This window comes from Cheilinus undulatus, linkage group 16 (genome assembly GCF_018320785.1).
Source record: "Cheilinus undulatus linkage group 16, ASM1832078v1, whole genome shotgun sequence".
Lineage (NCBI taxonomy): Eukaryota > Metazoa > Chordata > Actinopteri > Labriformes > Labridae > Cheilinus > Cheilinus undulatus.
In genome coordinates this window covers 1,349,536-1,472,060 of record NC_054880.1, presented here as the reverse complement: position 1 = coordinate 1,472,060, position 122,525 = coordinate 1,349,536, and the positions used below count along the sequence as shown (strand labels likewise).

The 122,525-nt window shown below is 38.3% G+C and overlaps 10 protein-coding genes across 16 annotated transcripts; 1 reads left to right on the top strand and 9 right to left on the bottom strand.

Moving 5' to 3' along the window:
• Positions 1-1,639: 1,639 nt before the first annotated feature.
• LOC121524421 (zinc finger protein OZF-like) lies at positions 1,640-18,475 on the bottom strand. Of its 3 annotated transcripts, none has more exons than XM_041809802.1 (2): positions 17,976-18,475; positions 1,640-4,016 (listed from the first exon to the last, which is right to left on the bottom strand). In XM_041809802.1, exons 1-2 carry the CDS (start codon positions 18,166-18,168, stop codon positions 2,656-2,658), a joined length of 1,554 nt encoding a protein of 517 aa, XP_041665736.1. In that variant the 5' UTR covers positions 18,169-18,475; the 3' UTR covers positions 1,640-2,655. The 3 variants fall into 3 exon arrangements, with proteins under 3 accessions (XP_041665736.1, XP_041665734.1, XP_041665733.1); XM_041809800.1 differs by lacking the exon at positions 17,976-18,475 and adding an exon at positions 7,553-7,996; XM_041809799.1 differs by lacking the exon at positions 1,640-4,016 and adding an exon at positions 11,072-12,910.
• Positions 18,476-18,758: 283 nt separating this feature from the next.
• On the bottom strand, positions 18,759-34,427 carry LOC121523444 (oocyte zinc finger protein XlCOF6-like). The gene is made up of 5 exons (XM_041808347.1): positions 33,977-34,427; positions 29,823-31,046; positions 28,550-28,571; positions 23,145-23,611; positions 18,759-18,769 (listed from the first exon to the last, which is right to left on the bottom strand). The coding sequence occupies exons 1-5, from the start codon at positions 34,221-34,223 to the stop codon at positions 18,759-18,761; spliced, it is 1,971 nt and encodes a 656-aa protein (XP_041664281.1). The 5' UTR covers positions 34,224-34,427.
• Positions 34,428-35,437: 1,010 nt separating this feature from the next.
• Positions 35,438-41,728, bottom strand: LOC121524425 (zinc finger protein 135-like). 3 transcript variants are annotated; one of them, XR_005993111.1, is made up of 3 exons: positions 41,268-41,728; positions 39,875-40,057; positions 35,438-37,614 (listed from the first exon to the last, which is right to left on the bottom strand). XR_005993111.1 is itself a non-coding variant. In XM_041809806.1 (2 exons), the coding sequence occupies exons 1-2, from the start codon at positions 41,458-41,460 to the stop codon at positions 36,503-36,505; spliced, it is 1,305 nt and encodes a 434-aa protein (XP_041665740.1). In that variant the 5' UTR covers positions 41,461-41,728; the 3' UTR covers positions 35,438-36,502. The 3 variants fall into 3 exon arrangements, 1 of the variants encoding a protein (XP_041665740.1); XR_005993110.1 differs by lacking the exon at positions 41,268-41,728 and having other exon boundaries at positions 39,875-40,339; XM_041809806.1 differs by lacking the exon at positions 39,875-40,057.
• Positions 41,729-44,996: 3,268 nt separating this feature from the next.
• On the top strand, positions 44,997-52,750 carry LOC121524419 (toll-like receptor 13). Its single transcript, XM_041809797.1, is given in 4 exon segments — positions 44,997-45,025; positions 48,184-50,775; positions 51,027-51,144; positions 51,325-52,750. Coding segments are annotated over 3 exon segments (2,886 nt in total). The 5' UTR covers positions 44,997-45,025; positions 48,184-48,272; the 3' UTR covers positions 51,590-52,750.
• Positions 52,751-55,313: 2,563 nt separating this feature from the next.
• LOC121524422 (gastrula zinc finger protein XlCGF57.1-like) lies at positions 55,314-59,542 on the bottom strand. The gene is made up of 2 exons (XM_041809803.1): positions 59,093-59,542; positions 55,314-57,274 (listed from the first exon to the last, which is right to left on the bottom strand). Exons 1-2 carry the CDS (start codon positions 59,274-59,276, stop codon positions 55,968-55,970), a joined length of 1,491 nt encoding a protein of 496 aa, XP_041665737.1. The 5' UTR covers positions 59,277-59,542; the 3' UTR covers positions 55,314-55,967.
• Positions 59,543-61,069: 1,527 nt separating this feature from the next.
• On the bottom strand, positions 61,070-69,593 carry LOC121524420 (gastrula zinc finger protein XlCGF58.1-like). The gene is made up of 2 exons (XM_041809798.1): positions 69,133-69,593; positions 61,070-64,772 (listed from the first exon to the last, which is right to left on the bottom strand). Exons 1-2 carry the CDS (start codon positions 69,314-69,316, stop codon positions 62,611-62,613), a joined length of 2,346 nt encoding a protein of 781 aa, XP_041665732.1. The 5' UTR covers positions 69,317-69,593; the 3' UTR covers positions 61,070-62,610.
• A 671-nt stretch (positions 69,594-70,264) lies between these two features.
• LOC121524426 (zinc finger protein 543-like) lies at positions 70,265-78,937 on the bottom strand. Its single transcript, XM_041809807.1, has 2 exons — positions 78,462-78,937; positions 70,265-72,835 (listed from the first exon to the last, which is right to left on the bottom strand). The coding sequence occupies exons 1-2, from the start codon at positions 78,643-78,645 to the stop codon at positions 71,850-71,852; spliced, it is 1,170 nt and encodes a 389-aa protein (XP_041665741.1). The 5' UTR covers positions 78,646-78,937; the 3' UTR covers positions 70,265-71,849.
• A 1,402-nt stretch (positions 78,938-80,339) lies between these two features.
• Positions 80,340-100,119, bottom strand: LOC121523441 (zinc finger protein 91-like). Its single transcript, XM_041808342.1, has 5 exons — positions 99,657-100,119; positions 93,929-95,072; positions 90,781-90,989; positions 87,435-88,016; positions 80,340-82,009 (listed from the first exon to the last, which is right to left on the bottom strand). The coding sequence occupies exons 1-5, from the start codon at positions 99,838-99,840 to the stop codon at positions 80,703-80,705; spliced, it is 3,426 nt and encodes a 1,141-aa protein (XP_041664276.1). The 5' UTR covers positions 99,841-100,119; the 3' UTR covers positions 80,340-80,702.
• Positions 100,120-103,142: 3,023 nt separating this feature from the next.
• LOC121524427 (zinc finger protein 184-like) lies at positions 103,143-106,184 on the bottom strand. Its single transcript, XM_041809809.1, has 2 exons — positions 105,315-106,184; positions 103,143-104,287 (listed from the first exon to the last, which is right to left on the bottom strand). The coding sequence occupies exons 1-2, from the start codon at positions 105,496-105,498 to the stop codon at positions 103,323-103,325; spliced, it is 1,149 nt and encodes a 382-aa protein (XP_041665743.1). The 5' UTR covers positions 105,499-106,184; the 3' UTR covers positions 103,143-103,322.
• Positions 106,185-106,757: 573 nt separating this feature from the next.
• Positions 106,758-121,459, bottom strand: LOC121524428 (gastrula zinc finger protein XlCGF8.2DB-like). 3 transcript variants are annotated; one of them, XM_041809811.1, is made up of 2 exons: positions 120,999-121,459; positions 106,758-108,998 (listed from the first exon to the last, which is right to left on the bottom strand). In XM_041809811.1, exons 1-2 carry the CDS (start codon positions 121,180-121,182, stop codon positions 108,193-108,195), a joined length of 990 nt encoding a protein of 329 aa, XP_041665745.1. In that variant the 5' UTR covers positions 121,183-121,459; the 3' UTR covers positions 106,758-108,192. The 3 variants fall into 3 exon arrangements, with proteins under 3 accessions (XP_041665745.1, XP_041665744.1, XP_041665746.1); XM_041809810.1 differs by lacking the exon at positions 120,999-121,459 and adding an exon at positions 112,332-112,801; XM_041809812.1 differs by lacking the exon at positions 106,758-108,998 and adding an exon at positions 114,246-117,186 and having other exon boundaries at positions 120,999-121,135.
• Between the last annotated feature and the right edge of the window lie 1,066 nt (positions 121,460-122,525).

Below are 122,525 nucleotides of genomic sequence, written 5' to 3'. Positions count from 1 at the left end.
TATTGAGGAGTTGTACAGTAAATGTGTTCTTTTCTTATTGGCAATATCAACAACAGAGTAGATCTCCAACCAGGTTGTTCAGGTAAATTCCCACCTCTATAATAAAGTTAAATACACAGCAAAGTTGACAGTGTTAATGAAACATATATATAGTTAAATTTCACAATTTAAAAAAATTTACAATTTAAGGGAGCTGCAGTAACTATTTAAAATCTGTGACAAGGTGGGTATCTGCTGGCAAAACAAAGCAGAGTCAAGCTCTTACTAAGGCAATGTATAGTGATGATTATGGGGCTTTTCCACTACAGCTATGCATGAAGTGTCCTTCAGGAGCCCTAGATGTTAAAACAATGCTTTAAAAAGGCCAAAATATAAAAAAGAAAGTCACAATCATGTTTTCAAGGAAAAAATATGACTTTAAATTTAAAATGGTGTATCTAAGAGGTCAAAATATTAGATAATTGTGCAAAAAAAAAATTGAGCAGGTCAAAATATTTAATAAAAAGGGAAAATAATAAATTGACAGTGAAAATATGAGATAAAATGTCAAAATCATAAATTGAAAAAGCCAAAATATAAGACAAAAAGTCAAAATAATAAATGTAAAAGGTCAAAATATAAAATAAAAGTCCAAATAATAGGCTGAAGTCATAACTGTGCAATGAAAATTTTGAAATATGAAATGAAAAACACAAATGAATTTATTTTCCCATATTTCCTTTATCTAATTATCTTTACTTTTTCACATTTTTATGACTTGAGGATATTTAATATCATCAAGGTTAAGTTTACATTTTCGTACTGGAGGAAATCTGCAGACCTCATATTTCAGGGCCAGTCATAATCAGAAAATGATATGATCATGCAGGCCAGGTATACCTGTACCTGGCCTTGAGTAAAAAGGCAAATGAGGTGGCTAAAACTAATGAAAAAGGGCAAAAATTTGATAAACGTGGCAAACATGGGTGAAGAGGCTAGAAGAAGTGGTTAAAATGAGCTAAAAGCAGCAGAAAATGATCAAAAAAATGTAAAAAAAAAAAAAAAAAAAGACAAAAATTGCAAATAAGGGCATTGGAAATATACAGAGCTTCAAAGTTCCCCTTGTTAAGGTTTTCTGGGGAAAAATATGTCAAATTAGCACATACAAGAGCCACAAAAATGAAAGAAAATGATACGATCGTACAGGCCAGGTGTAACTGTACCACGGGCCGGATTCGGCCCCCGAGCCTTGAGTTTGACACCCCTGCCCTACAGGAACAGATAGGAGCTCTAACTCAGTCGGTAACTTCACTCATAGCGCATGAGTAATGTCTCACATCAAACACAACAAAAACCCACCAATAACATGAGAAAAAGATGAACATAAAATGATGCAATATTTGTTATGTTTGAGTTCATCTGCTGGCGGAAACTCATATGAGAAGAATGGAATTGATTTGATGAAAATAGTGGCAAATTTGATCATTTTCATTGTTTTATCCATTCATCAGTCCAGGGTCTGTCCAACACTCACCCCCCAGTGATAGCTGGGACTGGCTCCAGTCTCCAAGTAACCTCAAATGGGATATGCTGAATAGATAATAGATGGATAATTAAGAACACTTGGATAGAGAAAATGTTTATCTATAGTGGTGGCATGTGTTTATTTGCATTTCAGAGTGCTTCACATGTTACTTTCCAGCTGATGATACCATAGTATTCTTAAGCATTAACAACACAGAACCGAGTTAAAATTAAAGGTAGAATGAGTACAACTGAATTTCAAAAGAACAGTGAAAAGGGAGTTAAATATCTTTTATCTATCTACCAAGTTTAAGTTGTCTTTTTTAAAACAATTTCGAAAACATCTTGCTCTAAAAAATTCAATATCCATTATTTTTTACGTTCAATAGTACCCAAAGTAACAAAGTGTTGAAGAGAAAAAAACATAAATGAATTCATATTTGAACCCATAGGAGAGAGAGAAAGTGCACAGCAGTGGGTGATCAAACAAATGCTAGTGTCTGTGTCCTGTTGCTAAAACAAAGTAGAAATACAGAGAGAAAACATGCTATTTCCTGATTGTTTCACATTAGTGTTAGTGTCTGTTACGGACACATAGAGCGAGGAGAGAGACAGTGATGTCTCCAGGTTCCAGTAAGTTTTCCTTAACATGGAAACCTACAGAGTGAAGACAGCCTCACAGCTTGTTGTGAACACTGACGCTTGTAATATTACCTAAATATGAAGAAGGAAAAAAAGAAAGAAGAATCCCTGCATGCATGTCTGCTGATTTATAAATGATAACTCTCAGAAATATATTAGTTTAGGTAGGCCTCATATTTTTTTAGGAAAATGTTATGCATTTTGCTTCTTATTACTATAAATTGTTAAATGTTGATCTGTGTTTACTCTTTAATAAACTCTTATAATGTTGTAGTTGGAAATGAGAAAAAATAACAAAATTAAGCAGTCTTGGGATTTCAGGCGATGTCAAAACAGGCATCAAAATCACATTATTTTAACTGGTATGGTATCAAAGTTCAAAGTTCTGGTATCCTGAGATTGCTAGTTTAAGTGTAGTTACCTGCAATTTTCCTTCACCCTGTGACATTTTCTCTTACAGTCAAGGAAAAGTGGAGAGGAAAGGACTGAGGGCATACTTTTCTTGACTTTTCAAATAAAGCTACTGCCTGGTTCTTGTGTTGCACAGACTTCCTCATTGTCTCTTGTATGTCCTGCTTCTGAAGCCTGTCCACCAGCACACTCATGTCTTTTTAACTGTAAACGCCATGAAAATCTCTGAGCACAAATCCTGCAGGTGAAGGGTTTCTCTCCTGTGTGAATTACCATGTGTGAATCAAGATAAGACCTCTGACTGAATCCTTTATCACACTCAGGGCAGCTAAAGGGTTTCTTTCTTGCATGAACTAACATGTGTGAGTGAAGGTGAGACTTCTGATAGAACCTTTTATCACACTCAGAGCAGCTGAAGCGTTTCGCTCCTGAATGTCTCACCATGTGTGTGGTCAGATTGGACTTTTGATTGAATCTTTTGTTACATACAGAGCAACTGAAGGGTTTCTCTCCTGTGTGCAGTAATAGGTGTGCATTCAGATGAGCCTTTTTGAAAAATCTTTTATCACATTTAGAGCAGCTGAACGGTTTCTTTTCTTTATGGATATTCATATGTGTAAGAAAACATGTTTTTCGACTGAATCTTTTATCACATTCAGCGCAGCTTAAGGGTTTCTCTTCTCTGTGACTAAACAAATGTCTGCTCAGATTACCCTTTTGCTTGAATCCTTTACCACACTCAGAGCAACTAAAGGGTTTCTCTCCTTTGTGAACCCTCATGTGTGAGATTAAGTTAGCTTTCTGGTTGAATCTCTTGTCACACTCAGAGCAGCTAAAGGGTTTCTCTCCAGTGTGAACCAACATATGTTTCTTAATAATTGATCTACGTTTAAATCTTTTACCACAGTCAGAGCAGCTGAAGGGCTGTTCATCATTGGAAATTCTTATGTCTTGAATTAAATCCTGATCTGTTTTGAATGTCGTATTGCACCTAAAGGAGCTATGCGACGTTTTGTCACTATTTGATCTCTTAGTGTCACAGCCCTCCAAAGGGTTAAAACTAGACTGGTGTTCTCTCAGCCCCCCGCAATCATTGCTGATCTCCAGTTCAACTTCACAAGAGTCTTCGGTCTTTTCCACGGTCTCTTGATTTAAATTGTTCTCTACTTCTGAGTTCCTGACCTGTTCTGGGCCTCCACAGTCCTCTCTATCAACTCTTGTTTTCATCTCTTCAGTTTGTATTTCGTGAAGTTGTGAAGACTGAATGTTCTCTTCATCATCTTCTGTCTTCACAGGGGCAGAAGTGAAAGGGAAGTTTATATTGAAAACCTCCGCCAGTCCCTCCTGATTGCCCCACTGCTCCTTGTCCTCCTCTTTGACGTGTGGAGGCTCAGGTTCCTCCTGATCCAGACTGGAGCTCCATTCCTGTTGTTCAGCGGGATCCTCTTCTTGCTGTGCATCTGAGGGGCATACAGAAATACAGTCAGGTCTGTTGGTATTTAGACCACTGTTACTCAACCCTGCTCAACCAAAGAGCCAAATTGGCAAAAAAAATTCTTTGCAAGGGCCACAATCTAAGTGGTGAAAAGTTGTGAAAATAAGTGAAAGGTGGCAAACATGATCAAAAAAGGCGGGGGGTGATAAAGGGGCAAAATAGGCAATGGAGAAAACTGGTTAAAAGTGGTAAAAATGAGTGCAAAGTCACAAAAAAAAATGAGTTAAAGGTGGTAAAAAAGTGGCAAAAATGTGGCAAAAAAGAGTTAAAAGTGGCGAAAATGAGCAAAAAAAGCTGCAAAAGATGGGAAAATAGGGGAAAGCGTAATTTAAAAGCAAAGGGAAGCTTAAATGGGCAAAAAGTGGCAAAAGGGAAAAAACTGAAAAAAAAACAGGCAAATAAGATGGCTAAAACTAAAGAAAAAGGGCAAAAATTTGATAAATGTGGCAAAAATGGGAAAAGAGTGGCTAAAAGAAGTGGTAAAAATGAGCTAAAAGCAGCAGAAATTGGAAAAAAGGGACAAAAAATGGTGAATAAGGGAATTGGAAATGTAAAGAGCAAAAACAAAAGTTGACAATTAAGTTTGGACATTAAAACCTACTGTGTAAGTATGAAAACAATCTGCAATGGATAATTTCTAAGGTCAAAGTTTCCCTTTTGAAGGTTTCTGGGGAAAAAAATGTCAAATTAGCACCTACAAGAGCCAGAGCCACAAACCAACACAAAAGAGCCCCATGTGGCTCTAGAGCCATGCGTTGAGTAACACTGCTTTATACCTTTGTATGTATGAGCTTTAATTGGCTTGTTCTGTATTTACTGAAAGCTTCCCATCAGGGATGATAGTATTAACAGCTTTAATGACAGCTGTGATAAAATTTCATAAGCACTTTCATTCGGTTTAATTTTGATTATCAATGGTAACATTAAGACAGCATGCTACACAGGGTTGTTACTAATGTCAATGTGAAAAAAGCATACAGGTTGACTTGGACATCAAGGGCTTAAGCTTTCTAGAAAAATAAATAAACAGCTGCACCCTGCCTAAACATGGAAATACCATTCTTGTAGCCTAACTGACAAAATCAAACAGTTCTTACTTCTAAAACTTTATGCATGTGTGAGCAAAGAGTTTTATTTGACCTTATAGAAGGCTAAATATTTATATTTTCAACATTTTTCCAGAAAATTCTATGTATGAAACCACCGATTTTGCTTTTAATTTTCCTTTGATTTTCCTTCAAACTTCACAGTTTGACAGTCAGTCACAGTCCGGCTGGTAATGTTCTCCTGGCAACTGACAATCAAACAGAGAAGTTTGATTCATCACTCCACAAAACACATTTCCACTGCTCCACAGCCCAGTGTTGATGTGCTTTTCACCACTCTATCCTTTTCATTAGAAATGCTGATGTAAGGCTTGTAGCAGCCGCTTAGCTATTGAAATCCATTCCACAAACCACACACTTTTTGTGCTTACATTAATACCAGTAGAGGTTCGGATCTTTTCAGCTACGGCACAGGTGTCAAACTCAAGGCCCGGGGGCCAAATCTGGCCAATGGAACAGTTAATTCCGGCCTGTAAGATGATCTCATATTTCTGTTATAACTGGCCCATCAGTATGAGGTCTGCAGATCCAGAATTAGAGCAGGACAGTGTGAGCCAGCTGTAGTTGGGATACTCATTCTACCACTGGAGACAACATAGGAGAATAGTCTAGATAAGACTCAATCTACCACTGTGTGTGTGTGTGTGTGTGTGGGTGTGTGGGTGGGTGTGTGTGTCTTGCTGCAGTCTTGCAGTCCTCTGAGGAGAATGAGCAGCATGTTTCTGAGGTGGATTTTACCAGCAGTGAGGATTCATCTGAGAGTTAGGACCAATAAGGGAGGGAATTCCCTCTAGACACATAAGGACCCTGCACAGGCACGTCTGTATGCATGTGTTTGTGTGTGACAATCAAAAAAATCCCACGTCATACGGGCTCTGTTCATGTTTCTTTTCATATTCACACCACTATTTTATATCAGTGCTAATATACCAAGACCATTTTATGGTGTTCAGATTTATTATTGCTATGCATTTTGCAAAGTAAGAAATCCAGGCCTTCACTGAGATTTCCCTGAAACTTTATGTGATGGCCTCTGGTGGTTAAAGGGGGTCATTACACCTAAAACATCTCTTCCCTATTCATTTCTATAGCACACAGGATTTTGGAATTAGGAAATAAAAACGGATAAAAAGAATTGTGGCAAAATTTCATACAGTTAGCCTTTGAACTAACTGGTATACTGAGAGCCGAACCAAAAAATAACACCCAAAATGTCACTTTTGGTCCCCAAGATGATCTGAGGGTTTAAAATGTGAACTTATCCTTCATGATTTAAGATATCCTTGTTAAGTCACAAAATCTAAAAAAGTAAGGAGTAAAAATAATTAGATAAGAAGTCAGGAATGTGGGAAAGGAAAATAATTTGTTTTATTTCACATTTTCAATTCAGCATCCCACAATTATAACTCAAACTTAGGATTCTGACTTTTTATTTCGTACTTTGAGCATTTCAACTCATCATTTTGACTTCTCATATAATATTTTGAGCTTTAAGATTCATTATTCTAATTTTTAAATGATATTTTGACCTTTTCAACCAATTATTTTGTATTTTACCTCATATTTTCAATTCCAAACTCTGAATTCATAATCTCATAGTTTGAGTCTTTAACACTAACAATTTAAAATTTTGAATCGTATTTTGACTTACAAATTTTATTTCATATTTTGACCTTTTAAACTCATGATATTGGCTTTCTTTCAAATATATTTGCCATTAAAAAAAAACATTATTTTTCAATTTGAATGTCATGTTTTGACCTTTTTTTTAAACTAAAACATTTACTTTTATCAGATTGTGAGCCTTTAAACTTATCTTTTTAACTTTTTAAATGACAAAATCGCTTACAATCAGTGCTATGTTTTTTTTTTTTTTTTCATATTTTATTACTGGTGAAACAAGGTTGACAGTTCATGGTTATGAATCCAGAATCCGACCCTTGCGGTGATTGATTTTGACACCCCTGAGCTACAGTATCAACAGGGTGTTAGCGACTTTTTACCGTGCGCCTTAGCAGTCATTGACTCTCATTTGTGATTTTATGTGGTGTTCTGCTTCGTGGCTGAGTTGCTGTTGTTCCTAAACGCTTCCACTTCCTAATAATACCACTTACAATTGACTGCGGAATAACCAGCAGGGATGACATTTCATAAACCGTCTTATTGCAAAGGTAGCATCCACGCTTAAAGTCACTGAGCTCTTCAGAACGACCCACCTATGATAACAAATGTTAGCAGATGGAGACTGCGTGGCCAGGTGCCTGATTTTATACACCTGTGGCAAGTTGGGCACACTTTGTAGTAGCGACTTCTTGGCAAGCCGATCGAGAATTGCCCGAGTCAGCGTTGATATTAAATTACAGCAATGCAAAGATCAGAAACAAAATAAACAAACCTGCTTTATGTAAGAGAAGTTGAGGATTCAGAACAGCCTCCAGCAGTTTCTGTTGTCGCTTGTTTTCCTCTTTAGATCGACTAAGTTGCTCCTCGTATTCTGCTATAACTCCTTCAAACAGACCGAATATCTCCTCAGCAGCCGCACACAGTCTCTGGTTGACCGAAGCTCTGAGCCTTTCAGCTTTAGACATACTGACACAACTTCTGTCCTTACACAAACTTCATTAAAACACTGAAAGCTCCTATCAAGCTGTCATTCTTTCACCTGCGTCGCCAGTCCTCACTCCAGCTCATCATCCCCAACAAACATGCTGAGCTTCATCATCTTCGGTGAGATGCAACAAATCCGGTCAGAGGTTCATTTAGACCGGAGGGCGATCTGTGGGTTTGGTAATATCTTCTGACTGCGAGACTCAGACGATAAAACCGTTCCAAGCTGTCGCCATTTTTGCAAAACACCGAGTGATAACCACTTCCGGTCCAGCGTTGTATGTGACCTTCAAAATAAATGTCAGAGTACGTCTCATGAAATATTTTCCCCCATGTATTTTTCTTCGTGTCTCCCTCTGTCTTTCCTCTCGTCTTAACGGAAGAGGGTTAAGGCCGCTGGTTTTATTACCACCGCCAAGGAGGTTATGTGATCGTCTGGGTTCGTTTGTTAGCAACATAACTTAAAAAGTTAAGGACGGATTTTGAGAACATTTTCAGGAAATGTCACAAATGGCATAAGGAAGAACTGATTAGATTTTGGGAGTGATCAGGAATTTTTAAAGTATTCTTCACTGTTGGGAGATAGGGCTAATGGCGGAGGTCTGCGCTCTCTGAGTGCTTTTCTAGTTTTAAAAATGAGGCAAATTTTCATAATTCTTAGATAAAAGTATGTATTTAGAGATCATAGTCAGAATCCTGACATTTTTAATTTCAAAATTCTGGATATACTCTCACTTTTTTTTTTTTAGTGGCCCAGTCCTCTTCTGTTGGTCTTAGTTCAGAGGTGCAAGGAAATCACAAAGAGGACAGTGGAGAATAATGTCCCAAATTAGAAATCCTTCCCTTCACAGCGTCGGTTTAAACTCTGAATGTGTGGAGATGTTTGGAAGACACAACGCTGTAATAGGTGTCTTGTTTTGCTATGCAGAAACAAGCCATCAGAGCTTTCGTGGCCTAGTGATCTGTTCTCAAACTCAGATATTTACTTTGTCAAAGTGATGGGAATTCGGGATCTTTCCAGTGATCTGTATTATTTGGCTCTGCTCTGCAAAAAGATCCAGTTCTTTTGTCCCAAACGGCTCTTTATTCGGGTACCAGTCTGGCTTCATTTGACCTGCCAATTTCAGCAACGTCGTAACATAAGATTGATATTTGGGCAGGTACTTTACTACACCCATGCTCAATTTTTAAAACTAATTTAAATATCACATAATTATTTTAAAAAATGTACCGTCTCCCAAAAACACCTTGAGATGAAATCTGCTCATTGGCTGAGCAGACACAAGTCCTTAGAGCATGGTGTGCCTGTGGTAGAAGATAAAGATCATCCCTACAAATCAGTCAAATAACACTCAGACACACACGATCTATACAGAAGTAAAACTGGTAATAGTAATAATGATAGGAAACTGCTCTCAAACAGGATCCAGATCTTATCATTCACATAAAAGAGCCAGCTCTGTGAACCAGCTCGTTCACAAATGACCCATTGTTATTAAGTCAGCGGCTAGAATGAAAGAAAAAAAATCTTCTTTTATAAAACAGCAATAAAATAGCAATAAAGCCCCCACAGCAAACATGTATGATTTAGTATTACATGAGCAGCTACAAATGCTTTAGAATAATGGGAGCAGCAAATATTCATATTCAAGTAGTAAGAAGGCAGGTTCAGTGTATTTAAAGAAAAAAAAAAGCATTTCAGTGATATAATGGCAGTTTTTATTTTAGTAACATTAAAGAGTCTGACAAGGTCAACAATTAGCCATCAAAATGCAGCAACAGACATGTTAAAACTTTATACATGAATTACTTCAACCCAAAGATTTGAAACTGAGTGGAATCAGGGAGGCAACAAGGTCAGATCCTTCAGACTACTACCCTCATTTTACCACAGTATTAACACAATATCAATGCACAGTCCTCCCACCCAGGCATAGGACTATGAAACAAATCAGGAAGATGAAAATGACTTCAAAAGAAGAAATGAAACAGAACAGAAAGTTTTATAATTCACTTCACTTGATGCACTCTTGATTTATGTTAGTTAAAAGCTAAAAATATTATCCTAAAAGTGACAAAATTCAACAATTCAGTCAAGTCTCACTTAACTTTGGTATTAAATAAATAAAACACAGGTTACAAGGCTTTTTTTTCATCTGAGAGGTTCAACTATCTCTCGACTCCTATAGTTTGCCCTGATGTTAAAGCATACATTTCACGACAGCTGTAAGAAAAGTCTGCTCTGCGTCCTTTCATTTTTGTCTTAAATAAGCAACCAGTCATTAAAAGCCTGTGTGCCTCTAAGCATTGGATGTGGATGTGAAAACAGACGTCTAACAAACCCCCCACAGTTTCTATGCTGGGGTACACACTGAATCTAAAAAGGAAATCAGCTATGCTAACTTCAACGAGATGTTAAAAATAAACATCCTGTCGTTGTTCTTTACCACTAAAGACAGGATGTGTTGAAAGACTTGCATGCCTGAGAGTTTTCTATTCACATGTAAAGTCTATTTCAGACTGAGTATGTGAGACTCATGTCTTTGCTGCAATAAGGCTTGATTTTCAGTTTGCATGTGACAAGTCAGGGCTTTCTGCCTGGGTGAGCACAGTGCACCTGATTCGCACAACTCGCATAGAGAAGCTAGAGAATACAAAGTTTACCTATGTTTTCCATGGGCATCCCACACCTCTCAGTAAAAACAGACAGGAAAATGATCAATTGGGAGACATTTTTACCTTGTGCAGGTATGCATGTCAGCATCAAAAGAATGTTTGCAGTATCTTTCTTGATGAACCTGGTTAATGACACAAGCCAAAATGTACCAGTCTCATCAAGTTTTCTCCCAACTCAACTACTGATGAAGCCTTCTGTTAGCGCATACACACAGAAGACAACACAATATGAGAAAACAGGATATTAATCAGCAACTGTTAAGCAGAAAAAACAGGCTGACAGTCCACAAAGGGTTAACCTGGCACGCCAGATGGATTTGTTTCACACATCCATCGGGTAAACCTCTCATAGACAGTGATTGGGAAACGGTAGAGCCATTGAAAAAAAAACACTCTGAAGGTGATTGGATAAACGTTCTGTCACATCTTTACGGGCCAATCAGTGCCCCTACCAAAGGAGTAAACTCCATAGAGGACTGCATAAGGTGAACCATGGCAACTGTAGACATGTCAGTACATGACTTTTGTTGTTTTTCAAAAGAAAACAACTCACTGCTGTTCTTTGTTCTTCTTTTAATGAAGAAATGTCATCAAGTTCTGATAAAACTGGCGCTTTAGCAGCATCCACGCTAATGTTTTCTGCCATAATTGCACCGGCCTCTTGTTGCTGCTTGCATACATCACGACTCTGCCACACCTGAAAGTACTGCCCCTTGTCGCTGAGTGGTCCTGTCACTTTCTAACTGGGCTTTGCGAGATGCATTCGCCGTTGAGAAACACGGAAACGGGTGTATCCATCTGCTTTGCAAGGTTAACAAAAGGTTGCTTTTCCATAAGTTTGTGGAGGGTAAATTCAGAAGGCACCAAGTCTTTAACACATTGTCAGTCCACAACATCTTGAAACTTCAGCTTTACAAGTCCAAAATGTTCATTGACACACCTCAGAAGCATGCTCAGCACCAGTAGAAATACCAAGCAAAAGTAATGCAAACAAGAATATCAGAACTACTTGCTTGGTAGGGAACTTCGTGGGCTAGTGATCTCATCTAGGCGTCCTCGATACCATCTTCAAAGTCTTGTTCCCAGTCTCTGGTCGTAAACATTTCTGCAAATTCAAGGCTCCCTGATGGTTCTTGTTTAACATAGTCCATCTCATTACTGTCTGAAGTACTTTGAACCCCATGACACTTGTGACTTTTTAACTGTTTCTGCCTTGAAAATGCCTGACCACAAACCCTGCAGCTGAAGGGTTTCTGTCCTGTATGAGATGTCATGTGGTACCTAAGAGTAGACTTTTTGGGGAATGTTTTATCACACTGAGAGCATTTGTACGGTTGGTTTCCGGTATGCTTCATCATATGTAAGGTCAGATCACCCTTTTGGGTGAATTTGATGCCACATTCAGAGCAGCTATATGGTTTCTCCTTTGTGTGCACCACCATGTGTGATTTCAATTGAGACTGATAAACAAATGTTTTATCACACTGAGAGCAGCTAACGTCCTTTTCTCTATTTCTTCGCCCAGCGTGACTTGACATGTGTGCGTTCAGTAAAGACCTTTGGGTGAAACTTCTGTCACACTCTGAGCAGCTATACGGTCTCTCATTTGTGTGAATCATCATGTGTGGAGCCAGATTGAATTTGTATTTAAATCCTTTGCCACAGATAGAACAACTGAAGGGTTTTTCGACTGAGTGGCTCAACATGTGTTTGGTTAGATTAGACTTCTGTTTAAAACCCTTACCACACTCAGAGCAGCTAAAGGGCTTCTCTCCAGTGTGAATCATCTTGTGTCTTGTCAGAATATGCTTAAATGAAAACTTACTACCACAAACAGAACAGCGATACGGTTTCTTTCCTGTGTGACTCATCATGTGTCTGGATAGATAAACCTCAGTTTTAAATCTTTTACCACATATAGAGCAGCTGAAGGGTTTCTCTTCTTCGTGAGCTCTCATGTGCTCCATTAGAGTCTCTTGACATTCAAATGTTTTACCACACTCTGAGCAGAGGAGCAATTTCTCCTCATTGTCTGATCCCTTTTCCTCACGGTTTTCCAAAGACTTTGAACCTGATGGGATTTCATCAGTTTCCCCCCAACCATCGCTGACATCAGTCTCAGCTTCAGCGAAGTCTTCTGGTTCTATCCCCATCTCTGGATTTAAGACCTCGGCCTGATCTTCTCCACAACAAACCTCTGTGAAGGAGCCCTCATCCATTCCTGTTTCTATCTCTTGAGTTTGTATTTGATGAAGCTGTGAGATTTGAGGTATCTCTTCGTCATCTTCAATCTTTACAGTGAATGGGAACTGAGTGGTGCATATATTTTCCAGTCCCTCCTGACTGACTGAAAGTTCCTCCTGTTCCTCTTTAACATGTGCAGGCTCAGTGAACTGGTGTTTCAGGCCGGGGATCCCCTCCTGCTGTTCAGAGGGAACCTCTTCTTTACACCCAGGCAGCTGCTCAACGTCTATCGGACACACAGATAAAAGAAAATTTCTATATTACTGACAACCATGGTGTTATGATAGTCAGACCTTCATTTTTAGCATTCAATCAAAGCCTGATTTAAGCTGATTTTGAGATTAAGACAGCATTCACTCTCTATCACCTAACAGGGGTTTAACAAACTGCAGGACAATGTTACTACTTAATACTTAATCAAAGCTTCAAATAGAGGTAAAGTCCACTGTAAAGAAAGTTGTAGTTTATCAATTTAGAAGTTTCAATCATTCATAGGAAGGGAAGACTTAGAGGGTTTTACTGGTTGTTCGAAGTGTATTTCCCATGACTGAATACATTCCTCAGTGCTGTACAGTGGTACTCTTGTGGGGCTTTCCCAATACATGGCGCAGCTTGGCTCTACTCAGTTTGACTCGGCATGGCAGCCCAGCATGGCAGGGGATTTGCTTTTCCACCACAACTGACCTACCCATTTAAAGGGCAAGTCTAACGGATGATGATGCTGCGTTCTGAGCTTTCCTCAGTCTAATCCATAGTCTGATCTGATTGACTTAACATGGTTTTAAAGCAAAAACCTCTTTCTGTGATCAATAAACAAACAATAATTTAAGGTTATCATCAAAAAGAGAGAATTTTCCCACATATAAGTTAAAGAACAGTCTTCTGATTGTTGATTTATGGGTCTCTAGATAGCAGAAAATGATCACAATCATATTTTTGGACAGGTAATAAGAACAGCATGCTTTTCTAGCACCAGTGAATAGATTAAAGACAGACTTTATCATGGGCTAAATGTTTCGAACATCTCAAGCATCTTACTTTTTTTAAAGTCTATAATGAATTTGTCTATAAGAAGGGGAAAGGATCAAACTTTTGTTATTAGTAGGAGAAGAAAAAGTTGTAATTCTGGATCTGCAATTCTGCAACTATCAGTAGGGATGGGTACCAAATTCAGTCCTTTTATAGGTACCAACCAAATTCCATCGGTAATCCCGAGTACTGATTCACGTAAAATCAAATGGTACCATGTTTCCTAAACGCATCCTTGTGAAGAGCAGTCAACTTTCCATGCTGGACACGAACACAGCATTGCACACACAAGAGTGTTAACATCGGTAGCAGCTCACTAAATCAACAAAACTAGCATGGCTGATAGGAAACAGTCAAAGGTGGCGCTCCACTTTCAAAATACGATGCAGATTACGCTGCAACATTTGTGACATGAAGTTAAATGTTTACCACGGCAAAACTTCTAATCTGAGGAAGCAGTGTGATGATTAATGATTTATATCGGCTCCCTGCTCGTTCATCACCCCCCTGTATTGAATCCTCACTTTAAACACCCTGATTTGCCCGTTTATCATGTGGATATCAACCATCAAAATATAGTAGATAAAGCAATACTTTTGCTTGCTCAGTCACCTAACAGACACTGGATTAAGGCATGGTATGGATTGCCTCGTGTGAGTGTGTCCTAAAAGTTGATCTCTATCCTCCAACTTGGCACAGTTGATGCCGTATGAAGCACTCTGTCAGGACGGATGGATTCAGAGTGATTCTGAAGGAGTGACAGAGCCACAGGCTCATCCGCACTGCTTATTTTTATGGCAGAAGGAATCAATTTGTCACTTTCTATTTATTTTTTCCTTTGAAAAAAATCACACTCTCCCTCTTAAAGCTCTTTTGTTACATTGGGTATATCTAAAAGTATTAAAAACTTTTTTTAAAATTATTTTTGGTCCTCAACTCCAGTCCTTGTCATGTCTAGAAGATGTGAATTATTTTTCATAATTTTAATGCCAGTTTATTGTCATAATGCCACATTTTCTGACACAAGAAATTAATTAGGCCTATTTTCTATTTGAAAAATGCAAAGCAGATTTTTTTGTTCAGGGATTATCAGTCTTGGATATGTCAATGATTAGCAGCAACACTGATTTTAACGTACTATTAAGTTTTGTGTAATAAATAAATAAATAAATAAATAAATAAATCACACTTAAAGCCCTTTTAGGAAATTGGATATATTTAGAAATATTAAACATGAAAGATTTTTTTTTTTTTAATTTTTGGTCCTTAACTCCAGTACTCACTATGGATAGCAAATGTGAATTCATTGTTATAATTTTAATTTTCCACCAGACTCTGACATCCATAGGAAACATCCAAAGTAGTTAAGTTGAAATAATTAATTCCACTGGCCTACAGTCACTGATTTATCCTATCAGTTTAAACAAGGTCATTATCTCCCACAATGCCTCTCTGCAAACATTGAAAAATGGTCAAATTTGGTGGCATTTCTTTTTATTTATTTATTTATTTATTTTTCTAATTTTTTTTTTTTTTTTGGTGTGCAAATATTTTTACCTCTGAATGACTGAATTACAGAGGAATTAACATGATTTCTCATTTCTGTATTGCAGTGGCAGTAGAATGAAAATAGGTGGTTTTAATGGTAGTCAGTGAGGCCTAAAAGGGCTTCAGGAAGGAGAGTGTGAGTTTTTTGTCTACACAGTGGAAAATTCTGTCAACACAGTGTGGATTATGAAATTCCAAAAATTCATTAAAAATGAACATCTTTGTCAATATCATCACCTTAGCATGATAACTGCCAAAGTAAGAGCAAAAAAAACAATCAAAAAGCCCTAAAAGGGCTCTAGGAGGGCCTGAGGGTTAATCATTTAAATCCCAGTCATTTTCATCACCTGTGAATAAATAAAGAAATTGGTGATAATAGTCATTAATGCAGCTGATCAACTGGGTACAAGTTTATTTCATTAAAGGCTGTTGATGTGACTGGGGAGGGTCAGTCTGTGTCTGTGCTCATGGTTACACAAATGTAGGATTTGTCTGTATGTGTACATCTGTATGAGTGTTTATGTGTATATTTGTATGTGGAGCTTAGTGCACACACATATATATCAAGAACAAATACACTATGTAAAGGCTAAAAAACCCAAACAACATGTAGCTAAGTTTTGACAGCAACTATAGCAACAAGACTGGGTGTCTGTACTACATGAACAGAATAATCAGTTGAAGCGTGGTTTATAAATATAGATTAAAAAATAGAAACAGTTAAAGGGAAAGGGCTTTGAAAACATGATTCAAGAAAATGTAAAATAATAATAGAAAGACTAACCACCAATAATAATAAAAACAATAATAACAACTGAAATATTTATAATAGTAGTAGTTATTGTTGTAGTAATAGCAATGTTAATTAGATAGCTGTAATAATCAGAAGAAAAACAGTGATTATAACAATGAATCAAATAAATTGTAATAGTTACCTCTACTATATCACTGTTGATACATAAACAGACTAGCCAACTCTGATTGTGAAATATGGAGGTCAGTGCATGAAGTCAAATTTGTATTATTTTTTTCAAAAGCTGCCCTTTTGTTTTTCGATTTATTTTAATAATGTCTTTGATGTTCTGTTAGTGTCGGGATGTCAGCTGTGATGACATGTCACTGATGTTTTACTGCTCCATGTCATGTACACTGCAAGTACTAACAACATGGCACTGTCACACTAAGGTTATTGTGGACCCCAAGAAGAAAAACAGCAGCTAATGGAGATCCTAGCCAACTTAATCAAACCAAAAATACATTTTTATGATCACTTTTAGCTACTTTCAACCTTGACGCCCCTTTCCTTAAATCAGGGGTGTCAAACTCAATCACTGCAGGGGCCGGATTCTGGATTCAGGACTAACCCTTGGGCCTAACAGTGTCACCTTTTTAACCATAAACTGTCAACCTTGTTTCACCAGTAATAAAATATGAAAAAAAAAAAAAAAAAAACTTAGCACTGATGATAAACGATTTTGACATTTAAAAAAGTTAAAAAAGATAAGTTTAAAGGCTCACAATCTGAGAAAAGTAAATTTATTAGTTCAAAAAAGTCAAAACATGAAACTGAAATAGAAAAATTCTGTTTTTTAAAGGCAAATATAATAGAAAGTCAAAATCATGAGCTTAAAATGTCAAAATATGAAATAAGATTTGTAATTATGGAATTAAAAGTCAAAATATGAACAAAATTTTAAATTGTGAGTCTAAAAGGTCAAACTATAGGATTATGACGTCAAAGTCTGGAGTTGAAAATATGAGGTAAAATACAGAAAAGACGGTTAAAAAGGTCAGAATATCACTTAAAAACTAGAATCATGAATCTTAAGGCTCAAAATATTGTATGAAAAGTCAAAATTATGAGTTGAAATGCTCAAATTATGAAATTAAAAAATCAAAATCCTAACTTTGAGTCCTAATTGTGAGATGCTAAATTGAAAATGTGAACTTAAACACAAATTAATTTCTGTTTCAACATTCCTGACTTCTCATCTAAATAGTTTTACTCCTTACTTTTTCAGATTTTGTCACTCAACAAAGATATCTTAAATCATCAAGGATAAGTTGACATTTTTATACTTGAGGAAATCTGCAGACCTCAGACTGATGGGCCAGTTTTAACAGAAATATGAGATCATCTTGTGGGGTGTATTTAACTGTTTCATTGGCTGGATTTGGCCCCCGGGCCTTGAGTTTGACACATGTGCCTTAAATGATAAATGAAAATGTTTGCTGTTAATGATTTAAGCTTATTGTGAATGAAAAATAATCTAATTATTAAAAAAATGCCACTATTTCATCAAATCAATTTATCATTTTTCTTTTTTTTAATTGACACCCATTTTTATCACTAAAGTTATTCATTTCACACAAGTTTTTACCACTTTCACTTTTATCATTCGTTATTTAAGAGTCAAGGTTTACTCTTCGAGATATTTCTTGTTGAATTCCTAACAACATTCATGACTGTTATGTTCACATATGGACTTATAATGTAATAGTAATCCTTGATCTTTAAAGAGTGTCTCAGTAGTTAAATTTTAATTATTATTGCGCATTCTGTTGGCTTTATATGCGGAAATGTCAAACATTGACGTTTGACAGCCGTTCAGTTACCGTAATTTTCAGAATACGCTACTGCTTTTGTCTAGTGTTTTTCTTTTTAATTCGGTTCAACCAGAGTAAGGGCAGTGAGTAGAGGAAAAAAGACAAACCTGCTCTGCGTAAACGAATCTGGGGCTTTAAAATGGTGTCCAGAAGTTTCTGTTGTCGCTGGTTTTCCTCTTTCGTCCGTCGAAGCTTCTCCTCGTACTCCATTACTGTCCTTTCAAACAGCCCAAATATCTCATCAGCAGCCACAGAAAGTCTCTGAGAGACGAAAGCTCTCATAATATCGACTGACGACATTCTCACACTATAGCAAGGACCTTGTCGTCACTTAAACTGTATTAAAACACGGAAATCTTATCGAACAGCAACTCCGACAAGTTCCCCTTTCCTGTCATCTGTCGCCAACAAGCATGCTAACTATGCTAAGCTAAGCTAGGCTAACCGGGCTTCGGGATCTACCGGGAGATGAGTGAGAGGTAGAACATTTAAAAACCGTTAAATAGTGCAGAGTCCATTCATTGAAACGTTTGAAAGACCTGTTGGTTTATGTCGTTATGCGTTTCTATCACAACAACGACGAGCCCAAGTTAGCAGTGTTCCGGGTTGCCTCCATGCTGGTAGATAACGGATTTCCGGTCGAGCGTTGTCTGTGACCTTCAAAATAAATGTTTTAAACCTGTAATGAAAGAAGCCCAGAGACCTCACAGTAAGGTGAGAGGGACAAAAAACGCAGGAATTATGCTGGCAGCGGTAATTTGAAATATATTTCATTACTGCCTACTATTATTTGATTTACTCTCTTGAAATCTTGATTTGCATTGTACAAAATTTGGCAATTTCCCAGTCAAGTACCCTTATTACTGGACAAAACTTGACAAGTTGTCCTCTTAAGTGCCACCTGAGAGGCAAAATTATGACAGTTTACTCTTTTGAGTAACTCTGATTGATCGACTCTGATTGGACAAAATTGTCAGCGGCCTCTTAAGCTCCTTCTTCGAAGATAATGTTTGAGAAAATGATGTCTTTGATCAGATTACTTCAGGCTTTACTCATGAACTACATCAAAAAATGTTTACAAGCTAAAATCTAAAACAATCCCATTCTTTCCTGAAAACAATTCTCACTGTAGAACAGGGGCTGCATGGATAGTTGACTTTACTGCTGTGTGATGAACTATTTGATTGGCAATGTGTTCAGATGGTTGGATCCACCGCTTCTTTTCTGGAGGTCCTAAAGGCGTGCCTCAAGATTCAGTCTTAGGACCTATTTTATTCTCTATTTATGTCAGCAATCTGTGTGATAAATTGTCAAATGCCTCATATTATTTTAAGCTGATGACATCCTTATTTGTTGTTGTTAAATTTTGCAGGGCTTTGAGTTTTTAATCTGGGTTCACTGTTTTTTTAGTCTTGTCTGCAGAAACTTAACTTGGTCTTTGATGCTGCTAAAACCAAACTCGAGGTTAATAAAAGTTTAAAGACAAGTGAGTTACCAGAAAACATCCCATCAAGGCTGACCCACTGACCTACTCTCAAAACTATAAATTTCTGTGTTTTTTTGATGATCCGAGCAATATTTCAGTTTATAGAGGGTTTTGTATAGGTGGCCTTAGGTCTAAATGGCTTAAATAAAGGCTGAAGTAACATAAAATGAAACAATGGGCACCAAGAAGATGGCAAGTAAGGCATATAATGTGCCACTCTAGAAATCTAGTGACAGTGCATCAGTTTTTATTTTTTAAATTTTTGTAAATTCTGTTATATACTATATTACCCTTTTGTTGTTTGCACTCACACCAGTGTTAATGTTGGTTGCTATTTTTAATTTTAGTTTCAGTCTTTAAATGAAATGCATTTTAGTTTTAGTCCCCTTTGAGTCATTTCCACCCTTTTTTGTTTTAGTCGACGAAAACTCAAGACATATTAGTCTAGTTTTAGTCCATAAAAAGTCCTCACATTTTAGTCTTACTTTTAGTCCAAGCATTTATTTTCTTGCCAAAATCTGGTACCAAATCATGGTAGTGTGTTCCATGCACTCTGCCAAACCTGCTTTCTACAGATGAGAGGCAGAATATTTACAGATGCATTATTTGTTGACAGATTTACCTACAGTGGAGAAATATGATGGATTTTGAATGTTCGATGAAAACTAAATTACATTTTAGTCCAGTTTGTTTGTAAGCTGCCTGTTGTTAGGCGTATATGGATTATGATTTGCAAAATATAGATATTGTTGGTTATTTTAAGCTATTCCCTTCTCCTGTAGATTTATTTATGATTTTATTAATGACTAGTCAGAGTCGAGACGACTTTTATCACATGAAAGCTGACTTTAAAAATTCTCAAGTTGTGCAACCTCTACTACAGAATAGAGATAATAGTAATTGTTTCTGAGAGAATGAAGTGCATAGTGTAAAGTACAATAAGTTTTGTTTACTATTAAAAGAGGAAACAGGTGCTGAAATTATGAAAAATGTAAACAATTAGGAAGGAAATACTTAAAATCCCTTTATCATAAAGGACTTGGGCCTTGTAATAAAGGCTTTCCTTCCTCAGTGTGTTCCTTTTTTATTTCACACATTATTTCCCTGTTCTCCAAGAGCATCCACAAAGAGCCGCAGTCATCCCTGTTTTGTAAAACTGAAATGACACCCATGTACCCTCAGTACTATTTAAACGCTGATTATATAAAACCAGTGAGACCAACAAAACAAAATTCAAGTCTCATAACTAAACCAAAGCACAGGTGTCTTTTTATCTGTATAAGTCATGAAAATCTCTGATCACAAACAAACAAACAAAGTTGAGAGGATCCCATGAAAGGATCCATACCAGATGTTCCTGCAAGATGATACATCTGACTGGAGCTCAGTCTGTTTATTCACATTCACGAGCTGAGGTTTTATTATTCAAATGCCCCACTGTCACCAAAGAATACAGTTAGAATGTTAAATTATAAATTAGCATATATGAGTGGCTATAGCACATTGCGCTGCACATTTCAGAGCTGGTGTCTGCTTTCGGAGAATCATTTAGAAAATCACTCAAAATTGAGAGGAATGGTGTGTCACTAGTCAGGGCCGAGCAGGCTGAAAGGTGTCTGATTCCAGCCATCAGCTGGTCAATATTTGTATCTTTGACTTGTCGCTGGGCTCTATGCTGGAAACGGTGATCTAAAGGGTTTCTGTTGTGTGCTGTGCAGAGAATGCTGCTTCACATCAGTGTGTGAATAGAAACATGAAAATGACACATCTTTCAAGCTTGAGAGTGTTTGCAAGATGCTCCACCAATTACAAAAGTCTGTAACATCAATAATAATAATAAAAAAGAAGCCAGTAGATCAGGGCTCATCAAGTATATTTGCACAAGGGCCAGATCTAGTCTCAGCAGAAACTCTGAGGGCTGGACTTTCAAATACACAAAAATTAAATATATTTTTAGTAATATAATTGTATTGGTATTTGTATTTTCTTTCAAAATGCAGGACATTTTTATTACATTACCAGGAAGAATAGACCCTCCCCATTTGTGATTTAGTACTAGTATCAACTAATTTTTGCCAATTGTAGCCCCTTTTTGCCTCTTTAACCCAATTTTTGCAAGATTGTATCCCCTTTTGAACCACTTTTCGTGCACGTTTTATCCTGTTTGTGCCACTCTTTTACCCATTTTTTGCCACTTTTCTTCTATTTTTGCCAATTTTTAACCCCTTTTCAAGACTTTTTCTCCTATTTTTTGTCATTTGTAACCAATTTTTGATACCTTTTGCCCTTTTTTCCTCTTTTACCAATTTTTGCCACATTTTAACCTCTTTTCACAACTTTCCCTGCCAATTTCAGTCCCTTTTATGCCATTCCACAACCCAATTTGCCACTTATTTTTGCAATTCTCTAACCCCTTTTCACCACCTTATCTGGTCATTTTTGCAGCACGTCTGTCAACATTAACCCTTTTTTAAATATCTACTAATTATGACAGTAAATTTCAGTAAAAACAGAACAGCTGTTTAGTCATTCTAAAATCATTTCAATATTAATTGTTTGTGGGGTGGATTTAACAGCTGCAGATATTTAAAGCCAAAGGATACTCTTAAAACCACAACATCTTCTTTCCCTCCTTTTCTGAATTTAATGATCTTTTGGGGCCAGACAGGAAGATTTGGAGGGCCTGATATGGCCCCCGGGCCGCCAGTTGATGATCAGTAAAGTAGATCAAAGCCTTTAACCTCTGGAACATTATTTAAAGCTGCCCAGTTTAAAACTGGTAACTTATTTCTGTCATCAGCAAAGCCTTTAGAGCACCACCAGGGGCTTGGGTGTTGATGATGTTCTCATATCATCTGGCTGCAGTAGCAGCTTCAATGGAGTCTTCAGTCTTATTCTCAAACTGGAGCCGAGTTCCTGCCAGATTCTTCTGTCACTGACTCCTCTTCATTAGCTCTTTTTAAGTCATTTTCTAGAGCCTGTCTACCAATACACCTGTGTCTTCTAAACTGTTTCCTCCATGAAAATCTTTTTTCACAAACTTTGCAGCTGAAGGGTTTCTCCCCTGTGTGGATTAACATATGAGAGTTCAGATGAGACCTTTGTTTGTAACTCTTATCACACTCGGAGCAACTGAAGGGTTTTTCTTTTGTGTGGACTAATAAGTGTGCATCCAGGTTAGACTTGTGTTTAAATCTTTTATCACATGCAGAGCAGCTCAGGGGTTTCTCTTCTGTGTGAACTAACAAATGGGAGCTCAGATGAGCCCTTTGGTTGAATCTTTTCCCACACTCAGGGCAGCTGAAGGGCTTCTCTCCTGTGTGGACTAGTATGTGTGAAATCAGAGAGGACTCGTGTTTAAATCTTTTATCGCACTCAGGGCAGCTTAAGGGTCTCTTTTCTGAGTGAACTAACATGTGTCTCTCCAGATGAGACTTTTGGTTGAATCTTTTGTCACACCGAGTACAGCAAAAGGGTTTCTCCCCTGTGTGAAGTAACAAGTGTTTGGTCAGATTTGAGTTATATTTAAATCTTTTACCACAGTCAGAGCAGCTAAAGGGCTCCTCTTCTCGATGAACTCTCATATGTTTATTTAGATTCCCTCTCATTTTGAAAGTTTTACAACACTGAGAGCAGCTGAAAGGTTTTTCCTCTTTGTGAAGTAGCATATGTCTGGTCAGACAAGACTTTCGTTTAAATCTTGTACCACAGTCAGAGCAACTGAAGTGTTTTTCGCCAGTGTGAACTATCATGTGTGCAGTCAGGTGCCCTTTCAGTCCAAATTTTTTACCACACTCGGGACAGCTATGCAATCTTTTGTCAGTGTTTGACCTGCTATCATTGATTTTTTCCAGTGAGTCTAAACCAGACTGATATTCTGCTGTGTCCCTCCAGTCCTCACTGTCATCAGTCTCAGCTTCAGATGAGTCTTCATCCTTGTCCTCAGTCTCTGAATGTAAATGCCTCTCTGTATCTGAGTTTCTGGCCTGTTCTACTCCTTCACAGTCCTCTCCACCAGCTCCTGGTTCCACCTCTCCTGTCTGTGTTTGATGAACCTGTGAGATTTGTGGTTTCTCTTCCTCATCTTCACTCTTCACAAGGACAGGAGTGAAGGGGAACTTTGTGGTGTTGAGTTCCTCCAGTCCTTTCTGACAGTTCCTCAGTTCCTCCTCTTCCTCTTTAATGTGTGGAGGCTGGTCCAGACCTGGACTCCTATCACGCTGCTCAGGTGGAAGCTCTCCAACAGCTGCTGGATTTCTGCAGAACACAGCAAAATTAGTCTTTACATGTAAGAGTTTTGAGTGCATTTGAAGGTGTAGTGATGGACTGTGCTCACAGAAAATGGCTTCTGAAGTTTCCCTGAACCCAGGAAATGATCTTCACTACAGAATCATATCTGTTTTCAAATACAGGACCTTATAAGGGCCTGAAAGTCATGGCCATCCAAACAGTGGATTTCTACCATGTCGCCTTCATGCCAAGATTTCAACAGATTCTCTGAATTGGTTAATAAAATGTTGTTCTGCAGATGTCGAAATTTCCAGATTTTTTGCAACCTCCCCCACACATACGAAGAGATTTAAAAAACAGAGTTGTAATGTTATGAAAATAAAAGTATATTATGAGAATAAAGTTGGGAAAGCAATATTACAAGACTAATTTTTTAAATGTGAGAATAAGGCTCTTAGATTCACAAGAACAAAGTCATAATAGAAGACATTTGCAGCATGTTGAATGGTTGGTATTCCAGCTTGTTAAGACCTTTGTTGAGGCTTTTTTTTTTTCGGTAACAAAAATACAATTGTGAATGTTATTATTTACAGTTTATAGAGATTAACAGATCGGAAATAACCTGCAGTCCGTGCAGACGTGGGATGAACTTATAATACCAACACACATTCAAAGCTCTTGCGACAAAAAGAGTGATGTTTTTACGGTTAAAAAATAACAGAAAAATGTGCCTTCTGCCCGAGAACCAGGATGATTTTGCTGGCTGCTGTGGTCTGAGTCAATGCGGGTCAGAAGTGTCTCTGACTGGATTGCTGGCTTACTTCACCTGGCTGAGCCTGGACCTTTTCAATTTCAAAAACAACAGAGGATATTTCCCATTCAACACCAAATTTCGTGAAACTGTAAACACTAACAATCACCAACATCAATTTATTGCCTCAGAAGTTCCTAAAAGGTAATGTAGTGATGAAATAGTACCCTAAAGTCTTTCAAAATTCTCTATCGTTGCTGTGAAGTTTCAGACATTTAACCCCTTAAAGCCTGTTGTAGCATATTTGATACATACTTCTATGATATCTTTATCAAATCAATATGACCAATAAATAACTCAAAAAAACTTCTAACTATGATCTGAAAAATGATATAAATGCTCTCAAGTGGACTATGAGTTACCAAAAACACCTAATGTATCAAATAAGACACAAAAAAATACATAGCCTATGTTAAATTCTATGGAAATTTGGATTTTTTTGGATTTCAGTAGAAAGTGAAATAAACATTTAATTTCCAAAAACAAAAGAAATGTCTGGCTATAATTTGGGTTTTAGGCTTTAAGAGGTTAAGTCAAACTTTGAGTGGAAGCTCAATCTTTTTTCAAGGTGGAGCTCACAAAAATTGTATGTAGATGATAAGAAGTGTTTTTGAATGACTGGACTATCACTTTATTTTCACTTCACAACATTTTCATCAATGAATATTCTAATTTACAATTATGCATTGTTGTCAAAGACTAGCATCAACTTTCACCTATGATGCTAGTCTTTGACAACAATGCAGGTTATAGGTGGATTATCCAGGTACATCACTGAACTAAGAGGGAACTCAACAGTTTATGTGGGAAAAGGAACTGGGGGTGGCTATTTCCTCTGAGGACTGAACAAACATGATCAACACACAAATCACTACTACAGCCTCACAATCATGGCGGGATTTTTCATGGAAGAACCTTATCAGATTTTTATAACACCAATACAAAAACCTAGACAACCCATTCCCCAGTCAAATGTTGGAGAGAATGTGGTCATGGTATGGCAGATCATTCAAGTATACTCTGGCACTGCCCTGTTCTCAAACCATTCTTGGAAAACGTCTACCTTATAGTTAGAAAAGTCCTCTGCTATGGTTTTGAATTTTCCTGTTTATATTTTACTTAGGAAATATAGATCTGAAACTCCCTAAAAATGACAGATACCTCCTCAGAAAATGTATAGCAGCAAGCAAAAAGGCCATAACAAGGTGATGGCTCTGCAGGGAGCCACCTACAATCAGTCAGTGGGAAGGTATTGTAAAAAAACATCCAATGCATGGAAAATGTGACCTTCTGTCTAAGACTGCAGAATAAAAAATGTGACGCTCACAAAGAGGCGATAACCTATGCTAGATCTGAAACACCTTTATCAATGGAAACAATGTTGATATTGGAATAATCTGTGCAGATCCAATTGCTTCCCCCTAAGTTTTTAGTGTTACTACTGTCCCGTTGGAAAACCTTTGTGCATTATGTGTCTGTAAGCTATGTAGATATGTATGGCTTGGCATATAACTGTATTTTCTTTTCCCCGTTTGAATCTGTCTTTGACAGTGTTGTTCTGTATTCTGTCAACAATAAAGTATATAAAAAGACTAGCATCAACTTCAATAGTTTTCAGTAATAAAATTCCAATCAAACAGGCCCATACACATTTGTCACTACAAAAAAACCTTTAGGAACCATCCTGTAAGTCAGAGTTAATTTCATCGACAAAAACTATTCATCGACAGCCATTTTTCCATGACAAAAACTAGACTAAAACTGAAAAAAAAAATAGATCCATGATGACTAAAACTGACAAAAACTAAATTTAGTTTTTGTCAAAATGACTAAAACTAGACCAAAATGTAATTTAGTTTTTGTCGGACATTCAAAATCTGTGAGATTTCTCCACTGTGGTCAAAATGCAATGCATCTGTATCACTTCTGCCTCTCATAGCAGGGACCCCAGGTTTAGCAGGGTGCAGAGAACACACTACCATGATTTGGTACCAGATTTAGGCAAGAAAATAAATGCTTGGACTAAAAGTAAAGACTCAGATGTGAGGACTTTTTATGGACTTAAACTACACTAAAATGTTTTGAGTTTTCGTCTTCTAAAACTAGACTAAAACTAAAAAGGGTATAAATGACTAAAATGTGACTAAAACTAAAAGACATCTCATTTAAAGACGAAAACTAAAATTAAAAATAGCTGCCAAAATTAACACTGCTGTAAGTGTGTTACACTGATGTTAGTAATACATGCAAACCCGATGTTGAAAACCTCAGAGCAGACAAAGCTTCACACCCTCCTGAAATCTTTGGCACCCCCCTAGTGTGTGTGTGTGTTTCTTTATCCTTCAGCCCCTGATAGAAGTTTATTACAGATTATTGTACATTTATCAAATATATTTGTGTGATTTGTTAGATGCAAACATACCTATACAAAGTGAAGTGAAATTTTTAAATATTTAATCTGTAACAATATGTGTTCCTAAATGTTTCATTTAAATATGTGTAGTAAATAAGAAAAGAATAATAAGCAGGCACCCTGTTTGAGAAAGGCTGTAAACAACCAAAACACAACCACACGAGCTGCCATAACTGTAATATTAAAAATACAACTTTAGTCTCATTAATATACTTCTTAAATATAAAAACGGCAAAATGTCATGTTTAAAAAATATGGTTTTGACCTCCAAATCTTAGTTGTTTTTGTCCCTTTATATACCTTTCCTAATTGAATGGTACGATGTTGTTAAGTTACAGTAATTGCTTTAAATGCATGCACATAGAGAGGGAAAAGTACGGGAAAAGGAAAAAATAGAGCAAACCTGATTTTTATAGGCGATGAGGGTAAAATACAGCTTCCACTTGTTTTCATTGTTCAATCAGCGAAGTTACCACACATAAACCTACTTTGACATCGCTCCTTAAAGCAGCACAGTGTAAGACTTCGACAAAAAGGTCAAAAGACGTTGAAACAAAATGAAAATAAAATGATAAGACCCCTCCCTTTTAAGTCTGAACAGCTAGCATGCTAGGTTAGCTTTGGAGTCTATTGAATGATGAGGCAGAGGGAACATTCATGAATATTCAACAACATAACAATAATTTAAAGGTTCATTTAAGGAGTGTGTAGCTCCGATTAACCACTGTCGCTGTTTTAACTAATAAAAACTGGGCTCATAAACACCCTAGTTTACCACCGTCAAAACACTTCCGGTTCAGCTCTTCTTCTTATGGCGGTTTACACTCGTAGCGTTGCGTCATCGCCAACTACTGGACTATATGAGTCTTGCCATTTTTATTATTTACTATACACACATTTTTATTATTTATTATACCCTGTCCACCAGTGAGTTCCCTTTCTACTCTACTCCTCCCTACATCGCTGATCAGCTCTTTAAAATAAAAGCTACCGGTTAAGTTCAACTGATTTGTCTTTACTGGTGGAAAAAAGGGGCGGACATGTTTTGAATAATTTATTTATTTAATCAAACAACAGAATGTAACTTCCTGCATAACGTTACAATAAGAAATACACTTCCATTCGTGAAATGGTTGATACTGAATAGCTTGATCTAAGTTATGTACAGATTAAATATGAGAGCAGAGGTAAAAGGACAGTTACTCTGGTTAGAACTGACTTAAGTAAAAGTAGAACTACTTGCCAATAAATTCACTCAAGTAACTGGAAAATAGTATTGAATTAAAAGTTTACTTTAAGTACTGAGTAGCTACTGAGAAGTTGTACAACAAAATATCTCTCCTTATTAGCTAGAACGGCAAGAAAATTGATCTCAAATAAGTTGTTCAGGTAAAGTCACACCTCTGTAATAAAGTTAAATACACAGCAACATTGATAGTGTTAATTTAACCCATACAGAGTTAAATTTAACACTTTAAAAGTGTTCATACTGTTCCAGATCACATGTAGTTAAAACTTCACTTTAGAAAGTCTTTAAGAGTTTGACAGAGCTGCAGTAACTCCGGAAAATATGTGGCTTGGTGGGATTTCATCAGACAAGAACAAAGCAGAGTCAACCTCATAGCCAAGCAATGCATACTGACGAAGAATACACACAATCCATCCTTCAGGAAAGTCTAAAGTCACAGACGGGAACTCAAACTCAGTGGATAACTTCACTCATGGTGCTCATGTGCCTCACATCAAAAACGACAACAATCCACCTGAAAAAAAACAAGCAAAAAAAAAAAAAAAAAAAGCAGGGATCACTGTACAACAGGAAACATCCAACTAAGACTGTCCAAGGGCAAGATGGGAAACTCCACCCACACATCCCCCAGGATTTGAGATGGCAATGAGTGGAGCTTCTACAGAGATGAAGTGACACTGGTGGATCAACACTGTCAACTCCAACACTGAAGACCCTTTTACTCAGAATGGAGTCACTGAGTAGTCAACAGAGGTGGAGAAAGTGCAAGAGTATTAGACACAATTAAAAGTAGAGTTGCTCTGGTTAAAACTTACTTAAGGAGAAGTAAAAGTACGGATTTCATAATTTACTAAAACATACAAGTACCCAAAAAACAACTCAGTCCCTCAACCCTTACACAGCACATAACTGATCATAAGACAATAAAAGAAAAGCATGCATGATTTTGCTGCTTTCTACAGTCCATCAGAGCAGGCAGTCAGCCTCTTTTCTCTCTGATGATTCCTCTTTAAAGGAAACAAAGATGACAGATTTTAATTGTAGAAAGGGAGGGGAGAGACTGGCTGCTCAGTGTGGTCAAAGTGGACGAAATTTAAGAGTTGAGTGCTTTGAAAATGGGGGAAAATTATGAATAATAAAAAGAGAAGAAGCAAGGCACTCCAAGCATGAAAAAATATATATGAAAGAAATATGTTGAAATATTTTACCATGATGAACAAATCATTTACAAGGACCATTCAGATCTTACACGTTTACTCTGTGAATGATTTGGCTATCATAATTACTGCTAGAAGAGTTTCCTTCTCTAATAAAACAAATAAATAAAAAAATATCATGCTTTGAGTGCCTGGTTCCCTCTTTAAATTGAAGAGACTTCTACTAAGAGAGTTCTACTGTAACCAACATGAGTATTTCAGCCTAGTAGGGGCTATCAACATGAACCTCCATTACTTAGTGTGATGTCTGCCTCTCCTGTTGCACTATACACGTTTTGTGCCATAGACTCAGTCTCTCACTTTTACGTTAACAGATTGATGTGACTTGTACTGTATCAATTTGATTGACAATGTCTCTTTTTAAACATAATGTTGATTTTTTTTTTAGTAGGACAAATAAGTCAGCGTTGTTAGAGTTTTAACCTCAAAAATCGACTGATATTCTTTGCTTCCCTCTGATCATCTCAACGCTCTTCAATCTCAGCCTCAGAAGAGTATCTGTCTCATCTTCATCTTGCAAAGTCATCATCAAAGTACTGTTACTCTTTAGGAGGACTGACCACAAACAAACATGTGTCTTCTTAACTGCACATGCCATGAAAATCGTTGACCACAAAGCCTGCAGCTGAGGGGTTTCTCCCCTCTGTGATAAGCCAGATGTTTAGTAAGATAAGACTTGTCCTGAAACTTTTTATCACACTCAGAACAACTAAAGGGTTTCTCTCCTGCATGAACAAGCAAATGTGAGGTCAGATTAGCCTTCTTGTTGAATCTTTTATCACACTCAGTGCAGCTAAAGGATTTCTCTTCTGTGTGGACAAGCATGTGTGAGGTCAGATTTCCTTTTTGGTTGAATCTTACTCCACACACAGAGCAGCTAAAGGGTTTCTCTCCTGTGTGAAGAAACATGTGTCTGTTTAGACAAGACTTTTGCTTAAAACTTTTGTCACACTCAGAGCAGTTGAAGAGTTTCTCTCCATTATGCACTAACATGTGTGATGTAAGGTTTGACTTTAGCTTAAATGTTTTGCCACACTCTGAGCAGCTGAATGGTTTCTCCTCTGTGTGAAGAAACATGTGTCTGGTCAGGCAAGACTTTCGTTTAAACCTTTTACCACAGTCGGGGCAGCTAAAGAGTTTCTCTTTACTGTGAATCAACATATGTCGGGTAAAATGTCCTTTATGTCCAAATTTTTTACCGCACTGTGAGCAGCTGAAGGGTTTTTCTCCTCTGTGAATTGTCATGTGTTTGATTAGTTTATGTTTATGTTCAAATGTTTTACCACACACAGAGCAGCTGTTTGATTTCTTCTCAATATCTGAACTCGTATTGTCAAAGTCTTCTGAAGAATCTAAACCTGACTGGTGTTTGTCTGCCTCGCTCCAATCATCACTGACATCTGTCTCAGCTTCAGAGGAGTCTTCAATCTTATACTCAGTCTCTGGTTGTAAATCACTCTCTTGTTCTGAGTTTCTGGCATGTTCCGCTCCTTCACAATCCTCTCCATCAGATCCTGTTTCAATCTCTTCAGTTTGTATTTCATGAAGCTGCGAGATTTGAGGTTTCTCTTCATCATCTTCGCTTTTCACAGAGACAGGAGCAAAGGGGAACTTGATAGAGTAACCCCCCTCCAATCCCCCCTGACTGCTCCAAAGTTCCTCCTCTTCCTCTTTAATGTGCGGAGGCTCAGTGCCCTCCTGGTCCAGACTGGGCCTCCACTCCTGCTGCTCAGGGAGAACCTCTTCTTGATGCACTGTCAGCTGCTGGATATCTACAGGACAAAAAGATGGAAATGGAAAATCATGACTTGAAGCTTATCTGGTGTGTCAATCAGTGGTGTAAAGTACAGTGTTACTCAACCCTGCTCAACTAAAGAGCCAAATTGTTGAAAATGCCTTTGCAAAAACCACAATCTAAGAGGTGAAAAGTGGCAAAACAGCTTGAAGTAGCAATAAAAATAGGTTAAATGTGGCAAAAGTGATAATAACGCAGCAAAGAATGTCAGAAAGTAGCAAAAATGGGTGAGAAGTGTCAAAAAATAAGTAAAAAATTTACTAAAACAGGTAAAAAGTAGTCAAGAGTGGTAAAAAGGGGTAAAAAATAGGAAACAAGTGGTATGTAATGGCAAAAGGTAGCTTAAATGGGCAAAAAGTGGCAAAATATTGTGGAAAAAAAGGGCAAGGAATGGGACAAAAGTGGCAAAAACTGGGAAAAAGTATCAAAAAGACATTGCAAAAAATGGGCAAAAAAAGATATTTAATAGCAAAAAGTGGCTTAAATGGGCAAGAAGTGGTATAACAAGGTGAAAAAGGGAAAAAAATGGCATACAAGTGGAAAAAATGGGGAAAAAGTGGCAAAAATAAGTTGCAAATTGGCAAAAAAAAAGGAAACAAGTGGTATTTAATGGCAAAAGGTAGCTTAAATGGATGAAAAGTGGGAAAAATTGTGAAAATGGCAAAAAAGTTCCCCTTTTTTAATGTTTTCTGGGGAATAATATTTGAAATTAAGACATAAAAGAGCCACAAATAATCACAAAAGCGCCACATGTGGCCCTAGAGCCACACCTTGAGTATCACTGGTATAGTACATAAGTATTTTTGGGACTATCTGTACTTCACTAAAGACTTTGTATGGTTCTGTAAATGTTATCATCCATTACTACATTTCCTTAAAACAATGTATACTTTTTTCCAAGATGTATTTTTTGGGCTTTTATTTGACAGAGGAGGACAGTTGATAGAGATGGAAATGGGAGGAGAGTGGGGAGGGACATGCAGCAAAGGACCACAGGCCAGATTCGAACCCGGGCCACCCGCGTACATGGGTAACGCCTTAGTCCGCTAGGCTGATCCAGTATCATTTGTTGATCTCATTATTTCAAACTTCTGAGTAAAATTGAAACTGTAAGCTTAAAAACTGAGGGTGGAAATACTTTAATACCTTGGATCCCAAAATGGTGGAAAACCCTCGAGAGAAGAAAGATGAGGAAGATTAACAATCCTCCTCTCCCTCTGCTTCAGAGCTTTCCAGCTGTTTTTTTACATGCTGCTGCTCCTCATTTACTGAAACACTCTCTCACAATGGCCCTCCAACACTAGTACTTTATATCTGCTTGTCATCATCGTGATCACAGGTGTTTTTTATTGAATACTGCTATTGTGTGATCACAAAGCTTTTTTTTGCCATCAACTCAGACGAACAGACAGCTGATGATGACAAGAGAGAGCAGAGAAACATCATTGCAGCAGGAGGAGGAGGGGGATCAGTGGCAGCAGATGATGACAGGTAAACAGTGCAGACAAAACACAGCATTAACTACATCTAAATATGTGAGCGACTGTAGGGCAACACTTTGTAATAATATGTTACATATTGTTACATAAGTGTGTTAACCTATTCTTAAATTCTAAAAATTCAATGTTTATAATGCTTGTGCACTAAAGGTGACATCCACATCTGGTAACTCCATTGAGTAAGATTTATTTTCAAATGTAAAGAAATCAAAGAAAGTGCACGTAACAGCACCAAAGTTCAGTTCAATTTTCCAGGTCATCCTCAAACCTTTAAGTGTCTCCAAAAGGACTGAAATTTCTTGTCTGAAAAAGCATATTTAAATATCGGTGCCAATATCAGCTAAAATTAATCTGTAAACATCGGTTAATCGGATATTGTCAAAAATCCAAAATCGAGCTTCCCCAATAAAAACAGTCTTAAGTGGAAATAGTGACATTTCAAAATGTGAAAAATTGGAGATAAGTCAAGATTAATTTCAAAAATTCTGAGAAATAATTTAGAAATTTTAACTGTTTCACAGCCCTAATGTATTGTTCAGTAGCTCTGATTGCTTTAAGAATAATTGGAAAGATCCTCGTTTGGTCTTTGTCTTGGGCCCTGAGCTTGACGGCTAATATGGCATACAGATTTCCCCAATGAGCTTGCACACTTTGGGGTCAATATAATTGTATTTCATTTTTTAAACATACTTCTACTTGAGTAAGGCTATTGTGTCCTTCATGTTGTTCACCTCTGACAACAAGAGACTCAGTGAAAGAGTGAATACACATCATTTTATTTGTGTATGGTGTTTACTTCTCAGCTTTGTAGAAGTGTGGGGCACAGATTTGGTGGATCAACTAAAGGGGCTGAAAGAACAGAGTGTTTAAAGTATTTTACACTGATAAATTTAATATTTTTGAATTTCTGACCATTCCCCTTTATTAACATAACTGACTTTTACCTTCATATTTTGGTTTGTGTAACATCAGAGAAATATTTTTGATAGGAAAGTACAAATATATGATTTGTACTTTGAAAATCTGAATATGCCACTTGCCCTTCTAATGAGTTATTGGGATGATACTTTCACTTCACTCAAATTAAACTTTCAGGTCCTTCATCCACCACAAAAAAAAAAGAAATAAAATCTGTTCAACACTAGAGGATAGGCTGAGGAAGACGGAGCAATACGAGAAAAAAAAAAACATTAGTAGGAAATTGCACCCTTAAAGAAATGCCTATTTTAATCTTTATATAACATACAAATGACTGAAATCTATGGAGTCGTGTATTGTTCACTTATAATCAAAATGTCTAAAACTCTAAAATTTAACCGCTACCGTTGAGTTACCGTAAAATTTCAAATATAGCAGTTGTCCCATTTGGTCTGAACAGATCAATAACCGGTGAAAAATATGAACAAACCTGCTCTGTGACGCTGGGGGTTAGAAACGGCGTCCAGTCGTGTTTGTTTATGTCTGTTTTCCTCTTTAGATCGACGAAGTTGTTCCTCATATTCTGCTATTGTTCTTTCAAAGAGCTCAAAAATCTCGTCAGCTGCCGCGGACAGTCTCTGGTTGACAAAAACTTTCAGTGTCTCCACTTTAGACATACTCACACAATTAAACTTAACGTATTCTGCAGTTAAAACACTAGTAAATTTTTCAAACATTAGCTAGCGCTATGCTATTGTGCTTCACATATGCCTCCAGTTAGCATGCTAAGCTAGCTTTGTGGTCTACCAAGGCTGAGTCTGAACAGGAAGTAAACAACAAAACACAAAGTCCAACTAAATGTTCATTTAAACAGATCGAAGCTCATTACAGTTAAACTCTTACAACGGCTGAACTCAGACGCTAAAACTGTCCAAGTCCGCCATCAGTTCGCTAAATACAGAGTGACGAGTTCGTGTTAAAAAGCACTTCCGGTACGGTGCTGTTTGCGACCTTCAAAATAAATGTCAATGATTTGGATTTTTAAACAAAGATAAATGTTAATGAGTTAAAGGACAATAATCAGATTAGTTTTATTTATGTATCAAATTTAAAGACAGAATGTAAAGTACCATTCAAAGAATATTATGACTTTGAGCACTTAGCTATTTCATACTTTGTTGTTTGATGTGGTTCATACACAAATCAAGTAAGAACACAGTGTTTGAGGCGGCAGGTGTTATCCCCAGGAGACAGTTGGAACCCCTGGAGAAAAAAAAACGGAGACTAAATTTTTCCAATTCTTAGAATAAAGTCAGGATTCTGAAAATAAAGTCAGAAATCTGAGATTAAACTCATATATAGGAGAAAAAGTCAGAAATTCTGTGATTGAAGTAAGAAACCAGAGATTAAAGTCAGAAATCTGAGAAAAAAAAGTCCAAAATCTGATATAAAGTCAGATATATAAGAAACATAAAGTCATTATTGTAAGTTTAAAAGTCAGAATCTGGGATTCAAGTCAGGATTTTGAGAAAAAAGTCAGACATCTGAGATTTAAGTCATTATTCTGGGGAAAAGTAAGAGATCTGAGACTAAAAGTCAGGAATCTGAGACTAAAATCAGAAATCTGGCAAAAAAAAAAGTCAGAAAACTGATAATTCAGTCAGAATTCTGTCTTTTCCTCAGAGTTTGAAATTAAAAATCCCCCCAAAAAATTCATTTAGAAATTTTCACTTTAATTCCAGAATCCTGACCTTTTCATAGTCCTCTTCCATAGCTTTAACAGTTATCCTGTACAATCTGTGCATATTTTTTTTTATGTACAATTTGTAACGTAAATTTTGACAGAGGAGTCCATCTTTTAACTTTCTTTTCTTATCAAATAACTTTGTTGAGTTGAAATATCAATCTTCATCCAACAGAAATAGTGACGCATATTAGACTGATGGCAGAAGATTGGTTTATTTTGAAAGCAGTACTGTAGAAAACTTCCTCGATAGCCATGCAACAGTCACATGTTACCATTAATGCATTAAATCGTAATCACAATAGCAATTAGCAATATTGTCCAGAAGATATTGTTACGATAGCAGCAATCCAAAAAATGCTCTTTCTTCACAGAAAGCATTTGCTTTTAGAACAGGTATAATAGTGATATTTATTTAAGAATGAAATACATGAGGTACAGTGCAAAAGCTATAACAAAGCACTGGTTAAAGTAAAAAATAGCAGGTATTAGACAACACATTACTGATCATCAGAGTCCATAACAGCACAACCACCACTACTAACGGATAAATACACAATATTTTGTGGATAACAATTAAAATAAAAATAATAAAAAATAATAAAAAAAACCTTCAAAAATAGCATGACGGATGACAAAGCACTAATGGTGAGCCCATAACATAGCAAGTTTCAGTGAAGTTTCCATTCTATTCAAGGGAAACAAAAGTAACGGATTTTCATTTTGTTAGAATTTTCACACAAGAAAATGATATTAGATAAACTTTTCTGATACTCCTGCCACACAAACAATTTGAAGTCAGGTTTTGCACAAAAGACGAAATAATTGGAAGGACTTCTGATGTGTGCCGTCGACTCATTCAGCAACTTTGTTGTTCATAGATTGATGTTACTAGCCTTTTATCAATTTAGCTGATATTTCATTATAGCATAATGTTCCTGGAAGTAAGCTGTGACTCTTTTAAGTAAGCAGGACCTAAAAGAGTCACAATTAGCCACAGAAGAGCTGCATTCATCTCTGTTTCTGCAGGTTAGTGATTTGAGTCTCAGAACTGAAACCTGGCTGATGCTTTTGGTCTTTCTCAATCATCTCATCTGTCTTCAGTCTCATCTTAAGAAGCTTTTAGTCTTTGGTCGTCAAATTTATCATCTAACAGAGTTCCAGAGGAGTTCTACTCTTACACTGTAGCTTTTGCATTTCTTCGTTTTCTGAAGCCCGACCTCCAATACACTTGTAACTTTTTAAACACTTAGAAATATCTGTTCACAAACCCTAGAGCTGAAGGGTTTCTCTACTTCTGTGACGTTTGATGTGTGCCGTCAGAGTACCCTTTTGACCAAATCTTTTACCACACTCAGAGCAACTAAAGGGTTTCTCTCCTGAGTGAACTGTCCTGTGTGCAATCAGATGAGACTTCTTCTTGAATCTTTTATCACACTCAGAGCAGCTAAAAGGTTTCTCTCCTGTGTGAACTAACAAGTGTGAATTTAAAGAAGACTTGTATTTAAAACCTTTATTACAAACAAAGCAGTTAAAGAGTATCTCTCCTGTGTGAACTAACATATGTGTTACAAGACCAGACCTATTTTTAAAGCTTTTATCACACTGAGAGCAGCTGAAGGGTTTCTCTCCTGTGTGGATCAACATGTGTCTGGTCAGTTTGGACTTGTGAATAAATCTTACACCACACTCAGAGCAGCTGTAAGGTTTCCCTCCTGTATGAAGTATCATGTGTTTGATCATACTCATCTTTTGTTCAAATCTTTCACCACAATAAGAGCAGCTGAAGCCTTTCTCGTCAGTGTGAATTGACATATGTCTGGTCAGGTGTCCTTTATCTAAAAACTGTTTACCACACTGATGGCAGCTAAACGGTTTCTCCCTTTGGGTAATTCCCATGTGTTTAATCACTCTTCCTTCAGATTCGGATGTAACGCCCCCGGGAGAGCTATGTGAAATTTTGTCAATATTTGATCTCGTATTTTCAAAGTTTCCTGAATCTGGCTGATGTTCTGTTGTGTCCCTTCTGGCATCGGTCTCAGCTCCAGAGGAGTCATCAATCTTATTTTCGGTCTCTGGATGTAAATTTCTCGCCTTTTGTGATCCTCCACAGTCTCCTTCATCAGCTTCTGCTTTCAACTCTTCAGTTTGCATTTCATGAAGCTGGTTGAAGTGAGGTTTCTCTTCATCATCTTCACTCTTGACAGAGACAAGAGAGAAAGGGAACTTGACAGGGTAAACCTCTCTCCCTCCCTCCTGACTGCTCCACAGTTCCTCCTGTTCCTCTTTAATGTGTGGAGGCTCAGTGACCTCCTGCTCCAGGCCAGGGCTCCACTCCTGCTGCTCAGGGGGAACCTGTTCTGTACACGACAGCTGCTGGTCACCTGCAGACACAAAAATGAAACAATATGTGTAGAATTTATGTAATAATTTGAAAATCATGACTTTATGATTTTATTATTCTTTTTTTTTAATTTAACCTTTATTTTACCAGGCTAGCCCTATTGAGATCAAAGATCTCTTTTTCAAGGGGGACCTGGCCAAGAATGGCAGCAATGCAGTTTCCAAATCAAACACACTCAAGCTCATACAGTACATAATAAACAACAGGTACAATGATAAACAGGAGGGTGTTGCGCCAGCTATGTGGAAGCTGAATCTTACGTCTAGTTTGAAAATAATTCTGAATTAAAGACAGAGCTTACACACCTTGAACGTTTGTGTTGCGCCAAAGACAATCAAAATCAGTCCTGTTATTGAGCTTAGTTAAAACCAGGGATGTAATGGTTCACAGAGGTCACGGTTCAGTTTGTACCTCAGTTCTGGGGTCATGTTAGGCAAGAATTTATAAATCTAGCTCTTCTCAATCTAGTGTTATTTAGAACTGCTTGTGATAGTTGGTACAGCCAGTGATAGATTAAACTTGAGATGGGACAGATCTGATTCAATTTCAGCAATAGGTCAGATATTTACATTATTTTTTTATTGGACATTGAACTTGACTTTTTTGAATCTCTCTGTTTAAAAACTACCTCACTACCACAACTAAGTGTGTGCATTTAGGGCAGGGGTGTCAAACTCAACCACAGCAGGGGCCGGATTCTGGATTTAGGTCTAACCTGAGGCCCTAACAGGGTCAACATCTGACCATAACTGTCAAACTCGTTTTCACCATTAAAAAAATATGAAAAAACAGCACTGATGATAAATCATTTGGAAATTCCAAAAGGGAAAAAGTAAAAATTATAAGTTTAAAGGCTCAAATCTGAGATAAAAATTCCAATTTATAAGTTCAAAAGATCAGAACACGATATTAAAAATAGAAAAATAATGTTTTTAAAGAGCAAATGTACTAGGAAAAAGTTGAAATCATAACTTTGAAAGGTCAAAATATGAGATCAAATTTGAAATCATGAGTTTAAAAGTCAAAATATGACTTAAAATTTTAAATTGTGAGTCTGATAGTTCAAAGTATGGGATTCAAAAGCCAACATTAAGAGTTGAAAATGTCAAAATATGAGCTAGAATTGGAAATGATGACTGAAAAAGTTAAAATTATGATTTAAATCCAAAATCGGAAGTGTTAAAGGTCAAAATATGATATAAAAAGTAAAAATTATTAATTTAAAATGTCAAAATATGAGAAAAAATGAAATCATATGTGTAAAAGTCAAAAAATGTGATTAAAAGCCAAAGTAAGGAGTTGAGAAGGTCAAAATATGACTTAAAATTGGGATAAGATAAAAGATAAAAATGTTTGGTCCAAATTATGAGTTGAAAAGGCCAAAGTGTGAAGTGAAAAGTCAAAATCAAAAGTTTGAGTCCTAATCTTGAAGTGCAAAATTTCAAATATGAAATAAAACACAAATTACCCCCCACTCACACACACACATATTTTGACTTTTTATAAAATCTTTCTTACCTTTTCGGATTTTTATGGCTTAACAAGGATATTTCAAATAATCAAGGTAAAGTTCACATTTTTTTACTGCAGGAAATCTGCAGGCCTCATAGTGGTGGGCCAGTTATAATATAAATATGATATGATCTTGGGGGGGCAGATATAATTGTTCAACAGGCCTGATTTGGCCCCCGGGCCTTGAGTTTGATACCTGTGATTTAGGGCATTGTACGTCTTGCTAGAAATGTTCCAATGACAGTTTTTCCATCGCGATACCAATTCCAGTATCAGAGCGTTGGTTATCAGCAGATACCAAGTACCAATCTGATACCACTGTAAACTTTCTGGACCGACTGTGCTGTGGAAACTAGCCCTTATTTTAGCCCTACAGTGAACACAGAATATGTCTCAGTAAATACGACGGTAATGTACAACCTCTCTGTGAAACTGTCAGTTGTTTTTCTGGCTAATTAATGGGGGTTTTACTGCTAAATATTAAAATAGCCTAACAATGACACAGTGAGCCATAACACAGGCTCGCTATCTCTCTTTCTCTCCATTATGTGCTATTCAGTAGTCTCCATAATGATCTGAGTGTTTTACCCTGTTTTTTTTGTGTGTCAGACCGTCACAAGGCATTTGGGATGCAAAAAGGCAGTAAGCATTCATAGCTAGCAAGAGAGTCAAAGAAAATTAAGAAAAAGACTGTCAGTATCAAATTGTGTGGATTTAATCTTAAATACCCTGGAAAGCCGCCCAAGCCCGCTAGAAGAGCTTCCACAAGGATTTGGAAGGCATGGATGGCATCAATGGAACAGTATAATGTCCAGCTTCAAAAGAAATTAAATCAGGATGTCATGCTGCAGTGGGTCCTTCTTCATTTAGTTCTTCTTCGCTGGTAGCTTGTGTGCGCAGTGTTTGATTCCCTGTTTATAACACCAACATAATGCACGGCTAAATTAAGCAAAATACAAAGTTAAACATATGGTCAGACATATACGATACTAGTACCAGAATTGGAACAGTTCTAGAATGACATATTTAGAAAAGTTAAAGTGGCAGGGAAAACCTTATTTTATCAGACAGAAACCTAAAGCATGTCTGGTGAAACTGTCATGTCACAGAAAAGGGTTAGAGGGAGATTCAGACAGAGAGAAGAGAAGAAGAGCAACAAAAATGAAACTAGAAAAGCACTCAGAGAGCGCAGACCTCCGCCATTAGCCCTATCTCCCAATAGTGAAGAATCCTTTAAAAGATTTCTGGAACCATCCCCATGTGCCCCCCCGCCACAGCATTCGCCGATTACCTCCTTCCCAGTGGGGTGGAAACACAATGAGGCAAAGCATTGGCTTTGCTCCAGGTGGACTGTCATGGCAGAAGCATTGCCTGCCGGTGCAAACAGATGCACTGACAGTCTCACCCATGGTCTCAGTGGACGACTGGAAGTCATGGCAGAGGGTGAATATTCCTCTATTCCTCCCAGCATTGTGAGTATTCTCGCTACAATTCGCTGTCTCTCTCTCTGTTGCGCTCCGACTCGTCTCCTCGACCAGGCGTGCGTCTTTCAAACTCTATTAACTCCAAAACTGTGGATGGAAACACACCAAAAATGCTGCTGGGATTGAAATTACTCATGTCCGCCATCTCCTGGTGAAAAGTGGTAACAGTGCAGAGCTCCGCCATTAGCCCCATCTCCCAAAAGTACAGAATCCTTTAAAAAATTCCTGGATCCAGACGGTGATCCGGATCACTCCCAAAATCGAATCAGTTCTCCCTTATGCCATTTCTGACATTTCCTGAAAATCTCATCAAAATCCGTCCACAAGGTTTTGAGTTATGTTGCTAACAAACAAACAAATGGACCCCATCATATAACCTCCTTGGTAATAAGAAGTACAATGACTACTTCATTTTTATGTCACTTCCGGTTTAGTTCTGACTGTCTGAGATCTGTACAGTATGTCTGCTTTTTTAATTGCTTATGGCTGTTTGGTGAATGTGAGAAAATGAACTCACGTTCAACTGTTGAACCGTCGCTCACTTACCGTAAAGTTTGGAATACAGTCTCCTGATTAAAGGATGTTTTGTTCAGTGTGGGTTTACAGATGATAAAGAATATGACAAAAATTAACAAACCTGCTCCTTGTATGTAAAGCTGGGGGCTCAAAAGAGCGTCCAGTCGTTTCTGCTGTCTCTCGTTTTCCTCTTTGGATCGACGGAGCTGCTCCTCGTACTCCTCTATTGTTCTCTCATACAGTCCAAATATCTCCTCAGCAGCCTCGGAGAGTCGCTGGTTCACAAAAGCTCTCAGACCGGAGACTTTAGACATGTTTACAAAACGATACTGATGATTTTTCTCCGTTAAAAACACAACTTCATCAGACAGTTACTACCGACAGTGGTGCTAGGTTTCGTACCCAGCCAAGCTAAGCTAAGCTAGCTTTCTAGTCTTTGGAGAGATGAGTCACTGAAAAACAGATACACGTGGAAAAAGCCCATTCATAGATTCATTCAGACAAACGGAGTCCTGGAAGATCCCTCAGCAGATGCGATATTATTCTGACAAGAGAGACTCAGATGACCAAACTGTTCGAGCCCGTCGCCATTTTGATAAATACAGTGACGTTTTCGCAAGCACTTCCGGTCAAGCGTTCTTCTTCCTCTTTCGTTTTATGGCGGATCGCAAACAACGTTCAGGTGCATACCGCCACCTACTGTAGCATCATATCCCTACCTTTAGATTCTACCCATCAATTGGGTCTCTTTCAGAAAGCTGAATAATGCTTTCCTGACATCTCGGACCTTTTCTCTTTCCCCTTCTGTTCCAGCCATACTCCAGTCCTGCTGCGCTGCTCTGACTTTCCTCTGAAGCCTCTCTCTCTCTGAAGTATACTTTACACAGTGTATTAAAATATGTTCCACGTTTTCCTTTACACATCTCTCACACTTGTCAGTTTTCCCTATTAAATTCATTGTGTCATTCAGACCAGTATGACCAACTCTAAGCCTCGTCACGATGATTTCTTCTCTTCTGTTCCTTTCTGTAAAGATTTTTGTTATGACCGATTTTTGTATGTTATGATATTTTCTTCTTTTCTGATCATCTTCCCATCTTTTCTGCCCGGTCCAGTGTTGTCTGTTGCCTTCAAAATAAACGTCTGAGACACGAGAGGAATTTAGACTGTAGCTCAGAGAAAGAAAAACTTCTGACATCACATTTCTAGTCACTGAACACTTGAAAGTGCAGTGTGATATTTAGTCTTGGAGCATTTTGCAGAACAAACTTTGTAAAAATTAAACATAACATAAGTCAATGTAAACAACATGACATGACTAGATTATTCATCAAAAATTGAATTAAATTATGCTGACTCTCTTTAATGTCTCATGACATTCGTAAACTGACTTTTGCAGTGAAATATGTATTTTTCTAAACTTTGACCAGAAATTGGTCAGTCTAAATCGAATAGACAATCAAAAGTCATATTCTCACGTTTATTTTTATATTTTCTTGTACTGAAATAGCTCTTACAAAAAGAGTCTTGTTCCCTCTGCATCACAGACAACCTTACTGCAAACATTCTGCTATTTTTTAAATTCTCATTTCAATTATTGCATGTTTATTGGGCGTGTGGTTGTGTTATGATGTGCTTTTCTGGGATTCAGTCACTTCTGTCTCCTGAAATAGTTCAAGCCATTCAGTTATGGAGACATAACGTTACTCCAACCATGACAAATAATGTCAGTAAACACAGTCGTCATTCCCTATGCTATGTCCAACTTCCCCTAGACTGGGGACAGTTAGATGACTACAAGTCTGTATTATCTGCCTGCTCTAAGTCAATAGAGACTCTCCAGCTGGTCCAAAATGTCTCAGCTCATGCACTGATAAAAACAAGCAAAGGAGATCATTTCTCTTGGAGAGAAGATTTTCTTGAAAATCTGGGACAAAGAAAATCCCTTTTTCTCACTTAGAAAACTCTCAGTCAGTCATCATCAAGGCCGTTTATTTCAGAGGCTAAATATCTGAGATAACATTTTTGTGATTTGGCACTAAACAGGGGTGGAAATTAAACAATTGCATTTATTCAATAGCTTGTTATGTTGCCTGTTGTTCAGTGATACATGCTGATTCTTTTGCTTGTGTTTCTGGTGTGTTGTTGTTTTTGTTTTCAGACACATTTGCGCCATGAGTGAAGTTATCCACTAGGTTAGAGGTCACATCTGTGACTATAGGTGTCCTTAAAGGAAGAATTGTGCATATTCTTCATCAGTATGCTTTGCCTCTTTACTGGGTTGATTCTCAGAGGAGACCCACTCTGCCACAGAGTCACTGCAGCTCTGTCATATTGTAAATATTTAACCCTTTCAAAAGCCTAGTTTAAAATGCTAAATGCAAGCAATACTCATGCTTTTCCACAGGTCATGTAGCACACATAACATTGTAAGCCGTTTTAGATCATCTACTCATCAGTAGCGTTCGTCCATTAGTGCAGGATCTTGAATCCTGCACTAACTCCTGATGCAATGAGGCTGAAAAGTAGAAAGGACAAGGTTTTGTGTTACTCTCACTGCCAGAAGAGGGCAACGGATTTCAGAATGTTGCAGATGGAGAGTGGCACATGCGTTTTCTTTTCATCATTTCTTCTTTTTAGATATATTGAACTGGTGCAAAGCTTTCAGTAGTAGGAGGTGGAGGTGTCGCTCATGGTCTGGTGACAGGATACGCCCCTTCACAGGAAGACCAGTGTTTATTTGAAAGCAGAAGGAAACTTATACCCTCAGCGCCTCTGAGTCTTAAATAAACTTCACAGGCATGTTTCTGAACGAGGTGCAAAAAGAGGAAGATAACATGACAACACTTTGCTTTCTGTAGCTCTCAAGTCTCTCCTGTGTGTTTTCATTTGATTTAGTTATTTTAGAAATGAATATCATTGAGGTTTCCTTCATGTATGCTGATGTTGAGAAACAATGGAGTCTTTGTAAAAGACTTGTTCCTGGCTTCCCTGGGAGCCAAACATTATGCTATGTCCAGCACTCCTTACACTGGGGACAGTTAGATGACTACAAATCTGTATTATCTTCCTGCTCTAAGTCAATAGAGGAACAACAGATAATACCAGGTCTCTAGAGAGTCAACAGAACAATGCAGAATCATATCGTCTGCATAAAGATGAATATTACAGTCTGGTATAGCAGTGGTTCTTAACCTGGGGGTCTGGACCCCTGTCGGGGTCATGAGAAGCTGAGAGAGGGTCACCAGATGCCTTTAGAAATATAAAGTTTTTCTTTCAGTTGAAAATGGTAAATTCTATAGTGTGATAACAACTTTATTTACATTAACATTTAACAACAGATGTTTACAAAGTGCTTCAACAGACAGCAGAGGCATGAACTCAGGGATTAATACGATACACTGAAAATCAAACCAAACAGAGAAGGTCTTGGAAGTCAAGAAAAAAAATCTGAACAAACCGGAGCACAGAAGCGAACACAATTTAAAGGAAGAAGGGTGACAAACAAACTTAAAAGGCAGTTTAAATAGTGAATGATGTAAATATCTAGAAAAGGACAATAAAATATGATATATGACTACATAAAAACACAAACACATAAGCATAAAAGACGACATCACATCAATAAGGTTTAAAACAGAAACAAATAGAATGAATGAGGGATTTCATGGTAACAGTATTTAGAAGTAAAGGAGGAAAAAAGAGAGTATCTTTGTTGAACTCCTTCAGTAGATAAAAAATAAGAAAAGAATAAAAAAGGGAAGTTAACAGAAAGGACTTCCTCTACTGCTGTTGAAGAAAAGAACAAGAAGTGAAAAATCCCACCTCTATGTTCAGTGCTGATCTGACTGCAGAGACATGAAGACTTCATTTAGAGCTGTGAGTATTTGAGTGTTCTTGTTTTGGTATTTTCAGTGTAAGATTTAAAGATATCAAATGATTTTTCTAGCTTTAGAAAAGTGTCTCATAACAAATTTCTTTTTACAATGCTTTAGAATAAAATAAATCTAAGATAAACTATAACCGAAGTGTGCCAAATGTCAAACGTCAGCTTTTCAGTAGATTTTTAACATGGAAATGCCACAAATCTTCTTCATATACAAAAAATGTACATTTTTGATGAGCCTAAATGTTCGTCTTCTGTTCGTTTTGTATGTGTTCTACTGTAAATTAACAATTTTAGCAACAGTACGTATGAATTTGGTTTGTGTCAGAGCAACCCAAAGGTCTCTGAGCGCAACTGCACATTTATTAAACAACAGTGTCAGTCATTATGTCTACCCTTCACACACACCATTTTTTAAATAGTGGATGCTGAAGCTTGTAAAACTGACATAAACAGCAAAAAAAAAAAAAAAAAAAACGTGTATTGATGAGAGGCATACAGTGCTTATGAAAAGCATTCAAACCCACTGGATGTTTTAACTTCTTATTGATTTTATAAATCCATCATGGTCAATATAATGTGGCTTTTTGACAAAAAAAAAAAAATTACAAAAATATTTTAATAACAGCATGAAAACAGAGTTCTACAAACTGAATAAAAATATGTCGTGTAACATGAGTGACTGCATAAATATTCACCTCCTTTAAAGCAACTGTTCTAATACAACAGAGGTCCAGTCGACTGGTGCTAGTAGTCTCACAATTAGTAGAAATGGGGATCACAAGTGATTGTAGTATAAAGACACCTGTGTCTGGAAGGTCCGGTCACTGGTTAATCAGTATTCATGGCTACCATTACACCATGAAGACAAAAGAACACTCCAAGCAACTCAGAGAAAGGTTATTGAAAAGTATATGTGATGGGAGGAAGGATATCCTCTGAACATCCCTCAGAGTTCAGTTAAATCCATCATGAGGAAGAAGAAATAGAAGGAACATGGCACATGTGTAAATCTGCCTAGATCAGGCCATCCTCACAAACTGACCGTGCAGGAAGGAGACTAGCGAGAGAGGCCAACAAGACTACTCTGAAAGACTCACAAGCTTTAGCAGCTGAGATGGGAGAGACTCTGCAGACAACAACTGTTGGCCGGGTTCTTCACCAGTCAAAGCTTTAAGGGAGAGTGGCAAAGAGAAAACTCAGATCAAATTTGAACTAGAGTTCGACAAAAGACATGTTCCATGGTCAAATGGAAGAATGCTCTTTGGGCTGATGACACCAAAATGAAGCTTTTTAGCCACCAAACAAGGACATCACCACAAACATACCATCTCCACAGTGAATCACGGTGGTGGCAGCATCATGCTGGAGGGATGCTTCTTGGCAGCCAGCCAGCCCTGAAAGGCTTGTAAAATTAGAGGGTAAAATGAATGCAGTAAAAAAAAGAAAAATCCTGGAGGACAATCTTATTTAGTCTGCAAGAGAAGCAGTGGTGTGCACAGGGGTCGCCCCCCCTCGTGGCCCAATTGTTGAAAAACGCATGCTAAAGCGCCCTCAAGAGCCAAAATGCATGATAAAGTGCCCTCTTTGGAGCCAAAACACACACTAAACTGCCTCCTTGGCTGGTTAAAACATGATAAACTGCCCACTTGGGTGGGCAAAAAGCCGTTTTTAAGTACCTGCCTCATTGGCAAAACACACTAAACTCCAGAAGACCATTAGGACCAAGAAATACTATGAAACATTACTGTTACAATGACTTTTATACTGGGCCCTTTTTTGATCTATATTGAGCCAGAACTATATCTCACAGAACCTGTTTGGATTATCTGGTGCTAATATGGTGTTAAAATGCACTAGAATACAGGAAATGGCATCTACTTCATTGAAAATGTTCTGGGGGAAGACCCCAGATTCCCTAGGGATTTATTTATTTCTGTGTGTTCTTCACAGTCCAACATTGAATCTACACAGTTCTTGTGGATGCTGATCTTAACTACAAACTAACTTGAGTAGTCTGTCTAGTTAGTCTGTTTTAAGGCTATATAATGTGCCGTATGTAAAACATATAAACATGTCTAAAGTGCCCTCGAAAACACACGAAACTTAGTGCCCTCTTCAGTGGTGAGAATGCGCTGTTTGTGCCCTTTCTTTTCTTTTCGCCCCTGCCCTTGAAAAAGTCTGTGCACGCCACTGGAGAGAAGTACGGTTTGGGAGAAGGTTTCCTGTCCAGTAAGATGATGACCTGAAGGACACAGTGAAAGCTACACAGAAATAGAGACAACAAGGTGAACGTTCTGTGCATCCACTGGATGCAAAGGTGCTGTATTGTTTCAGTCTAAAAAGCCAAGATATTCTGAACATGAATAATCTATTAAATCAAAAAAGAAAAACAGACAAGGTTGTGAATATATGTTACAGACACTTTATTACGGGGTTTGCTAAAAGCTGGCTCTGCTAGCATCCAGAGTCAGCTGTTTGAAAACAGAAGTACACCGATGTTAGCCTCTGAGAATCAACATCATAACCTGCAGTGTTGGACTAGCAACCCACTGATTTGATTATTTTATTTATAGCACTTTTCACAATGAAGTTGTAACACATGTTGGAATTAAATCAATCCTTGATAGCATGAAAGTACACAAACTGTTGCATATTGAAAGAGAAAACACAAGACAATCAGACCAAACAGAGCATAACTGATAAAAACAGGGCTTCACCACTGCCTCTTATTCAGACAGCAGAGAGGTGGGCTAAATGGCTTCTTTGAACTGAGGACTGGTGTGTAAACTACTGCTGTACAGCCTCATGCACTTCCTGTGAGTGGACCACAACCAGAGTTCGATAGTGCTGAAAGCAGAAGACATGCACTCTGTGGAAACAGAGTAGACACTATTCCCTCTCTGAAATCAATAACGTTCAATGCATTAAGTTATATTATGACTTTATAATTCAGCTGCCCATGAAAACAACATTGCACATACACAAACTCTAACAAGCAAGAAACTTCAGTTCTGCAAAATAAATCTGGATTTTTTTTTTCTTTTGAACTGGGACCATGTTGGAATAGTGTAAATGTTTTAAATGACTGCAGAATTCACAATTAACTGATCACCTTAAAATATTTAACATTTTCTCTCCTCTCCTACAGATGTGAAGCCAAGATGATCATTTAGGTCTCCACATCAGATTAACTCAACAAACTCACCAGTCATAGACCTGAACATCAGAGAGTCAACCATGGAGAGTCCTTCTTCAAACTCAGTCCAAAGACTTCTCGTCTTCCTTCTGTGTCTCCAGCTTCTTCATCACCCTTCACTGGCTTACTCCCTGAAAAACTGCACCTTTGATTTTACTTTGCATGGCTTGGCTGAAGTTCATCTGGACTGCTCTTTCCGTAAACTTGTCTCTGTCCCTGATGACATCCCTAAAGATGCATACTGGGTAAAACTCTTAAACAATCAGATCAAACAGATCAAAAGAGATGATTTTGGGAATTTCACACAGTTACGTGTTCTGAACCTGCATAAGAATTTGATTTCTCATGTAGATGGTGGATCCTTCATCGATTTGGTGTCATTGACAGTACTCCACATGGGGTTTAATAATCTCACACATCTGACGAGTAACATCTTTCAGGGACTGTCAAACCTCACTTTGTTGGACCTCCATGAAAACAGCATTACTTTTATTCATGGCTTGGCCTTTCACTTCCTGACCAGCTTACAAACTGTCATCCTAGACTCCAACAAGTTACAAAAGGTTTCCGACATACAGCCAATTCTAATTCTACCACACATACATAAACTGAGCATCGCAGAGAATCTGTTCTCCACCTTTGAGTCTAAAGATCTGAATCTGAATGGGTCGTCAAGCCTGAGAGAGTTAGATGTTGAAGGTAATGCCCTCAGCAGATTCAGCATCACAACACCTATCTTCCCTCATCTTCACACGATAAACCTTGACTGATGTGTTAAAATTACTCAATTTAAATGGGACATCCCTGATAAGTCTTTCCTGAGGAACATAACTCAACTGGATTTCAGTCACTCAGATGCTTTTGTAGAAATCCAAATAGTCCTGCAGAGTCTCGACTCACTACGACAATTTAAACTTCATTTTATGAAGGGATTGATCAACAAAGAACTGTTGGCCTCTATCTGCAGAGTACCAACACTTCAGATCCTGGATCTGTCTTACAATGATGATGCAAACTTCAGTGCCAAACTTGGAGTTTGCTGTCAACTCAAGGAACTTTACTTGAGTAGTACTGGTATGTCTAACATGCCAAAAGGCGCAATAGAAATGATGAAGCAACTAAGGTCATTAGATCTACACCTTAATTTTCTCACCAAGGTGCCAGAGGACATCAGAAGCCTCTCCTCCCTCAGGGTCCTCAGACTTGATTTCAACCGAATCTCTGAGTTGAGCTGTGAGGATTTTGAAAACACATCCAGCCTCAGGGAGCTTTACATGTTTAAAAACCGCATTGCCAAACTGGACAGGTGTCCCTTCCAACATCTCAACAGCCTCAGGGTTTTAGATTTGAGTTATAATCTGCTGTTGACATTTGGAGACACCTTCAAATTTAGCCTGAAGAACCTTCAGACATTGAATTTGAGAAATCACTTTGTAATTCGCTTTAAAAGGGGTGAGTTTGAGAGTTTAGGGTCCCTTAAACAGATGGATTTGAAATCTAATGACATTTTAGGGGTAGACCTTGGAGCATTTGATGGTTTGTACAACCTGACAAGTCTAACTGTATCACTTCCAAATTTTTTTAGAAGTAACTTCCAGGCTTTACATCAAATAAAGGATCTAACAATCACTTTCCCTTTAACATCGGTTTTAAAAAGTCACCATGAAAACCTCAAGAGTTCTCTCTTTAATTTAACATCACTGAAAAAGCTGAACATGGTGTTCTATGATAATCACCATGGATTCACCATTCCAACTCACATAGAGATAATCAAATCTGCAAGACTTGTAGAGGAATTAACAGCTGAGAACATTTTCTTTTCAACACCAAGTCCAGACACATTCCAGTCTTATTCTCAGCTGAGAAGTTTGAGAATCACACAGTCTGACTTGTCTGATTTGGGTCCTGAACTGTTCTGGCCAATCCCACACCTGCAGACACTGGATCTATCTAACACTAAACTAAAGTCTCTGGATTTTTTGGCCCAGGCCAACCTGTCTGCACTCAAATACTTGTTTCTCAGGGACACTGGTATAACAGCGATCGATGATGACATCTTCCAGTCCCTCCCAGCTCTTCTTTATGTGGACCTGAGGAAAACCCTTTTGGCCTGTGACTGCTCCAATGCTGGCTTCATCCAGTGGGTGAAGAGCAACAACCAAACTCTGGTAGATGGCGCCCATGACTACATCTGTTCCTCTCCTCTGATCAAACAGGGAACCAAGGTGTTGGACTTTGATGTCCAGTCCTGTTGGATGGACGTTGGCTTCCTCTGCTATATCTCCAGCTCTTGTCTGGTGGTGTTAACTCTCCTCACCTCTTTCATCTACCACTTCCTGAGGTGGCAGATGGTCTATGCCTTCCTCCTCTTCCAGGCCTTCTTTTATGACAGCAGGAAGAGGAGGAGAGGAGCCCCTCACCTCTACGATGCCTTCATCTCCTACAATGTTGAGGATGAGGCCTGGGTCTACAGAGAGATGCTTCCAGTGCTGGAGGGAGAGCAGGGCTGGAGACTGTGTCTGCACCACAGAGACTTCCAACCAGGTAAATACCTAATGACCCTTGTTGTCATGTCTTCCTGCATTGAGAACATTTTAAGATTTTCAAAGGAACCATTGTAGTTCTATACATATGACCTCTAGGCAGATGAAGCCTGGAGCTTCAACCTAACAGCATCTTCACAATGGAGACTGTTTTCATCAAAGGGGTTTTGAAAATACAAACCTGTTTTAGAGATCTTGAAGATGCTTGTTGAAGTCACCTGATATCTCTTGTTTTTATGTTTGTATCTGCAGGTAAACCTATCATAGAGAACATCACAGACGCCATCTACAGCAGCAGGAAGACCATCTGTGTGATCAGCTGGAGCTACCTGCGGAGCGAGTGGTGCTCCAGAGAGATCCAGATGGCCAGGTGGGGGTTGTCTCTGAGTATTTTACATAAAAGGTACAGTCAAAATCAGGTGCAAGGTAGGATAGGGCTGATCAAAAGAGCTCCTGTTTTAAGCATGATCAAGAGAAACAAGACAAACTGGCAGGCAGGCAGAGGAAGTCCTCTAAACCTTCCTCACAGACTGTCTTGGTGTCGTTGCAGTTTCCGTCTGTTTGATGAGAAGAAGGACGTGTTGATCCTGCTGTTTCTGGAGGAGATGCCCTCTCATCAGCTGTCTCCGTACTACCGTATGAGGAAGCTGGTGAAGAAACGCACCTACCTGAGCTGGCCACAGGCTGGACAACACAAGGGAGTCTTCTGGCAGAACGTCCGGAGGGCTCTGGAGACGGGAGAGTCCACCAGAGACAATGTGAATCTTCTGACTGGACCAGAGGGATTCCTGAACATTCCTGAACCTGTGAGCTGAAATACAGGAGAATCTAAGAGATGCTAATGGAGACTTTTAATCCGAAAGGATCAGACAATGACAATAAAGACCAGACATCTGATTCCACTGAAGATAAATGAATGAATGAACAAATGCATTAAAGCTAAGTAAGTTTAAAAAAATAGCTAAAAGCAGCTTTTGCATGTATGTTTTAGAGCAGCATTATCAAACTGATATAGTGACTAAAGTGGAAAAAAGTGATTGAGGCATATGAACATACATTTCAATTTCTGAGAGAGGAAGGATGTGATGGAAGCCACTGCAAGGGGGTAAAAACTGTTCCTGAGTCTGTTGGTTTTAGCTTTTATTGTCCTAAACCGCTTACCAGAGGTCAGCAGGTCAGACAGGGACTGTCCAAGGTGTGTACTGTCCTTCATTATACCGACAGCCCTCCTCTCCATCCTGGTGGTGTACACTGAGTTGTAGCTCTATCCCAACAATGGGTTGAGCTGCTCCCAGCACACTGTGCAGGTGTTTCCTCTCTGCAGCAGCGCAGCTGGTGTACCACACAGTCATACCTGTCATACAGGTGTCAGATTAGTTGCTCTTGAGTTGTTTCAGCCATTGTGGATTTCCCCTGTTTCTGGTAGTGGCTTTTCCACAATACCAGTTTGCTGAGTACAATAAATAATCCATGAGGGTCACTCTAGGAAATGTTTATGTTCACATTCAGAGAGGTCCATTCACTCATTCTGTCTGTTCACACTGACAACTCAATGGTAGAATTAATAGACCATCAGACCATCAAATAATGTCCTAGTGCTCCTGATGTACAGCCAACATCTGAAAATAGAGCAATTCAGAGTTCTTAACAGTTAAATACACAGCACTGAGAACAACTTTAATTAATAAGAATAGCATGCAACACATGTTAAAATAAAAGCCCACAACCACTGATTTCACTACTTTTAAAAGTAAAACTGCAAACAAAACTTCATTTTAGGCCTTAATATTTCCCTGAGAACATACAAAATATCACAGACACCTACCGCCACGTCTTGGTCTGCACTGGTAGTATGACGTCACTTGGCTAGAGTGCTCCTTGTCGTTGCTGTGTCTTAACTCTGTTTCAGACTGGCAGCCAGTGTTAGGGCTACAGCTCTCACATGCCGTAGAGACACTGCATGGAGAATTTTGAGATTCGAGGTCTCATACAGAGCCATATTTACCTTGTAACAAATATGTACATCCACATTGGTAGAATGTATTTAAATCAGTTTAATATAGTTGAATTTTAATATTAAATATGCCTGTTTAATAAAGTTGTTCTTCAAACTTCTACTATTGAAGAAGCTTTCTGTTTCCACATGATACAAAATGTTGCAGGTAAAGATAAACACAGTGAGAAAACACTTCCGGAGTCAAGTCCATTTAGCATTTCTTTGGAGAAACTTCATTTTTTTATAATGCTTTTACTTTGAAAAGCTCCCCGAGCGGTTCCACTATACTGAATGAAGTCACTTGTAGGGAGGTTTATTGCGGCAAAACTTGCAGAGGAATGACAGAGCTTTGACAGCAGTTACACAGACGACAAGCAGCAAACTCATGCCTGGTATGAAAGCAGGTGCAGCAGATTCAAGCAGCAAAAAATGCAGCCAGTCTTAAATAGCCAGTTGCCTTTTAAGTCACATCTGTCTGTTGTACTTCATCTCTCATAGATTATCTCTAAATAAACTCTGATTGGGTCTTGACCTCTGGACAATTTTTAAATGGGGTCTTGTACCTTTAAAGTTTTCTAATTATGGTGGGGCCCAAAAGTGATCCATGTGGAACACCTTTGGAAAAATATTAACCTTCTGAGACCGGTGTTGGTGAGAGAGGCACAGGTTACAAAGAGTTGTTTACCTTTGAACCATTAATCACTGGAGGCCCTACATTATGCTATTCTAATGACACAATCCATTCCTTTGTAGCCTTACAGAAGCTTTTCTAACAAGCTGGGAACTCTGCGGCATAATGGCTGTAGATGGGGTCGGTTTATCTGCATAGTTTAGCCAGTTAAGAGTAAAAATGGGCAAAGAAGATTTGTTGTCTCGCCTGTTCACTGTGTCGAAAACGTACAAAGCAATTCATTTCTCTCAAAAAATCTCCTCTGTGTCAGACACTAATTTATGATGCAGCTTTCGGCAGTTTGTCTCCTTCTGCCTCTGCGCACTGATCCTCTGAACTGATACATGTCTGTGGGCTTCTACAGCAATAATAATAGTCGACACCGAGCTAAAACAAAGATAATATGAGTAAAGTTTTGAAGAGTTATTATGAATAGCAGGATTACAATGTATAAATCATGTAACTAATATGAAATATAATGTAAGAAAAAGAAACAGGAAATAACTAAATGTAATAAAATGATACGACAGTAATCTAATTCAATGAAGGGTGTGATCTGAAATCAAGGAAAAAATACTAAACAGCGGAATTTTGGAACTAGATTTTGGAAAATCGGTCTGATTTGATTAATGGCTTTTAATGGAAACGTTATGACACACATCAACCCGTTCAGGAGGAATTAGACAAGAATCGTCTACTTTGCCGTGGAGAGGTGGAGTCTTGAAGACGAACCATCTAGATCAGAGGTATTGAAACTATGGCCCGGGGGCCAAATGAGGCCCACAGTCCATTTTTTATTGGCCCACTGTAAATTCCAGAGATAAAATGGAATATAGCCCACATTAAAACATAGAGCTTAAGCTTAACTGTATTGTACTTCTTGTTTTCAGGACAAGGCAGTGCTGCCATGTTAAATCTGCAAACAAACATTTTGACAAGAAGATATCTTGATAAATAATGTCCTGATGGATTATCACAGTAAGTAGCATCACCGATAATTGTTCCGTGGCAGAGCCAGTGGTAGCCGTGCTAAATGATGCCCCCTGAAATCTGATTGGCTCCCCAGAATACTGAAAATGACTGTCTATTTGCTCTGTCAGCCATTAAATAGCCATTTAGGCATAGCCTACTCAATCGCCAAGCATGTATTAACTTACATTGGATTAGTCTTAATGACTTAAAAATCCTCATGGCAGGGAATATGAAAGTGGGCCCACCATCCTAATATGTTTCTATGTGGCCCATAGTGGAAAAAGTCAGGACACCCCTGGTCTAGATGAAGGAGGAGAATCTGGAGATATCATCGATATCAGCTGACTTGAACCTTTGACTGGCCGATGAAGGGCTGACAGCATCTGTAGGGTTGAGCAGTACCTAGGGGACCTCTGCAGATGATGGTGAGATATGGCAGCGATTTCCTGGGGTTGACGTTTTACAAGCTTTTTTAAGTCAAAAAGTCCAGGAGAGACAAAATGGTTAAAAAAGTAGCTTAGGGGTCAGAAGGTTAACTACAGTATATGTAGTATGGAACAATATAGACACTTATACAGTGTTTAATTAAAGTTAACTGAAAGTAAAGTTGCCAATTTTACTGTGTATTTACTTTATCATAAGGGTGTGATTTTGTCGGAATAACCTGGTTGGAGATCTATTCTCTTGTTTTTCCAAGAAAGAAAGACCATATCTTGCTTAACAGCTCCAGTAGCTACTCAGTACTTACAGTAAACTTCAAAATGGATACTTTTTACTTGAGCAGATTCATAGACCAGTACTTTTACTGTTACTTCAGTTAACAGAATAACTGCACTTTTACTGGAGTACAATAGTTGTGAACTTTTCCAGCTGTGGAACTAAATATGTGAATATTGACACTTTAAGGTTTCTTAAGGGCCAAATTGACTTTTAAAAAAATATATTTTAAAAATTATAGAAAAAACTTTCATTTCCCATTCCTGTCTTTGCAAAATCATCAAATCTCACTACATGTCTAATTAACAGATGTGTTTATGCTTACATCTTTTATTACTGAAAAAAAAACAGAATTTCTTCAAGAACCTGTGCTCAACCTTGCCCTGCTCAGAGGCCACACTGACTCGAATATGGGTGCAAGAGCTCCAACCCACAAAAATCTTCTTCTCAAGCACATTTCGGAAAACTGCGTTGGTTTATTCTATTCATCAGCTAGATATGTCAGATGCAAGCATACAATTCATCAGGCACAACAGAAAAACCCAGAATGATAAACGTTCCTGCTATATCATTTGCATATGTAGACAAACAGGGATAATATCAGCTGATACTGATATTAAGCTGAAGCATCTGTGCATCCCAATAAGAGCTGTGTGCAGCTGAGTAGCTGCAGGATTAGGTATAGCAAGCTTAGAGTTTCAACTTGACTGATGTTCTCTGATCTCCCTCTAATCATCGTATTCATCTTCAGTCTCTTGTACATCTTTTTATATATCTGAGATACTGCCTGGTTCTCATCTTACAGTCCTCCTCCTTAGCTCTTCTTTCACTTATTTTATCAAGTCTGGCCACTGGTACACTTGTGTCTTTTTACCTGACTATCCCATGAAAATTTCTGACCACAGAGCTCACAGCTGAAGGGTTTCTCTCCTGTGTGGATCACCATGTGTGAAGTCAGATGAGACTTGTGACTGAATTTTTTATCACACTCAGAGCAGCTGTAGGGTTTCTCTCCTGTGTGCACCAACATATGTGTGTTAAGATGAGACTTGTAATAAAATCCCTTTTCACATTGAGAGCAGCTAAAGGGTTTCTCTCCTGTGTGAACAAACATGTGGGAGTTCAGATGAGACTTTTGATTAAATTTTTTATCACACCCAGAGCAGCTGAAGCGTTTCTGTTCTCCATGAATTAACATGTGATTTGTCAGAGTAGACTTTTTGTTAAATGTTTTATCACACTTAGAGCAGCTAAATGGCCTTTCTCCTGTGTGAAGAAACATGTGCGATTTCAGATAAGCCTTATGTTTAAATCTTTTGTCACACTCAGGGCAGCTAAAGGGTTTCTCTCCTGTGTGACTCAGCATGTGTTTGGTCAGACTAACTTTATACTTAAATCTTTTACCACAGTCAGAGCAGCCGAAGTGATGCTGTTCGGTATGAGCTAACATGTGTGGAGCCAGACTTGACTTAAACTTAAATCTTTTATCACAGTCAGAGCAGGCGTAAGGTTTCTCTTTTTGGTGTATTCTCATATGTTGGAGCAAACCTCCTTTTTCATTAAACCTTTTACTACATTCAGGGCAGCTGAACGGTTTCTCTCCTGTGTGAATTCTCATATGTATTGCAAGATGACATTTCCATCTGAATGTTTTATTGCATTGGGAGCAGCTGTGTGATTTCTTGTCATTGTCTGATCTATCATCATCAAAGTTTTCCACACAGTTTAGTCCAGGATCATTTTCCATGGTGACCCTCCAATCATCACTGTCATCAGTTTCAGCTTCAGAGCAGTCTCCAGTCTTGTCCTGAGTCTCTGAATGTAAATGTCTCTCTGGTTCTGAGTTCCTGGCCTGTCTTGGTCCTCCACAGTCCTCTCCATCAGCTCCTGTTTTCATCCCTTCACTTTGTATTTCATCAAGCTGTGAGGACAGAGGTTTCTCTTCATCATCTTCAGTCTTCACTGAAACAGGAGCAAAGGGGAACTTGATGGTATAAACCTCATCCAGTCCCTCCTGACTGCTCCACAGTTCCTCCTCTTCCTCTTTAAGGTGTGGAGGCTCAGTGCCCTCCTGCTCCAGACTGGAGCTCCACTCCTGCTGCTCAGAGGGAACCTCTTCTGGAGTCACTGACAGCTCCTGGTTGTCTGTTGGACACACAAAAATGCAAAAACACAAACAGAATGAAACATTAGAGCTGCATGCAACTCCATCGTGTCACAATCAGAGGTTCAATGAAACAAAGAAATAATGATCTGGTATAGTTGTTAAGTCCTTTTGCCCAAAACATATTCCTCTTGTTATTGTTTCCTCTGAACCAGCATTTGGTGGTCCAAATATTTAGGATGTTTTCAAATGGTCTTTAAATAAACGGAACTAAGAGCTAAAAGCAGAAGGTTGAAACAATGCAAAACCAGGAATGCCAAAAATATAGAGAATAAAAGCAAAAAAGAAAAAAAATAGTTTAAAAGATCCTACAGAACAAAACATGTAAAACAAGGCCCTCAGAGATCCAAGAAGTATATTATAATATATAATATATTATCACTGAAGTATTTATCCATGTAAATACAATAATAATGAACTTTTTTTTAATCAAGTCAGCAGGTCAATGTTGCTACTACTGATGCAATATCCTGTTCAACTTCATAGTAGGGCTCAACGTTTAGATAATCAAATTGCAATGACACGAATGTTTGCATAATGTGCCAATCCTAACATCTCTGCTGCTAAAATTATATTAAACTGGGATTTTGACACAGATTTCAGTATCAACATATATTGCAGCTTTTGTGATTTGAAAATCGCAGAAAGATTTATTGTGTTTAATCCAAATTTCAATTGAGTGCCCAGCCCTATTTCACGGCATTATTTCTGGTTAAACACAGACTCCTCTAGTGCTGCACAATATGGTAATAATGTGTGATTGCAGTTATACTGGACATTAGGGGTGGACATTACGATATTATATATGTGTGTGTGGTGTGGGTGTGTGTGTGTGTGTGTCTGTGTACCAAGTGAATCTGCAGCACTACTTTCAAAATAATTCAATAATCTTCTAGACAAAATATAAGTTTATAAGGGTAAATATACTCCTGCATAGCGGCAGAGGAAACATCGTAAACCTAAAAGTCTTTCTGCCACTATTTTATGAATCTTTCAAGAGCTACAAAATACAATAATAATTTCAGCCCTGTATGCAGGATTTTTACTAAAAAGCCTGCCATTGCACTTGTTATTAAATTAATCGTGCAGCACTAGTGCGTAAGACTGTCAAAATTTAGATCAGATCACAACATGTCCAAGGTGAAATATTTCTCAAACTTGATGTGTCAAAATACCAGTTTAATATTTTGGCGAAAGCAGAGATTTTAAGCCCTACACATCAGGCACACAGTTAAGTTAATTTTTTAGATAGAATGATTTACAAAAAAACTACTTTTCTTCTTTATGTTATTTTTTTTCTTAATCAAAATGAGAATGATGTAGAAACCATCATTCACTTCAAAACAACTGTGTGTACCCAATTTGCAATATGAGTCAAAATGATCAGTTAGATATATTTTAAAACTGTTCAGCCCTAGTTTCACTATCTTATATTTTGTTGGTTAATATATATAGATTTTTTTTTCTTGCGTCGTTAAAAATGCATATGATGAAGAACTTAAAATACAATCAGTCACAAAATATTTTCCCAAATTTAGATCGTTCTTCCTCAGTTTAAAGACACATTTTGTTGGCTTGAAATCGTACATTGTTGACGCTTGGAACCACAGAAAGGTCATATCACGTCTTGACTATAACAACTGGTTTAGAAATAGGAGAAAAAGGCACTAAAATTAAAATAACCGTTGACGACCGTTACCGTAAAACTTAGAATACAACCTCTTCTACGACACTGTCCATTTGTTTAAAGTCGGTCCAAACAGAATGAGAACAATGACTGAGGGGAAAAATGAACAAACCTGCTCTGTGAAAGCGAAGCTGAACATCGTCCAGAAGTTTCTGTTTTCGCTCGTTTTCCTCTTTACATCGACAAAGTTGTTCCTCGTATTCTGCTATCGTTCTTTCAAAGACTCCAAAAATCTCCTCAGCAGCAGCAGTCAGTCTCTGGTTGACAAAATCTCTCAGTGTCTCGACTCCTGGCATTTTCACACAGTTTTACTGGCTGATTTATTCTGGAAAACACTACAACCACTCCATCAAACAGCAACTTTGACTGTTTCACCACTCATATCTCCAGTTTGAATGCTAAGCTAAGCTAGCTTTGTAGTTTATGGGTAGATGACTGAGGGAGAGAAAACTGAGAAAAACATTTAAAGCTTAAAGTCCATTCAGTTGACAGAATGAGGAATTAGAATCGATAATCTCTCATAACAAAGTGACGCAGATTAAAAATTGCTCTGATTCGCCGCCATGTTGCTAAATACAGCGTAAGGCGTTCGCAATAATAATCACTTCCGGTGCAACGCTGTTCGTGTCCTTCAGAATAAAGGTTGGAACTCACCTCTCACGAGACATTTTAGTCAAACACTAACTGCATTTTTTCATGGCATCAGGGATTTTTAGTTCCCATCTGAACCATTTTGACCTGGTTAGAAAGTGACAGGACCAATCAGCGCCGAGGGGCAGTACTTTCGGGCATGGCAGAGATATGACAGCAGCGAGAAGAGGCCGGTGCAATTATGATGGAAGACATCAGCATGGATGCTGCGGAAGTGTACATTTGATCAGAGCTTGATGACATTTCTTCGTTAAAAGAACAAATAACAGCATTGAGTTGTTTTCTTTTCAAAAATGACAAAAGTCGTGTACTGACATGTCTACAGTCACCATGGTTCACGTTGTGCAGCTCCCTATGGAGTTTATTCCTCAGTAGGGCACACATCAGTTTTCTTTCAAAGGCTCTGCCATTTCCAAACGCCATCTATGGGAGGTTTTCCAGATGGATGTGTGAAACAAATCCATCTGGCGTGTCAGGTTAACAGGCTTAATCTTTGTGCACAAAGTTTCGTGTACTGAAACGTCCATACCTTATTTATTACACCAAAGGTGATTCCACCTGTGCTGATGATGAGAATACAGTACAGGATTTAAATTCCTAGGATGTAACCATGCAGTGGTCTAAGTAGACTGGATGTCAGAAGCAGATCATAGAATGCTCATTAAGACCATACGAGACTTGAGACTTGACTTGGACTTGCAAAAAATGACTGGTGTGCATCTCTGTTATTCACAAACACAAAGAAATATGATTAAAGAACTGACAACAGCATAACACACAGCATATAGTTGGTCATCTGTCCACACCTGAGCATACAGCATTTTGCTGAGAATCACAGTCAATAATAGCAGGTAGTCTTCCACTTTTCTCCATGACTGTCCATGCTTTTAGCAATCTACATTTGTATTTCAGTCTGGAAAGGGTTGTTGAAACATCAGCTCTGAACTGACCCCACTAAGTGATATTTCTGACTCTCATTTTGCCACAGAAAGGATTTAGTGTTACAGTAAGACTTAATTGTTGTCTGTAGATGCATGAAGGCAGTGAGGAAGGTGTTTGTGTAGTTTTAAGATGTAGAAATAGGAAAGAAAATACAGGTGACTGTGCAGGTGCCCATTCAAGTCTAGTTCAGTCTACGTACCAGCACTTCGTGGCGGTTAATGAGTTTGAATGGTATTAGTCTATGGGGAAATTAATAATATACGTAATTTCTTTTTGGGCATTTTTGTGCCTTTATTAGATAGAGGAGGACAGTGGATAGAGTCGGAAACAGGGTCAAGACATGTGGTAAAGGGCCTCAGGCTGGATTCGAACCCGGGCCGCCCGCGTACATGGGGGGTGCCTTTAACCACTTGGCCACCTGCTCCCCAATAATATATGTAACTTGTTCAGATGATGGCATGTTAAATAGGCTATATCCGATTCCTCAGTTAAAAAAAACACACATAAAAACGTTGGTTGTCCATGCTACTACAGTGTCGTTAATTGTAGAGACATTAAAAATATTGCAGCTCAAAAAAGCACCTTTCTCCAAGTCATCCTGACATGCACAAGAATGATAATAAAATACACGTTCAACATGTTGTCTTTTGTTGAAAAAAAAAAGGAAAAAAGATCATGTATATTTGCTCAGATATACACACATTCAGACCTAGAATCACTTCACTCAGCACAAATGACTTCATATGGCGTCGGAAGTGCTGTGTTTTTGGTTGGGACGTGAGACTTGTCAACAGGGATGAAGTAACGAGTGTATGCTTGCTTTAGTTGGACTTGAGCTTCAAACTTCAAAACTCACACTTAAAGGCCACTGACAGTTTTACTTGCTATAACTGCATTAACAGCTGTCATTGTACTTAGTTTAACCTGTACTGCCTGTGTGCTGACATTCAATTCTGAAATTAAATTTTCCAAAATAAAAGTGGAATCACTCTGTGTCTACAAGGGCATAAGTCAGAAATTCTTTCTGGGGCTCTGCTGCTGAAGACACAAGGAACAATACTGGATGTGGCAGAGACATTTTGAGTCAGTGCATGGGCCATGACCTTGTGGATTCCAGTACTTGGATGTTCTTCATCAGCTGCAAAGTCTTTACTTGCTGTTTCTGTAGGTCCTTCATTTCTCTCAATGTGTAGGCAAGTTGGATGTCGCCGACTGCATGTGCTGCAGGTGTGTCACCGTTTACAGTTTTTGGTTATGTGTCCCTTTCTAAGGCAGCTGAAGCACAGACTATTTTCATGAAAAAAGGCTTTTTTCTCATTCATAGTCTTCATTTCAAAGGTTGGATATTTTGCAACACCATGTGTTCACAAACTAAGTAAGGCGGCATTGGCTTTGCGTTCTCTTGAATCAACGTGGCTTATTGGTACCAAGGAGGTAGCTACATACATTGATTGTGAAAGTTTGGGCTGATACTTATGTTCAACACAACAATCTAGCCGATTTTTATGTTCTCTTCTTTCCTATAGAACGCCAACATTTTCTCTCATGTTTGACCATGAAATCAGATCAGAGATTGCCTAGAAAGTTCCGTCTTCTGCACTGGTTTATTTTATTCATCAGCTAGATATGTCAGAGGCAAGCATACAATTCATCAGGCACAACAGAAAAACCCAGAATGATAAACGTTCCTGCTATAATATTTGCATATATAGGCACACATGGTTAATATCAGCCAACACTGATGTTAAGCTGATGCATCTGTGCATCCCAATAAGAGCTAAGTGCAGCTGAGTAGCTGCAGGATTGAGTATAGCAGGCTTAGAGTTGAAACCTGACTGGTGTTCTCTGATGTTCCTCTAATCACCTTATTCATCTTCAGTCTCTTGTACATCTTTTTATATAACTGAGATACTGCCTGGTTCTCATCTTACATAATCCTCCTCATTAGCTCTTCTTTCTCTTATTTTATCAAGTCTGGCCACCGGTACACTTGTGTCTTTTTACCTGAGTATCCCATGAACATTTCTGATCACAGAGCTAACAGCTGACAGGTTTCTCTCCTGTGTGGATCACTGTGTGGGAAGTCAGATTAGAGTTGTGGCTAAACTTTTTAGCTAACTCAGGGCAGCTGGAGGGTTTCTCTCCTGTGTGAATCACCATGTGTTTAACTAAATTAGACCTGTGATTAAATTTTTTATTACATTGAGGGCAGCTAAAGGGCTTCTCTCCTGTGTGCACCAACATGTGAGAGTTCAGCTGAGACTTGAAATTAAATCCCTTTTTACATTGAGAGCAGCTGAAGGGTTTCTCTCCTGTGTGAACAAACATGTGGGAGTTCAGCTGAGACTTTTCGATAAACTTTTCATCACACTTACGGCAGCTGAAGTGTTTCTCTTTTCTGTGAATTTGCATGTGATTTTTTAGAATAGACTTTCTCTGAAATGTTTTATCACACTTAGAGCACCTAAATGGCCTCTCTCCTGTGTGAAGAAACATGTGAAAGTTCAGCTGGCTCTTTCGATAAAACTTTTTATCACACTCAGAGCAGCTAAAGGGTTTCTCCCCTGTGTGGATAACCATGTGGCAGTTCAGATGAGAGTTGTCCTGAAACTTTTTATCACACTCATTACAGCTAAAGGTTTTCTCTCCTGTGTGGCTTACCATGTGTGTAACCAGACTAGACTTGTGATAAAATCTTTTATCACACCGAGGGCAGCTAAATGGCCTCTCTCCTGTGTGAACAAACATGTGGGAGTTCAGCTGAGACTTGTAATGAAATCCCTTTTCACATTGAGAGCAGCTGAAGGGCTTCTTTCCTTTGTGACTGACCATGTGTGCAACCAGATTAGACTTGCGATTAAATTTTTTATCACACTGAGGGCAGCTGAGGGACTTCTCTCCTGTGTGCACCAACATGTGAGAGTTCAGCTGTGATTTGTAATGAAATCCCTTTTCACAATGAGGGCAGCTGAGGGGCTTCTCTCCTGTGTGAACAAACATGTGGGAGTTCAGCTGAGACCCTTCACTAAACTTTTTATCACACTCAGAGCAGCTGAAGGGTTTCTCTCTTGTGTGCACCAACATGTGGGAGTTCAGATGACTCTTTTGATTAAACTTTTTATCACACTCAGTGCAGCTAAAGGGTTTCTCTCCTGTGTGGATCACATTGTGTTTAACCAGACTGCCCTTGTGATAAAATCTTTTATCACACTGAGGGCAGCAAAATGGCTTCTCTCCTGTATGCACCAACATGTGTCTTTTCAGCTGTGATTTGTAATGAAATCCCTTTCCACACTGAGAGCAACTGAAGGGTTTCTCTCCTGTGTGCATCAACATGTGTGTAACCAGAAGAAACTTGCGATTAAAGTTTTCATCACACTGAGGGCAGCTGAAGGGTTTCTCTCCTGTGTGCACCAACATGTGTGTGTTCAGCTTAGACTTGTGATAAAATCTTTTATCACATTGAGAGCAGCTAAATCGATTCTCTCCTATGTGGCTAGCCATGTGTTCAGTCAGCTGAGACTTTTGGTTAAACTTCTTATCACACTTAGAGCACTTAAAGGGTTTCTTTCCTGTGTGGCTAATCATGTGTTTAGTTAGCCTTGACTTAAACTTAAATCTTTTACCACAGACAGAGCAGCTCGGGGGTTTCTGTTTTTGGTGTGTTCTCATATGTGTAACAAGATGACAATTCCTCCTGAATGTTTTACTGCATTGAGAGCAGCTGTGTGATTTCTTGTCATTGTCTGATCTATCATCATCAAAATTTTCCACATATTTTAATCCGTAATCATGTTCCATTGTGACCCTCCAATTATCACTGTCATCAGTTTCAGTTTCACAGAAGTCTTCGGTCTTGTCCTGAGTCTCTGAATGTAAATGACTCTCTGGTTCTGAGTTCCTGCCCTGCTCTGGTCCTCCACAGTCCTCTCCATCAGCTCCTGTTTTCATCCCTTCACTTTGTATTTCATGAATCTGTGAGGACTGAGGTTTCTCTTCATCATCTTCAGTCTTCACAGGGGCAGGAGCAAAGGGGAACTTGATGGTATAAACCTCATCCAGTCCCTCCTGACTGCTCCACAGTTCCTCCTCTTCCTCTTTAAGGTGTGGAGGCTCAGTGCCCTCCTGCTCCAGACTGGCACTCCACTCCTGCTGCTCAGAGGGAACCTCTTTTGGAGTCACTGACAGCTCCTGGTTGTCTGTTGGACACACAGAAATGCAAAAACACAAACAGAATGGAACATTATCACTGCATGCAACTCCAGTGTGCCACAATCAGAGGTACAATGTAACAAATAAATATTGCTCTGGTATTCTTCTTAAGAATTAACTTACCCACAGTAAAGAAATATTACAGGTTTTGCATGTCTGACGAAAACTACATTACATTTTAGTCTAGTTTTAGTCAGATTGATGAAAACTAAATTCAGTTTTTGTCAGTTTTAGTCATCATAGATCTATTTTTGTTAGGCTTAGTCTTGTTTTTTTGTCATGGAAAAAAAGGCTGTCGCCAAACATTTAAATATAGTTTGGACCACTCCGTCCGCCAGAAAAGCAGAGTAAATTTTGCGCAACAAAAGAATGGGTTCTGAGCAAAACCTAAACACACTCAGGAACACTGACATCTGAACAGGGGGCATTAGTAACACATACATGAAAAGAAAACAAATATGTAAACATAGAATAATAAAATGGTACCTAGTTGGACTATTATACCTAATTAGTACAGTTTTGAGAATCAGAAGCAAAGACAAAAAAAAATCCCTCAGTTTCCAATTACTGGACTAGCATTGTTCAGGTACCAGTAGATAAACAACAATATTCGTACAGGGAAGAAGGGAACTTCAGCATACTTAGCACTTTGAGTAGGAGACACAATGCTTTAGATTGTTCCTTAACAAACATTCATACCTGTAGCAATACAGATGCAACTACCTACATAGTCAGAGGATTATTTCGCTGGCTTAATTTTGTGGATGTAGTCATTGATTTCCTGCATGGTAGGAAATGTGGAATTGGTACCATTTGGGTGGAAGATTTTGATGACAGCAGGGTACAGAAAGTCATATCTTATCCCAGCTTCTCTCAGCTGTTATTGTACATTTTGCAGACCCCTTTGTCTTTCTCACAACCTCCGTGGAAAAATCCTGGTAAAAGGAGACGTCACTGCCCGCAATGTTTAACATGCCTTGGTTTCTGGCTGCTTGTAGAATTTTCTGTTAATCGGTGTAATCAGGGTAATGATGATTACCCTGTTGCTGGGCAACCAGAGCAGTTGGCAGAAAGAAAAATGTACTCTTGAGTTATTCTTGGACTTGTAGTGTTTTTCACAATTTAGCTGACAACATATGTTGAAACTTATGAAAGCAAAGAAGATGGATGGTCCAGGACACCTTTGAAAGAAAGAATGGGAAATTTCCATCAAGAAAAACCCCCAAAAAGTGAAAAGAAAACCTCAGTCTCATTTCAAATTCCTGGCTAGCTTAAAAGCTAACAACAACTGCCAGTAACTGCAACAGAGCACTGCCTGATCACCAGGAGACTACTGAATGCTACCTATTGAGGTAGCATGGGCCGGCGAATACGAACGCAGCGACCTGGTGCTCCATCACTAGCAGCAAAACAAAGCTCTACACTTACACCAGAACTGACAGCGTGCCCACAGAGTTTACATCTTTCCCAACCAGCTGCATGAAATACACGTCAAGTGACATTATGAGACTAACGTGCATTCGGCGAGGTTTTCACGAACAAAATATTAGCTGAAAAATAAAGTTTGTTGCAGTCCAGCCGGGAGTTGAAACTTTCACGTCTACTCAAGTCGGTGCATCACGTGATCCCCCAAGTCTTTTTCAGTATATTATACTGGACATCAGGGGTGGACCGATTATCAGCCTGGCTAATTACTCATACAGATATTTGGCATTTAGCTGATTATTAGTGTCTGTATTTCATTTTCCTGATCATCAGCAAAAATCATTTCATCAAAAGATGTGCTATTTTGGCTTCACTGCAAGGTGTGTCATCCTCTCTGGTTTTGTTTTCACTCTCTGCGCTCTCACCTGTTCTGTCCACAATACTACCTGACCAGCAACTACCAGCCAATCAGCACTGAGGCCTGGGTGGCACTGACACAGGGACAGCATCACTTCCTGTTCTCCTGTTTCTGTGTTACTCTGTGCTGGTTCTCATGTTGACAGAGCTACTCCTTCATTTCTTTCAAATGCAGATTTACTTTTACCTCATTAAGGACATTTTTGTTGTCATAACAAATGCATCCTGGCTCCAAATATCAAGAATCAGTCACATGCACCTCTAATAATCTGTATTGATATCGGCCCTGAAAAAACATTATTGGTTGACCCTTACTGGACAATGTTGTCAACTGTGCAAACAATATAATAAATAAATCGTATCATGAGTGTATGTGCATGGTTATCAAGGAAAATGCAGAGAATAATGACAGATATGAGGCGTGTTTTTCTCAACAAAAAAATAAACAAATATTAAGTAGTACTGAAAATTAATACAACCTTTTACAAACTTCTTAATAAAATAATAATTGCAGCCCTGTATGCAGGTTTGTGTGTAGGACTGTCAAAATTTAGATTAAATCTCAACATATCCTAATGCAATTTTCTAATTGCAAAAGGTGAAATATTTCTCTAACTTGATGCCAAAATACCATTTTAATATGTTTTCTTTACAGTAGAGATTCTAAGTCCTACACATCAGGCACAAGATAGACATAATATACGTAGACGCAGCATTGGCCAGTGGGCCGTACGTCAACGCCATTCCTGGGCAAGATTCCTCACTCCTGTGCTGCATGGGGCTGCTCTAATAAATTCATAGAAGAGACAAAACCGCGTGAAATCCATTTCATGGGTAAGTTTAATAGTTGTTTTTTATCATATTTTGCTAGAATAACAACACGTTCAGAGGCAATTTCCCTAAGGTTGTTGTTAAGTGGATTAATATCCGCGGTTAAGCTAGCTTTTGAATAACATTTTGCCTAAAGGTTATTTTGTTCCCAGGAGAGAAGGATGACTCGATTGCTGTCAGTAAAATAAGATTCGATGTAAAACATGTCACAGAGAAAGAAGAAAGTATCCAAATATGTGCAAATGTATGTAAATATACAGATTATTATGTGATTATTTTAACTCAACCCCCCCCCAAGGTATCATGAACTTTTCCTTGAGACCTAAGAGCACCTGTGTTTGATAATTGCAAATACGTGAAATCTATAATTAGATAGTTTTTGTTTCTCCAAATAGATTCATACAGATAATTTCTCCCCTCTCATCTCACAACTGGCCTTTAATCTAAAGGCAGGCATACACTGGGAGCCTTCACGCCTTTTCTCACCTGGTGAGTTTTGAGTTTGCAGTGCATAGTATGTGAGGACACAACGGCCGATCTCAGCTTTGTTACTCATGAAGGGGATGAATTTCTGTCTTTAACACTTGCAGAGCCACGAGCAGATTCCAAAAATGTCAGGGCATTTTTCCAGTAAACCTTTCTGAGCTGATCATCCATGGTGGGCAGAAAGAGAGCTACATGAGGAAAACTAAAGCCTCAACAGGTAAAAGTCCCGACAGGACGAGTCACATGATTTCTAATTTCTCGTGATTTCTTTTCTGGGTTAACGTTTCTTTATGGCACAACAAAAAGTGGCAAAACAAAGAAGAAAAGACAGAAGTTAAAGCTGAATGTTTCTGGCTTATCTGATTATCTTTATGTTGTCTAAAAGCCTAAATCAAACTGATACTCAGACTGACAGCACAGCACGCCGCACACTGACTCTCTCTCCACGGTGCAAATAATCTATAATAATAATATTTTGACAACAAGAGCACTCACATCATCCCAAATTCACACACAATCAATAACTTAACGGAGGGGCGAGTCCCTCTGAGACCAAAAACGTACAGGGCTTTAATGAAAACATCCGGGGCTTAAGCCCATGTAGCCACCCCCTAACTCCGCCAGTGCTTCTGATGACTGATTTATGGGTCTTTGGGAGAGCAGAAAATTAAGGCAATTATATTTTTGGAGTGGGGGAGAAGAACTAATGTATATGAATATAACTCATTAGTTGTATATTTTAAGTGTTGTACTTAATTACATTATTAAAAATAACACTGAGTGAAAAAAAAAAATACTTAAAGCAACAACAAGGAGGTCCAAGCTACCTGCCAGAAACATCATAATGACCAGTCTGGCTTTCACAATCAAATGACAGTACATGCACATAGCGGGGATGGATTCCACATTTCCTCTCAGCTGTTGCATTTTACTTTAGGTTAGGCAACAACTTGTAACAAACAACGGTTGGAGGTTGGTCCTGAACCTACCGTATCTGTGGCATTGAAATGCTGTCTGTCCATAGAACTCTGTTGAACTCTCACTCTTTTGCCCGTGCCAAGATGGCGGCCACGAAGGCAGCTAGCAAACGCGCTATCTACGTCTTGATATCGATGTGCAACATTGTTTATTTGTTTAAAGTCGGTCCAAACAGAATGAGAACAATGACTGAGGGAAAAATGTACAAACCTGCTCTGTGAAAGCGAAGCTGAACATCGTCCAGAAGTTTCTGTTGTCGCTTGTTTTCCTCTTTACATCGACAAAGTTGTTCCTCGTATTCTGCTATCGTTCTTTCAAAGACTCCAAAAATCTCTCCAGCAGCAGCAGTCAGTCTCTGCTTGACAAAATCTCTCAGTGTCTCGACTCCTGGCATTTTCACACAGTTATACTGGCTGATTTATTCTGGAAAACACTACAACCACTCCATCAAACAGCAACTTTGACTGTTTCACCACTCATATCTCCAGTTTGAATGCTAAGCTAAGCTAGCTTTGTAGTTTCCGGGTAGATGACTGAGGGAGAGAAAACTGAGAAAAACATTTAAAGCTTAAAGTCCATTCAGTTGACAGAATGAGCTTTTGGGAGATTAGAACCGCTTATCTCTCCAAACAAAGTGACGCAGATTAAAAACTGTTTTTACAGCCGCCATGTTGCTAAATACAAAGTAAGGCGTTCGCAATCGTGTCACTTCCGGTGCAACGTTGTTCGTGTCCTTCAGAATAAAGGTTGGAACTCACCTCTCACAAGACGTTTTAGTCAACCATTAACTGCATTTTTTCATGGCATCAATGGATTTTTATTTTATATTTTTTAAACAAAATGTCCTCATGAGTTAAAGGGAAACGGCAGACACTTTAGTTTGTCAGTTCTTCCAGTGATGTAACAGGGTTACAGTCTTCCTGCAGGAAGTTTCAAGTACTGAAACGTACATACTTTATTTAATACTGAGTTTGATGAACATAAAATGGAAAGCAGCAGTGTTCATAGCAGTTGCAGTCCTGTAGTCCAGTGGTTCCCAAACTTTTTCCTCAGGGCCGCCCTGACTTATATCTACGAAAACCAAGCCCTTCCATGAGTTTTTGAATACAAGTTTTAGCTCAGAGCTAACTCCGCCCACTTCAGATTTAGAAAAACTTCCCAAAAATGGGCAGTTTGGTACTGAGAGCAGTTTGCTCATTTTATTGCTTAAAGTCATTAATTAACTCTCTGTAGATCAGGTGTTACGGTCCAAGGAGTGACCATGCTAACGTGTGACCTTGTAGCTAATCTGTGGCTGTCATACAGATAACACAGCTTTCAAACCTCATAGTTTATTTTGGATTCCAACATTACACACAGAAACAAAATGATTTCACAAAAATACAAAAATGATCAGGATCACAATTATTAGTCCCCTTTAGAACTGAACTTTTTGTTGAGCCATAGCAGACAGCACTGCTGTGCAATGATGTGCATCAACTTTGTATTGCTGAAAGCTTCTAAAATCCAGCTAAAACTGAAGATTATCTTCATATTTACATAATGGTATGACAACTCCAGTAAGGGGTTGAGCTGTCACTGCAGAAAGCATCTCAACAAAAAGTAAAGAAATCAGTTTAGACTTGAGGAAAAAAATTGTTGATGCTCACAAAAACAGGAGAATGATATACAAAGGCATCACAGCATTTCCAAGTGTCAAGAACCGGGGTGAGAAGAATCACCCAGAAATTCAAAGAGAGCCACAACAAGCCTGGCAGAGGTAGAAAGAGAAAGATTTCAAGGAAAGAAAACTACTGAGAGATGTGTCTAAAGACCCCGGAACAACTGCAGAAACACTAGTGAAGGGCTTGGCCAAGTCTGGAAACGTAGTCTCAAAGAAAACCATCACTAGAGCCCTCTACAAGAATGGACCAAGAAAACCTCACTTCTGCAGAAGAGACACATTCAAGCCAGACAAAAAGATATATTTTAAACTGAATTTCTTCAAGAACTTGTGCTCAACCTTGCCCTGCTCAGAGGCCACACTGACTCAAATATTGTTGCAAGAGCCCCAATCCACAAACCCCCTTTTCTTCCCTTAAAACAATGCACATTTCAGAGTTTGAATAATGTTAAGGGTTATGAAAAGACTCAAGGCATGCTGTGCATTGCAATAACCAAAAATATATTGATAATAGAAGTCCACAACAGTATCACACACAGCATATAGTTGGTCATATGTCCACACCTGAGCATACAGCATTTTGCTGAGAATCACAGTCAATAATAGCAGGTAGTCTTCCACTTTTTTCTATGATGATTGTCCATGCTTTTGCAGTTTACATTTGTATTTCACTCTGGAAAGGGTTGTTAAAACATCAGCTTTGAAATGACCCAACTTAGTGATATCTGAGACTCTCATTTTGCCACAGAAAGGATTTACTGTTGGAGTTTGCACTGGAAACAACGATCTAAAGGGCCTCTGTTGCATGCTGTTGTTTCAGTCTGTTTTAGTGCTAACCAGAATTGGTAGGACTTTCAATTAATGAAGTATACAGGAAAAATTTCTTCTTAAAAAACTTGTTGGGGTTTATTTTCCAAGCAAGACTACAACTTGTAATAAAGGAACCTGAGATGCACTGATTGTGAAAGTTTGGGCCGATACTTATGTTCAACACAACAATCTAGCCGTTTTTTATGTTTCTTCTTTCTCGTAGAACGCCAACATTTTCTCTCATGTTTGACCATGAAATCAGATCAGAGTTTGTCGAGAAAGTTACTTTGTCTGCACTCATTTTTTTATTCATCAGCTAGATATGTCAGATGCAAGGTTCTCATCTTGCACAGTCCTCCTCATTAGCTCTTCTTTCTCTTATTTTATGAAATTTGGCTACTGGTACACTTGTGTCTTTTTAACTGACTATCCCATGAAATTTCTGATCACAGAGCTAACAGCTGAAGGGTTTCTCTCCTCTGTGGATCACCATGTGTGAAGTCAGATGTGACTTTTGGTAAAACTTTTTATCACACTCAGAGCAGCTGACAGGTTTCTCTCCTGTGTGAATTAACATGTGTGTGTTCAGATTAGACTTTTGGGTAAACTTTCTATCACACTCAGTGCAGCTAAAGGGTTTCTCTCCTGTGTGGATCACCATGTGTATAGCCAGATTAGACTTGCGATTAAATTTTTTATCACACTGAGGGCAGCTGAAGGGCTTCTCTCCTGTGTGCAGCAAAATGTGGGATTTCAGCTGAGATTTGTAATTAAATACCTTTTCACATTGGTAGCAGCTAAAGGGCTTCTTTCCTCTGTGGATAACCATGTGTTTAGTCAGACTTGACTTAAACTTAAATCTTTTACCACAGTCAGAGCAGCTTAAGGGTTTCTCTTTTTGGTGTATTCTCATATGGATAGCAAGATGGCATTTCCTCCTGAATGTTTTACTGCATTGAGAGCAGCTGTGTGATTTCTTGTCATTGTCTGATCTATCATCATCAAAGTTTTCCACGCAGTTTAATCCAGAATCATTTTCCATTGTGATCCTCCAATTATCACTGTCATCAGTTTCAGCTTCAGTGCAGTCTTCGGTCTTGTTCTGAGTCTCTGAATGTGAATGTCTCTCTGGTTCCGAGTTCCTGGCGTTTTCTGGTCCTCCACAGTCCTCTCCATCAACTCCTGTTTTCATCCCTTCATTTTGTATTTCATCAAGCTGTGAGGACAGAGGTTTCTGTTCATCATCTTCAGTCTTCATTGAAACAGAAGCAAAGGGGAACTTGACGGTATAAACCTCATCAAGTCCCTCCTGACTGTTCCACAGTTCCTCCTCTTCCTCCTTAAGGTGTGGAGGCTCAGTGCCCTCCTGCTCTAGACTGGCGCTCCACTCCTGCTGCTCAGAGGGAACCTCTTCTGGAGTCACTGACAGCTGCTGGTTGTCTGTTGGACACACAGAAATGCAACAACACAAACAGAATAGTATATTATAACTGCATGCCTTTCCAGTGTGCCTCAATCAGAGATGCAAGGTAAAAAAGAAATATTCGTGGATCCTGTACTCCTCCTGAGTTTCATATTTGTCAACTGCTACTGTTGCTCTCCTTTATTTCCTTGATAAAATGTATTTTAGCCTAGAATATATTCCCTGAGAACTCCTGTTATTGTTTCCTCTAAACCAGAATTTCCTGTTCCAAATATTTAGGATATTTTAAATTGAAAGTGGGTCTTTTAAAGAAGGGAACTAAGAGATTAAGCAAAAGGTTGAAACAATGCAAAATCAGGAATGCCAACATTATTAAAGAATAACAGCAAAAAATAAAGGAAAATGGTTTTAGAGGTCCTTCACCTCAAAACACTTAAAATAAGGCCCTCAGAGATCCAAGAAGCACATTCAAATACTTTATTTACAATCACTGAGATATTTCTAAATGCAAATAAAATAGTTCTTAACTTTTTATCAAGTCAGCAGGTCAGTGTTGCTGCTACTGATGTAATATCTTGTTCAACTTGATAGTGGGGCTCAATGTTTAGATCAGGGGTGTCAAACTCAATCAAAGCAGGGGCCAGATTCTGAATTTGGGTCTAACCTGAGGGCCTAACAGGGTCAATATTTAACCATTGAGTGTCAGCCTAAATGAGTTTGAGATTGTAAGGTCAACATGATGAGTTAAAAACTCAAAATCTGAGATAAAAAGTCAAACTTATACATTTTACAGGTAAAAACATGATATCTAAAGTCAAAATACTGTTTTAAAAAGGCAAATTATGAGATAGAATACTGAAACCATGATTTTTAACAGTCAAAAAATTAGTAATAAGTCAAATTCATGAGTTTTAAAAGTCGATATATAAAATAAAATTCAAAATAATAAGTTTAAAGGGAAGAAAATGAGATAATAGTCAAAGTTAGGAGTTGAAACGGTCAGCAAAACTGAGTTAAAATTCAAAATCATGATATTTAACAATCAAAATGTGAGATAAACATCGAAATTGTGAGTTTAAAATATCAAAATATTAATAAATTTCAAATTCATGAGTTTTAAAAGTCAAAATATGAAATACTTTTAAAAATCGCGAGTTTTAAAGGTAAAAAAATGAGATAAAAGTCAAAGTTAGGGGATGAAAAAGGTCAAAACATGATATAAAAGTCAAAACCATGACTTTAAAAGGTCAAAAATAGGATTTAAAATGTAAAATAATGAATCTAAACGGTAAACATATGAGAGAAACAGTCAAAGTTATGAGGTGTAAAGGTTAAAATATGAAATTAACAGTCAAAACCATAATTTTTATCCATGTTAGATGCAAAATTGAAAATATAGAGAAAATACAAATTTGTCCTACATTCCTGACTTTTTTCAAATTATTTTACTGTTTACTTTTTCTAATTTTTAATGACTCAACAAGGGTATTATAAATCATCATGGTCAAATTTACATTTTTATACTGAAGGAAATCTGCAGACCTCATACTGGTGGGCCAGTTATAATAGAAATACCATATGATCTGGTGGGCCAGGTATAACTGCACCACGGGCCGGTTTTGGCCCCCCGGCCTTGAGTTTGACACCCCTGGTTTAGATCATCTAATTGCAATGACATGAATGTTTGACAGCTGCTTCCTGCTTTCGTACAGTGCAGAAGCTTTGCTGCTTGCTCCCTGCTTTGCTTACTTTCTTTATTCATGGGAGAAATACTTTTTGAAAGACAAAGGAGGGTTTTTTTTTTGCCATTTTTCAATGTTTCATGACCTCTTCAGTGCTACTTGACCGTGGCCTGTCAACAGCACAAGCCTGTACCACAGCACTTGGAAACACAGTGCTCAGCTAAGCTAATTAGCTTCAAGATGCCTCCTCTATCTTCAGACGACTACCACAAACTTCTACAGAAAATTGCCGCGCTGGAGACTAAAATTCACCGCCTAGAAGTTAATGTGGAATTGAACGGACTACGTGGGAATGACACCATTTCACCATTGGCTAAAATTAGTGGACAGGACCTGGCTAACACACAGCTAACATGCACAGACAAATCTACCATGAAACAGGTAGGCTCTGTTCTGTGTAATAAGTCTACAAGTAGTAGTCCTCCCTGGAACCACCTTGGAGCAAAGCCAAAGAAAAAATCATGTCCCTGGGTAATGGGGGGACGTTTAACAGGCAGACCACAGCAAGGTGAGATACGCTATATTGCCAAAAGTATTCACTCACCCATCCAAATAATTGAAATCAGGTGTTCCAATCATTTCCATGGCCACAGGTGTATAAAATCAAGCACCTAGGCATGCAGACTGTTTCTACAAACATTTGTGAAAGAATGGGTCGCTCTCAGGAGCTCAGTGAATTCCAGCATGGTACTGTGATAGGATGCCACCTGTGCAACAAGTCCAGTCGTGACATTTCCTTGCTCCTAAATATTCCACAGTCAACTGTCAGTGGTATTAGTGGAAGTGATTGGGAACGAAAGCAAATCAGCCACAAAGTGGTAGGCCACGTAAAATGATGGAGCAGGGTCAGCAGATGCTGAGGCGCGTTGTGCGCAGAGGTCGCAAACTATCTGCAGAGTCAATCGCTACAGTCCTCCAAACTTCATGTGGCCTTCAGATTAGCTCAAGAACAGTGTGTGGAGACACTCTGGACCTGCTTATCTCTAAGGATCTAAACAAACACACGGTTGATGGCCCTGTCTGATCACTGCTGTGTTCTCTTTGAGAGCTCTATCTTTGTGCATACAAGTAATAAGACAGAAGTTATCATGGAACGATGCATTACTGAAAACACCAGTGAAATGTTTTACAAGCTTTTTTCTTCCACAGCCACCCTGCCCTGTAGTTTAGTCAATGATCTGGTAGATAAGTTTAATTCTAAAATGTTAAATGTTATTGACTCCATTGCTCCCATTAGGTTGAAGGTTGTCTCCAGCAAGGAAAGACCTCCATGGAGAAATGCCTCTGTGGTGAAAAATGAAAAAGAGAGTGTCAAAAAGCTGAATGCATGTGGCGATTTATAAAGAGAAACTTTGAACTTATCATCTACAGCTGAGGAATGCAAGGCAGTCTTTCTTCTCAGACATAATCACCAGTAACAAAAATAATGCTTGAGAATTGTTTTCAGCTGTTGAGAGATTAACAAACCCCCCTGAGTCAATAGCACCTGAACTTCATTCTACCAGAGCCTGCAATGAATTTGCTTCATTTTTTAGAGGGAAAATTCAAAATGTTAGACAGGCAGTGAGTATCTCCACACCAGGTTCAGGAACTGTTCTATGTCCATTAAAAAGCTGTGTAAACACCATGACACAGTTTAATCCAATCAATGACAAAAATCTGGAGGACATTCTACACCAACTGAACTCTTCCTACTGCTGTCTGGATATTTTACCCAAATATTTTTCAAAAAGGTTTCACATGTCATGGCATCTGATCTGTTACAGATCGCAAACATGTCTCTAATCTCAGGAGTCTTCCCACAGACCCTGAAAATGGCTGTTATTAAGCCACTCTTAAAAAAAAAAACAATCTAGAAAAGACCTTAATGAACAATTATAGGCCGATATCAAATCTTTTTTTTAAGCATTGAACAGGCTGTGTGTCAACAGCTAAATTATCTTCTAACAGCGAACAGCTGCTTTAACGTCTTCCAGTGACATTTTAGACCACATCACAGCACTGAGACCGCTCTGGTCAAAGTGTTCAATGACATTTGCTTAAACACAGATCATGGCAGAACTTCAGTCTTAGTGTTATTGGACCTCAGTGCTGCATACGACATATTCGACCACAATATATTACTTGACCGACTGGAAAACTGGATGGGACTGTCTGGCACACTTCTTGATTGGTTTGCATCCTACTTAAAGGAAAGGGATTATTTTGTGTCAGAAGGTAACTTTCAATCTGAGCAGACCAAAACTACACATGGAGTCCCCCAAGGCTCCATCCTGGGGCCTCTTCTGTTTAACATCTACATGCTTCCACTTGCTCAGATCATAGAAAACAACAAAATAAATTACCATAACTATGCAGATGACACACAGCTCTACATTCCAATGTCCCAAGGTGACCATTGCCCCATACAAGCAGTGGGTAAATGCATAGAACAAATTACTGAGTGGATGTGCCATAGATGTCTTCAGTTAAACAGACAAAAAACTGAGGTAGTTGTTTTTGGACCCAAGGAGGTATCTCTAAAAATCAGCATGAAGCTCCAGTCACTTCAGTTAAAAACCTCAGACCAGGCCAGAAATCTGGGTGTTGTCATGGACTCAGACCTGAATTTTAAAGACCACATAAAAACAATTACAAAGTCATCTCATTATCACCTCAAGAATATTTCTAGGATGAAAGGACTAATGTTGCAGCAGGATCTTGAAAAACTTGTCCGTGCATTTATCTTTAGTCGAGTTGACTACTGTAACAGGATCTTCTCTGGTCTGCCTAAAAAGTCAACCAGACAGCTGCAGCTGATCCAGAACGCTGCTGCTCGATTCCTGTTAGCTTATAAAGCACTGAATGGTTTAGGCCAAAAATACATCAGAGACCTTCTAGTCCAGTATGAACCATCCAGACCACTCAGGGCGTCTGGTGCAGGTCTGCTCTGTGTCCCCAGAGTCAGAACTAGACATGGAGAATCAGCGTTCAGTTTCGATGCTCCATTTATCTGAAACAAACTCCCAGAAAACATCAGGTCTGCTGAAAGTCTGAGCTCTTTCAAATCAAGGTTGGAGACACACCTGTTCACTGCTGCCTTGGCTAAAAAACTTTATCACTTTTTAAACATTTTATTTCAACTACAACTCTGCACTGTAACTTTTACTTTCATATCTTTGTTTTTATCTTTTGTGGGTTTTATTCCCTGTTTTTATCCCTTTTTACATTTTTCTTTTAAAATTTTTTTGTTTCTTTTTCCATTGTCATTGCATTTTAATGTCCTGCGTGAAGCACTTTGAATTGCCTTGTTGCTGAAATGTGCTATACAAATAAACTTGCCTTGCCTTGCCTAATGTGCCGACCCTGACATCTCTGCTGCTAAAATTATATTAAGCTGGTGTTTTGACACAGATTTGTGGTTCAAAAAATGTTGCACCTTTTGTGATTTGAAAATTGCAGAAAGGTTTATTGTGTTTTAATCCAAATTTCAATTGAGTGTCCAGCCCTGTTTCATGGCATTATTTCTGGCCAAACACAGAACAGACAATTTTTAGTATGATTTATAAAAAATCCGACTTTTACTCTTTGTTATTTTTTCTTAATTCATAATGAGAATGGTGTACAAATGATCATTCCCTTCGATACAACGATGTGTACTGAATTTGCAAAATGAGTTAAAATGATCACAATTAGATATAGGCTACTTTAAAAATTGTACAGCCCAAGTTTCCCTATCTTATAATGTGTTGGTTTTATATTGAATGTTCTTTTCTTGTGTCGTTAAAAACTACATATGATGAAGAACTCAAAACGATCACACAATGCGTTGCAATAACAACAAAAAGAAAATCACAATTAGATTGTTCTTCCTCAGTTTAAAGACACATTTTGATGACTTGAAATTGTACATTGTACAAACCTGCTCTGTGAAAGCGAAGCTGAACATCGTCCAGAAGTTTTTGTTTTCGCTCGTTTTCCTCTTTACATCGACAAAGTTGTTCCTCGTATTCTGCTATCGTTCTTTCAAAGACTCCAAAAATCTCCTCAGCAGCAGCAGTCAGTCTCTGGTTGACAAAATCTCTCAGTGTCTCGACTCCTGGCATTTTCACACAGTTATACTGGCTGATTTATTCTGGAAAACACTACAACCACTCCATCAAACAGCAACTTTGACTGTTTCACCACTCATATCTCCAGTTTGAATGCTAAGCTAAGCTAGCTTTGTAGTTTCCAGGTAGATGACTGAGTGAGAGAAAACTGAGAAAAAACATTTAAAGCATTAAGTCCTTTCAGTTGACAGAATTAGCCTCTGACAGATTAGAATCGCTAATCTCTCATAACAAAGTGACGCAGATTAAAAATTGCTCTGATTCGCCGCCATGTTGCTAAATACAGTGTAGGCGATTGCGATACTATTACTTCCGGTGTAACGCTGTTTGTGTCCTTCAGAATAAAAGTTGGAACTAACTTCTCACAAGACGTTTTAGTTAAACGAACTATATTTTTTTCATCTCACTGAGGGATTTTTATTTTATAGTTTTAAAGATAAAATGTCCTCAAAAGTTAAAGGGAAACAGCAGACACTTTGGTTTGTCAGTTCTTCCAATGATGTAACAGAGTTACAGTCCTCCTGCACGAAGTTTTAAGTACTGAAAAGTCCATTCTTTATTCAAGAATTAGTTTGATGAACTTAAAATGGAAAGCAGCAGTGTTCACAGCAGACACAGTCCTGTAGTCCGTTTTTCCTCAGGGCCCCACTTATATCTGAGAAAACCAAGCCCTCCCATGAGCCACTTGGAAAAATAAAAGTGTATGTTAACTTTCAGCTCAGAGCTAACTCTGCCCACTTCAGACTTTTGAAAATCTGCCCAAAAATGGGCAGTTTGGTTTTGAGAGCAGGGAGGGGGAAAGGACGGGGATTCCCCTTCCCCCTTGCCAGAAAGTGACACGGAGTCCTGCAGCACTGCTGTCCCAGAGCAATCTTTTGAGGTGGAGGATTCTCCCCCTCCAGAGTCCCCTGAAGCAGGGTGTATTGTGTTGGTGGACCATGAGTCCTGAGCTCTATCTGTTTTAGCAGTTGTCTCGAGCACCAGCATTACTAAAGCCAAAGCTCTCAGAGCCGAGGCAGTGCAGGTGCAGGAGAGATGGGAGTGGTCTCTGAATGGTAAAGCTGGTTGGAGGCAGTAAAATTCTACCTTTTAAATAAAGTTTGTCATAGAAACCCAATGATGGTAGGTTTGTAGTTGTGGTTTTAAAAACTTTACATGTACATGTTGTTTCGACACCTGATTGGGAACCACTGCTGTAGACCACTGCTTCATTACGATTTGTTGCTTTATTTACATGAAGCAAGTTTGCTCATTTTATTGCATAAAGTCATTGATTAACTCTCTTTAGACCAGGTGTTACGGTTCAAGGAGTGACCGTGTTGATGTGTGACCTTTTAGCTAATCTGTGGCCGTCCTACAGATAACACAGCTTCCAGTAAAAGAATTGTTGATGCTCACAAAACAAGAGAAGGATATACAAAGGGATCACAGCATTTCCAAGTGTCAAATTCTTCTTAAAAAAGTGTGCTGGGTTGTATTATCCAAGCAAGACTACAACTTGTGATAAAAGAACTAGAGATACATTGGTTGTGAAAGTTTGGGCTGATACTTATGTTCAACATAACAATCTAGCCGATTTTTATGTTCTCTTCTTTCTCGTAGAATGCCAACATTTCCTATCATGTTTGACCATAAAATCATATCAGAGATTGTCCAGAAAGTTCAATTTTCTGCACTGGTTTATTTTATTCATCAGCTAGATATGTCAGAGGCAAGCATATAATTCATCAGGTACAACAGATAATCACTGATAATGATAAACGTTCCTGCTATATTATTTGCATATGTATGCAAACAGGGATAATATCAGCCGATACGGATGTCAAGCTGATGCATCTGTGCATCCCAATAACAGCTGTGTGCAGCTGAGTAGCTGCAGGATTGAGTATAGCAGGCTTAGAGTTGAAACCTGACTGATGTTCTCTGATCTCCCTCTAATCATCGTAATTGTAGCCAGTCTCTTGTTGCACATCTTTTTATATATATCTCAGATACTGCCTGGATCTCATCTTACATAATCCTCCTCCTTAGCTCTTCTTTCTCTTATTTTATTAAGTCTGTCCACCGGTACACTTGTGTCTTTTTACCTGAGTATCCCATGAAAATTTCTTTTTACACAGCTCACAGCTGAAGGGTTTCTCTCCTGTGTGGATCACCATGTGTGAGGTCAGATGAGACCTTTGGTTAAACTTTTTACCACACTCAGAGCAGCTAAATGGTTTCTCTCCTGTGTGGATCACCATGTGTTTAGCCAGATGAGACTTGCGATTAAATTTTTTATCACACTGAGGGCAGCTGAAGAGTTTTTCTCCTGTGTGCACCAACATGTGGGAGTTCAGCTGAGACTCTTCATTAAACTTTTTATCACACTTGGAGCAGCTGAAGGGTTTCTCTTCTTTGTGAATTAACATGTGATTTGTCAGAGTAGACTTTCTGTTAAATGTTTTATCACACTTAGAGCAGCTAAATGGCCTCTCCCCTGTGTGAAGAAACATGTGGGAGTTCAGATGACTCTTTTGGTAAAACTGTTGATCACATTCAGTGCAGGTAAAACGTTTCTTTCCTGTGTGGATCACCATGTGTGTAATCAGACTAGACTTGTGATAAAACTTTTTATCACACTTAGAGCAGCTAAATGGCCTCTCTCCTGTGTGCACGAACATGTGTGTGTTCAGCTGAGACTTGTAAATAAATCCCTTTTTACACTGAGAGCAGCTGAAGGGTTTCTCTCCTGTGTGGATAACCATGTGTTTAGTTAGCCTTGACTTAAACTTAAATCTTTTACCACAGTCAGAGCAGCTCAAATGTTTTACTTTTAGGTGTGTTCTCATATGTGTTGCAAGATGATATTTCTTTCTGAATGTTTTACTGCATTGAGAGCAGCTGTGTGATTTCTTGTCATTGTCTGATCTATCATCATCAAAGTTTTCCACACAGTTTAATCCGTAATCGTGATCCATTGTGACCCTCCAACCATCACTGTCATCAGTTTCAGCTTCAGAGCAGTCTTCAGTCTTGTCCTGAGTCTCTGAATGAAAATGTCTCTCTGGTTCTGAGTTCCTGGCCTGTGCTGGTCCTCCACAGTTCTCTCCATCAACTCCTGTTTTCATCTCTTCATTTTGTATTTCATCAAGCTGTGAGGACAGAGGTTTCTCTTCATCATCTTCAGTCTTCACAGGGACAGGAGCAAAGGGGAACTTGATGGTATTAAACTCCTCCAGTCCCTCCTGACTGCTCCACAGTTCCTCCTCTTCCTCTTTAAGGTGTGGAGACTCAGTGTCCTCCTGGTCCAGACTGGAGCTCCACTCCTGCTGCTCAGAGGGAACCTCTTCTGGAGTCACTGACAGCTGCTGGTTGTCTGTTGGACACACAGAAATGCAAAAACACAAACAGAATGGAAAATTATAACTGCATGCATCAGAGGTACAATGTAACAAAGAAATACTCTGGTATAAATTGAAAGTATTTTTTCAGGAATCCTGTACTCCTCCTGAGTTTCATATTTGTCAACTGCTACTGTTGCTCTCTTTTATTTCCTTGATAAAATGTATTTTAGCCCAGAACATATTCCTTGAGAACCCTTGTTATTGTTTCCTCTGAACTAGCATTTGGTGGTCCAATACTTAGTTTTTTTTCAAATGAAAGGGAGTCTTTAAATGAAGGAAACTAAGAGCTTAAATCAGAAGGCTGAAACAATGCAAAATCAGGAATGCAAACATTATTATAAAGAATAACAGCAAATACATAAAGGAAAATAGTTTTAAAGATACCGCACCTCAAAACACTTAAAATACGGCCCTCTGAGATCAAAGAAGTAAATTCCAATATTCAAAATACAATCACTGATGTATCTATAAATGTAAATATCAAGTCAGCAGCTCAGTGTTGCTACTACTGATGTAATATCGTGTTCAATTTCATAGCAATGCTCCATAAATTGGGAAAATAATCTAATTGCAGTCACATGAACATTTGCCTAATGTGCTGATCCTAACATCTCTGCTGCTAAAATTATATTAAGCTGGTATTTTGACACAGATTTCAGGTTAAAAAATATTGCACCTTTTGTGATTTGAAAATTGGAGAGAGATTTATTGTGTTTTAATCCAAATTTCAGTTGAGTGTCCAGCCCGATTTCATGGCATCATTTCTGGTTAAACACAGACTCCTCTACATCTCAAAACAAATATTTGGACCACATTTTATTGTGTTTGTTTTTTTATTTTTTAGTTTGAATTTTTTGAGGAGTGCTTAAATAATGTGGTAAAAATGTGTGATTGCAACTATACTGGACATCAGGGGTGGACCAATTATCAACCTGGCTAATTACTGATGCAGATATTTGGCATTTAGCTGATTACTGGTGTCTGCATTTAATTTTCCTGATCATCAGCAAAAATCATTTCATCAAAATACGTGCTATTTTGGCTTCACTGCCAGGTGTGTCATCTTCTCAGGTTTTGTTTTCACTCTCTGCGGTCTCACCTGTTCTGTCCACAATACTATCTGACCAGCAACTACCAGCCAATCAGCAGTGAGGTCTGGGTGGCACTGACACAGGGACAGCATCACTTCCTGTTTGCCTGTTTCTGTTACTCTGTGCTGTTTCTCATGTTGACGGAGTGAAGGACAGAGAGGGACAAACCTCCTTTTATCTTCTGCTTCAAAAAATATCAGTGTTTATCAGAGGACAGAGAAAACCCACCGCAGACGTTTGCAGCACGAATGTGATATTAGAATGTAAGTAATATACTCGCAAAAAAGTGTCGCTCCTGACGTGCAAAGAAAGGCGCTATTTTTCTTAAATAGCCGGCATGTATTTTAAAATCTCGCGTATCCCCTTAAGTGCCTTCACGTATACGTACCCCTATTTGAGAACCACTGCACCAAGCCCGTGCTGGCCGCGGTTTTTGCTTGCGTCATCACAACGTCGTGTTTCGGCCTTGTTGTATCGGTGATAAAAGTCTTTCGGCCGAAAATTTTCGGTGGCCGAATTTTCGGTTCATCCCTAATGGATACTGAATTTACAATATAAGTGAAAATGATCACAATAAGATACACTTCAAATGTTGTCAAACCCTAGTATCACTAACTTATAATGTGTTGGCTTTATATTGAATTTTTTTTTTCTTGTGTCGTTAAAACTATGATGAAGAACTCAAAACATAACCACATACTGGGTTGCAACAAAAATTAGATCGTTCCTCCTCAGTTTAAAGACAGTTTAAAGACAGAAAGCTTAGAAAATGGAGAAAAAGTCACTAAAATTAAACTAACCGTTGACGACCGTTACCGTAAAACTTAGAATACAACCTCTTCTGCAACACTGCCCATTTGTTTAAAGTCGGACCAAACAGAATGAGAACAATGACTGAGGGAAAAATGAACAAACCTGCTCTGTGAAAGCGAAGCTGAACATCGTCCAGAAGTTTCTGTTTTCGCTCGTTTTCCTCTTTACATCGACAAAGTTGTTCCTCGTATTCTGCTATCGTTCTTTCAAAGACTCCAAAAATCTCTTCAGCAGCAGCAGTCAGTCTCTGCTTGACAAAATCTCTCAGTGTCTCGACTCCTGGCATTTTCACACAGTTATACTGGCTGATTTATTCTGGAAAACACTACAACCACTCCATCAAACAGCAACTTTGACTGTTTCACCACTCATATCTCCAGTTTGAATGCTAAGCTAAGCTAGCTTTGTAGTTTCCGGGTAGATGACTGAGTGAGAGAAAACTGAGAAAAACATTTAAAGCTCAAAGTCCATTCAGTTGACAGAATGAGCCTCTGAGAGATCAGAATCGCTTATCTCACAAATAGAGGCGCAGATTAAAAATTGTTCTGATTCTCCGCCATGTTGCTAAATACAGAGGAAGGTGTTCGCAATAATAATGACTTCCGGTGCAACGCTGTTTGTGTCCTTCAGAATAAAGGAACTCACCTCTCACAAGACATTTTAGCCAAACGCAAACTACAATTTTTCTTTGCATCAAGGGATTTAAAAAAAAAAATTTCTTTAAACGACATGTCTTGATAAGTTAAAGGGAAACAACAAATGTTTAAATTTGTTAGTTCTTCAAGTGAGGTAAGCAAGGTCATGATAGTTAAACTAACAAAAAAAAACTAAAACTAAAATTCAAACATGATTTTAATTAACTGAAACTAAATAAAAACTACACTTTACCAAAAAAAAAAAAAAACTAACTTAAACTGAATAGCGCGCTCAAAAAACTGACTAAATTAAATAAAAATAGACACAAAATATCCTTAGGTTTAGTCTTTGACACAACCATACTGACTGGCACCTACACCCAAGTCTGTGGAGAGTAAAATTGCCTGATCTGATTGGTTAAGACCTCACACAGTGGCAGTTTTATGTCTGGAGTTGTATTCAAACATCATCATTCAGTAAATAAAATGATAAGTGAAGAGTAGCCTGTTTTGATATGTTTTTAAAAATGTATGACTGGCACTCAGCCCTGATATTTATCTGTAAAAAACTAAAACTAACAATAAAAACGAATAAACACTAAACGAAAACTAAGCGCTTTTTTTTTGCAAAATAGAAACTAAACTACTGACCAGCAGTCAAAACTAATAAAAACTGAACTGAAATAGAACACATTAAGTAAAAATGAAATAAAAATAAAAACTAATGAAAAATCCCAAACTACTATAACCTTAAACATAACAGGCATATATCCTTGCAAAGCAGAAGGATTTGCCCATTTACGTCTTTCTTACTGGCAAATCTATCTTGTAAAGCTCCCATGTGAACCATTTGGGCTCGGTGAGAAAGTGACAGGACCAATCAGCATCGAGGGGCAGTACTGTCAGGTGCAGCAGTCATGACGTATGCAAGCAGTGAGGATGCTTAGTGTGGATGCTGCGACAGTGTACATTTTGTCAGAACTTCACTACATTTGTTTATTAACAGAAGAACAAAGAACAGCAGTGAGTTGTTTTCTATTCACAAACGACAAAAGCCGTGTACTGACATGTCTACAGTCGCCATGGTTCGTGTTGTGCAGCTCTCTATGGAATTTACTCCTCGGTAGCAGTTTGGGGCTATGATGTAACGTGTTCTGATACTCTGATTGGCCTGTAAAGATGTGACAGAATGTTCATCCAGTCACCCTCAGAGTTTTTTTCAAAGGCTCTGCCCTTTCCCAAACGCTGTCTATGAAAGGTTTTCCAGATGGATGTGTGCTACACAATCCATCTGGTGTGTCAGCTTAACAGGCTGAATCTTCCTACACGAAGTTTCAAGTACTGAAACGTCCATCCTTTCATTATTACACCAAAGGTGATCCCAGCTGTGCTGATGATGAGAACACAGTACAGGCTTAAGTACCTTAGATATAACCATGCAGTGGTCTAAGCAGACTGGATGTCAGAAGCAGATCATAGAATGCTCATTAAGACCATACGAGACTTGAGACCTGACTTGGACTTGCAAAAAATGACTGGTGTGCATCTCTGTTATTCACAAACACAAAGAAATATGATTAAAGAACTGACAACAGCATAACACACATCATATAGTTGGTCATATGTCCACACCTGAGCATACAGCATTTTGCTGATAATCACAGTCAATAATAGCAGGTAGTCTTCCACTTTTCTCTGGTATGACTGTCCATGCTTTTAGCAATCTACATTTTTATTTCAGACTGGAAAGGGTTGTTGAAACATCAGCTCTGAACTGACCTCACTTAGTGATATTTGTGACTCTCATGTTGCCACAGAAAGGATTTACTGTTGGTGTTTGCATTGGAAACAACGATCTAAAGGGCCTCTGTTCTCTGCTGTTGTTCCAGTCTGTTTTATTGCCAACCAGCATTTATGTGATTTGCAATAAATCAAGTACACAGGCAAAATTTCTACTTTTGAAAAATTTTGTGATTTATTTTCCAAACAAGACTACACCTTGTGATAAAAGAACTCGAGTTGAATTAACTGTGAAAATTTGAGTGGATACTTATGTTCAACACAACAATCTAATCGATTTTTATGTTCTCTTCTTTCTCGTAGAACGCCAACATTTCCTATCATGTTTGACCATGAAATCATATCAGAGATTGTCCAGAAAGTTCAATTTTCTGCACTGGTTTATTTTATTCATCAGCTAGATATGTTAGAGGCAAGCAGACAATTCATCAGGCACAACAGATACAAGCTGAAAAATGTTCCTGCTATATTATTTGCATATGTATGCAAACAGGGATAATATCAGCCAATACTGATGTTAAACTGATGCATCTGTGCATCCCAATAAAAGCTGTGTGCAGCTGAGTAGCTGCAGGATTGAGTATAGCAGGCTTAGAGTTTAAACCTGACTGATGTTCTCTGATCTTCCTCTAATCATCTTATTCATCTTCAGTCTCTTGTTGCACATCTTTTTATATATATCAGATACTGTCTGGTTCTCATCTTACATAGTCCTCCTCATTACCGTTTCTTTCTCTTATTTTATTAAGTCTGGCCACCGGTACACTTGTGTCTTTTTACCTGACTATCCCATGAAAATTTCTTTTTACAAAGCTCACAGCTGAAGGGTTTCTCTCCTGTGTGGATCACCATGTGTGAAGTCAGATGACACTTGTGACTAAACTTTTTACCACACTGAGAGCAGCTAAATGGTTTCTCTCCTGTGTGCACCAACATGTGTGTTGCCAGATTAGACTTTTGATTAAATTTTTTATCACACTGAGAGCAGCTGAAGGGTTTCTTTCCTGTGTGCACCAACATGTGTGTAGTCAGATGAGACTTTTGGTTAAACTTTTTACCACACTCAGGGCAGCTGAAGGGTTTCTCTCCATGGTCTGTTCTCATATGTGTAGCAAGATCATATTTCCATCTGAATCTTTTACTGCATTGGGAGCAGCTGTGTGATTTCTTGTCATCGCCTGATCTATCATCACCAAAGTTTTTCACACAGTTTAATCCGTAATCATTTTCCATTGTGACCCTCCAATCACCACTGTCATCAGTTTCAGCTTCAGAGCAGTCTTCAGTCTTGTCCTGAGTCTCTGGATGAAAATGTTTCTCTGGTTCTGAGTTCCAGGCCTGTTCTGGTCCTCCACAGTCCTCTCCATCAGCTCCTGTTTTCATCCCTTCACTTTGTATTTCATCAAGCTGTGAGGACTGAGGTTTCTCTTCATCATCTTCATTCTTCACAGGGACAGGAGCAAAGGGGAACTTGATGGTATTAAACTTCTCCAGTTCCTCCTGACTGCTCCACAGTTTTTCCTCTTCCTCTTTAATGTGTGGAGGCTCAGTGTCCTCCATGTCCTCCTGCTCTAGACTGGAGCTCCACTCCTGCTGCTCAGAGGGAACCTCTTCTTGATTCACTAACAGCTGCTGGGTGTCTACAGGACAAAAAGATACACAAAAATACAAACAGAATGGAACATTATAACTGCATGCTACTCCAGTGTGTCACAACCAGAGGTACAATGTCACAAAGAAATAATGCTCTGGTATATTTCTTAAATATTTTTTCAGGAATCCTGTACTCCTCCTGAGTTTCACATTCGTCAACTGCTACTTTTGCACTCCCTTATTTCCTTGATTAAATGTATTTTAGCCCAGAACATATTCCCTGAGAACCCTTGTTATTGTTTCATCTGAACCAGCATCTGGTGGTCCAAATGTTTAGCATGTTTTCAAATTGAAAGTGAGTCTTTAAAAGAAGGGAACTAAGAGCTTAAAGTAGAAGGTAGAAACAATGCAAAATCAGGAATGCCAAACTTATTATAGGGAATAACAGCAAAAACATAGTTTCAGGGATCCTACACCTAAAAAAAACACTAAAAATAAGGCCATCAGAGATCCAAGAAGTAGATTAAATATTCTAGTCATAATTACTGTATTCAAATACAATAATATTGAACTTTTTAATCCAGTCAGCAGCTCAATTTTGCTGCCACCGATGTAGCACCTGGTTCCGTTTCATAGTGGGGCTTAATGATTTGGGAAAATGATCTTAATCCATCCCCTCTCAACCCCCAATATTACAACTGCAAGTGAATATGTGATTATTTTTAAATTCCCCATCTTGTGTATTTTTTCAACATAAGTAAAATAAACTATTCTACATAGGGCTGAATGGGACTGAAGAAGAATGTTTTTGCAAACTATTCTAGAAAAAAATTACATATGACTGCTTAAATAATGTGTGGATTAGAACATCTCTGTTGCAAAAATATGCATTAAACTGGTATTTTGACACAATGAAGAAATATTGCACAGCCCCATTTCATGGCACCATTCCTGGTTAAACAAAGACTCATCTACATCTCCAAACAAATATTTGGACCATGTTTTTTTTCCTGTTTTTATCATAACTGATGCAATGCAAATATAAACATAAAAACTGCAGGACTGACAAGAAGACAAACTGTGAACTTGAATTGATTGGTAAAATTATCTGTTTTAGCTACTGCTTGTTTGTTTGTCAAGTTTGAACTTTTTGAGTAGTGCTGCACAATGTGGTAAAAATATGTAATTGCAATTATACTGGACATTAGGGGTGGACTGATTATCAGCCTGGATAATTATTAATGCAGATATTTGACATTTAGCTGATTATTGGTGTCTGCATTTCATTGTCCTGATCATCAGCTAAAATCATTTCATCAAAAGACATATTATTTTGGCTTCACTGCAAGGTGTGTCTTCCTCTCTGGGTTTGTTTTCACTCTCTGCAGTCTCACCTGTTCTGTCCACAATACTACCTGACCAGCAACTACCAGCCAATCAGCACTGAGGCCTGGGTGGCACTGACACAGGGACAGCATCACTTCCTGTTTTCCTGTTTCTGTGTTACTCTGTGCTGTTTCTCATGCTGACAGAGCTACTCTTTCATTTTTCACATGCAGATTTACTTTTACCACATTAAGGACATTTTCTTTGTCATAACAAATGCATATTGGTTCCAAATATCAGGAATCAGTCACATGCGCTAATAATAATCTGTATTGATATCAGGCCTGAAAAATTCAACATTATTGGTTGACCCTTACTGGACAATATTGTCAAATGTGAAAACAATCTAATAAATAAATGGTATCATGAGTGTACGTGCATGGTTATCAAGGAAAATACAGAGAATAATGAAACATTTGAAGTGTGTATCTCTCATCAAAAAGATACAAATATTAAGTAGTGTTGAAAAATAAATAAAACCATTTTCAAACTTCTTTATAAAATAATAATTGCAGCCCTGTATGCAGTTTTGTTATTGCAAAGTCTGACATTGCAATTGTGATTAGATTAACTGTGCAGCACTAGTGCGTGTGACTGTCAAAATGTAGATCAAATCACAACATATCCTAATGAAATTTTCAAATTACAAATGGTGAACCATTTCTTTAACCTGAAGTCAAAATACCAGTTAATCATTTTTTTTCTCCACATCAGAGATTCGACGTCCTACACATCAGGCACACAGTCAAGAGCTAGTCTAAGAATAATTCACAAAATCCCACTTTTATTGTTTTTTTTTTTCTTAATCAAAATGAGAATGATGTACAAATTATCATTCCTGTAAGGAACCAGTTTAGTTTGACTGTTTGATGTTGTCAAGTTAAAATAAACCACGAAAATCATCAGAACAAGAGTCAACTGTCATTCATTCAGGAGGGATGCTACAATTCCCTTCACTACAACAATGGATACTGAATTTACAATATAAGTGAAAATGATCTCAATTAGATATACTTTGAAGATTGTCGATCTTATCACTATCTTTTGTTGCGTTGGTTTTATATTAAATGATTTTTTTCGTGTGTCGTTAAAAAATACAAATGAAGAACTCAAAACATAATCACATACTGCATTGCAACAAAAAAAATCACAATTAGATCGTTCTTCCTCGGTTTAAAGACACATTTTGGTGGCTTGAAATTGTACATTGTTGACGCTTGGAACCACAGAAAGGTCATATCACGTCTCCCAGCCTTGACTGTAACAACTGGTTTAGAAATAGGAGACAACGTCACTGAAATTAAAATAACCGTTGACGACCGTTACCGTAAAACTTAGAATACAACCTCTTCTACAACACCGTCCATTTGTTTAAAGTCGGTCCAAACAGAATGAGAACAATGACTGAGGGAAAAATGAACAAACCTGCTCTGTGAAAGCGAAGCTGAACATCGTCCAGAAGTTTCTGTTTTCGCTCGTTTTCCTCTTTACATCGACAAAGTTGTTCCTCGTATTCTGCTATCGTTCTTTCAAAGACTCCAAAAATCTCTTCAGCAGCAGCAGTCAGTCTCTGCTTGACAAAATCTCTCAGTGTCTTGACTCCTGGCATCTTCACACAGTTACACTGTCTGATTTATTTTGGAAAACACTACAACCACTCCATCAAACAGCAACTTTGACTGTTTCCCCACCCATCATCTCTCCAGTTTGAATGCTAAGCTAAGCTAGCTTTGTAGTTTCCGGGTAGATGACTGAGGGAGAGAAAACTGAGAAAAACATTTAAAGCTCAAAGTCCATTCATTTGACAGAATGAGCCTCTGACAGGTCAGAACAGCTTATCTCTCTTAACAAAGTGACGCGGATGAAAAAAAAAAAACGCTAAATACAGAGTAAAGTGTTCGCAATAGTGTCACTTCCGGTGCACCGCTGATTGTGTCCTTCAGAATAAATGTTGAAACTGACCTCTCACAAGATATTTTGGCCAAACACGAACAACATTTTTCCATGGCAACGAGGGATTTTTACAAATCCTTTTTTAAAACGATATATCCTCATAAGTTAAAGGGAAGTAATAACTTTTTTAATTTGTCAGATCGTCGTAACCAAAGTTATTACAGTTAAATAAAACTAACTAAATAACTAAAACTAAAATTCAAAAATCATTTTAGTTAACTGAAACTAAATAAAAACTAAGCTTTTTTTTTTTTGAAAAAGAAAGAAACTCACCTAAACTGTATAGTGCGCTTACAAAAATAAGTCACATAAAATAAAAATAGAGACAAAATATCTGTAGTTTTAGTCTTTGACACAACCATACTGACTGGCACCTACACCAGAGTCTTAGGAGAATAAAATTGCCTGATCTGATTAGTTAAGACCTCACATAGTGGTAGATTTATATCTGGAGTTTATTCAAACATCATCTTTAAGTAAATAAAATGATAAGTGAAGAGTAGCCTGTTTTGATATGTTTTTAAAAATATATATGACTGGCACTCAGCCCTGATATTTATCTGTAGAAAACTAAAACTAACACTAAAGCGAATAAAAACTAAACTTAAATAAAGCTTTTTTTTTTTTTTTGCAGAATAGAAACTAAAGTAAACTAACAAACCAGCAGTCAAAACTAATAAAAACTGAACTGAAATCCAACACAGAAAGTGAAAATGAAATAAAAAGTAAACCTAATGAAAAATCCCAAACTACTATAACCTTAAACATAACAGGCCTATATCCTTGCAAAGCAGATGGATTTGCCCATTTCCGTCTTTCTCACTGGCAAATCTGTCTTGCAAAGCTCCCATCTGAACCATTTGGGCTCGGTGAGAAAGTGACAGGACCAATCAGCATTGAGGGGCAGTACTGTTGGGCGCAGCAGAGTCATGATGTATTCAAGCAGCAAGAAGAGCCCGGTGGAATTATGACGGAAGACATTAGGTTGAATGCTATACATTACAATATACAGTATACATTTTATCAGAACTTGATGACATTTCTTCATTAAAAGAAGAACAAAGAACAGCAGTGAGTTGTTTTCTATCCAAAACTACAAAAGTCGTGTACTGACATGTCTACAGTCGCCATGGTTCGTGTTGTGCAGCTCTCTATAGAGTTTATTCCTTGGTAGCGGTGCACCTCGGTTTGGGGCTACGACATCACGTGTTTTGTTGATCTGATTGGCCCGTAAAGATGTGACAGAAAGAACGTTCATCCAATCACCCTACAAATTTTTTTATCAAAGGCTCTGCCCTTTCGCAAACGCCATCTATGGGAGCTTTTCCAAATGGACGTGTGAAACAAATCCATCTGGCGTGTCAGGTTAACAGGTTTAAACTTTGTGCACAAAGTGTCGAGTACGGAAACATCCATCCTTTATTTATTACACCAGTGGCAATCCCACCTGTGCTGATGATGAGAATACAGTACAGGCTTTAAATCCCTAAGATATAACCATGCAGTGGTCTAAGCAGACTGGATGTCAGAAGCAGATCATAGAATGCTCATTAAGACCATACGAGACTTGAGACCTGACTTGGACTTGCAAAAAATGACTGGTGTGCATCTCTGTTATTCACATACACAAAGAAATATGATTAAAGAACTGACAACAGCATAACACACAAAATATAGTTGCTAATATGTCCACACCTGAGCATACAGCATTTTGCTGATAATCACAGTCAATAATAGCAGGTAGTCTTCCACTTTTCTCTGTGATGACTGTCCATGCTTTTAGCAATCTACATTTGTATTTCAGTCTGGAAAGGTTTGTTGAAACATCAGCTCTGAACTTACCTCAGTGATATTTATGACTCTCATGTTGCCACAGAAAGGATTTACTGTTGGTGTTTGCATTGGAAACAACGATCTAAAGGGCCTCTATTCTCTGCTGTTGTTCCAGTCTGTTTTATTGCCAACCAGCATTTATGTGATTTGCAATAAATCAAGTACACAGGCAAAATTTCTACTTTTGAAAATGTTTTGGCATTGATTTTAAAAGCAAGATGACAACTTTTGATAAAAGACTTTGAGATAGATTTATTGTGAAAGTTTGGGCCAATACTTGTGTTCAACACAACAAACTAACCAATTTTTATGTTCTCTTCTTTCTCGTAGAACGCCAACATTTTCTCTCATGTTTGACCATGAAATCACATTAGACATTCTCCAGAATGTTCCGTCTTCTGCACTGGTTTATTTTATTCATCAGCTAGATATGTCGGATGACAACAGATACATGCGGATAAACGTTTCTGCTATATTATTTGCATATATATGCAAACAGGGATAATATCAGCCGATGTTAAGCTGATGCATCTGTGCATCCCAATAAGAGCTGTGTGCAGCTGAGTAGCTGCAGGATTGAGTATAGCAGGCTTAGAGTTTAGACCTGACTGATGTTCTCTGATCTTCCTCTAATCATCTTATTCATCTTCAGTGTCTTGTTGCACATCTTTTTATATATCTCAGATACTGCCTGGTTCTCATCTTACATAGTCCTCCTCATTAGCTCTTCTTTCTCTTATTTTATGAAGCCTGGCCACCAGTAAACTTAATGAAAATTTATGATCACAGAACTAACAGCTGAAGGATGTCTTTCCTGTGCATCCTCATGTGTGTAGCCAGATTACACTTGCGATTAAATTTTTTATCACACTGAGAGCAGCTAAATGGCTTCTCTCCTGTGTGCACCAACATGTGTTTAGCCAAAGTAGACCTGTGATTGAATTTTTTATCACACTGAGAGCAGCTAAATGGCTTCTCTCCTGTGTGCACCAACATGTGTTTAGCCAAAGTAGAACTGTGATTGAATTTTTTATCACACTGAGAGCAGCTAAATGGCTTCTCTCCTGTGTGCACCAGCATGTGTCTGTTCAGAGTGATCTTTTGGCTAAACTTTTTATAACACTCAGAGCAGCTAAACGGTTTCTCTCCTGTGTGCACCAACATGTGTTTAGCTAAGATGGACTTTTGATTAAACTTTTTATCACACTCAGAGCAGCCGAAGGGTTTCTCTCCAGTGTGGACAAATATGTGTGTAGTCAGAGTAGACTTTCGGTTAAACTTTTTATCACACTCTGGGCAGCTAAATGGTTTCTCTCCTGTGTGCATCACCATATGTGCCGCCAGACGACACTTGTGATCAAATTTTTTACCACACTCAGGGCAGATGAAGGGTTTTTCTCTATGGTTTGTTCTCATATGTGTAACAAGATGACATTTCCATCTGAATGTTTTACTGCACTGAGAGCAGCTGTGTGATTTCTTGTCATTCTCTGACCGCTCATCACCAAAGTTGTCCACACATTTAAATCCGTAATCATGTTCCATTGAGACCCTCCAACCATCACTGTCATTAGTTTCAGCTTCAGTCTTGTCCTGAGTCTCTGAATGAAAATGTCTCTCTGGTTCTGAGTTCCAGGCCTGTCCTGGTCCTCCACAGTCCTCTCCATCAGCTCCTGTTTTCATCCCTTCACTTTGTATTTCATCAAGCTGTGAGGACTGAGGTTTCTCTTCATCATCTCCAGTCTTCACAGGGACAGGAGCAAAGGGGAAATTGATGGTATTAAACTCCTCCAGTCCCTCCTGACTGCTCCACAGTTCCTCCTCTTCCTCTTTAATGTGTGGAGGCTCAGTGTCCTCCTGGTCCAGACTGGAGCTCCACTCCTGCTGCTCAGAGGGAACCTCTTCTTGATGAACTAACAGCTGCCGGGTGTCTACAGGACAAAAAGATACACAAAAACACGAACAGAAAGGAAAATTATAACTGCATGCTACTCCAGTGTGTCACAATCAGATGTTCAATGTAACAAAGAAATAATACTCTGGTATTTTTCTTAAGTATTTTTTCAGGGATCCTGTACTCTTCCTGAGGTTCGTATTTGTCTGCTACTGTTGCTCTCCTTTATTTATTTGATAAAATATACATTAGCCCAGAACATATTCCCAGAGAACCCTTGTTATTGTTTCCTCTGAACCAGCATTTGGTGGTCCAATAATTTAGGGTGTTTTCAAATTGAAAGTGGGTCATTAAATGAAGGGAACTAAGAGCTTAAAGTGGAAGGTAGAAATACTGCAAAATCAGGAATGCCAACCTTATTTTACAGAAAAACAGCAAAAGCACAGTTTTAGGGATCCTACACCTCAAAACACTTAAAATAAGGCCCTCAGAAATCCAAGAAGTAAATTAAATATTCCGGTCATCCAATGATGCTTCCTACATTAATTGTGTTTTAAAGAAGGCACAAACATCGCCCAGTTGGAAGGAAGAAATCATCTCCACCATTCCAAAAGAAACTAAAGATAAATAAGAATATAGATCACACAGACCAATTTCAGTTCTGAATATAGAGTATATGCTCTTAACTTCTATCATGGCTAGATGATTGGAGGAGTTCCTGTCTAATCTGATAAATAATGACCAGACAGGGTTTATCCAAGAGCGTCAGATGCAAGATAGTAAACAACAGAGATTACAAATTATTAATCACATCCAAAAGAATAAAATAGCAGCAATGGTAATTAGTATTGATGCAGAAAAAGCTTTTGATTCAGTAGATTGGAGCTGTCTCTATCGAGTTCTCCATAAATTTGGCCTGCATGAAACAACAAGTCAAACAATACAGGCGTTATATGATAAACCCACGGCTAGAATTAAAGTTAATGGTGATTTATCAAAAAAATGTATTCTGGAAAGAGGTACAAGGCAGGGCTGCGCGTGCTCACCACTATTATTTGCATTATATTTGGAACCATTTACTCAATACATAAGACAAAACAAAGAAATAAAATGCATTAGCATTCAAGGGAAAGAGCATAAACTAGCCTGCTATGCAGATGATATTCTGATCTTTCTAGGGCAACCAACAAACTCTCTACTTAAACTAATGCAATCATTTGAATATTTTGATTAATCAACAGGAAACAAAAATAATATAAGTAAAACACAACTGTTTAAATAAAATTATAGCCAACCAGAAGAAGTTAAGAGCAAGTACCATCTAGCATGGGAAACAGAACATTTTAAATATTTGGGAGTCATAATACCAAAGGACCTCATAGAATTATTAGAATGTAATTATTCCCCGAAACAAAAGAAAATTCAAGAGGATATAGCGAGATGGAATCTAATCCCTTACTTAAGTTTCAGCTCAAGAATAGACTCAATTAAAATGAACATCCTACCCAAATTATTATATCTATTTCAAACCCTGTCAATAGAAATAAGCCATAAACAATTTAAAGAATGGGAAAATATTATCCTGATACATATGGCAAGGTAAAAGGCCTCAAATTCCATTTAAAACCTTACAACTGGCAAAAGAAAAAAGGGGATGGGGTCTTCTGTCACTCAGAGATTACTACTGGGCAGCACAATTAAGAACTACTGTGTTGTTGACATATGATGTCTGCTGTTGTCAGCCTGAGTGTCTCCAGCCTGTGTCTGTGAGTGCAGCTCATTGATTAGCATAATGTCACACACCTGCGCTTCGAGTGAGGAGGTTATTTAAGCTCCTGCGGTCACACATGCACTCTCTCTCTGACCTGGCCTCCACAGGTATACCACACTTTGGTTTAGTTATGTTAGATTAGGTCGAGCTTTAGCTAAGTTTGCATTTTACAACATTTACACACATTACCTTCGCTCATGCACATCCCATGCTACTGACTCTACTGACTTACATACTTCATGCTGCAAATATTTAATTTGTACTAATTTGGCTTTTTAGACTCTTCAGCTTGGTCTAATTCAGTTTAAATAGTAAACTGCCGAATTTGATTATTTGATTTGGCCTGATTCGGTTTAATTAGAGAACTGTTTGATTTAAATTTTTAATTTGGTTTAAATTGGTTTGGTTGGAAAAATAAAGACTTGTTTTAAACTTTGCCATGGTGTCTCCCTTCTTTGTTGTGACCACCTGAACCAGGTCATGACACTATCATATGCTGGTGTAATCCCTCATATGATGTCCAGAGGAAAAGCATTGAAGAGGGTCTGACCTCAGTTCCCATGAAGGCACTTCTAGTCAACAATAACCTGCAAGACCGTATAAAGTATAGAAAAACAATGCATTAAGTTGGCTTTAATGGTATCCAAGATGGCGCAAATGGGATCCAACATGGTGCTGCAGCAGGGCGCACTGATACTACACTCTCTAGTATTTATAGTGGTTTTGTTTTTTCTCTCTTGCTTTCTGCTCTCCCTCTGTGATCACATTCACAAGAGAGGAGCTCCTGAATAATGGAAAAACCACTGCTGGAGTTTTCTCCCCAGTTCTCATTGAACCGAAAAGTTTTCCGGAGATTGTGGTGGGAGGAGTAGCAGCTCTCTATGGGATAAGGAGGAGGCGCGCTGGAGCGCTTGTTAAACTTACGAAGCAGGGATTACACACAGCTCTCCCATCACTACATCTTGGGAACGTCTGCTCTCTGGCCAACAAGATGGATGAGTTGCTGCTCCTCAACTAAAAAATAAGGACTTGAGCCATTCTGCTGCCCTGTGTTTTACTGAAACCTGGCTCAGTGTACACATCCTAGGCAGCGTGCTTCAGCGGCAGGGCTTTCAGCTCTTCTGAGCGGACCGTGCTACGGACCTTTCAGGGAAGTAAAGGGGAGGTGAAATGGGCTTCTACGTTAATCAAGGTTGGTGTACAGATGTCACAGTGTTGAAGTCGTGCAGTCCTCACATAGAGACTCTGTTCATAAACTGCAGACCTTTTTATTCACTCCTTGTTCGTCCTGGTCTGTGTTTACATTCCTGCTCAGGTGTGCGTAATGGAGGCGCTGCAACACCTGGCCGACCAGGTAACAGACATGGAGAAAAAACTCCCTGCTCATCATTCTAGGGGACTTTAACAGAGCAAACCTCACCAACGAACTACCAAAATACAGACAGCATTTAAAGTGTCCCACCAGGGACAGTAACACTCCGGACCACTGCTACACCATATTAAAGGACGCCTATTGCTCTGTACCTCGTGCTGCTTTGGGGCTCTCTTATCACTGTCTGGTTCATCTCATCCCAACCTACAGGCAGAAAATTAAATCTGCAAAGCCTGTTGTCAAGACTGTAAAGAGATGGACAGAGGAGTGGAAGCTGGAGCTACAGGCCTGCTTTGATTGGACCATCTTTACAGCTGCAGCCTCAGACCTAAATGAACTCACTGTTACTATGACATCTTACATCAGCTGTTGTGAGGACATGTGTGTGCAGACCAAGACCTTTTGCACATTCAATAACAGCAAACCCTGGTTCACATCAAACCTGAGGAAGCCGCATCAGGCCAAGGAGGAGACCTACAGAAACAGGGACAGGGCTCTGTACAGGCAGGCCAGGAACACACTGACAAAGGAGATCAGAGTAGCTAAGAGGAGTTACTCTGAAAAGCTACAAAAACCGGTTGACCAATGACCCTGCGTCAGTGTGGAAGGGCCTGAAAGACATCACCGACCACAGAAGCCCACCCCCCCCCCCCCGCCCTCTGGAAACCCTGGACTGGCTGAAGACCTGAACAGCTTCTATACCAGGTTTGAAAAGAACCCCTCACACCTCTCAACGATCCGTTCAAAGGACAACCTACACCCCAAGCCACCCAAATTGCACTTAATTCTTTGTTTTTGTTCTTTATCAAAATCAGAATGATGTACAAATTATTATTCCTGTAAGTAACCAGTTTAGTCTAAATGATGACCCTTTGGCGTTTCTACAGTTATAACATTTTGTAGTTTTTTATTTTGTAAGTTTTGTTTTGAATTAAGCTAAGATAACTTTAATTCATTACGTCCTTCATTCAGGAGGGATGCTACAATTCCCTTCTATACAACTATACTTAATTTGCAATATAGCCTAAGTCAAAATGATCCCAATGAGATATTCTTCAAAGATTGTTCAGCCCTAGTTTCACTGTCTTATATTGTGTTGGTTTTTAAATTGAGTGATTGTTGTCTTGTATCATTAAGAAATACATATGATGAAGAACTCAAAACATAAACACATACTGCGTTACGACAAAAAAAAAAAAACACAATGAGATCGTTCGTCCTCAGTTTAAAGACACATTTTGATGACTTGAAATTGTACATTGTTGCCACTTCGAACCACAGAAAGGTCATATCACGTCTCCCAGCCTTGACTGTAACAACTGGTTTAGAAATAGGAGAAAAGGTCACTGAAATTAAAATAACCGTTGCCGACCGTTACCGTAAAGCTTAGAATACAACCTCTTCTGCAACACTGTCCATTTGTTTAAAGTCGGTCCAAACAGAATGAGAACAATGACTGAGGGAAAAAATGAACAAACCTGCTCTGTGAAAGCGAAGCTGAACATCGTCCAGAAGTTTCTGTTTTCGCTCGTTTTCCTCTTTACATCGACAAAGTTGTTCCTCGTATTCTGCTATCGTTCTTTCAAAGACTCCAAAAATCTCTTCAGCAGCAGCAGTCAGTCTCTGCTTGACAAAATCTCTCAGTGTCTCGACTCCTGGCATTTTCACACAGTTATACTGGCTGATTTATTCTGGAAAACACTACAACCACTCCATCAAACAGCAACTTTGACTGTTTCACCACTCATATCTCCAGTTTGAATGCTAAGCTAAGCTAGCTTTGTAGTTTCCGGGTAGATGACTGAGGGAGAGAAAACTGAGAAAAATATTTAAAGCTCAAAGTCCATTCATTTGACAGAATGAGCCTCTGAGGAATTAGAATCGCTTCTGTCATAAATAGAGGCGCAGATTGAAAATTGTTCTAACTCGCCGCCACGTGGCTAAATGCAGAGAAAGGCGTTCGTAATAGTAATCACGTCCGGTGCAACGCTGTTTGAATCCTTCAGAATAAAGGAACTCACCTCTCACAAGATATTTTAGCCAAACCCAACCAACTTTTTTCATGGCATCAAGGGATTAAAAAAAAAAAATCTTTTTTTATGAAACGACATGTCCTGATAAGTTAAAGGGAAACAACAAATGTTTTGTCAGTTCTTCAAGTGACAAAACCAAGAATATTATAGTTAAACTAAAACTAAGTAAATAACTAAAACTAAAATTAAAAAATCATTTTAGTTAACTGAAACTGAATAAAAACTAAGCTTTTTTTTTAAAAAAAAAAGAAAGAAACTCACCTAAACTGTATAGTGCGCTTACAAAAATAAGTCACATAAAATAAAAATAGAGACAAAATATCTGTAGTTTTAGTCTTTGACACAACCATACTGACTGGCACCTACACCAGAGTCTGAGGAGAGTAAAATTGCCTGATCTGATTAGTTAAGACCTCACATAGTGGTAGATTTATATCTGGAGTTTATTCAAACATTATCTTTAAGTAAATAAAATGATAAGTGAAGAGTAGCCTGTTTTGATATGTTTTTAAAAATATATATGACTGGCACTCAGCCCTGATATTTATCTGTAAAAAACTAAAACTAACACTAAAGCGAATAAAAACTAAACTTAAATAAAGCTTTTTTTTTTTTTTTTTGCAGAATAGAAACTAAAGTAAACTAACAAACCAGCAGTCAAAACTAATAAAAACTGAACTGAAATCCAACACAGAAAGTGAAAATGAAATAAAAAGTAAACCTAATGAAAAATCCCAAACTACTATAACCTTAAACATAACAGGCCTATATCCTTGCAAAGCAGATGGATTTGCCCATTTCCGTCTTTCTTACTGGCAAATCTATCTTGCAAAGCTCCCATGTGAACCATTTGGGCTCGGTGAGAAAGTGACAAGACCAATCAGCATTGAGGGGCAGTACTGTCAGGTGCAGCAGAGTTGTGATGTATGCAAGCAGCGAGAAGAGGCCGGTGCAATCATGGTGGAAGACATTAGCGTGAATGCTGCGACAGCGTATGTTTTATCAGAACTTTTAACATTTCTTTGTTAAAAAAAGAGGACCAGCTGTGAGTTGTTTTCTTTTCAAAAACGACAAAAGTCGTGTACTGACATGTCTACAGTCGCCATGGCGTTGTGCAGCTCTCTATGGAGTTTATTTTTTGGTAGCGGTGCACCTCAGTTTGGAGCTATGATGTCACGTGTGTTGTTGCTCTGATGGGCCTGTAAAGATGTGACAGAAAGAACGTTCATCCAGTCACCCTACAATTTTTTTTTCAAAGGCTCTGCCCTTTCCCAAACACTGTCTATGGAAGGTTTTCCAGATGGATGTGTGAAACAAATCCAGCTGGTGTGTCAGGTTAACAGGCTTAATCTTCGTGCACTAAGTTTCGAGGACTGAAATGTTCCATCCTTTATTTATTACACCAAAGGTGATCCCACCTGTGCTGATGATGAGAATTCCTAAGATATAACCATGCAGTGGTCTAAGCAGACTGGATGTCAGGAGCAGATCATAGAATGCTCATTAAGACCATAGGAGACTTGAGACCTGACTTGGACTTGCAAAAAATAACTTGTGTGCATCTCTGTTATCCACATACACAAAGAAATAGGATTAAAGAACTGACAACAGCATAACACACAGCATATAGTTGGTCATATGTCCACACCTGAGCATACAGCATTTTGCTGAGAATCACAGTCAATAATAGCAGGTAGTCTTCCATTTTTCTCTGTTATGACTGTCCATGCTTTTAGCAATCTACATTTGTATTTCAGTCTGGAAAGGGTTGTTAAAACATCAGCTTTGAACTGACCTCACTAAGTGATATTTGTGACTCTCATTTTGCCACAGAAAGGATTTACTCTTGGAGTTTGCACTGGAAACAATGATCTGAGGGGCCTCTCTTGTATGCTGTTGTTTCAGTCTGTTTTATTGCCAACCAGCATTGATGTGACTTTCAATGAATTAAGTATTCGGGCAAAATTTCTCCTTTTTAAAAGAAATGGGATTTATTTTCCAAACAAGACTACAACTTTTGATAAAAGAACTCGAGATGCATTGATACTGAAAGTTTGCCTGATACTTATGTTCAACACAACAATCTAGCTGATTTTTATGATCTCTTCTTTCTCGTAGAACACCAACATTCTCTCTCGTGTTTGACCATGAAATCAGATCAGAGATTGTACAGAAAGTTACTTGGTCTGCACTGGTTTATTTTATTCATCAGCTAGACATGTCAGATGACAAGCAGACAATTCATCAGGTACAACAGATACTTGCTTATAAATGATAAACATTCCTGCTATATTATTCGCATATGCAGGGAAACAGGGATAAAATCAGCCGATACTGATGTTAAGCTGATGCATCTGTGCATCCCAATAAGAGCTGTGTGCAGCTGAGTACCTGCAGGCTTGAGTATAGCAGGCTTAGAGTTTAAACCTGACTGATGTTCTCTGATCTCCCCCTAATCATTTTTATCTTCAATCTCCCGTTGCACATCGTTTTACAGTACTTAACAAATTTATTAGACCACCCTAACCCTAAACAAAGTAAGGTTTATGCCACAGCTGCCCTAAATTAACAGCATTGGTAATTACCAAAATCATTTTTTATGTTTCTGCAATGGTTAATACACCAATATGTAGAAGCTCTTTAACCCAAATGATATTTTTAATGCTAAAATGTAATTATTATTGTTATCCATGAATTTTCAAATTTACTGATTTACAAAAAAAAAACCCTGAAAAAAAACAGTAAGGCACATTATAATTTCTTGATTAATATGTCAAATTATAGTTATTTACTTGCATTCCTGAAGAGAAAAATTAGTTTTAGTGGTTGAATGTTATGCTTGATTCATTTCTGACTTCTCAGAGAAGCCCAGTGAGCCGGCTCAAATTTGGGTGAATTCAGTTTGAAATCCATCATATCTGTTCAAAATGGTAAAACGTGGAGAGCTCACTGAAAATGAAAGAGTCTGCATTAAAGCACTTCATGATGCTGGATGGTCTTTGAGACAAATATGACAGGTGGTCTAATAAATTTGTTAAGCACTGTACATATCTCAGATACTGCCTGGTTCTCATCTTACAGTCCTCCTCGTTAGCTCTTCTTTCTCTTATTTTATGAAGTCTGGCCACCGGTACACTTGTGTTTTTTTACCTGACTATCCCATGAAAATTTCTTATCACAGAGCTCACAGCTGAAGGGTTTATTTCCTGTGTGGATCACCATGTGTGAAGTAAGGTGACACTTTTGACTAAACTTTTTATCACAATCAGGGCAGCTAAAGTGTTTCTCTCCTGTGTGGATCACCATGTGTCTTTTCAGATGAGACTTGTAATAAAACCCCTTTTCACATTGAAAGCAGCTGAAGAGTTTCTTTCCTGTGTGAACAAACATGTGGGACTTCAAATGAGACTTGTTTCTAAACTTTTTATCACACTCAGGGCAGCTGAAGGGTTTCTCTCCTGTGTGGATCACCATGTGTGTGTTCAGACTAATCTTTTGGCTAAACTTTTTACCACAGTCAGAGCAGCTGAAGGGTTTCTGTTTTTGGTGCGTCTTCAAATGTGTAGCAAGATGACATTTCCTTGTGAATGTTTTACTGCAGCTGTGTGATTTCTTGTCATTGTCTGATCTATCATCATCTAAGTTTTCCACACAATTTAACCCAGAATCATGTTCCATTGTGATCCTCCAATCATCGCTGACATCAGTTTCAGCTTCAGAGCAGTCTCCAGTCTTGTCCTGAGTCTCTGAGTGGGAATGTCTCTCTGATTCTGACTTCCTGGCCTGTCCTGGTTCTCTACAGTCCTCTCCATCAGCTCCTGTTTTCATCCCTTCACTTTGTATTTCATCAAGCTGTGAGGACTGAGGTCTCTCTTCATCATCTTCAGTCTTCACAGGGACAGGAGCAAAGGGGAACTTGATGGTATTAAACTCCTCCAGTTCCTCCTGACTGCTCCACAGTTCTTCCTCCTCCTCTTTAATCTGTGGAGGCTCAGTGTCCTCCTGCTCTAGACTGGACCTCCACTCCTGCTGCTCAGAGGGAACCTCTTCTTGATGCACTAACAGCTGCTGGGTGTCTACAGGATAAAAGATACACAAAAACACAAACAGAATGGAAAATTATAACTGCATGCTAATCCAGTATGCCACAATCAGAGGTTTAATGTAACAAAGAAATAATGCTCTGGTATAGCTCTGAAATATTTTTACAGGGATCCTGTACTCCTCTTGAATTTCTTATTATTTAACTGCTACTGTTGCTCTCCTTTATTTCATTGATTAAATGTATTTTAGCCCAGAACACATTCCCTGAGAACGCTTGTTATTGTTTCCTCTGAACCAGCATTTGGTGGTCCAATGATTTGGGATGTTTTCAAATTGAAAGTGGGTCTTTTAAAGAAGGGAGCTAAGAGCTTAAAGCAGAAGGTTGAAATAATGCAAAATCAGGAATGCCAACCTTATTTTAGAGAATAACAGCAAAAACACCGTTTTAGGGATCCTACACCTAAAAAACATTTAAAATAGGATAAAGCCCTCAGAGATCCAAGCAGTAGATTAAATATTCCAGTCAGAATCACTGTATGCAAATACAATAATATTGAACTTTTATCAAGTCAGCAGCTCAATGTTGCTGCCACTGATGTAGCACCTGGTTCAGTTTCATAGTGGGGCTTAATGATTTGGGAGAATGATCGAATTAAAACCCGCCCACTCAACCCCCAAGATTACAACTAAAAGTCAATATGTGATTATTTTAAATTCTGAGGCCTGGGTGGCACTGACACAGGGAAAGCACCACTTCCTGTTTTCCTGTTTCTGTGTTACTCTGTGCTGTTTCTCATGTTGACTGAGCTACTCCTTCATTTTTTCACATGCAGATTTAATTTTGCCACATCAAGGACATTTTCTTTGTCATAACAAATGCATATTGGCTCCAAATATCAGGAATCAGTCACACGCACTAATAATAGGCTAAAAGTTAAAATAACCGTTGACGACCGTTACCGTAAAGCTTAGAATACAACCTCTTCTGCAACACTGTCCATTTGTTTAAAGTCGGTCCAAACAGAATGAGAACAATGACTGACGGAAAAATGAACAAACCTGCTCTGTGAAAGCGAAGCTGAACATCGTCCAGAAGTTTCTGTTTTCGCTCGTTTTCCTCTTTACATCGACAAAGTTGTTCCTCGTATTCTGCTATCGTTCTTTCAAAGACTCCAAAAATCTCTTCAGCAGCAGCAGTCAGTCTCTGGTTGACAAAATCTCTCAGTGTCTCGACTCCTGGCATTTTCACACAGTTATACTGGCTGATTTATTCTGGTAAACACTACAACCACTCCATCAAACAGCAACTTTGACTGTTTCACCACTCATATCTCCAGTGTGAATGCTAAGCTAAGCTAGCTTTGTAGTTTCCGGGTAGATGACTGAGGGAGAGGAAACTGAGAAAAAATATTTAAAGCTTAAAGTCCATTCAGTTGACAGAATGAGCCTCCGAGAGATCAGAATCGCTGCTCTCACAGAAAGTGGCGCAGATTAAAAATTGTTTTAATTCGCCGCCATGTTGCTAAATTCAGAGTAACGTTCGCAAAACTAGTCACTTCCGGTGCAACGTTGTTCGTGTCCTTCAGAATAAAGGAACTCACCTCTCACAAGACATTTTAGTCAAACACTAACTACATTTCTTTATGGCATCAAGGGATTAAAAAACTTTTTTTTTTAAACGATATGTCCTTTTAAGTTAAAGGGAAACAACAAATGTTTTAATTCGTCAGATCTTCACCAAAAACCAAAAAACTAAGTAAAACGGTGTAGTGCGCTTAAAAAAATAACTTCAGTAAAATAAAAATAGAGTCAAAATATCTGTAGCTTTAGTCTTTGACACAACCATACTGACTGGGACCTACACCCAAGTCTGTGGAAAGTAAAATTGCCTGATCTGATTGGTCAAGACTTCACATAGTGGTAGTTTTATGTCTGGAGTTGTATTCAAACATCATCATCAAGCAAATAAAATGATAAGTGAAGAGTAGCCTGTTTTAATATGTTTTTAAAAATGTATGACTGGCACTCAGTCCTGACATCGATCTGTAAAAAAAACTAAAACTAACACTAAAATGAATAGAAATAAAACTAAAATTAAGCTGAAGTCGAACACAGAAAGTGAAAATGAAATAAATATAAAAACTATTGAAAAATACCAAATTACCATAACTTTGGACATAACACGCCTACATCCTTGCAACGCAGATGGATTTGACTGTTTCTGTTTTTCTTACTAGTAAATCTGTCTTGTAAAGCTCCCATCTGAACCATTTTGGCTCGGTGAGAAAGTGACAGGACCAATCAGCATCGAGGGGCAGTACTGTCTGGCGCAGCAGTCGTGATGTATGGAAGCAGCAAGAAGAGGCCGGTGCAATTATGACAGAAGACATCAGCGTGGATGCTGCAAAGGCATACGTTTTATCAGAGCTTGACGACATTTCTTCATTAAAAGCAGAACAAAGAACAGCAGTGAGTTGTTTTCTATTCAAAAACGAAAAAAGTCGTGTACTGACATGTCTACAGTCGCCATGGTTTGCGTTGTACAGCTCTCTGGAGTTTATTCGTCTGTATTGGTGCACCTCAGTTTGGGGCCATGACGTCACATCTTTTGTTGCTCAAAGGCTCTGCTGTGTCCCAAACACCATCTATGGGAGATTTTCCAGATTGATGTGTGAAACAAATCCGTCTGGCGTGTCAGCTTAACAGGCTTAATCTTCGTGCACTAAATTTCGAGGACTGAAATGTTCATCTTTTATTTATTACACCAAAGCTGATCCAACCTGTGCTGATGATGAGAATACAGTCAGCTTTAAATCCCTAAGATATAACCATGCAGTAGTCTAAGCAGACTGGATGTCAGAAGCAGATCATAGAATGCTCATTAAGACCATACGAGACTTGAGACCTGACTTGGACTTGCAAAAAATGACTGGTGTGCATCTCTGTTATTTACATACACAAAGAAATATGATTAAAGAACTGACAACAGCATAACACGCAACATATAGTTGGTCATATGTCCACACCTGAGCATACAGCATTTTGCTGAGAATCACAGTCAATAATAGCAGGTAGTCTTCCACTTTTCTCTGTGATGACTGTCCATGCTTTTGGCAATCTACATTTGTATTTCAGTCTGGAAAGGGTTGTTAAAACATCAGCTCTGAATTGACCTCACTAAGTGATATTTGTGACTCTCATTTTGCCACAGAAAGGATTTACTCTTGGAGTTTGCACTGAAAACAACGAAAGGGCCTCTGTTGTATGCTGTTGTTTCAGTCTGTTTTATTGCCAACCAGCATTGATGTGACTTGCAGTGAGTCAAGTAAATTGGCAAAATTTCTACTTTTTTAAATATTTCGGGGTTTATTTTCCAAACAAGACTACAACTTGTAATAAAAGAACTTAAGATGCATTGATATTGAAAGATTGGGCCGAAACTTATGTTCAACACAAAAATCTAGATGATGTTTATGTTCTCTTCTTTCTCGTCGAATGAAAACGCTTTCTCTCATGTTTGACCATGAAATCACATTAGAGATTTTCCAGAACGCTACTTTTTCTGCACTGTTTTTTTTAATTAATCAGCTAGATAGGTCAGATGACAAGCAGACAATTCATCAGGTACAACAGATACTTGCTTATAAATGATAAACATTCCTGCTATATTATTTGCAAATGTAGGCAAACAAGGATAATATCAGCCAACACTGATGTTAAGCTGATGCATCTGTGCATCCCAAAAAGAGCTGTGTGCAGCTGAGTAGCTGCAGGATTGAGTATAGCAGGCTTAGAGTTGAAACCTGACTGATGCTCTCTGATCTCCCTCTAATCCTCTTATTCATCTTTAGTCTCATGTACTTCTTTTTATATATGTCAGATACTGCCTGCATCTCATCTTAAATAGTCCTCCTCATTAGCTCTTCTTTCTCTTATTTTATGAAGTCTGGCCCCCGGTACACTTGTGCCTTTTTACCTGACTATATGATGAAAATTTCTTTTTACACAGCTCACAGCTGAAGGGTTTCTCTCCTGTGTGGATCACCATGTGTGAAGTAAGGTGACACTTGTGACTAAACTTTTTATCACACTCAGAGCAGCTGAAGGGTTTCTCTCCAGTGTGCACCAACATGTGTGTAGTCAGCTGAGACTTTTTGTTAAACTTTTTAACACACAAAGGGCAGCTGAAGGGTTTCTGTTTTTGGTGCGTTCTCATATGTGTAGCAAGATCATATTTCCTTCTGAATGTTTTACTGCATTGAGAGCAGCTGTGTGATTTCTTGTCATTGTCTGATCTGTCATCATCAAAGTTTTCCACACAGTTTAACCCAGAATCATTTTCCATTGTGACCCTCCAATCATCACTGTCATCAGTTTCAGCTTCAGAGCAGTCTCCAGTCTTGTCCTGAGTCTCTGGATGAAAATGTTTCTCTGGTTCTGAGTTCCAGGCCTGTTCTGGTCCTCCACAGTCCTCTCCATCAGCTCCTGTTTTCATCCCTTCACTCTGTATTTCATTAAGCTGTGAGGACTGAGGTTTCTCTTCATCATCTTCAGTCTTCACTGAGACATGAGCAAAGGGGAACTTGATGGTATTAAACTTCTCCAGATCCTCCTGACTGCTCCACAGTTCCTCCACTTCATCTTTAATGTGTGGAGGCTCAGTGTCCTCCTGGTCCAGACTGGAGCTCCACTCCTGCTGCTCAGAGGGAACCTCTTCTTGATGCACTAACAGCTGCTGGGTGTCTACAGGACAAGAAGATACACAAAAATACTAACAGAATGGAACCTTCTGACTGCATGCTACTCCAGTATGCCACAATCAGAAGTTCAATGTAACAAAGAAATAATAATCTGGTATAGCCTAGTTCTGAAGTATGTTTCAGGGATCCTGTACTCCTCCTGAGTTTCGTATTTGTCAACTGCTACTGTTGCTCTCCTTTATTTCATTGATTAAATGTACTTCAGCCCAGAACATATTCCCTGAGAACTTTTGTTATTGTTTCCTCTGAACCAGTCCAATACTTCGGTTGTTTTCAAATTGAAAGTGAGTCTTTAAATGATGGGAATTCAGAGATTAAAGCAAAAGGTTAAAACAATGCAAAATCAGGAATGCCAACATTATTATAGAGAATAAAAGCAAAAACCTAGTTTTCAGGATCCGACACCTCAAAACACTTAAAATAAGTCCCTCAGAGATCCAAGAAGTAGATTCCAATATTTTTAATACAATCTCTGAGATATTTATAAATGCAAAAACAATAGTATTTGACTTGTTACTGCCACTGATGTAATATATTGTTCAACTTCATAGTCGGGGTCAACGTTTAGATAATCTAATTGCAGTCACATGAATGTTTGCCTGATGTGCCGGTCCATAACATCTCTGCTGCTGAAATTATATTAAACTGGGATTTTGACACAGATTTCAGGTTGAAAAATATTGAACCTTTTGTGATTTGAAAATTGCGGAAAGATTTATTGTGTTTCAATCCAAATTTCAATTGAGTGCCCAGCCCTGTTTCATGGCATCATTTCTGGTTAAACACAGACTCCTCTCTCAGAACAAATATTTAACCACATATTTTTTAATCAACTCTGATGCAATGCAAAATATAAACTTAAAACTGCAGGACTGACAAGAAGAAAAAATGTGCACTTGTATTGATTGGTGAAATGATGTGATTTAGCTACTGCTTGTTTTTTTGTCAAGTTTGAACTTTTTGAGTAGTGCTGAACAATATGGTAAAAATGTGTGATTGCAATTATACTGGACATTAGGGGTGGACTGAAAATCATCCTGGCTAATTACTCATACAGATATTTGACTATTGGTGTCTGCATTTAATTTTCCTGATCATCAGCTAAAATCATTTTATCCAAAGACATGCTACTTTGGCCTCACTGCCAGGTGTGTCTTCCTCTCTGGGTTTGTTTTCACTCTCTGTGGTCTCACCTGTTCTGTCCACAATACTATCTGACCAGCAACTACCAGCCAATCAGCACTGAGGCCTGGTGGCGCTGACACCAGGACAACATCACTTCCTGTTTTCCTCTTTCTGTGTTACTCTGTGGTGTTTCTCACGTTGACAGAGCTACTCCTTCATTTATTCACATGCAGATTTACTTTTATCACATTAAGCACATTTTCTTTGTCATAACAAATGCATATTGGCTCCAAATATCAGGAATTAGTCACATGCACCTCTAATAATCTGTATTGATATCGGCCCTGAAAACAACCTTATTGGTTGACCCTTACTGGACAATATTGTCAAATGTGAAAACAATCTAATAAATAAATAGTATCATGAGTGTGCTTGCTTGGTTATCAAGAAAAAAGCAGAGAATAGTGAAAAATATAAGGTGTGTATTTCTCAACAAAAAAGACACAAATATTAAGTAGTATTTAAAAATAAATAGACTATACCTGTTGATATTGCAGCATTGCTTTCAAAACAATGTAATTTAAGAAAAAAATCTATTACTTTATCTTTAAATAAAGGTACTTCTACAAAGTCCAACAGTAGCAATATTGTAAACTTTAAGGCCTTTCTGCGACTACTGCAATGGAGCCTGTCCAGGGTACCCAGCAAACCCTTAGACAGGTGCAGTTTGTCCAAAACCCTGCTGCTAGACCTCTCACCTGCACTAGACCCTGGCAACACTTCACTCCGACCCTCATCCACCTTCACTGGCTCCCCATCAAGTCCCGCATCAACTACAAAATCCTCCTCCTCACATACAAATCTCTCCATGCCCTGGCTCCTCAGTACCTTTCTGATCTCCTCCATCCAGACAAACCATCCTGCAACCTTCAGTCTTCAGACATTGGCCTACTGTCCATTCCTACAACCAAACTCCGAACCTATGGACACAAAGCCTTCGGTGCTGCAGCCCCCACACTCTGGAACACTCTTCTTGCAGACATCCATAACGCTCCATCTCTGGATATTTAAAAAAAAAACATCTCAGGCACCACCCGTTCACCACAGCCTACACCAATCCCCTTACACTAATCCTATCCCTTACATAGTTTGTCCATGTCTTATGTGTTCTTGTGAAGTGTCCTTGGGTTTCTTTAATGGCGCTATATAAAGTCAAGATATTATTATCATTATCAACTATTTTATAAACCTTTTACAAACATCTTAATAAAATAATAATTGCAGCCCTGGATGCAGGGTTGTTATTGCAAAGCCTGCTATTGCAATTGTGATTAACTGTGCAGTACTAGTGTGTATGACTGTCAAAATTTAGATCAAATCACAACATATCCTAATGCAATTTTAGAATAATTTATAGAAACTCCTACTTTCGTCTTTGGGTTTCTTTTTCTTAATAAAAATGAGAATGATGCTTTTTTATTTATTTACTTTTGTATTATTGTTATTCGTTTGTTATTATCATTTATTTTATTTATCTAATTTAAGTATGTATGATTTTCTTCTCTTGTTTTTTTGTCATGTGTCACAATGTGGTGTGGGAGGGATTGTTCCTTGTTTGTATTTATGTTCTCCTGCATTATGTTTCTTTATGATAATGTAAAAATGTATATATAAAGTTGGAAAAAAATGAGAATGATGTAAAAATTATTATTCCCTTCTATACAACTATGTGTACTGAATTTGCAATGTGAGTCAAAATGATCACAATGAGATATATTTTAAAACTGTTCAGTCCGAGTTTCACTATCTTATATTGTGTTGGTTATTATATTGAATGATTTTTTTTCTCTTGTCTCGTTAGAATACATTTGATGAAGAACTCAAAACATACTCACATCCTGCATTGCAACAAAAATATCACAATTGGTTCTTCCTCAGTTTAAAAACACATGTAGATGGCTTGAAATCGTACATTGTTGACGTTTGGAACCACAGAAAGGTCATATCACCTCTCCCAGCATTTACTGTAACAACTGGTTTAGAAATAGAAGAAAAAGTCACTAAAATTAAAATAACCGTTGACGACCGTTACCGTAAAGCTTAGAATACACCCTCTTCTGCAACACTGTCCATTTGTTTAAAGTCGATCCAAACAGAATGAGAACAATTACTGAGGGAAAAATGAACAAACCTGCTCTGTGAAAGCGAAGCTGAACATCGTCCAGAAGTTTTTGTTTTCGCTCGTTTTCCTCTTTACATCGACAAAGTTGTTCCTCGTATTCTGCTATCGTTCTTTCAAAGACTCCAAAAATCTCCTCAGCAGCAGCAGTCAGTCTCTGGTTGACAAAATCTCTCAGTGTCTCGACTCCTGGCATTTTCACACAGTTTTACTGGCTGATTTATTCTGGAAAACACTACAACCACTCCATCAAACAGCAACTTTGACTGTTTCACCACTCATATCTCCAGTTTGAATGCTAAGCTAAGCTAGCTTTGTAGTTTATGGGTAGATGACTGAGGGAGAGAAAACTGAGAAAAACATTTAAAGCTTAAAGTCCATTCAGTTGACAGAATGAGACTCTGAGAGATCAGAATCGCTTCTCTCACAAAAAAGTGGCGCAGATTAAAAATTGTTCTGATTCTCCGCCATGTTGCTAAATACAGAGGAAGGTGTTCGCAATAATAATCACTTCCGGTGCAACGCTGTTTGTATCCTACAGAATAAAGGAACTCACCTCTCACAAGACATTTTAGTCAAACACTAACTACATTTCTTTATGGCATCAAGAAATTTAAAAAAACTTTATTTATTTAAACGGTATGTCCTTAAAAGTTAAAGGGAAACAACAAACGTTTCAATTTGAGGTGTTTCAGTGGGTGAACCAGGTAAACCCAATGAAGAACCTGGAGAACACGAATCACTTGAGGACGTTTAATAAGGCGCAGAGGACTGACGTTTCGACGCGCACTGCGTCTTCATCAGAGTCAAACAGTACTGGTGCAGTTTGAAAACCTTAAATCCCCTCCTGAATAAAGAGTTTCAACACTGATTGGTTGTTTGAGGTGGGGCGTCAGCCCGCAGTGGACCAATACTGTGACAGCACTCATGTCAAACTATCTATTCCAAACAGGAATATGTGAACATACTTCACAACAAATATATACAAAGTATACAATATTTACAAAATACATAGACCGACAATGTAGACGGTAAAATGTAACATACTAAGTGTAACAAGTCCACATATTACAAAAAAACATGAGAGGCTAAGTTCTTCATTCAGTCCAAATGGTTCAACTCTGGTCCTTTTGTGAGCACCGACCTCCACGAGTGGAGGGGCTGAAGCGCAAGAGACTCTCTCACCAAATGTTTTAATTTGTCAGTTCTTCAAAAGACTTAACCAAGGTTATTATGGTTAACTAAAACCAAGCAAATAACTAAAACTAAAATTCAAAAACCATTTGAGTTAACTGACACTAAATAAAAACTAAGCTTTACCAAATAAACAAAAAGTAACTAAGACTGTAAAAATGCGGTTACAAGAATAACTACAAATAAAAATAGAGACAAAATATCCTTAGTTTTAGTCTTTGACACAACCATACTGACTGGCACAGACACCCAAGTCTGTGTAGTGTAAAATTCCCTGATCTGATTGGTTAAGACTTCACACAGTTGTAGTTTTATGTCTGGAGTTGTATTCAAACATCATCATTAAGTAAATAAAAGGATAACTGAAAAGTACCATGTTTGAATATGTTTTTAAAAATGTATGACTGTCACTCAGACCCGACATCTATCCGTATAAAACTAAAACTAACTATAAATGTAACAAAAACTAAACTAAAACAAAGCATTTTTTTCAAAATAGAACAAAACTAAACTAACAAACCAGCAGTCAAAACTAATACAAACTAAACTGAAATCGAACACACAAAGTGAGAACAAAATAAAAATAAAAACTAATGAAAAATCCTAAACTACTATAACCTTGGACGTAACAAGCCTACATCCTTGCAAAGCAGATGGATTTGCCCGTTTCCATGTTTCTTACTGGCAAATCTGTCTCGCAAAGCTCCCATTTGAACCATTTGGGCTCGGTGAGAAAGCGACAGGAAATCAGCATTGAGGGGCAGTAGTTTTGGGCAGCAGAGTCGTGACGTATGCAAGAAGCAAGAAGAGGCCGGTGCAATTACGGCGGAAGACATCAGCGCGGATGCTCCGAAAGCGTCGATTTTATCTGAACTTGACGACATTTCTTTGTTAAAAGAAGACCAACAGCAGTGAGTTGTTTTCTATTCAAAAATGACAAAAGTCGTGTACAGACATGTCTACAGTCGCCATGGTTCACGTTGTGCAGCTCTCTATGGAGTTTATTCGTTGGTAGCGGTGCACCTCGGCTTGGAGCTATGAAGTCAGGTGTTTTGTTGCTCTGATTGGCCCTGTAAAGATGTGACAGAAAGAACGTTCATCCAATCACCCTATGATTTTTTTTTTTTTCAAAGGCTCTGCCCTTTCCCAAACGCTGTCCATGGGAGGTTTTCTAGGCAGATGTGTGAAACAAATCCATCTGGCGTGTCAGGTTAACAGGCTGAATCTTTGTGCACAAAGTTTTGAGTACTGAAACGTCCATATTTTATTTATTACACCAGTGGCGATCCCACCTGTGCTGATGATGAGAACACAGTACAGGCTTTAAATTCCTAAGATATAACCATGCAGTAGTCTAAGCAGACTGGATGTCAGTAGCAGATCATAAAATGCTCATTAAGACCATAGGAGACTTGAGACCTGACTTGGACTTGCAAAAAATGACTTGTGTGCATCTCTATTATTCACATACACAAAGAAATATGATTAAAGAACTGACAACAGCATAACACACAGCATATAGTTGGTCATATGTCCACACCTGAGCATACAGCATTTTGCTGAGAATCACAGTCAATAATAGCAGGTAGTCTTCCACTTTTCTCTGTTATGACTGTCCATGCTTTTAGCAATCTACATTTGTATTTCAGTCTGGAAAGGGTTGTTGAAACATCAGCTCTGAATTGACCTCACTAAGTGATATTTGTGACTCTCATTTTGCCACAGAAAGGATTTACTGTTGGAGTTTGCACTGGAAACAACGATCTAAAGGGCCTCTGTTGTATGCTGTTGTTTCAGTCTGTTTTATAGCCAACCAGAATAAAGAAATTTGCAAATAATCAAGTATTCGGGCAAAATTTCTACTTAAAAAAATGTTGGGGTTTGTTTTCCAAAAAAACACAATAACTTTAAATAAATGAACTGAAGTTGCATTTATTGTGAAAGATTGGGCCGATACTTATGTTCAACACAACAATCTAACTGATTTTGATGTTCTCTTCTTTCTCATAGAATGCCAACATTTTCTCATAAAAGCATGAAATCAGATCAGAGATTGTCCAGAAAGTTCCGTCTTATGCACTGGTTTATATTCATCAGCTAGATATATCAGATGACAAGCAGCCAAATCATGAGGCACAACAGATACTTGCTGATAAATGATAAACATTCCTGCTATATTATTTGCATTTGTAAACAAACATGGCTAATATCAGCTGATACTGATGTTAAGCTGATGCATCTGTGCATCCCTATAAGAGCTGTATGCAGCTGAGTAGCTGCAGGATTGAGTATAGCAGGCTTAGAGTTTAAAACTGACTGATGTTCTCTGATCTCTCTCATCATCTAATTTGTCTTCAGTCTCTTGTTGCACATCTTTTTATATATCTCAGATACTGCCTGGTTCTCATCTTACATAATCCTCCTCATTAGCTCTTCCCTTTCTTATTTTATGAAGTCTGGCAACTGGTACACTTGTGTTTTTTTTACCTAACTACCCCATGAAAATTTCTGATCACTGAGCTCACAGCTGAAGGGTTTCTCTCCTGTGTGGATCACCATGTGTTTAGTCAGATACAATTTGTGACTAAACTTTTTATCACACTCAGAACAGCTGAAGGGTTTCTCTCCTGTGTGCACCAAAATGTGTCTTTTCAGATTAGACCTGTGATTAAAATTTTTATCACACTGAGGGCAGCTAAAGGGTTTCTCTCCTGTGTGCACCAACATGTGTACGTTCAGATTAGACTTGTGATTAAAATTTTTATCACATTGAGAGCAGCTAAAGGATTGCTCTCCTTTGTGAACAAACATGTGGGAGTTCAGCTGAGACTTTTCATTAAACTTTTTATCACACTTAGGGCAGCCGAAGCACTTCTCCTCTTTGTGAATTAACATGTGATTTGTCAGAGTAGACTTTCTGTTAAATGTTTTATCACACTTAGAGCAGCTAAATGGCCTCTCTCCTGTGTGAACCAACATGTGCGTGTTCAGATGACACTTTTGCTTAAACTTCTTATCACAGTCAGAGCAGCTGAAGGGTTTCTCTCCTGTGTGGATAACCATGTGTTTCGTCAGACTTGACTTAAACTTAAATCTTTTACCACAGTCAGAGGAGCTGAAGGGTTTCTCTGTCTGGTGAGATCTCATATGTGTAGCAAGATGACATTTCCATCTGAGTGTTTTACCCCACTGAGAGCAGCTGTGTGATTTCTTGTCATTGTCTGATCTGTCATCATCTAAGTTTTCCACACAGTTTAACCCAGAATCATTTTCCATTTTGACCCTCCAATCATCACTGACATCAGTTTCAAATTCAGAGCAGTCTTCAGTCTCGTCCCGAGTCTCTGAATGTAAATGTCTCTCTGGTTCTGAGTTCCTGGCCTGTGCTGGTCCTCCACAGTCCTCTCCATCAGCTCCTGTTTTCATCCCTTCACTTTGTATTTCATGAAGCTGTGAGGACTGAGGTCTCCTTCATCATCTTCTGTCTTTACAGGGGCAGGAGCAAAGGGGATCTTGTAAGTATAAGCCTCATCCAGTCCCTCCTGACTGCTCCACAGTTCCTCCACTTCATCTTTAAGGTGCAGAGGCTCAGTGTCCTCCTGGTTCAGGCTGGAGCTCCACTCCTGCTGCTCAGAGGGAACCTCTTCTTGAGTCACTGATAGCTGTTGGTTGTCTATTGGACACAGAACAGAATGGAAAATTATAACTGCATGCTACTCCATCATGTCAAAATCAGAGGTTCAATGTAACAAAGAAATAACGCTCTAGTATATACCGCTTTCCACATTATTATGCAAATGACATTTTTCTCTTATTTTCCCAAATATTAATACAATGACAGTCAGAATATTTTTCAAGTCATCAGCTGTTAGAGCATAATTCAAATGTTTTTGAACAAACTTCATAATGATAACCATTATTTTTTTAAAAATAAAAACCTCATAATGTGGAAAGCGGTGTAGTTCTGAAGTGTTTTTTCGGGGTACTGTACTCCTCCTGAATTTTGTATTTGTCAGCAGCTACTGTTGCTCTCCTTTGTTACCTTGATAAAATGTACTTTAGCCCAGAACATATTCCCTGAGAACCCTTGTTATTGTTTCCTCTGAACCAGCATTTGGTGGTCCAATACTTTGGTTGTTTTCAAATTGAAAGTGAGTCTTTAAATGAAGGGAACTATGAGATTAAAGCAAAAGGTTGAAACAATGCAAAATCAGGAATGCCAACATATTATAAAGAATAACAGCAAAAACATAGTTTTTGGGATCCAATTCCTCAAAACACTTAAAATAAGGCCCTCAGAAATCCAAGAAGTAGATTCCAATATTTTTAATACAATCTCTGAGATATTTATAAATGCAAAACCAATAATATTTGACTTGTTAGTGCCACTGATGTAATGTCTTGTCCAACTTCATAGTAGGGCTCAACATTTAGATTTCAAATTGCAATCACATGAATGTTTGCCTGATGTGCCAGTTCATAACATCTCTGCTGCTGAAATTATATTAAAAACTAGGATTTTGACACAGATTTCAGGGTCAAAAAATATTCAGGGTCTATACAGGAATCCTAGAGTTTAATTTACTACCTTTTTTACTACCTCTACAATATTTTTTACTACCATCATGCAACACTCTCGTTCGCTCGTAGCTGAACTTGTGTTTGCAGTTGCACTGCTCTGTGTTGCACCAAAAAACGAAATAGGGAGCTTCTCCCCCCACACGCGAATCTGCTGCTAGTGAATGATGGATTCTTGATGTGATTTGATCACCGTAATACTGTTCCAGGTCACATTTATAGGGCCCTATGAAATCCATTTTATTTCTTTACAAATTGCATTTTATTTTTTTCAAAATACTGTTTTAATTTTTTTTGGAATTCCGTTTTTTAACCTTTCAACTAATTTTACCAGAAAAATGTAAATGAATTTTAAGTAAATTAATCAAATGTTCACTAATTAAATAAAAATAACCATAAATGTATTGAAAAAGGGCCACAATTGGCCCAGGAGCCATTGTTTGGATAACCCTGATATAAAATAAATATAACCATGTAACAGTCAGATATTTCCAACATTTTCAGACACATCCACGTGTATAATCACATCCTAACTGATGTTTATAATGTTAATGAAGAAATCCTTCTGTTCTCTCAAACACAGAGTGATAGTAACTTAAAAGGAAGGTCACATTAAAGTTAAATGGTTAAATGTAAACCTGTTACCTAAACTTTTCTTTACTCTCTCAATATGTAACAGTGCATGCAGTTTGATTATGCATTGTGTTTTACTCCTGACTGTAACGTTTCCCTCCTCATTTCTCTCCATCCTCGCTGTCTGTCTGCCTTATATCAGACCGCTACGTTAATACAGACACGTGTTGGCTCGTTAAGCCACCAAAGGGAACTATCTACAGGATGAATTATTAAGCTAACTGTTACTCGAATTTAACATCATTTAGACTTGATAAAATCTCAAGTCCATCCAGCTTGATTTTGGACGGACTTGAGGGTTGAGTGGTGTGCCTCGCGTGAGATGAAGCACATCGCTCAGGTGGTGTGGTGAGGTAAAATAACTCGAAGCACGGATGACTTTTCTTGAAGGTGCAACATTATGTCCCATGGTACTGCCCCGTATGGGTCTACGTGATCTTTGCCGGTGTTTCATGAAGCTGCTTTGACATGCTGTTATTGTTTAGGAGGGGGCGGGGTGAGTGAGGGGCCGGATGGGCCCTGCTTTAGTGTTCCCCGGGAAAATATTCCTCGGATATACGTTCCTCTTTCTAAAAAAAAAAAACCACAGCATTTCAGTCAAATTCATTCAATTTCCACGTTAAATTGTAAATTCTGTTTTTATTGACCAATTCCGATATTCTGTTAATGCAGAAATCATAGGCCCCATTTATGAGTTTTTCGCACACTTTACAAAAAGCTTCCCGGTCATTCCCCATGACCGGCTTAAGCCAGTCTTTAACTGCCAAAGTCATTGAGCCAAAGTTGTGGAAACTTATATTTTCCCATTAAGATGCTATTCCGACACCACGCATGTGCACAACAGATTGGGCAGCACAACCAATCAAGGCTATCAACGCTGACCCAGGTCCTGCTGTCCTGCTCACATGTATATTTCATTTTAGATTTTTTTTTTTTTTTTTTAGTTTAACGAGCTTAAAACAAAAATTCAGCATCAATGTAAAAGTCATAATATATTGAAGGGGTGATGAAAAATTTACAACCAAGTCAAATTGCATTTGTTACCTTTTACTACCTTTTAATGGCCTTAATTTGAGCTAATTTCATTTACTTCTTTTTACTACCTTTTACTACCCTGCGGATACCCTGATATTGCACCTTTTGTGATTTGAATATTGCAGAGAGATTTATTGTGTTTTAATCCAAATCTCAATTGAGTGCCCAGCCCTGTTTGATGGCATGATTTCTGGTTAAACACAGACTCCTCTACATCTCAGAACAAATGTTTAACCACATATTTTTTAAATATCATCGCTGACACAAAGCGAAATACAAACTTAAAAACTGCAGGACTGACAAGAAGACAAAATGTGCACTTGTATTGATTATCTGATTTAGCTACTGCTTGTTTGTTTTTCAAGTTTGAACTTTTTGAGTAGTGCTGCACAATATGGTAAAAATGTGTGATTGCAATTATACTGGACATTAGGGGTGGACTGAAAATCAGCCTGGCTAATTACTCATACAGATATTTGGCTATTGGTGTCTGCATTTCATTTTCCTGATCATCAGCTAAAATCATTTCATCCAAAGACATGCTACTTTGGCTTCACTGCCAGGTGTGTCTTCCTCTCTGGGTTTGTTTTCACTCTCTGTGCTCTCACCTGTTCTGTCCACAACACTATCTGACCAGCAACTACCAGCCAATCAGCAGTGAGGCCTGGGTGTCACTGACACAGGGACAGCATCACTTCCTGTTTTCCTCTTTCTGTGTTACTCTGTGCTGTTTCTCATGTTGACAGAGCTACTCCTTCATTTATTCACATGCACATTTACTTTTACCATATTAAGTACATTTTCTTTTTCATAACAAATGCATATTGGCTCCAAATATCACTATCTTATAATGTGTTGGTTATTATATTGAATGACTTTTTCTCTTGTGTCGTTAAAAAACACATATGATGAAGAACTCAAGACATAATCACATACTGCATTGCAACAACAACAACAAAAATCACAATGAGATCGTTCTTCCTCAGTTTAAAGACACATTTTGATGACTTAAAATTGTATATTGTTGATGCTTGGAACCACAGAAAGGTCTTATCACGTCTTCAAGCATTTTCTGTAACAACTGCTTTAGAAAAAGGAGAAAAAGTCACTAAAATTAAACTAACCGTTGACGACCGTTACCGTAAAGCTTAGAATACAACCTCTTCAGCAACACTGTCCATTTATTTAAAGTCGGTCCAAACAGAATGAGAACAATGACTGAGGGAAAAATGAACAAACCTGCTCTGTGAAAGCGAAGCTGAACATCGTCCAGAAGTTTCTGTTTTCGCTCGTTTTCCTCTTTACATCGACAAAGTTGTTCCTCGTATTCTGCTATCGTTCTTACAAAGACTCCAAAAATCTCTTCAGCAGCAGCAGTCAGTCTCTGGTTGACAAAATCTCTCAGTGTCTCGACTCCTGGCATTTTCACACAGTTATACTGGCTGATTTATTCTGGAAAACACTACAACCACTCCATCAAACAGCAACTTTGACTGTTTCACCACTCATATCTCCAGTTTGAATGCTAAGCTAAGCTAGCTTTGTAGTTTCCGGGTAGATGACTGAGGGAGAGAAAACTGAGAAAAACATTTAAAGCTTAAAGTCCATTCAGTTGACAGAATGAGACTCTGAGAGATCAGAATCGCTTATCTTTCACAAAAAAGTGGCGCAGATTAAAATTTTTTCGGATTCGCCGCCATGTTGCTAAATACAGAGGAAGGCGGTCACAATACTAATCACTTCCGGTGCAACGCTGTTTGTGTCCTTCAGAATAAAGGTTGGAACTCACCTCTCACAAGACATTTTAATCAAACACTAACTGCATTTTTTTCATGACATCGAGGGATTTTAAAGATGTTTTTTAAAGAAAACAAAATGTCCTTGTAAGTGAAAAGGAAAACAGCGGACGTACGATGTCAGTTCTTCAAGTGATGTAACAGGCTAGCAACCTTGCAAAGCAAATGGATTTGCCGTTTCTGTGTTTTTTACAGGCAACATTTTGCAAAGCTCCCAACTGAACCGTTTGGGCCTGGTAAGAAAGTGACAGGAACAATCAGTGATAAGGGGCAGTACTTTCAGGCGTGGCAGAGTCATGATGTATGCAAGCAGCAACAAGAGGCTGGTGCAATTATGGTGGAAGACATTAGCATGGATGCTGCGAAAGCACAAGTTTTATCAGAACTTGATGACATTTCTTCATAAAAGAAGGACAACGTACTTCAGTGAGTTGTTTTCTTTTCAAAAACGACAGAAGTCGTGTACTGACGTGTCTGCAGTCGTCATGTTTTGTGTTGTGCAGCTCTCTAAGGAGTTTATTCCTTGGTAGTGGCACTCCTCGGTTTGGGGCTACAGCGTCATGTGTTTTGTTGCTCTGATTGACCCGTAAAGATGTGACAGAAAGAACGTTCATCTAATCAACCTCCCAGTTTCTTTTTCAAAGGTCCTGCCATTTCCCAAACGCCATCTATGGGAGGTGATCCAGATGGATGTGTGAAACAATCCATCTGGTGTGCCAGGTTAACAGACTTAGGCATCCCTTTAAATGACTACACACACATATCCCAAGGGGACATTTTCTGCTCATTCTTTAAATGCTAAAATTCATAATTTGTTATTTTTTTTGGGGGGGGGGGTTGTTATTTTTGTTTTCTTTTGTTTTTTTAGTTATCACATCCAGCTCTAATCATGACGTGGCAAATCTTTGGTCATTTTCATGAGTTTATGTGTTTTTATCCCTTTAAATGCCAGTGTATTCAATTTTCAATT

Bases quoted from the DNA above. Each gene is read 5' to 3' on its own strand.
- LOC121523444 (XM_041808347.1), bottom strand. From the start codon at position 34,223: ATGTTTGAAAAATTTACTAGTGTTTTAACTGCAGAATACGTTAAGTTT. The intron at 31,047-33,976 runs GTTTGTTCATAT...TTTGTCCTGTAG, and splicing joins CCCCCAGCGTCACAGAGCAG to ATATCCAGCAGCTGACAGTG. The intron at 28,572-29,822 runs AAAGAGTAACAG...GTTTTTTTTCAG, and splicing joins TGTTTGTGGTCAGTCCTCCT to GTGGATTGTTGTCGTTTTTG.
- LOC121524425 (XM_041809806.1), bottom strand. From the start codon at position 41,460: ATGTCTAAAGTCTCCGGTCTGAGAGCTTTTGTGAACCAGCGACTCTCC. The intron at 37,615-41,267 runs GTTTGTTAATTT...TTGTGTCTGCAG, and splicing joins GCTTTACATACAAGGAGCAG to GTGACCAGCAGCTGTCGTGT.
- LOC121524420 (XM_041809798.1), bottom strand. From the start codon at position 69,316: ATGCCAGGAGTCGAGACACTGAGAGATTTTGTCAAGCAGAGACTGACT. The intron at 64,773-69,132 runs GTTTGTACATTT...TGTGTCCAACAG, and splicing joins GCTTCGCTTTCACAGAGCAG to ACAACCAGGAGCTGTCAGTG.
- LOC121524421 (XM_041809799.1), bottom strand. From the start codon at position 18,168: ATGTCGTCAGTCGATATTATGAGAGCTTTCGTCTCTCAGAGACTTTCT. The intron at 12,911-17,975 runs GTTTGTCTTTTT...TGTGTCCGATAG, and splicing joins GATTCGTTTACGCAGAGCAG to ACGTTGAGCAGCTGCCTGGG.
- LOC121524428 (XM_041809811.1), bottom strand. From the start codon at position 121,182: ATGCCAGGAGTCGAGACACTGAGAGATTTTGTCAACCAGAGACTGACT. The intron at 108,999-120,998 runs GTTTGTTCATTT...CTTGTCCTGTAG, and splicing joins GCTTCGCTTTCACAGAGCAG to ACACCCAGCAGCTGTTAGTG.
- LOC121524422 (XM_041809803.1), bottom strand. From the start codon at position 59,276: ATGCCAGGAGTCGAGACACTGAGAGATTTTGTCAACCAGAGACTGACT. The intron at 57,275-59,092 runs GTTTGTTCATTT...TGTGTCCAACAG, and splicing joins GCTTCGCTTTCACAGAGCAG to ACAACCAGGAGCTGTCAGTG.
- LOC121524426 (XM_041809807.1), bottom strand. From the start codon at position 78,645: ATGCCAGGAGTCGAGACACTGAGAGATTTTGTCAACCAGAGACTGACT. The intron at 72,836-78,461 runs GTTTGTACAATG...TGTGTCCAACAG, and splicing joins GCTTCGCTTTCACAGAGCAG to ACAACCAGCAGCTGTCAGTG.
- LOC121524427 (XM_041809809.1), bottom strand. From the start codon at position 105,498: ATGCCAGGAGTCGAGACACTGAGAGATTTTGTCAACCAGAGACTGACT. The intron at 104,288-105,314 runs GTTTGTTCATTT...TTTATCCTGTAG, and splicing joins GCTTCGCTTTCACAGAGCAG to ACACCCAGCAGCTGTTAGTG.
- LOC121523441 (XM_041808342.1), bottom strand. From the start codon at position 99,840: ATGCCAGGAGTCGAGACACTGAGAGATTTTGTCAAGCAGAGACTGACT. The intron at 95,073-99,656 runs GTTTGTTCATTT...TTTGTCCTGTAG, and splicing joins GCTTCGCTTTCACAGAGCAG to ACACCCGGCAGCTGTTAGTT. The intron at 88,017-90,780 runs GTTTGTTCATTT...TTTGTCCTGTAG, and splicing joins GCTTCGCTTTCACAGAGCAG to ACACCCAGCAGCTGTTAGTG.